This window comes from Euprymna scolopes, chromosome 32 (assembly GCF_053919585.1).
Source record: "Euprymna scolopes isolate OS-2025 chromosome 32, ASM5391958v1, whole genome shotgun sequence".
In the NCBI taxonomy this organism is placed as follows: domain Eukaryota; kingdom Metazoa; phylum Mollusca; class Cephalopoda; order Sepiida; family Sepiolidae; genus Euprymna; species Euprymna scolopes.
In genome coordinates this window covers 20,381,080-20,525,258 of record NC_136513.1, presented here as the reverse complement: position 1 = coordinate 20,525,258, position 144,179 = coordinate 20,381,080, and the positions used below count along the sequence as shown (strand labels likewise).

The 144,179-nt window shown below is 35.0% G+C and overlaps 2 protein-coding genes across 2 annotated transcripts in view; both read right to left on the bottom strand.

Annotated features, from left to right (window-relative positions):
- LOC145256243 (uncharacterized) overlaps positions 1-36,277 on the bottom strand; it is a 38,756-nt gene extending 2,479 nt beyond the window's left edge. Inside the window, exons 1-7 of the mRNA XM_080114892.1 lie at positions 36,136-36,277; positions 32,495-32,539; positions 23,756-23,871; positions 20,972-21,135; positions 13,794-13,821; positions 5,953-6,028; positions 860-1,057 (exon numbers count right to left, since the gene is read on the bottom strand). Of these exons, the coding sequence (XP_079971018.1) occupies positions 860-1,057; positions 5,953-6,028; positions 13,794-13,821; positions 20,972-21,135; positions 23,756-23,871; positions 32,495-32,539; positions 36,136-36,148 (640 nt within the window). The 5' untranslated portion in view covers positions 36,149-36,277. The remainder of the gene's footprint in view (positions 1-859; positions 1,058-5,952; positions 6,029-13,793; positions 13,822-20,971; positions 21,136-23,755; positions 23,872-32,494; positions 32,540-36,135) is intronic.
- A 7,508-nt stretch (positions 36,278-43,785) lies between these two features.
- LOC145256244 (putative methylmalonate-semialdehyde/malonate-semialdehyde dehydrogenase [acylating], mitochondrial) lies at positions 43,786-115,576 on the bottom strand. The gene is made up of 15 exons (XM_080114894.1): positions 115,480-115,576; positions 88,914-88,970; positions 85,005-85,079; positions 80,639-80,800; positions 78,398-78,476; positions 74,939-75,093; positions 64,290-64,437; positions 59,084-59,148; positions 57,930-57,986; positions 55,281-55,340; positions 53,221-53,350; positions 50,785-50,966; positions 49,125-49,304; positions 45,963-46,061; positions 43,786-44,764 (listed from the first exon to the last, which is right to left on the bottom strand). The coding sequence occupies exons 1-15, from the start codon at positions 115,513-115,515 to the stop codon at positions 44,663-44,665; spliced, it is 1,587 nt and encodes a 528-aa protein (XP_079971020.1). The 5' UTR covers positions 115,516-115,576; the 3' UTR covers positions 43,786-44,662.
- Between the last annotated feature and the right edge of the window lie 28,603 nt (positions 115,577-144,179).

Genomic DNA, 144,179 nt, shown 5'->3' with positions numbered 1-144,179 from the left:
TAAGGGTAGCTACACGTATAATTGTGAGGCAAGGGTTGCGCACTCCCTAACTACACCTCTCCTAAATCGACACTGCTTGAGTCCAGTGGCAATAAGAAGTGCTAGACGACTGAAAACAATGCTAAGATAAGCAGAGAGCACATACAACACCTGAAATGCTTAACTTTGGTGATTTAATGAGAACCAATGTGTCAATGCGATTATGCTCATCTCTCTATAAACAATAAAAATATTTTTTTCTTTCTTCCTCGGTGTACCTGGGGCTAAACAGAACTTCCATGAGCAGAGTTTCTTTCCAAGAACTACTCGCCTGTGAAACAATACCATGGACTGTTTTCCAGCTGACTGCAACATAGTGGTTTTTAAGTTCAATGTTAACAATTTCTTGTTAAACCATCCTTTTAAATAATAAAATTTGTCTCACCTATCAAAGCGTGTCTCACCTGTCAAATTTATTAATCCTTATTCTTGAGTGGCTTTTTGGCTTTGATAAGCAGTGATTCATTATTAGGGCTAGGACAACTGAATATTCTTATCATTCTTTTGACGCTTGAGCATATATCCGATATAAGTTAATCAACCAAGAACCACATCACTCTATATAAAAAACATATAAGATATTAACGGATATATACTCAAGAGTCAAAACAATCAAAAGAATATTCTGTTGTCATAGCCCTACTCATTAGTACAAAAAGAAAATTCCAAGGGAGATAATTCAGATAATTTTGGCACCAAATCACCTTCATCTAACAGATATTATGGTAATGATATTTCAAACTTAAGTTTAAACTGGACGGATGAAGAAAGCCTCTCCTAGAGATGTGTGCTCCCATTTACAACAATGTTTCAAACTTACCAGCAGCAAAATTGTCTCCTGACCTATCCTCTTCTCGAATAATTATCGTTTCTTTCTGAGGAATGGCTGATTCTGATGGGTAAGGTACCATGTTATAATTCATCGGTACCGACTGGACACGTTGAGGATATGGTATCCCAGGGTAGTTTCCGTGCATTGTAGGTTGCGTCAAATTATAACCGGTGCCACTTGGATAACCTAATTGCAAAAAAAAAAAATAGATTAAATAATTAAGAGAAACAATTTACAAATTTTTCTTGGATCAGTTAGTTTTAAAGGACCCCAGAAAAAATGCAATTGGCTTGTGCACACTGTGTTACGGAAGAATGGAAAACTCAGAGAAGACAAACAACAGAACCATATCGCAATATAAACAACGACCGATGACGATCACGTCAGTCATTCACATTCACTGACATCATGGTGAACGGATCAATCGAAATGCTACTAGAATTCAGCCTTCAGAACAACACTACAGTTCCACTTTTTTTTTTTAATTACATTTTCACCCAAAGCAAGGCACAGTGCCACTTTGATGTAGGGAGCTACTATCTAGGGCATAATTTGCAGGGGTATTATGTTGGGAATTGAGTAGGAACATGTGTCTTTACATTACGCTTGAACTTTTGCATGTCAGTATAGCCAGGAAAGCAGGAACTCGGAAAGGAATTTCAGTCCAGCAGTCCTAGGGAAGAAACTATTAGAGTGCAAGGCTTTCTTATATCTAGGGATTTTTACTGTGCAGGGGTGGGATTTTGCTGCTTGTCATATTTGTCAGTGGTATTTATGTCCAGGGAGGGGACAAGGGCTTGTCATTCGTCAGAGCACCTATTATTAAAATACTTGTAAAACAGGCAGAGGGATGCAACATTTCGTTGATGGGACAGCAGTTGGAGTCTAGCTGATAGTGTGAGACCTATTAGGTTGGTGACTCTCTTTTGAACCCTGTCTAAGAGGAGAGAGACTAGTAGCAGATGCATCAGCCCAAATGTGGCAACAATACTCTATACACGGGCGGATGGTGATCTTGTAGAGGTACAGGATACTCACTGGTGTAAGTAACTCTCTAGCACAGTAGAGAGAACCCACCTTCCTTGCAGCAGCCTTGGCAATGCCCTCAATGTCTCTGTTCCAACTCATGTTCTCCGTGAATGTCAAGCCGAGCTTTAGGAACAATTTTACTCCGAATACAGAAAATAAATTGCAGACACCCATTAGAAAGGATATACCTGGATCTACAGATTCAGATATCCAAACGAGTATAATTTCAAAGGACCATGCTTAACAGCAAGACCAAACAAATCCTGACATGCATCAAACCTGACAAAGGAAATAAGCATCTAAACAATTACATACACACACACACACACACACATGCATAGTGTACGATTCAGGAAGATGCAGATGAGTGGAAGGCATAGAACATTCAAGTTCCAACTATGTATTCAAGCAGATAAAGAAAATACTTAGGGAAGAAAAAGATAAAGACGACGTAGATACGATAATGGAAGGACAGCTGATTAAAACACCTTATTGGACTAGGAAACATCTAGGGAAAATCTAGCATCAATCAACAACATGAACGTCAACACATCTAAAATGTTAGTCAATTTAATAAACAATGAAATAAACAAGTGAAGCATGCATGTATAATGTATGTAAAATGGACAAACGGTGCAGTTTTAGGCCTTAACATATGTAAATTTAAGTTCTGTTACAACTTTTCAGAAAGTTTTATAAAAATCCAAAGCATCAATTTTTTTTAATAAGCGCAAAAGTGTCAATTTTAGCCATTTTAATCCAACAGGCACCCCTAGGGGATCAACCAGAGTTTTCCCAGAAAATCCGTTCTGTTACTTTTTTACTCGTATCATGTTTAATGTTTGTGCAAAATTTCAAAGAAATGCAAGGCATAGTTATTTAGATAAGTGCAGACGGACGAACGAACGAACGGACTTTACAAGTTCACCCTCCTTTTGTCGGGGAATCAAAAAACAAAACAATGTAATGTTCTACGAAACGATGACATGGTCCGGTCCAAAAAAAAGTCATATACATCAAGCAAACAATTCATTTTAATATAAGAAAATATTTATTTTAAGAAAAATGGGTGGGGGTGGGGAATACTAAATATGTATTTTTTGGTGCATTTGTGTGTGTGTGTGTGTGTGTGTGTGTGTGTGTTTTACTAAATGTTTTAATAAACAAACGAATTGTCGTCATTATTTGTCAAAAGTGAAAATTCTAATTTTTGGGATGTGCATGTTTTAAGCGTCGTAAATTGTCAGTTTATTATTGATTTGCACAGATCAACCGGAAGAAACTAGTGTAAATCCAAAGTCATCTCTTTCATTTTGCTCATTTTCTGGCGTCGTTGGACTCTAATTGATTAATTTTATTTAATCTGATGTAAAACATCATGAATAATTTATCTAATAAAAAAAAAAGAAGATAGTCATCTCTATATAAATAAAATGAACTCATTTTTTCCCGTCTGATTTTGACATTAATAGGATTAAAAATCAAGATATTTCATGCAAATATAATATGCACAAACGGCAGAACAATATCTGAGGTGTGTTATAGGCTTATTATTTCTCAAATTCCTCGATAATCTTAGATTTCTATACTTTTTTCTGCTGAGAAGTCACGGCCAAAATCGGTTAAGATCAATGGAAGTGGTAAAATATTTTCTCTCTAATAAATTCCTCCTCCCCCTGCCACCACTTAACACCATTTGGGGATCGTTCACAAGGAACAGTTGAGAAGAGAACACCGGTTTGGCTTCGTAGTTCTTTCATGTGAAGTTATTTAAAATCACTAAACTAAACTGCAGTGCTCTGTGGCGTAGTGGTTAGCGTGCTGGACAATTCACATTATATTTTCACATTCGCGCCGACCTTCTGTAGTCGTTTTTTTTTTTTTTTTTCCTAAACAACTGGAATGGACTTTTCTTGGTGGCCGAACTGTTAACGTTGCAGATGTTTTTTTGTTTTGTTTTTTTCACACTTTATTTTCCTACTTTTACTCATGACTCCGGGTTTGATCCTTCCTACTTACCTACCATAACATTTTTTAAAACTCCCCCCTCCCCGTCCCGGAAACAAACACTCGGGCAACACCGGGTACCCCCACTAGTTTTCTTAATAATACTGACCCTTACAAGCATTTATCATTTCAAAAGGAATATTATTTTCAAAAGTAAACATTTTATTTATTAGTAAATTATACAGATCGATGTAGAACGTGCTGTGAAATTTCTACGGGGGTCGATTAGTAATACTCTGGTTTGTACCCACTAATAAAATATATTTAAGAAGACAAAAAAGAACAACAAACTTATTTTAACAATAACAAATAAATAGAATTTATGTTTATTCCAAAAGCCGTTCTTAAGATGGGTGGGTTGGGGGTAAAACTCCTAAAAAGCAACTCTATGGCTAAAAATTCAAATAATTAACAAAGGTGTAAAGTTCGACAGTGCCATGTTTAAATGGACTTTCTGCAGCTGTTGAGCATGTTTCAATATTCAATTTTTCATTCATTTGTCGGTAACCCTCATTATTAAACTTGCCTCCATTATAACTTAAAAACCATTTGGGAGCTCCAAAATAAGATATCCATATTAAAAATATGTTGAAAATAATTTCTTTGCTTTTCTTAGTCTTAATTAATCTGGCAGTAGGGTATCTACCATCTAGTATCTAGTGATGCATCAGTTAGATGCAGAACCCAGCATTGGTTATGTTGATATTCCTTTAAGTCTAAACAAACATATAGTGCCATTAAACTTATTACCAAGAGTCAATCCTACAACTGGTAGAGGAGGGGAAGGGTCTTCTAAACCCTCCTGACAAATGGAACAATAACAAACTCCTTTTAACAATAACAAATAAATAGAATTAATTTGCAGCAGAAAGTTGAAAACAGGTGAAGAAGGAAGAATGAAAGTTCTCTTAGGGGTCTGTTGAGTTAATCAGCCTTTCTCGTCAAAGTCCCGGCAGATAGCAGTTGCCACTGGATGGGGACCGTATAGTTATGTAGAGTCCGGTGGATAGGGGGCATGAGAGAAGAGGAAGATGTTTCTTGGCTGGAGATTTGGTCTTGATTTCCTGATGTTCCCTAAAGTCTTTTAGGAGCAGATGAATCAATGTGCACTGTTATCTGATATATCAGCCTGTGGCCGAAGAATTAGGGGGTGGGGCATGATTCACTAGAGAAAATAGTTCTGTGTTAGTACTGCTACATCTGCGCTAATAATTGATGATGACCTAAAAATAATTCAGATAAAAGTTTCACAATTATTTCCCTTGCACAATTGTTGCAATATTTTTGACTAATGGAGGGTATGGGGCCTCACAGTTGGGAGATTCTATTTATTCACGATGCTGCTAAGAACTGACGAATCAAATAATTTACATTCTGCTACCAACCAATCAGAAACCAGAATTGCTCCATAAAAATTAAACCTTTTCTTCATGTCAACACGGGAAGAATTTTTTGCTCTGTGGCTTCCAACTCAAGAACTGTTTACTGAGAACCAGCCACCTCTAAGACTTGTATAGAACAACTAACCATCAGAAACTGTTCTGAAAGTAAACATAGCTCACAACTCAACTTAGATACTGCAAAGTCTGTAATGTAAGTATTCGAATCTTTTAGTTAATTTAATCAACCTAAAATATAGAATACTTAATCAGCATAAATAATGTACAATGACTAACTAGACTGTGCCCAAGTACAAATATACACATTAAATACACAGACAAATGCAAAGGAGATACACTATTCCACCATGACAAAACAACACAAATGTTCATTAACTCACTACCAGGTTGGAATCTCTATCTTAGATAGGACAGGGATATTCCGCCAATTCTGGAATGCATTTAGCATAGGAAATAAGTGTTCTTTACCACTACCGTCTGAGGTAGGACGATTTTTCTCACTCTAGGGGCTAGGATAGCATCACTTTACATTCCCTCACATAGGTCTCACTGCATAAGGGGAAATAACCCGCCAGTATCTTAGCAATCAGCGTTCTTTGTCATGTGTATTGCAACAGTTGTAAAGTAAATCTTAATTTCGCTTACCTGGTTCCATTTGAGGTGGTGAATAAGGCGGTGGAGGAGCCGTTGCCATTTGATTCTCAGGTTGAAAAGGACGTAACTATAAAATATAAAAGGAATTTAATAATTAAATTGCTAGAAAATTTGAAAACTAAATTCAAAAGTCAACAACAAACAAAAAATACATTATAATGAATAATATTAAATATCAGGCAAGTATTAATTCATTAGTTGGGAATAACAGGAAATGGGGTTCAATTGGGTTCAGCTGATGAAGTTGAATGCCAGCTGAACCTCCTGTGGGAATTGATAGAAACAGATGTGATATCATATGGCTCAAAGACTGAGTAAGTGAGAGAAGTAACACTAACCATGTCACTACTATATATTGTAGGGGAATAAGGGCAAACAACACCGGTTATGGAGTAGACCAGAGAGTTACTTCCCTTGAGGGACAGAGAGAGAGTCCTAGCACCGGAAGTGAATGTATGTTTTTATTTCCCATTGAATCAGAGTAAGACTCTGGAGTGAATGATATTATGTACTGCTCATGGTAGAGCCACCACGAAAGTGAGCACCACTTCATTGTATTGCTCTGTATTGTAGTGTTGCTGTTTTCATTTGTGTTTGTGGATATTGTAATAAATATATGTTTATGTACTTGGGCTTAGTCTAGTCAGTCATTGTATGTTATTAAAGCTTTTTTTTGCTTCAAAACAAATGTTTAATCTGGTGTTTTTAAGGTGAACAATTCTATTTTCAAATGAATTGTTCCAAGATCAAATTATTAAACGCTGCTTAGTTATAGTAGTCAGTTCAGTTTGTAGCAGTCATGAATAAAAATAAAGATTTATTTTCTTTCTTGAACCAATATCCCTGTGAGATGATTTGGTCAAATACTGACCAATCAGCTTACAGGGTATGTTGATTCCATCTGTCGTCTAAGGAACTTCTTTGGCTTCTCTAATGATTCATGGTCAAGAAGAAATGTCACGTTGTGCACATTTTTAATGGTTCAGAATAATCTTTTGTAACATTTTAATGGACCCAATACGTTGTAGATTAAAGTCTTGCAAAGAAACAAAGGAAAGGAAAAGAAAAGAAAATTCGGCTCAGTATTTTTCTTTTCTGGCAAAAGGCATTTATTTTTGGTATTTCCAACAACACATTGCATCTTGTTTTAAACAGTTCATTTAGTTTATCTCGTTTCCCATGTCTTTTTAAGATGATCTTAACACCCACATGTCGTTTGCTGTTATTTTACGGCCATGTCTCGAACACGTGCTTCTCCATCATTCTCCGGCCATGTGTGTCCTTTTTGTCTCCACTATGACGTCACTTCATGAAGCTGGCTTGGTCATTTGCATATCTTAGCTGTAGTACGGCTGCTGTTAATCGTGCTAGTAGCTCTGTTATAGAAAGGTATCCCTTCTCTCTCTCTCTCTCTCTCTCTCTCTCTCCCTCCTGTTCCAGTCCACTGGATACTTCACTTAAAATAACTGACCCTTCAACAGCCAAAAAATTTCAATGCTTCCTTTTCCTCACTTGAATACTGTCCAACTTTCTGCCACTAAAATAAACTCTTTCATTCTTATTTTAAAAAAGGTTTGGTACTTATGCATTTAAGTCACCTCGCAGAAACAATAACTTATTGTTTATAGAAAGCCATTCTTAACATGTAGAGGGAATGGTGTTTTGTAACTACTCTGTACTTTCAACTAACAATTTAATAAAAAAGATATTGTGAAACTTGAAAATACTATTTATTTCTGGGCTGGCACATCTACCACTAGCCTCTTCCTCTTGGATAAGGCCCCAAAAAGAGTTTTCAATCTAATAAATAGGTTCCATTTTGTCAACTAAGCTCCAACCCCTGTCCCATCGCTACAATGTTGCATCTCTGTGCCTGTTTTACAAGTATTTCAATGGAATGAGCTCTGATGAACTCGTTGCACGTGTGCCCCTTCGACATACATATCCCTAACAAACCTGCTTCGCAACAAAATTTTACTCCTTCACTGTTGAGGTACCTAGATGTAAGAAAGCTTTCTACTCTAGTTTCTTCCCTCAAACAGCTAAACTTTGGAATTCCCTTCCTGCTACCTACTTCCCTAACCATACTGATATGCAGAAGTTTAAATGTAATGTAAACCAACATCTTGTTAATCTTTTCTAAGTATGATCCTAAATAGTAGCCCCTTACATTCAAGTGGAAATATGCCTTGTTAAGGATGAACATGAGTAAAAAAAAAAAAAGGTTTTGTTTTTCATGCTAAGTTTTCATTTACTATTAATATGTAGAGGTGCATCTTGCATCTCAAAATGTTTGAATCTTGAGACAATTTCTTACCTTGGCATTGATTCCAGAATTGTTGCTATTGTGATACTATAAAGTGGCCCTGAGGTGGATTTGAGCCACTAAGTGCTGAGAGGGAGGGGGGAATAAACAAAAGAATAGGAAATGATCTTGAATACACAAAGAAATAGGAAATATCCTACAATCAACAATAGATAGAAAGTAGCAAACAATAACAATAGAAACCTACTGATAAAACAGGAAAGGGCAGCTTCCGGTAGCCGTGGTGGGGTGGGCGACCTGAGATACCAACGTAGAGGGGACAGTCAGTTGACAACTAGATGCCTTTGACAGCGGATGGGAGTTGATAATGACTACAGTTGGACATTTAGAGTTGACTGTGAAATGTAACATCGATAGAACGGGGAGAACACAAACACACTCACAAGCCCAACAGTCAATTTATGTGAACATTGGTGTTTGTGTTTTTCCTTTGTTTGTTCCACGATTTATTATAATTCTACTTTTGTGAAACTGTGCATGTTCCTATCGACAGTCATCAGCGAGAAAATGACGATCCAGCCATAAGAAGAATAGTCGAACGAAAAATCCATGATACACGATGTTGGGAGTCGGCGATCAGACGAGGGAGCCACACGTTTGGGGTTACACTATTTTTTTAAGGTATTGTTAGTCAATATTAAAGACATACTCGCCAATGATGTGGATTCATCTGGGAATGTTGGCTTATAGACAGGAAATTGGGTTCAGTCAGGATCAGTTTAGGTACTCAGAGGTCAGCTAGAAGAACAGTCCTTTAATCCTCCAGTGTTATGGAGGCACTGCATTATTTCATGCAGTGTGTCTTGGTCAAGAATAGCCTGCACAGCGCCCATCCTTCTCCAGGTCCCGAGCACATACCTCACCTGGTATTACCAAATAGTCACCCATTTTTAGCATGTGGCAGGCTCAATGTTGCTTAACTTCGTAGCAATTGATAAAAAGATATGTGATGTCACAAGGCTCAGAGGGAGAGTAAGTCAGAAAAGTAGCCAGTTTTGGTTAGAAGTTCCAAATGATGAGATGAAATGAAATGGCTTACAAATCAATTATAAACGAAGGGGTCAGGCTCCAGACTTCTGTGACCCCATTATTTTTTCCTCTCCTCCCATCACTAGCAGAGAAGAAGGCAATGTCCAAAGCTTAATAAACTGTCTGGCAACATTTGTTTCAGCTGATTTGATCATCTGCTCTTGTTGATATTTTGCCTATACTTCGTCGGACAGTATACTAGTATCTCTAATCCATCTGTTCACTCGACCAATCTAGATAACATTTACCTCTACAGCTGTGTTCTGGTCATTACACTCGACCAGTCCTGAACTGAGCTCATTAACTGATGTCTCTATTTCCTGATCAGAAACTTGTTGTTCATCTGCCCTTCTCAGAACAAACTGAAGTTGAAGAAGTGAAAGTTTTTCAACTTCAGTTTAAAAATTATTTATAAAGAAAAAAAATCCCAGAAATGATGAAATTTGTTAAAATATTAAGTTAAGTTTTAAACAGTTATAAAAGAACTCTTGTTGTTACTTTTTTTAAATTAACTCTGCCTCCTCCTCTTCCCCATCATCATCATGCTTGCACATGCTGGACGGCTTTTAGAAATTGACTTCCAAACTAACTAATTTCTGACCAGATCTTTGTCTATCCTTCTTTCTTCCAAGTCCATTTTTGTTTCTTTCTTTCATGTTTTCTTTGATCTTCACTTGTGAACTGACATGTAATGACTCATGGTTTAATAGATAAAACACTAGGGAAAATTCAGTTCTAAGTGAAACTATTCTAGAGGTTGAAGGTTCAATCCTCAGTGTGGGCGATACTAAGAATATAATTGAGACTTCTAGTAGGCCATGGTTGGATAAAGGGTTCCGTTCAAAATTTGGTGCAGATTTTTGGAGTTCAAGAGAAAGATTACGAGTTTGACAAGATACATCTACAAAAAAGGTTGAGGATTACACAAGTCATAAAAAGATATCCAAGATGAAAGTAGATAATCCATATGATACAAAATACTTGTAATTCCATTTAAAATGAGAACAGACAACAGTTTTCTTTATTCTATTTAGGAAGTCTAGACAAAAAATATAATATAACATAAATCCATGCAAAATCATTGCAAAACATTGAAGAATTTCCAGATAATAAGCAAAAAGCCACACACCAAAAATTTGAAAAGTTCCAATAAAATGAGCAAAAAAAAAAAAAAAAAAAAAGGGGACACACTTAAACGAAAAGAGTTCACTGGTCTGGTGTAGAAGCAGAACAGACTGTTTCTTTATAATGCTAAAGATTATTGTTGGAGCAAAAATTCAAGAAGGAATAGAAGAGACTATTTGTAAAAGAGAGAGGATTTTAGCAATTTTTCTGAAATTATTGATTTTTTTATAATTTAAAACGAGAAGGTATAATGAAATATTATGAAAATAGAAATTATAAATAAATAATATAAAATTATAAATTATAAATAAATAATAGAAAAATAGAAATTATAAATAAATAATATAAAAATAGAAATTATAAATAAATAATATAAAAATAGAAATTATAAAAAAAATAATATAAAACTAGAAATTATAAAGAAATATAAAAATAGAAATTCTAAAGAAATTATATATAAATAGAAATTCTAAATAAAAAATAGAAAAATAGAAACTACAAAGAAATAATATAAAAATAGAAACTATAAATAAATAACATAAACATAGAAATTATAAAAAAATATAAAAATAGAAATTATAAAGAAATATAAAATAGAAATTATGAATAAATAATATACATATAGAAACTATAAAGAAATAATATAAAAATAGAAATTATAAAGTAATGATATAAAAATAGAAATTATAAAGTAATGATATAAAAATAGAAATTGTAAAGAAATAATATAAAAATAGAAACTATAAAGAAATAATATAACAATAGAAACTATAAAGAAATAATATAAAAATAGAAATTATAAAGAAATAATATAAAAATAGAAATAATCAAGAAATAGTATAAAATAGAAACTATAAAGAAATAATAGACACATAGAAATTTTAAAGAAATAATATAAAAATAGAAATAAATCAATATAAAATAGAAATTATAAAGAAATAATATAAAAATAGAAATTTTAGAGAAATAATATAAAAATAGAAATTATAAATAAATAATAGATAAATAGAGATTATAAAGAAATAATATAAAAATAGAAATAAAGACATAATATAAAAATAGAAATATATAAATAATACAAAAATAGAAATTATAAATAATAATATAAAAAAAGAAATTATAAAGAAATTCAAACATAGAAATTATAAAGAAATAATATAAAAATACAAATTATAAAGAAATAATATAGAAATAGAAATTATAAAGAAATGATATAAAAATGGAACTTATAAAGAAATGATATACAAATAGCAATTATAAATAAATAATATAAAAATAGAAATTATAAACGAATAATATAAAAATAGATATTATAAATAAATATGAAAATTGAAAACATGAATAAATAATATGAAAATAGAAATTATGAAGAAATCATAGAAAAATAGAAATTATAAGAAATAATATAAAAATAGAAATTTTAAAGAAATAATATAAAAATAGAAAAAAAGAAATAATATAAAAATAGAAATAAATAAATATACAAATAGAAATTATAAAGAAATAATATAAAAATAGAAATTATAAAGAAATAATATAAAAATAGAAACTACAAATAAATAATATAAAAATAGAAATTATAAAGAAATCATAGATAAATAGAGATTATAAAGAAATCATAGATAAATAGAGATTATAAAGAAATCATAGATAAATAGAGATTATAAATAAATAATACGAAAACAGAAATTATAAAGAAATATAAAAATAGAAATTATAAGGAAACAATATAAAAATAGAAATTATAAATAAATAATATAAAAATAGCATCTATGAAGAAATCATATAAAAATAGAAATTATAAAGAAATATAAAAATAGAAATAATAAGGAAATAATATAAAAATAGAAATTATAAAGAAATATAAAAATAGAAATTATAAAGAAATATAAAACTAGAAATTATAAAGAAATATAAAAATAGAAATTATAAAGAAATATAAAAATAGAAATTATAAAGAAATATAAAAATAGAAATTATGAAGAAATATAAAAATAGAAATTATAAAGAAATATAAAAATAGAAATAATAAGGAAATAATATAAAAATAGAAATTATAAAGAAATATAAAAATAGAAATTATAAAGAATATAAAAATAGAAATTATAAAGAAATATAAAAATAGAAATTATAAGGAAATAATATAAAAATAGAAATTATAAAGAAATAATATAAAAATAGAAATTATAAAGAAATTATATAAAAATAGAAATTGTAAATAAATAATATAAAAATAGAAATTATAAATACATAATATAAAAATTGAAAATATAAATAAATAATATAAAAATAGCATCTATGAAGAAATCATATAAAAATAGAAACTATAAAGGAATGATACAAAAATAGTAATTATAAAGAAATAATACAAAAAGAGAAACTATGAATAAATAACATAAAAATAGAAATAAATAAATATAAAAATAGAAATTATAAAGAAATATTATAAAAATAGAAATTATAAAGAAATAATATAAAAATAGAAATTATAAAGAAATATTATAAAAATAGAAATTGTAAAGAAATAATATAAAAATAGAAATTATAAAGAAATAACATAAAAATAGAAATTATAAAGAAATAATATAAAAATAGAAATTATAAAAAAATAATATAAAAATAGGAATTATAAAAAAATAATATAAAATAGAAATTATAAAGAAATAATATAAAAATAGAAACTATGAAGAAATAATATAAAAATACAAATTATAAAGAAATAATATAAAAATAGAAATTATAAAGAAATAATATAAAATAGAAATTATAAAGAAATAATATAAAAATAGAAATTATAAAGAAATAATATAAAAATACAAATTATAAAGAAATAATATAAAAATACAAATTATAAAGAAATAATATAAAATAGAAATTATAAAGAAATAATATAAAATAGAAATTATAAAGAAATAATATAAAATAGAAATTATAAAGAAATAATATAGAAATAGAAATTATAAAGAAATAATATAAAAATAGAAACTATGAAGAAATAATATAAAAATAGAAACTATAAAGAAATAATACAAAAATAGTAATTATAAAGAAATAATACAAAAATAGTAATTATAAAGAAATAATATAAGAAAAGAAATCATATATAAATAATATAAAAATAGAAATTATAAGTAAATAATATAAAAATAGAAATTATAAAGAAATAATATAAAAATAGAAACTATAAAGAAATAATATAAAAATAGAAACTATAAAGAAATAATATAAAAATAGAAACTATAAAGAAATAATATAAAAATAGAAATTATAAAGAAATAACATAAAAATAGAAATTATAAAGAAATGATATAAACATTGAAATTATGAAGAAACAATAAAACCTGATACTTACAACAAATTGAATCGCTTCAACCCAACTCCTAAAATAATAAAAATACTTTTACATGTGTTTGTAATCATACTTTTTGTATTTTATTGTTAGTTTGTTTGCACACACATAAAATAAATGATAGTTTCAATTACCTACTAGACCTCATTCTTGAATGTCCTCGATCTCTGTGTAAAGGTCAACCTGACATGAAGATATTTCATCCTGCAAGTTAACCAAATATTCAAAACAACATTTCATATTCGAGGCCCAAATACAATCCTCTCATGGCTATACACTAGCTCACGGCATAAGCGTGGAGTTGGTTGGTTGGTTGTTTTTATTGTATGGCGTATCAACCCTTTTCAGGTTACTTAATGCCGAATCCAGTTATTTTGAAGAATAGTTTTTTAAGAGAATATATTTTTTTTAATTTCAAGTCGATGTCTATTTAACCTATAACAATCACTGGTACTACCGGGTCAGAGTGGACCTGTGAACAATGGTAATTAAAGGGTGACTTCACACTCACCAAAATTCGCAAATTGGGGCCTCACCCTCGGATATAGTTTAAGATCATATCCAGGACCCATAAGCATGTAGATGCACCGGTTCTTTTTAGATCACCAAAGTTAAACAACATTGAGCTTTCTCATTACCAAATGGGTTACCATTCGGAAATACCAAGCGCTGTATGTATGGGGACGTTGAAAAAAGCTCCAAAAAAATCTAATGTCATCTCCTTTAATGGAGATATACATGCAACTGGGGACTGCTTATGAATTTCATAGTCCCATGAAATTGTATATAAAGAAATGTTCCTGAGCAATGAAGACATTGTTTCAGGACTAACGGGTGTCGAAGTTAGTCCCGAGAACTCAAAAAATAAAAATAATGTGTAAAATGGAGTTGAACAATCAAGCAAAGATAACTGAGGCGGATGAATAAATTTAATACAAAATTTATTTTCTCAAAATCGATATAAAGTCAGAAGAGAAGACAAGAAATTTTCTTCTTAATTGAAAGTCTCTTCCTGCGACTGAGGTAATAGAATGAAATGAAGTAGAAAAATGAAAGTTCTTGGTTAGAAATAACCAGTTCTTTTTAGGAAGAATGAAACAACATAAAAGTCCATCGCTTACTTTAGCAAAGAGATAGAAAAGAGTAAAAATCCATTAGGGTAAAAAGTCGATCTCTACGTAGAGGATTAATTATCAAGCATGCACGCGTTTAACGTCCCATGGACAGAGATCGACGTTGATGTTTACAGCATGCTGGTTGGGGAGGATCGACTATTTGGTTTTGGCACAAAATGCAATATTTATAGATTGAGCCGGCTCCACGAACACTGCCTGAAAAAATATTTTTGAAAATTTGTTTTCTTCGTAATCCGATTGTATGAAAAAAAGATCTATGTGATGTAAAATGCTCTGCAAGACGTCCGCGTGAAAAGGCAGGGTTTCGTTTATAAGTCCACAGAATTTGCGTGGGTGTAGAAGGGAACTGTGCGTGCAGCTGAAATGATCTTTATACAGCTATGTGCGCAATTAGGCCATACAGTTGGGGCTGTGCGTCATTATTCTATTTGAGTAGTCTCGCCGTCACAGTGGTGAGGCTACGATAACATGTCCTTTTGGTTTTTATTATTATGGTGTGAACAATTAGATAATTTTCGTTATTTTACAACCCTGCGAATTTTCACAAAAAATACAATCTTTTTTCGTTACTTTTGCCACTTGAAACATAAAGGGTTACTATTAGGGAATAGGTGATTGTGGGGAGTTGAGTAGAGGGATGTCTGTGCACATTTCTTTTAAAGGAAGACAGTTCAACCTGCCTAGAGTTAGTGCCGTTTCGGAATCAGAAATCGGAATACACTAGTTTATACAAGGAATTATGTAATATATTCATCTTGTTTGCATTAGGTTAAAAACAACAGCAACAAAAAAAAACATTTAACAACAAATGCTTCATGGGTCTGCTCCTGCTGCTGGAATCGGACAACGTGACTGGTAGTATCAGTCGTTGCTCCCTGGGCGAGTTGTCCTTTATTTATCATAAAAATTGTGTGTACATTTCTTAAGTCATACAAAAAGTGCCAGGCAGGTGTTATATAACAAAAAATTGTTACAATTTCATGATTAGGCATGAAGCCCGAAGGGAATTGGAGGGTCGGGGGTCGTCCACTTGGTCTATTCTCTAAAACTAGTTGCAATCACCACAATACCGCATTTACTCTATGAACTTAAGCTATTTTAAAATCTACCCAGATGAAATGAAAATGACATATTTACAATGCTAATATATATATATATATATATATATATATTAGGGATTTTTTTTTCTTGCCAACCTAATAGTTCCCTAAGAGACATAAGATTAATGAGCCATATTAGCCAATTAGTCGTTAATCCCAAAGAAAAAAATCCTACCACCTTCTCAAAGTGGTGTTAGCTCAAGTAACAGTACTTAACTGGAAACTTCACCAAATTACTTTTCTGAATTTTTGAGATGAGGAGTGATTATTCGTATTATTTGGCTTCTTCGAATTACTGTTTTCATCTTGAGTGCTATTTTCACAACGTTTCGGTCGATGTAACCTCCGACCTTCGTCAGGTGTATCTTGTCAAACTCGGGAATTTGGACGAAATTTCGAACGGAACCCTTTATTTACTTCATGGGGGTAGCGTCAAGATCGTCTTAAAAGACAATAATAACGAAGGCCACGGTAGCGTGCTCTTGTTCCGTCAGCCATGACTGGATAGAGGTCCTAAGTAATTTGCAATTGTATTTTTCGGTCATACCCGAGTTCTGTCATTCTTTTCAAAGTTTTTCGGGATTGTACCTAGTGCTCCTCCTCTTCCTCCTCTTCTTCTTCTCCTTATTATTATTATTTATTTATTTATTTTATTTATTATTTTATTTTTATTTATTTATTTTATTTATTATTTTATTTTTATTCTTATTGTTTTTTACTTGTTTATTTTATTATTTTAATTTTATTTTATTAGTTATTTTATTTTTATTATTTTTTCATTTATTATTTTTATATTATTATTTTTTATTAATTCTTTACTTGTTTTATTTTATTATTCTGTGTTATTTTATTATTATTATTATTATTATTATTATTATTATTTATCTATTTATTATTATTGTTTTTATTTATTATATTTTTTTATTTATTATTATTATTTATTTTATTATTTTTTAATTTATTTTATTATTGTTATTTTACTTGCTGTTTTATTTTATTACTTTGTAATTTTTTATTATTATTTTATTATTATTATTATATTTATTTATTTATTTGTATCGCTTCAAAGGCAGATAATAACTAACCCACCTCATGGAAAAACTCAACGACTGGTCGTTATGGAAGAAGTCACCAGTTTAAAATGAGTTAGCTGCGATACACACATTGAAAAACTCGACGACTGGACATTCGTTGATTCAACCAACGCATATGGAACCCGATCAACACGAACGATGCACTCTGACATGGGTACAAACTCGCCTGTACTTGCAACTTGCAAGCCTTTGTGTAACTGACTTCAACCTTATTGTCTAGACTCTGCAGACGCACTTGCAGACTAAGAATGTGCAGATCCACTTACACTCGCTCAGCAATTTCAACCTCCTCGTTTAGACTTGGCAAATGGTCTAAGAACACAATTGTGCTGCACAATTGTGTTCTTAGTTTGCTAGAGCATTTGCACTCGTTCATCGTTTTCAACCTACCAATGAACAATTGTGCAGAACTGCTGTATGGCACTAACCTGGCTTTACCTGGTACAATGTTCACACCTGAAAATTCATCCAACACAGACATCTCGTCGTACGTTTCATGGCTTTGGACATATTTTTTGAGACTACCTCCCCTGTGTCGTCATCCACAAATAATTTCAGCACATGTCCCAGGAGATATGGATAAATGGACTCATGTATTCATTCAAAATGACGCGGTCCGTGGACCTTTGAGCCCTCCATATATGGGACCATTCAAAGTTTTGGCAAGGAAAAAATTATTTCAAGCTGAATATAAATGGTCGCACCAAGATGGTGTCTGTGGACAGATTAAGGAAAGCCCATATTGATTGCAAAACCACCGTGTTGGATGCACCTGACACAGACATTTTGAACCGTTCACAGTCACCGATAAAAACAACTGAACAAGCAACTCAATCATAGAAAACGAGAGCAGGGAGGACAATTCAGTGGCCCAAGAAACTCGCAAGAGATTACTGTACCTAAATTCTACGATCACCTTCTGCTACAGACGCATCAGTGTCAAACGGTGGTGATATTCCCACAACCGTTTTTGGTGAGGGGCCCTGTAGCAGAGAAGAGATCTCCCTGCGAGCTCGAGTGAGAGTTAAGCTAATTTACATATAAATCGACTCACACAAAGAGCATAAAGCTGGTTGATGTCTAAAAGGCAAACAACACATGCTATGTGAGTAACCACCAGGACGAACGGATCTCGCCAAAACTGATCTGGCTGCTCTGTCTATTGAAAACGAACTTACAAGACAAATAGATTTTGACAATGTCATTGACCAGTTCCTATTTACAATGCCTCCCCACGGGACAGAGTTAGACACCAGGGTCGTTTTTTAATGTGGAGAAAAGGAACAAAAATAAAAATTGTCTCAGTCGTGAAGGATTTCTCCTCCACTGACAGAGAACAAGAAATTGAAGTGTAGCATCTGAAGAACAGATACTACACTTTGATCTTGACCCGAAGGCCAATTTGACGAGTTGGTATTTATTTGCTCCCCCACCAAGCAAATTAGGCACAAGGCCGATTTTTAAAGTGAGGAGTGAAGGGGAAATGGGGACCAACTCCCCAGGGAGTAGGGGAGCTGGATAGTGACAATTGGTATGAAGGGTTGCCCCTATTGACCAAGGTCTCATATGTGGAGTTGCCCCCACATATGGTCTTTGCTTGCAGTATCTGCCGGAACAGATACTACACTTTGATCGCCCGAAGACCGAGCAGCGCCTGACCAGTTTGCTACAGGGAAAACAAGAAAACATTCATTCTAGAACTATAATATCATAGGTACATTCTTGTGTGAATTGCCGTGTTTTGCATGATTAAATGTTTTGAAGCTTTTAAAGATCAAAGTACGATGGGGTGTGGCGTTTTATATTGTTACGATTTTTAATAAAAATATTTATTGAGATTTTTTTTTTTTTATCTCCGCTTTGTAACACTCTGTTCTATTTATTTTTTGTTCTTGTTTCATATAAATACAACTACAAACCAGAATGAAAACTGGAAGAAACAGAAAATTACTTTTTCTTTGACACATGTCTGTTTCAAATTTGATATGATGAAACAAAACTGTAAAAATAGCATAAAAGTTTTTTCGGTACTTATGCAGTTTTTTTACGGTGATTTTTCCGAACTTTCACGAGTGTTTCCGAGTAGATGTCGGAAGAATCGGAATCTGTTGATGCAGAAACGCGATGAAGACCAAAATCCCAAATAACGCAAAATAGTTGTTAATATATCTTAAGAGGAAAATAATTTTGGTACTCCTGCAGTATTTTACCCACCGATTTCACGATCTTAGCCGAGCGTTGACGCCGACGAAAGCCGAGAATTCGGAGCTACGCCGACGGTGCAAGAACGCTAAAAGTATGTGAATAGCAACAACATTACAAGGAAAAGATATTACACACAACAAAATGGATAAAATTAATACAAAAAATTTGGATAAAATAAATCACAAACACTTACCGTAAGTTTTTTTTAAAGTAAAATAAATTTATTTTGTTGAATATTTTTTTTTTTTTTGTTGTTCATTTTGTTTTCCGATAGCTTTTTTTTTGGGGGGGGGGGGATAAGCAACAGTAATAAACACTTCAATGTTTTTTTTTTTTTTTCTTGTTCGTTTTTAACAAAACGTTATTAAACAGTAACAACAATGTTTTTTTTTTTCAGTAATGTTTGTAGGGGGGGGGACACAACAATTACTGTTTATCTTTAGTTCCGACTGGAAGATTTTCTACTGACTGTAGAGGCAAAGTAGGGAGCAAAGGGTTTTCAGAGGATGTGGAAAGAAGAAGCTCCTTCCCAAACCGGGTAGCCTTCCGCGATTTGATTTATTATGGAGACAAAAGGGTTGTGTCCAAATTTTTGTCTCCACATAAATTCGCATAAATATGTTTCCAACAGCTCCCGGTTTTTTTTTTTTTTTTTTATCGCTAAATTAAATAGCTGAAATGAAAGGCTGTGTATTTTTACTTTGAACAATAAAATAACTGAAATGAAACGCTATGTGTGTAATTTCAATGAAAATTATTCGTCTGCTGCGCGTTCGTTTGAAGCGCCCTGATTGGCTGATAGAGTATCGTACCGCTCGCCATGTTCCGGCGTTTTCCGACGGATGTCGATCAACGCTCGGCTAAGATCGTGAAATCGGTGGGTAAAATACTGCAGGAGTACCATAATTTTAAAAACCACTGGTAATGTTAAACTTTTATTTTAACAAGAAAACGAAAACGAAGTAAAAAAAAAAAAAAAAAAAAAAAAAAAAATTAAACAAGATATGAAAAAAAAAAATTTTTTTTTTGTAGATGTCTTTTTATGAAACCGTTCAATTTAAAATATTTTTTCATTTATTTATTGTTATTTGAACGCCAATGTTTTTATGAATTTTTTTTTTTGTCAGTTATTAATTATTTTGCCGATGGTCAGTGGTCACGTTTATGTTGTTTGTTTGTTTGTTTGTTTTTTAATGTAGAGGGTAGGGTGGTTGGCAAATTTTCGTTTGCTGCAAGAGCAGACGTTAAACTTCCGAGTTGCCATTTTATCTACAACGGTAACACAAACTAACGCAAATTCTCGCCGAACGTATGCAAATTAGACGATCCTGGGTTCCATATAAGCAAGTCGTTTTACAACATGAGAGTTCGTTTTTGAAGAAAACGAGCTGTGCACACGTTCTTTATTGAGGTGCGACATATTATTGGAAGCTGAGAAACACAATTAAGTTACGGCGTCAGCGAAGAGAGGTGCTGCCAATTTATTCATTTAAAACGCAGGTTTTTTAACTTCCGGTTTTTAAATTTTATTTTTGGATTATTCGGAGATTTGTATTACGTTTTTTTGTTTGTTTTTCTTCGAATAAGAAATGGAAAAAAAATAAAAAAAAAAAAAAAGGGAGAAAGAGAAAAGCAAAGAAACTCACCGTACTTGTTGTTCATCTGCGAACAGAAACCATTCAATATGGCTGTCTTTGGTTGGCTTATTAGGTACAGCCATCAACAGACGATCTTCTGTCAGACCAGGCAGCTTCGGCCTCCCTGGAATCGTCTTGGTTCTTTCACCAATTGCTAAGAGCGGGGCTACAAACTAAACAGAAAAATATATATTAAGTCTAGCACCAACCCATCAACAACAGGTTTCAGAGATTTCCTCTTTTTCATTAACTCTAACCCTAACACCAAACGTATTCTTCGAAAAAGCAGAGTTTCTCTCCTAGAACAGTCCGTCTGTGGAAGACAATATCGTGAGGTTGCTTCATAAACGACTGTAACATGGTTGCTTTCAAATCTAATGTAAATAAGTTCTTGTTGCACCTTTCTCTTATATAATTAAACTCTATCCAAGTTCCACCATTACTGATCTTCATGATGTTTCCTCGCCATCTGTCTAACGCTCATTAAACTCTTATCCTAGAGTGGCTTCCAGGCCTTGATAAGCAGTGACTCCAAGTAAAAAAGGAAATAAATCTATATAAATAAAACAGTAGACGTATGTGTGTGTGTGTCTGTGAAAATATTTAACTGATGAACTCTTAAACTACTAGTCACATAACACTGAAATTATTTAATCAAACCGGATTAGATTGTTCTCGTTCCGTCAGGCAAGATGCACCTGAAGAACGTTGAAGTTTACACCGGCCAAAACGTTGTAAGCATAATCTCAAGAATGTGAATTATTAATCTTCAACTCAAATATTCTAAAATATAAACAAGTTTAAAATAATTTTATATATATTAATAAAACTGTAGATGTATGTATGTGTGTCTGTGTAAAAAATATTTAAACTACTAGTCGTGCAAAAAATAGCAAAGCCCTTAAAACTTTTCAAAAAATAGCAAAGCCCTTAAAACTTTTCAAAAAATAGCAAAGCCCTTGAAACTTTTCAAAAAATTGCAAAGCCCTTGAAACTTTTCAAAAAATAGCAAAGCCCTTGAAACTTTTCAAAAAATAGCAAAGCCCATGAAACTTTTCAAAAAATAGCAAGAATTTCCTCAAATGTTTATAAATTTATGATTTTTTCAATGAAGTGTAAGTCTACAATTCTGTCTATTTTTCTGTTTCAAAATTGATTAACAATAATGTCTTGTGACACTACTTAATGATGTAAATGGCCTCCTAAACTGTAACGAAGATGATTCTTTTTAGACATGTCCGCAGGTGAAACGTAAACCGAAAAGCAAGAAAAAAAAAGAGTAATTTAATATTTTTTTTTACCGAGGGTGGGTAGGTGTTTGGGGGTGTGTGTGTGTTTGTCCTCCACTCTATAATAAAGATGAATGTGCATTGATTTGTATATTTTTGTATAAATAAATATATTAGCTCCACCACAGAAAAGTTAGCAAGCAAAAAAAATCCCTTTTAAGTCTTTGGAAGAAATAATTTCTAGCGGTGAGGATAAGCAGGAAATCAAAATAGCAAGTCAGACAAATTTCACTGTCTAAAATGAATTCGGAAAGAAATGTTCACCTTAAATCAAAAGTCAACGGTGGGAGACATCAAAAAAAAAATTATTATTCATCATCATCATTATGTATGAAAAATTAAACGAATTGTGAGATGCTCAGATATTATAAGATATGTGAGACGCTAATCTTTTGAACGATCCGGAAAATGCAAACTCGTTAAACATCCAGTTTTTATTTGATATTTAATGGTATAGCTTAATGACTTTACAGAGTGTAAATAGAAATTAAATAAATAAAATCTGTTTGTTTGGTGATCGCATTTTCTGTAACCCCTCGAGTCATGGCAATGATGTCCTTGAAAATTTTCAGTGCAAAAATTTCCTCAGATGTTTAAAAATTTGATTTTTTTTTTTTTTTCTATTAATGAAAAGAAGCAAAATAAACGAAGTGTAATTCTACGAATTCTATTTTTCTGTTTCAACATTAATTAACAATAATATCTGTCAAAAATTTCATTCCGACCATAGTTGGGCTGGATGGTCCATGATGGGGCCGGTATAAAGGTTGCAAAATAATTGTTATTTTGCGACCCCCAACTCGGGAGTCAGGTAATCGCTAGTTGAAGAAATACGACGCTTTGACTCTGTTGGACTAGCTCCAAAAGGAACCAACGATCCCTGCATTCCGCAGAGGCCCCTGTCCACAGCATACCTTATATCACGCCCTGACTTGGAAGGTGCATGTACGTTGACAATCAACTGGTAACAGATAAAGTGCTCACCGAGGTACTACTAGCAACCTACCTCGTCATGTAACATGAATAGACGCAATATAAGAAAACTACTGGGCAGACAGGGAACACCGTAGAACATGGACAATGTCGGCACCCTTCAGAACTCTATCAAATAAAGTGGCGCGCACCAATGACCCATGACTCTGGCCCAAGGCATGTTCAATATATATCCAAAGGGCCAGCGCCTCCCCCCACTCCTCCGAGTAACAATGTAAAATGGCCGAGTCAGAGTAGAACCGACCTTCTCAGACCTCCACCCACTCCTTGGCATTGGTTCTTCCCTTATTTTTTCCACATATCTTGTAACATTACTTAATGATGTCAATGGCCTCCTCAACGGTTGACTGTAACAAAGCTGATCCTTTGTAGATGTGTCCGTTGGTGAAACATAAAAAGAGAAGTAAGGAAAAAAAAAAGAGTAATTTGATAGAGTGTAGTAAGTGCCTGAATAGAAAAATAAATAAAATTTATAGTCAAAATGAGGCGCTTATCTAATCTCCATACTTACCCTCAGATTAATAGATCCTTCCAGATTTCCTGATGAGTCATCTTCGTACCATTCTAAGGTGCTGTCACTGCGTAAAACTAAATATCTTTCCTTCCAGGATTTTATCAGAAAAACATCTGAAGTTTACAAAATAAAGATTTAAAAAAAAATAGTAATACATTTATTAAGCAATGTTTTTTTTTTTTTTTTTTTTGGTAAAATATGTTTTTACAATTATATTTCACTTTTTGTGTATACCAATACTTTTCGTTTAGAAGCTCAACGTGTGCTAAATATAACAATAGAGCATACATAAAATAATAACAGTATTAGTTACATTCCAAGATCTAAATATTAATTTTTCAGTTTCTCCAGCATGCTAAAATTTCAGTACATTTTTTACAGATCTGTTTTGTTATGCAGAAAAAATCGGTTATTATTATGTCACTGTCGGCTCTTTTTGTGCATATACTCCTCAGAAAAATTAGAAATTCTTTGCTAAGAAAAAAAAAATGCACAACAATATAATGTCGCAAGAAGAAAAACGAAAATTCATAGAAGACTCAACATCGTATGTTTGTTCTGGCAGCCATCTTTGTTCATATTGTAAAGTTAGACAGGTTTTATTCAACGTTTGAATTGAAGTGTTTTGAAAATGTTTTAATTTTACAAAGAAATTATTTACTATCATTATTATTATTACTTTATTTATTTTCTGTGATTTGTTAAGCGTTTACATTGGTTGAAAATACGAAACTAATTCTTTACATTTTATACATTTTTTCTCTATACTGTTAGATCGTTTGGTAATTTATTAATATAAATACAGTGTATACAGTGGCGCCAAAAAGAAAGTCTGCACTTGTCATTTCTTTTACAAAAACCGAAAATTTAAGCTAAATTGAATGTAGCTGTTTAAACAACCTATAACTCATGTGATTCGCCTTTTATTCCTCTATAATTTTACCTGTTTATATTTGATTGTTGTGTTCACCTCAATTTAAAAAAATTAACTTCAAATCGAGAAGGAAAAAAGAAACTCTGCAGCAACAAATGAGCTTAAAATATCCACCTTTTAGACAACAAAGCATCTCTAATCGTAATTGTTGTTGTTCCAGGTTATACAACGTAACATTTAGTCCATATGCCTTGACTTTCTCTTAGTGATTGTAAGGAGTTCATTAATCTCCATCTTTCTGGATTATCCAATTGAGAAATCGGCCGCAGATTGAAATGTGATGAGAAAACGGTACGAAATACTGTGCAAAAGCACCAAAACATCAGTGTTTATGATGCCCCTATATCTGGTTGCACTGGAGTAACAAGTGCAAACTTTCTTTATGGCAATACTGTATATGGATTAAGATCGGAAGGTAAAGAGAAGAGAAAGGGGGGGTACGCTTGGGGAGTAGCGCAAGTCTTCTCTCTGTTACTACTCAATCCGAGAGTTGAACTTCGTGAAAATTGTTATCATTCCAGTGAGATTCACGGCATGTGTTTGTTTGGTACCGTGTTCTGACATCCAGCTGCATTGGGTGCATGAAATGAATGAAATAAATATTTTTTTCCATTTTTTTTTTTACTTGGGAATCACCACTTATCGAGACCCGAAGGCTATTCGAAGATAAGGTTAATGAATGTAAGGTGGTAGTGTAGTAATCACAATGATGCAAATTGGGTAGAATTTGAGTATTTATGGGGACGGCTCAAGGCTACAATGTTGTATTCAACCAGGAAGCAGGCCAGCGGAACAATGTTCAAAAGGCGGGCACTTAGGATTGAACCATCAATCTCTAGAAGAGTGTAACTTACAACTAAATTTTACCAAGTACTTTATCCAATATGCCATGAGTTCGTTTGAAATTTTGTGAATATTCTTGAGTTCAACAGAAATATTACCAAGTTCGATAGAAAAATTCCTGAGTTCGACAAGATACACCTGAAGAAGGTCGGAAGTTACATCGACCGAAACGCCGTGAAAATAGCACTCAAGATGAGAACAGTTTCCCGAAAGAATAAAAAATATGAATAATCAATCTTCATCTCAAAAGTACAGAAACATAAGCTGTTAATTTGTTGTCATGGCACGAAAAACAGAATATAGACAGTAAAATACAAAAATATATATGGAGCGCTTTTGAAGTGGAATGAATGTTTATTTTAATTAATATTGACTAGCGGGAATTGTGGAAATTCCATTACAGCATCTTTCATGTGTAGCTGGGCATTCTGTGGACGTTCAGCGTTAATGGAGACCCCGCAATATTATTGTAGCACTTTTGTTAAACTGTAAAAGTATTTATCTAAGTATTCTGGTTAATGTAATTTCAGAATATATTTGGTTATTACGGTTTATTTTCAACATCCTTATAGGAGTCTGTGACATATTTCCATTGTATGGACACCTGGCACGAATGAAAACCCCATAATATCATTATACCATCTTTAGACAGAACAGATACTACTCTTGCATCTATACCAGAAGACCAAAAAAGTATATTTTAGTCTCATGTATGGTCCAAAAAGCAACATCATTTTTTTTATTTTTATTCTTTATTTTATTAATTTTTTTTTTATATTGCGTCTTTGGTGATTGGGAGATCCTATTTATTAAAAAGGAGGATAGAAAGTGATAATGCACTACAAACATTAAATTAGCATATGTATATACTTATAATTTAATGTTTGTAGTATGTTATAACCTTCTATCCTTCTTTTAATAAATTGGATCTTCTGATGGGATAATTTATAATCTAGAAACCGTGACACACGTGTGTACGTACGTTAAAGATACTACAGTATTAATATATAGTTGGTTTTTTTTTTTTTTTTTTGGAATGTGATGTAAAATAGTTAACTTTGATTTAAATTCATGTTCTGTTCAGCAAGTACGAGGGGCGTTCCAAAAGTAATGGCTCCTATTTTTTTATTCTGTCTGAATGAATCACAAGAGAGTGCAAATTGCATTGGTATAATGATTGAACTTATGCATTTATGACCTGAATGTTTCATCTCTCTGCTGCAGATATTGATGGTGCGAAACTCCAAGAAAGCAACCCATCATGGGTGTGCATCAGAAGCAGAGATGCAACATTGAATTCCTCCATGCAGAATAAAAATTGAAATAATCAACATTCACTTGATATCAGCACAGTTAAGAGATGAGTTTGTCGATTTCAGAGTGGTGACAGAGATGTGAGTGATAAAATGTGCTCTCGACTTTTATAACTGAAGCATTAAAAGAGGCTGGCTAAAGTGCATTAAGAATGGTGATAACTTTGTAAAAACTAAATTCTGGAACAAGAAAAAGGTCACTCGTTTTAATGGTACCACTCTTGTCATCATAGCTCTTCTAGTAGCTTTAGTCTTTGAGTTAAAAAATATGAGGCTTTACCTTTTGGAATGACTTTTATACCAGTTTGCTGATTAAAGGAGAGATACACGTGAAGAATGTCGGAGGTTACATCGACCGAAATGTTGTGTGAATAACACTCATGATGAGAGCAGTAGTTCAAATAATCCAAGTAATATGAATTAACAGCTTCTTAAGAGTTGATAGCGATGAAATGTATTTTCTCGTGTTCATTGGATTTAAATATCCTCGTGTGAGAGTTTAGTAACTGTGTTTCCATAGAATCTTTGCGGTAAAAAGAATTATAATTCAGTTTAAATAAATACTTTTGTGGCAGTTGAATCACAAAGTGATTCTGATGAACACTAAAAAGTTAATGGTACTAATTGCTAACTCTCTTTCTTCTCTGCCTCGTTTGGATTCGCTTTCTTTGTCACTCCCAAAAGCAAGCAAGTAAGTTTTCACAGCAAATGCTAAGTCATTTTGGAATGAAAGCAAGAAAAACGTGTTAACACACAAAATATATTTATGTCAACAATTTAACAGAAAGACCAGGGTCATTCGATGTAACAGTAATGATGGTGGTGATGATGATGACAGTGGCAATGGTTGTGATGATGCTGATGATGATGGAAAGAAAGAGCATTGTTAGAAAAGGTTATTTTGGTATCAAATTTAATACATGCACACACTTGTTTGTGGATATTGATAAAGAAGAAATCTGTTTTCTGTCACAATAATTTCTGTTGGCATAAACAGCCATTAAAAAAAAGAACACTAGCTGAAAACTGAACATTGCAATATAAAGGTATCTCAAAAAATGTCCATCATAGCATCTTTTGGCGATTTGAAAAGTTCATCTGAGTAGGCTTCCCCTGTGAAGAAAAGCCGGTAATCAAATTATTATTGGGTCACCTGAAATATAGGTCAAATGTTATGAGTTTCTTTGGATAAGGAAAAACAAGATGGTGGATACAAAGTCAAGTATCTATCAAATTTTGTTCCAGGGAATTTATATCTGTATATATGTTATGTTTATTTTGTTATTTGTTTTGCTATAGTCACATTAAACATTTAAAGTTGCTTCCCTTGTTTATGATTTTATTTTTATAAAAACAAGATGGCCGCAATTTTTCACCTGCTAACACGATTAAAGTTGTTGTTTTTTTTAATAATTCAGTAATATTCAGGTAATTTCGACTGCATAATTTGGAAGCTACAATTGTAATTTATTAGAATTGACAAAAAAATCAGTTGAAACCATTGTTTTTTATCTAAAAACTCCATTTATCGACTACAAAATTTGGCCCCAAAAGTGTGGAGCGCCGCTGATTTATCTAATTAAAGGTCGATACACAAAACCAACATTCTGTCACTAACAGCCTCTTGTTTCAAGTGTCTCAGTTACCACTGCCTGATGGGAAGCAATATATGAATAACTAGACTGAATCTGCAAACACCATGTAAAACTTGCTCATTGTTTCCTATTCGCTCTTTTAGAGCTGAATTGCAACATCACACACAAAAAAAAAAAAAAAACATCGCATGATTAAACGACTTTTTACATTTCAGCTTTTGTTTTTTAATGAACTCATCAGCTGTTACCAACTTATTGTTCCTTGTTGATGTATGCAAAAAATAAATAAAATAAAAAATAAACAAAAAATAAACAATATTTTAAAATGAAATAGTTTGTGTTTCTCAAAATAATACACTTTTAATGAATCACAAAAAAATTGCTGATAGGTCTGGACAACTCATAATAATTAACAGAATTTCTGTTTGATAAACAAAAAAAAAAAATTGGACATATATACTAGCAGGCTGCCCGGCGTGGCCCGGTCGTAAAATATGCGTAAATATTATATTTTAATTAATACAGAAACTAAGAAATGTGTATGCAAGTATTATGCTTTTTTTTTTCAAACAGTTCACTTCTTGTAAATAAAAAAAAAAAATAAAAAAATTTGGACATGTATATACTAGCAGGCTGCCCGGCGTGGCCTGGTCGTAAAATATGCGTAAATATTATATTTTAATTAATACAGAAACTAAGAAATGTGCATGCGAGTATTATGCTTTTTTTTTTTTCAAACAGTTCACTTCTTGTAAGTAAAAAAAAAAAGAAAAAATTTGGACATATATATACTAGCAGGCTGCCCGGCGTTGCCCGGTCGTAAAATATGTGTAAATATTATATTTTAATTCATACAGAAACTAAGAAATGTGCATGCGAGTACTATGTTTTTTTTTCAAGCAGTCCACTTCTTGTAAGTAAAAGAAAAAGAAAATACTCTAGCTGAGATTGAAACCTTAACCTAAAATAGTGAGTCAAGAACAATAACCATTAGGCCAGCTTTTCACGTCCTTTAAAAAGTGTTTTCAAAGCTACTTATTTTTAACATAAGAAACCCTTCACGCATGCACAATCGTGAAACAGTTGATAAACAGATTAAACTCTGATAACCTCTATGTACCAATTATTTAATTTTGATCCCTTAGATGCCCTTTTTTCCAGATGAAAACAGATTAAAAAGTTTTCCACACATCTGAATACCCTATATACCAAATTTCAAGTCTATAGATCAAAAATTCATTGAGTATATAGGTTGAGAAGTGTCCACACACACATTCTCACTTTTATAGATATACTAGCAGACTGTCCGGTATTGCCCGGTCGTGAAATATGTATAAATAATATATTTTATAGATTAAGGTCGTTTTTAATGTGAGGGAAAACCAGCTCACCAAAAGAAGGGTAAAAAGGGACACTCTGGCAGTACTCAAAAATAATAATTGTCTTAGTATAGAAGATTTCCCCTCTATTGACCCAGGACAAATTAAGTGTAGCATCAGAACAGATACTACACTTTGAGATATTAAATCATTTATTCAGGTAAAAATTAACATGAATAAAAAATTTAGGCACAAGGCCAACTCAAAAGGGGGTAAAATGGGGGTCGTTGGTCATCCTTGTCACTCTACAACTAAACAAAAGTTTCTCTTAGCTAGGATCTGTTTTCACCATAATACCACATTCACCCATTCATTCAGACACTACACTTTGATTCCGGCTTGAAGACCAAGGAGCTATTTTCTATTATTTTTTTTTTTATTACTTTCCTCACCACGAGGGCAGAGTTAGACACAAGGTCGGTTTTTAATATGGGGGAAAACCAGCTCCCAAAAAGGGGCACCCTGAACAGTAACAAAAATACTACACTCGCCACAGACTAACATATCTACAGAGGCATCATGTAGGGAGTTGAGCAACAAGATGTCTGTTTATGTTACATTTAATTTTCTGCATGTGAGTAAAATCAGAAAAACAAGAAACAGGGAGAGAATTCCAAAGTTTTCAGGCAACAGGAATTGGAACAAATACATTGAAACTATTGTCAAGGCAACTGCAAAGAAGGAGGACTCCCTCTACCAAACTAGAAAACTATTTATAGTAGTATTCAGTTCTCCATATGATGGTTCAGAAGTCTTATAACCTCAACTACAAATAGAAAACAATGAGGCAAGGAGTAGCATAATACAAAACACACGGTGGTACAGTACAAATAAGGTGGGCTCCCTCTATCGAGCTAGAAATCTACTTACAGTATACTGCATCTCTACAAAGCCACCATTCACCCATGCATAGAGTGTTACAGTCACATCTTGACTGGTGCATCTATCACTAGTCTCTCTGTCTTAAACAGGGTCTAAAAAGGATTCTCCAACCGAACTATCAACCAAGCTCCAACCCCTGTCTCATCACTGTAATGTTGCATCTATGTGCTTGTTCCACAAGTTCTTTAATGGAATGTGCTTTGACGAACTTATGAAACTTGTGCTTGCTCAACGTAAATACTCATGACTAATCTGACAAGCAGCAAAATCCCACCTCTACACTGTAAAGACCCCTGTGTAATGTAGTACACATTTACAACCGCGTTAACATCTAGACACTCGGGACCCAACACGTTGTAGACTCAGTCGCAAAGGAAATAAAGAAAAAGGAAAGAACTTCAACTCCTGTTTCGGGCTTTAAGAAAATACCTTTATTCCTCATTCTTCCACCATGCGGGACTTCTCGTTACAGCTGTGACGTCGTCCACGTCTCTAACATGTTTGTGTTCGACTACTCTAACGTGTTCGGTCTGTGCGCATTTTCTTTTTACAGTCTTTTTCTTTTTCCTAGCCGTGACGTCATTTTGCACATAGCTCTGCATTTTCATACAGACGCCATATGTGCATCCGCGCTCTGTTACATGCTGGAAAAGAATTCTCTTATAATAGTTTCTTCCTTCGAACTGCTAAACATGGAATTCCCTCCCTATTTCCTGCTTCACAGACTCCACCAACATGTTGAAATTTAAATGCAGTGCAAACAGACATCTTGTTGCTAAACTCCTTACATAGTGCCCCTGTAGACATGGTCCCAAATAATAGCCCTTATATCCAAGTGGCAATCTGCCTTGTTTTTGTTTTTTTGCTTTGTTTTTTTTACTTGTGTTCACCCCTAACAAGGCATATCGCCACTTGGACATAAGGGGCTCCTATTTGGGACCATGCTTAGGAAAGATGAACAAAATGTTGGTTTACATTACATTTAAACTTCCGCATATCAGTACAGTCAAGGAAGCAGGTAGCAAGAAGGGAATTCTAAAGTCTAATTGTTCAAGGGAAGAAACTATTAGATTGGAAAGGTTTCCAGCATTTAGGGATCTTTACAGTGAAGGAATGTGGTTTTGTTGCGAAGTAGGTTTGTAGAGGATATGTACGTCAAGGGGGCACAAGTGCAATGAGTTCATCAGAGCACATTCTCTTAAAATACTTGTTTGGGTAAATAAGAGTAAAAAAGAAAATAGGCAGGGATACTTCCACTTTTTAATTTCTATACGGTGTACGACTAGGATTTGGGTGCACAGGGTGTGCCTCCTAGTATAAGAAAGAATTTATTGCCACTAATTTACAAATTGTAAGTAAAAAAAAAAAAATAACATCCAGTGTGAATGCACCTGAAGATGGTCGGAGGTTACATCGGTTGAAACGTTGTAGAAAAAACAACCAAGATGAGAACAATAGTCCAAATATAATAATATAAAATACAATTATCAATCCTCATCTCAAAAATATACAAACATCATATCAAAAAACGGTATGAACCCGGATTTATTAAAAAGGGAATAGACTCGGCGCTATTTGAGTTTTGAATTTCTAACAACTATATTCACTGGAAAAGCAAAAAAAAAAACAACCCAAACATTTTTCACCATTCACCAATAGCATCCAGTGTGAATGCACCTGAAGACAGTCGGAGGTTACATCAGCCGAAACATTGTGGAAAAAACAACCAAGATGAGAACAATAGAGCAAACAATCCAAATAATGAAAAAAAGAAGTTTCTTTTTACTTACGATGTAAATGTGTAACAAGTCCTGTTTTAACTTCGGGGGCTGTACCTGTTAAAAAAATTAAAAGTAAATAATTAGTAAACCCCCGTCTTTTTGTTTCTTTCTGTTGTAGTGTGGCACTATGGAGACCACCCACTTGGGGGGGGGGGGGAGCGTAAGAAGTGATTCATAAAAAAAAAAATAGGAAAAGTTGCTGAAAGTAAATGACCCAGGACAATGGTTGGAAATGATTTGATAATGTAATTTAAAAAAAAAAAAAAAAAAAAAAAAAAAAAGGGACACAAAGGTGGTCAGAATGGGTGGCTGAGAAGGTGAATCATTTTTCGCTTATTATTTTCCCGTAGACAAAAGACTGGACATAGGATTTCCGATTTTGAGTCAATAAATTTAGAAGTCAGAGTTAGTTTTAAGACAGTTGAGAAATTTGATGATGGATAGCAGCGTGTAGGTGGCCTTGGGAAAAATTGGAGAGATTGGAGTCAGAGTCGGACAAGAACAGATCAGGCCGAGAAGATAATGGGGGAGGGGGGTGAGGGCGACATAAACTGTCAGTTAAGAACAGACAGTATTTGGGGATTTTCTCTACACTATGGAACCGTTTCACACACACACACACACACACACACACACACACTATTCTATTTACTATTGAATGGTTGCTAATCCACCATGTAATCTACGAAATGGTTACTAATCCAATATATAATCTACCAAATGGTTGCTAATCCAGTATGTGATCTCTCAAGTGGTTGCTAATCCACTGTGATCTATCGAATGGTTACTAAGCCAATATGTAATCTACCAAATGTTTGCTAATCCTATATGTGCTCTATCAAATGGTTGCTAATGCAATATGTGATCTACGGAATGATTACTAATCCAGTATGTGATCTATTGAATAGTTGCTAATTCTATATGTGATCTATTGAATAGTTGCTAATTCTATATGTGATCTATTGAATGGTTGAAAACCAAATATGTGATCTATTGAATGGTTGCTAATCCACTATGTAATCTACCGAATGGTTGCTAATCTAATATATGATCTAACCATTAACCCTTAGCATAACCTTGATGCAAAACATGGTTTAACGAGTTTAGGAGTGAACCCTAACCTTATTGGAAGCTAAACAACACGGTAGATCATATATTAGAAAATCACTTTGATCTTACATTCACAGGAAACATGAATTAGAACAAATACACAGCAGAAGTTGCCAAGTCTGCTGCAAAGAAGGGTTGGGGCTGCCTCTACCATTCTAGAAACGTATTTACACCTAACAGTACCTTATATTTCAACAAAGCTACCATTCACCAATGCATGAAGTATTGTTGTCACTAGTCTCTCTTTATTGGACAGAGTAAAAAAAAAAAGAGTCTTCAATCTAATAGGTCGTGCAGTGTCAACTAAGCTCCAGCCTCTGTCTCATCACTACAATGTTGCGTCTCTGTGCTTGTTTTACAAGTACTTTAAATGAATGTGCTTCGACAAACTTGAAGCACTAGTGCTCTGTCAAGGTAAATACCGCCGAGTGCTCTGTCAAGGTAAATACCTCCGACTAAACAACGAGCGGCAAAATCCCACGCCTTCACTGTAGAGGACCCCTGAAATTTCTTCTCTCAAACTTCTTGACTTTGGAATTCCATCTCTACATCCTGTTTCCCCGACTGTATTAACATGCAGAAATTTAAGTGTAAATTGAACAGATATCTTGCTACTTAACTCCCTACTTAGAGTGTCCTTGTAGGTATGGTCACATATTTACAGTAGCCCCTCACGTTTGAGCGTAGTTTGCTTTGTTTGGGGTGAATATGAGCAAAAAAATAATCTATATATAAAAGTGAGAATGTGTGTGTGTGTGAGGACAATTCTCAACATATACACTCAACGAATTTTTGAAATTTGGTATATAGGGTATTCAGACATGTGGAAAATTTTTTAATCAGTTTTCATCAGGAAAAAAAAGGGCTGCTAAGGGGTCAAGACTGAAAAATTGGTGTGTGGGTGGGAGAAAGTGATAAGAGAAGGACTGGGATAAAGAGGAATAAATAAAGACCTGACCAGAGATAGGTTAGTTTGAAAATCTATTTGTAAAAGTGTTAGATGTTTAACCGATGATGATGATGATCTGAAGAGAAAAATAATGTAAATAATAGTGATAAGGCAATTCCAATATTATTTCAGATTCTGATATTTTTCTGATTCCATTACAATTACTGATTCCATTCTAAATTCATGATTCTGATACACTTACTGAATCTGATTTTTAAATCTCTAAATATATATATATATATATATAACTAGAAACTCGTTCATGCATTTATTTTTGTTAATTTTTTTTTTTGTTAATTTTCGGATTACCTTAAAACCTCATTTAATATGCGCATATATTTCCACAAATGCAAAAAATACAGTTGTACATGGGTGATCTATATATTTTAGTTTTACTGGAAAGTTATAATTAATAAATGCAGGATACGGTGGTCCTAGGATACGTTTTTTTCAGGTTACGATGTGACTGTGTTATTCATAATGTTATTTGATTATATACATGTGTATTATATGCTGTACTGTATTTTGTTACTAATTTTTAATGCCTTATCTCGGGGTTCTACTGTATTTATAATTTTCTTATAAGTACTAGCCAAAGGAAAGTTTTGTTTAAACAAAAAGAGAGAGAGAGAGAGAGAGAGAAAGAATTAAAGAATGGTCTTTTTGGCATCAGAAAATAGGCATACATTATTTTCAATTCTGATACCGTCAAAAAGTAAGATTTCTCCACTCCCCGATTCCAATTACTAGTAAATGATACTCTCTCACCCTCCTAAATGACGACAAAACCACTGATGTCTTTCATATTCGAATAGAAATAAGAACACACAAGTGAAGCATGCATGGTTCCCGTGAGTGCATAGTGAACGAGACATAAAAAAAAAAATGACTAAGTTCAGCCCCCCCTCCTCCCACCACCACCATTTAGCCCTAAAAGTCCCTAAAGGACGTCAAATCCTGGTGAAAATGAACAAACGGTACAGTTTTAGGTCTTAACATATGTAAATTTGAGTTTTGCACCACGCAAAAAAAGAAATGATAAAGTTCATTATTTGCCCCCACCCCATTTAGCCCCAAAAGTCTCCAAAGTCTTAACATATTTAAATTTAAGTTCAGCACCATACAAAACTGCTAAATAGACACACACAGAAAATTCTGGACAAATATGGTAAAATAGTCCCCAAAATGGAGTGTTTTTATTAAACCTAAAAGAGCCCCTGGGGCACACCCAAGAGTTATTGCGAAGTATAGACAAACAAAATTATATAGAAATCAATTAGTTACAACTTTTCAGAGTTTTATAAAAATCCAAGGGAAGCAATTTTTTTTAATAAGGACGAAAGTGTCAATTTTTAGCCATTTTAGCCTGAAAGGCACCCGGGGGGGGGGGGGGCAGCCGGAGATTTCCCGGAAAATCCGTTCTGTTACTTTTTTTTACTCGTATCATGTTTAATGTTTGTGCAAAATTTCAAAAATATTCCAAGGCGTAGTTATTGAGAAAAGTGCAGACAGATGAACAGACAAGGGTGAATTTACAGGTCCACCCTCCTTTTGTCGGGGGACCAATAAAGTTAAAATAAGAAAAACTTACTTGCTCGACTCATCTCTGACTTTTTGTACCTATAAAATGAACAGTATTCGCTGGAAGAAATCAAAGTGTCATTTGTTCTGTTCCAAATACCTGTATGATGCTTCGGAAGGATGTTACCCTTCACCCATTTCTCTTGTTATTCCATTTTTTTTTTTTTTTTTTTTAGGAGGGGGGGGGGGGGTGTAGTATCAGCTGTGAGACTTTTGTTTACCCTGATATACAATTATTTGAATTATCCAAATTATTAGTCACCTTCATCATTGTAAAAACAAAAACAAAAATCAATATTTATTTGTTCAGCTTTCTGATATTGTTCAAGGCGATGCTCCGTTATGATTTCATTCTATTTATCTATTTTTCTAAAAATAAAAAAAAATGTTTAATTTACTTTATCAACACAAAAGAATCGGTTTGAAAATATGAGGTTGATCTCCAATCAACAAATGTAAAACAGACCCCAAACCGGATATTATGATCGTTTATGTTGTTGGATCGCTTGAAAAAAAATCAACTTTTTAATTTATCTCTGACCAGCTGTATTTTACCCTTTCTTCAGATACAAGTTTTATCATTTCGATCCGTGTTTTCCTTGACCTTCTCATGTAAATTGAACCTGCTACTTCAACAGTTCTACCAACTCGAGAGGGAAAGAAGAGAAAAGAGAAAATGAATTACATATATATATATATATATATATATATATATATATATATAAAAGCGAAAATGTATGTATGTATGTTTGTGTGTCTGCTAAAAACTTTTGACCGACGGAACAAAAATTCACAAACTTGGTATCATATTAAAGCCCCACCCTCCGGACGACAAATATCGAAAAATTAGCCCAAAAGGACCATCAGAAGTGCGTCAACTGATCGATTTTCTGCAGGGGGGGGGGTCCCCAAAAAACTGACATTTTAATGTTAAACATTACATATTTTTAAATCGATTTATAACTGCCCCCAAAAATACGGGCGCCAACTCTTCTACATAAAGTATACACGGGGCCGTTTATTTTGGGTCAACTTGTATTTAAAACCAACTGAGTCATGTCACCTGATCTTGACGTCAGCCAGCTCTAATGGCAGTCTGAATTTAAAAAAACATGTTATCGGTAAAAAAAAAATTAACCCTTACACAAGCTAAACTATGAACTTCTACGCTATGGCAACGTTACCAAAGTTATTAGCACATTCAAAATAGTTAGATACCAACTCGAGAGGGAAAGAAGAGAAAAGAGAAAATGATATATATATATATATATATATATATATATATATATATATATATATATATATATAAGAGCAAATAGTTAATAAAACATGCTAAAAAACTCTTTGAAAAAGAGTTAAAAACATATTTAATCTGAAAAGGAAACACTTAATAAGTGGATAGTCCTTAATCCATGGAGTTTCGAAGAAATACTTTCCTTCTCATCAGAGGGTAGGAAATTAGCAAAATGCGGGATCGGATTTTGCATACAAAAGTATTTGATGAAACTGTAAGTCAAAGATCTTACTTGATAACAAAAAGTGAAGCAGAAAGAATATGGTGAAGAAAAAGGTGATTTCACGTTCACATGAATGGATAGTCAGATGAAAGGTAAAGTATCTAATGACGGTAAAATCCAAAAATGTAAGTCCAAGAAAGTGTATTTAATTTTCCATTCACACAAGTAAAATCCAAGGAAATTGGAAGATGGTTCAAAATAATCCAAAAGGCTCAAATCCGTGGAATAATTCACAAATATGTACAAGGAAAATGGGAAAAAATTCCAATAATATTAATAGAAAAATAAGATATGCTTTTAACACAGCTGCCGAGAACAAAGTGTAATAAAAAAAATCAGTAAAGAAGAGAGAGAGAGAGAGGAAAAAAAAGATTAAATGGTGATAGAATTAAATATAAATTAGAAAAGCCAATGTCAAAATGACCCAGACAGGATAACGTTAAAAGGTGCGAATAATATAGGGCAAAAAAAGAGGACAACTGAAATGTATAGGTTATTACTTAAGAAAATGTCAGCAAGAGTTATTAAAAGACACTAAATGGAAAAAAAAATAAATTAATTAATAAATAAATAAATAAATAAAGAAATAGAAAAAATAAATAAATAAAAAATAAATAAATAAAAATATAAAATATGAAATAAAAAAAATTTTTTAAGGGTAGAGGATGGCCGGTATCTGCAAATTCCGGATAAAGCAAGTAAGTATGTAAGTAAATGCATATAGTAAAATATAAGTAAATATACATAAAGGATATGAATGCGTGGGTGGATTGATATATTTGATAGATAGGAATATTCAAAGACTAAAACGAAAATTGCAGATAAAAAACCCGGCCAAGCAAAGAAGAAATAAAGAATTAAAATAAAGGATTATTAAGTTATAAAGTATTAAGAAAGTATGTAGAAAAAACGATAAAGTTAAAGAAAAATTATATATATATGAAAGGTTAAAGTAATAGCTATGTAATTTCAAAATTACCATAATTAAATTTGGACTTATGTTTACAGAAAGAGATCAGTTCGTTTTTAGAATTTATTATATTGTTACTTTGAGGGGAAGTAATTATAGTTATAGCTTCAGTTGTGCAGATGCGACATGACTTAGAGCCTGGAGTATAAGACTTAACTTTTTTATAATAGTCCATTTGATTGAAAATGGGGTATTATTAGAGTTAAGTTTTTAATTAAAGTGGTTACAGAAGCTGCTTGGTTATTATTAGAATTATGGTTGTTAAAAGAAGAAATGTGGTTTGATATTCTTTTCTTAATTAATGTTGAAGTAGCGCCGATATATGTATGTACTTTATTAAAAGCTCGAGGTCTGATATTAATATTAATTTGGTGATTTGTATTAGTTAAATAGTTTGAATTTTCTTCATAGTGTTCAACAAAGGGTGGGACAATGATAGTACGAAGACTGTTTTGGAGGGGATAATGAGTCTTGTTAGTGTTAGGATGGCTGTTAGGAGCAATATTATTATTCTCATTATTATTATTATTGCTAGTTGTATGATTGTAGATGGAGAGGCTGCTCGAGTGGTATATTGGATTAGTGACTATATCAGATGGAGGATGCGAAGAAGGATAACTTGAAGACGAAATATTAGTGTCTGTTATGGGAGGATTGCGTGGGAGTTCAGTAATTGTGCATAAATATATAACATCTTTATGAATGTAATCATTATAGAGTGGGCAAAGATGTTTGTTATTACAATTACAGTTAGTTTTGGGTTTAATTGGGAAAGGGACTTTTTGAGCTGATTTAATTTTTTTGTTATTAGATGTTAAGATTCTTTGTGCTAAATTAGGCATTGTTGAATAAGATATTCTTATTGAGTTTTTATTAAAAAATAGAACCATATCTGTGTGGGTATTTGAAAGAGTTTTGTACAATGTTGAAGAATTCCTTAGGTATATTAGTTTTGATATTTACGCTAAATGGAGGATTAAACCAAATATTTTTCTTTCTCCTGATGCGACTGAGTGGGTTAGAGGTATTACAATTAGTATTTTGATTTGGAGTATATATGTAGACTGGTTCATTGTTATTGATAGCGGCAGATCTTGTTATTTGAACTGGTTTCTTGCAAGTCATATTGTGTGTGATTACAGATTTAAGGTGGCCAGCAGGAGGAGCATAATGGTTGTATTTAATCTTTTCCTTGTGTCCTGAGTTCCTTAAGGCATTATTGAAGAAAGTAGCATTTTGATTAAAAGATTTTTATCAGCAGAAAGAGCAGAAATTCTTCAAGAGATGGATGGTACTATAGATTTTATAATTGAGTTGGGGTGGTTAGAAGATTTATGGACGTATAAAAGCGTAAAGTTGGGTTTATGATAGGGGCTATGAGTTTCAGTGTTAAGATTAAGTGTAACATCTAGAAAATTTGAAGTTTTTTGTTAGATTCAATAATTATATATTATTAGTTATTAAAGAAGTTATGTAGGGATGATTCTATCTAAGATATTTTTGCTTACAGCACCTAAGTCAGAGTTAGATGGGTAGATCAATCTAATGGAGGGGTTGTCATAGAAATCGGGTTTATGATTCTTGAGGGTGAATCTAGGGGTACCTGGAGAAATTATTTCAGTGAAGTTATGAATATTCATAGAAATCAGTAAATGTTTAGAAAGTGTTCAAAGCAAGAACAAATTTGTGGATATATTCTTGTTGGGTAGGAATAGGGATATTTTTGGCAGACAGAGGAATGTGTTCCTTTTCAAACATATCTGGAGAGAATAAAAAGCTCAACCAAGTGGAAGCTTATCATAAAATAAAAATTACAATTAAATTTACCAAAATGATCCAAGATGGTAAAACTAAAGTATATTATAAATATTAAAGAATTAATATTTATAAAGTAATCTCAACCAGATGTAAAAGCTCGATAAAACCAAGTAGGAGTAGATTTTATATATACATATATATATTTCTGTAGAAATATATTTTATTATATATCAATCTTTATATAAGAAGCTCAATGCAATTACAGAGCAATATAGAGAATAAATGACAAAAAGTTATATTCCAAAATTCATGATGTTGACCATCTTATAATTTATTCCTTTAATTCAGTTGACGTTTACAATTCTTCACAGTATTTGTTTCGTAGTGCAAAATCAATCACTTAATTATTATATCAATTAGTGAATCTATTATGCCTTTAACTCATCAGAAGAAATAGCAACAATCAATCCGTCAAAAGGAATTGAAATGTGATTTGACATGGTAAAAATCCAAAACTTGGAAGAGAAGCTGCAGTTACATTTATATTTTTCCATTACGTCATATTGAATTTTTATCAAACAAAGCCATTAAACCCAACTATTCGTACTAACAATTTTAATTAATTTAAGAATCTATATATAGGGAAATATAACAAGCAGAAAGAGGTTAATGTTTTATTTTAGCTTTAAATTTTTATATTAAACTAGCTTTACAAACTCACTTTTCCTGATTCAAATAATTAAACCAGAGTTAAAGAAAAAAGAAAAAGAAACATAAGGGGTATAGAAACCTAAGTTTAATGGGTGGCCCAGTTGGTCATTGTTTTTTTTTCTATTAATATTGAAATCAGAAAGCATCTTAATTTCTTCAGATTTTATTTATATATATATATATATATATATATATATATATATATATATATATAAGTAACCTTGTTTGTCTGAGGAACAGTCTCTACCATACTTGATGTATAGGGGATTTGAACCAGTTAAACGAATTCGATTTGGTCTTTAACCAGTGAAAATTTGTGGGTCTGAGTGTTACAATGTAACAAAGTTGAAGAAGAATAACAACCACATTACATGTCACAGCCGACTGTATCTAAGTTGCAACTGTCTTCAACTGTAACTGTCCTCAATCATCACAAACCTAAGACGGTCCCTAACTGCCGCACCTAAAACTAATTTTAATATATATTAAATGAGCCTTTGCTTTCATTCACTGCCAAATCTTGATTAACAATTCTATTTTAGCTTTCTTTTGTGTTCCTGCGTGAAACACCTATCTATTGTCCGACTGAAAATTTTTACTTCCTCTTTTTTTTTCCTCCCCATTTCCTAACAATTGAACAAGGAGATCATTGACAGTATCACAAAGGATATGAAAGAAGCGAACAAAGTTTTTTTTTGTTGTAAAATACACTTTATTATTCAGGATTCAACAATTCAAGTCAGATTTTTTTTTCTTATCAAATATAAAACTTTTACATTCACTCAAAGCCATCTTAAAAACAACAAAAAAAAAGAAAATCCCATTTTCATTTCACCCATCACTAAATAGTCATTGTGTACGAGAAAACACTTCTCTTTGTACAAAGATGTTGTTGAAAAAACACCTATCCTATAAATCTGGTAAACTGAATTATAAAAATCTAACAACTTATACACTGTGTTCTTCAAGAAAAAAAATGTACTCACACTTTAACTATTGTTAGCATTGTCTAAACAATAATGGTCATCAATCTGAACATGATTCTTCAACTCGATTGCTTTTTTCCACAACGTTTCGGCTGATGTAACCTCCGACCATCTTCAGGATGGATGTTATTGGTGAATAGTGAATGAACCCGGATTTATTTAAAAAAAAAAAAAAAAGAAAAAGAAATAGACTTGGCGCTATTTGTGTTTTGAATTTCTAACGGCTATGTTCATTAGGAAAGCAAAAATAACAAACATTTTTCACTATTCACGAATAACATCCAGTGTGAATACACCTGAAGATGGTCAAAGATTACATCGGTCGAAACGTTGTGGAAAAAAAAAAAACAACCAATCTGATTAAAAATAATTATCAATCCTCATCTCAAAAATATACAATCACGAGTCTTCAATTACATTTGTCTTCAAAGTTATTCCATTTCATTTTTACATTTAAATAAATGTTTATTATCATTTGAAATGTGAGTACATTTTTTAAGACAGCATATATATATATATACGCACTTTTTAGTTGTTTTACATAAATGAAAAGTATATCTTGCCACTCTTGTATTAAAACCTTGTTAAAACTTCATTGGTTGCTTTACCTCTGGAAAATATTAACCTAGAATATATATTATATATATATATATATATATACCCCCCCCCACACACACACAGGGTGTCTTAAAATATGTACTGAAAAGACCTTTTTTATGGTGTTTGTAATTCCCTTGGTATGTGTTATCAGTGAAAAATAACTTCAAAGACAAATATAATTGGAAATTTTGTTCGTAAAGGTTCAAATTGATCAGTATTATCCAAATAATGGTCATTAATTTGAACATTTGCAAACACGATTCTTCAACAATTACATTTGTCTTCAAAGTTATTCCATTTCACTCTATGTTCATAAATAAAGGTTTTATTGTCATTTGAAGTGTGAGTACATGTTTACTTTTTTTTTTAAATTTGTTTTTTGGATGCACCTTGCATAGACCACAAAATATAACTGAAATTACAGGAATTCATGTTTTTCATTAGGAACAGAAATTTCAGTACATTTGTCTATCATTACCAGGGAAATATTTTTCAAACTATTTTCAGGTTTAGAAAGCAGGAAGCTGTGTTTTTGAATTAAAAAAGAAATTGTTGATCAGAAAATCTAATTGGTTGAAATTGTAAGTAAAATACTTTTTCATCTGCTGTAAGAATATTTTTAAGTTTGTAAGTGCTATACAAATATTTCTATACAAGTAAATTTATATAGTTTAGATCAATATATATAATATATATGATTACCACAGTTTTCATTTTTTAATTTCTTGGGAATGATTTTGACGTGGCAAGCAAGCTTTTTGGTTTCAGGTGATAGTCTTATTCTCCACTGCTTTCAATCCTTGTTATCATAATCAGGAGCAGGTTTCTAATATATTTTATTTCTTATTTTTGAGAGATGGATGAAATAAGACCACTCGGAGCCATACTATACGGTCTACAACTTGAAACCAGAAAATATTACCAAGAAAATTTAGAAAAAAAAAAAAAAAAAACTTTTGTATTTCACCAAACATATTCAAACAATGACTTATTGCCTAAATATATGTATAGACAAGGAAACATAGAAAAATTCTGAGGTAAAAACCCGAAATCTACTGACTGCTATGTCTGTGACAACCATTTGCACTGATTGAGTTTATCAGTGGTTCCAAAAAAAAAAAAAAAAAAAAAAAAAAAAAAAGGGATGGTTCTACACAAAGTTTTCACCGCTAGAAGCAAATAATTTGTCTGGATTTTAGACAACTTAGTTGTCTGAACTTCATATTTTTTTGGAATAGTCCATAATGCCGCTCCCCATATGAGGGTACCAAATTGGTTAAAGGGGAAAATTATTCCCAACTCGCATTTAGGTAAAAATGCACTTTCGTAAATAATTGAATTCATTCAAAACGTATTGCAAAAACAAAAACAAATAACATCTATCTATATATATATAAGGAGATCAAAGAGGTATATATGGATTCTGGGATCAATTTCCTAAACGTCCGCCATGGAGAATTTTCGATATAATAAAAAGCTCAACAAGCAGATTGAGCTTAGATGCTTATAATATAAAAATATATACTGATGCATATAGATTTATTGATCAATTTAATACAAGAGAATACAATATAGTGTGTAGGGGATATGAAAGCTCTTTATGCCAGGCATTTCGAAGCCTATTGCTTCTCATCAGAAGAGGAAGGGATGTGCTAGATAATAAGATATGGATGTGACATCTAATAATAGGCATAAAGAACTTCAGTATATATTTTTATATTATCAATATATTTTCTTCTTGTGTGTGTGTGTGTGTGTGTGTGTGTGTGTGTGTGTGTACACGTCGGTGTTGTATGAAATGCCTTATATTTAGATAATAGAGATTCTATTAATTACCAAGAGTCAAAACACAGCAACATGCCTAATAATCTGAAAAGGGGAGGGAGGAATGCATCAATTTTTTATTAAGACGAAGAGAAATATAAAATTCTAAAAATAAAAAGAGTGTTCCAATGGATAAGGTAAAAGTTTATATGCTTAAATGTGTAAGATTGTCTATCGCATGACTGGCATGGCAACCGCTGCTTTGCCACCTGTGGCATCATCTTCCCTCCACATTTGAGTAACGGTCTTCATCTTTGTGTAAAATTGCATCCCCTGCAAGAAAATAAAAGAACATGTTCAAAAAATCTTAATGTTAGAATTAACAAAATTAAAATGAAGAACAAATTCAATATGCCAAACTTAGCTGTGGCCGGGAAAGGTGCCACGACAAACTTAGCCGCGATCGGGAAAGGTGCCACGACAAACTTAGCCGCGGCTGGGAAAGGTGCCACGACAAACTTAGCCGTGGCCGGGAAAGGTGCCACGACAAACTTAGCCGCGGCCGGGAAAGGTGCCACGACAAATTTAGCCGCGGCCGGGAAAGGTGCCACGACAAACTTAGCCGTGGCCGGGAAAGGTGCCACGACAAACTTAGCCGCGGCCGGGAAAGGTGCCACGACAAGCTTAGCCGTGGCCGGGAAAGGTGCCACGACAAACTTAGCCGCGGCTGGGAAAGGTGCCACGACAAGCTTAGCCGCGGCCGGGAAAGGTGCCACGACAAACTTAGCTGCGGCCGGGAAAAGTGTAATATCAAATGTAATTACATATATTCAAGATGCTATATCAAACATAACTATTACAAAGAAACAAATGATTGGGCCAAAGATATGTCTATTAAAAATTTAACAGTTCTTTTTTATATAAAAATAATTATTCTGACTAATAGTTACAATGTTACGTTTGTATAGAAAAAAGAAACTCCTAAATGCACTTTCTAATTACAGTGTTTTTAAACTGGGCAATTTTAGTTTGGCGCCCTCATTCTTTAAGTTCATTAGGTCTGTATCATAACATGGAGTAAAGAAACTATGAAATGCAGCAGATTATGTTGTGCTGTGAATCCAGCAAAGCAATCTGGTACTGCCTGCTCCTCTCTGAACTCACTCTCTGTATACTCAGGAGGGAGAGGTTTCCCTCTCTCATTATATCAAATTATTACATCATCAGTAACTCTCTTTCTGTTATGCCCTTTTTTCTTTAAAATTGGAGTTTATTCCAGTTTTCCAAAATTCTGGGACAAATGTCAGTCATTACTAGGGCTATGACAACAGCATATTCTTATCATTGTTTTGACTCTCGAGTATATATCCGACACAGACACAGTTAATCAAAACCGAGAACCACATCACTATATGATTGAAGGCAGAATAGACTAAGTGCAGCATCAGAACAGGTACTACGCCATCTTCTACTTTTACAAATAGAAGTGCACAAATACTTAACGCTTAAGAGAATTTCTTTTGTACATTACCTGTCGTCCATAGAAGTGTGTGTCACCTCGGAATGATCCACGAGATCCAGTAAATGAAAACATAGGCAAAGGAACAGGAATGGGTACATTAACTCCAACCTGCAGAAGAAAAAAAACGTTAATGGTGCATGAGATGACCGACCTATTATAATGTATCATCTTTCCATGGATTAAAAAGGTTCCATCTTCCAATTAGTTCACTTTGAGTTATCATCCATTGCACGTGTGATACTAAAATACTATGAAAATCAAAAGTATGAAAAAACATTTTCCCTCACAGAAGAAGACTTATGACTGGAGAGAACTTGAATGCCTACTAGACACTACCCTCGATCGTCTCTGTACACGGGTTTTCAGAACAAGCTGGCATGAGGATACTTTTTCCATAGAAATAAACCCTGACCAAATATTTAAAATCACATAGTATTCGCAACCCAAATAAGATCTCCTCACTATGGCTAACCCACATTAGCTTTTACAAGGAATGGTGCACCTTCTCCAAGTGATGTTACCTCAAGTAATAGCACAAAGCTGGATACTCCACCAGACTAGATAAATTCTTGTCCTGGAATCCAGTAAGACCAAGAGACCAACATGAAAGATATACTACAACGTATAAAAATGGTTAATTGGGGAGAGGAAAATTATGTTCTCATCTTCTTTACTAACTCAGTGTTTGAGAAATAAAGAACTTTAACGGAACATTCGAATATCTATGCATCTCATATAGAGTTCAAGTGTTAGCCCCAGGTTGTGGGCCCCTTGATTTCTGAGAACTTGAATGCCAACTAGATACTCTCTTTGAGTGTCTAAGGTCTCTCTTTGTATAGGGGTTTGTCAGGACAACCTGGCACGAGGATATTTTTTCCTACAAGCAAACCATAACTAAATATTTAATAATTACATAGTATTTGCTGCACTAATTAAGATCTGCTTGGTATAGCTAACCCATACTGGCTTTTATGACGAATAGTACACCTTCTTTACATGATGTTACATAAAGTAAAAGCATGAAGCTGGATATTCCACCAGACTAGATTAATTATTGTCCTGGGATCCAGTAATAACTAGAGACCACAAGAAAGGTATACTATAACATGTTTTAATGGTCAATTGAGGAAAGGAAAGCTATGTTCTCATTTTCTTTACTAACTCCGTGTTTAAATAGTAAAGAAGAACTTTAATGGAATATTCGAATATCTATGTATCTCGTATAAAGATCAAGTGTTGGGCCTCAAAAGGGCGGGGGTGCCCCTTGATTTCCGAGAACTTTGAAGTAAAATGAAATAAGAAAATATTATATACATCTATGGGAACCAAGTTCTCCACACAAACAGATGACCTTAAGGCAAACACGATTATCACCATTTAACTCTGGTAATATCGTTCTTGGCCACAAGAGGGCGATACAGTTTGTATCTTTCATTCTCTTTCTTCGCTGGACATCAAAGAGTGAAGATGTGACGATAAACGTTCTCCAGTTTGGTGAATGCCAGTCCGCCCCTGACCTTGCCATCAACCTCTCCTAAAAGATTATAAACGCAAGCCACATTACTTATAATCTCTCACTGAACTCTTACTATCATTTATTTTGCATCTGCTGTAAATAAATTTACTTTGGTTTTTATTGTATATCGGCATAATTCGGGTCTTCGTTACTCGCATAGGAGGCCAAATGACAAATAACTCTGATTTCCTAATTAACAAATAGAGGATGGGGTTGCCAACCACAATAACAGGCAACACTGTCCTCTACACATATATATTCTAGCAGACTGGAGATTGAATTAGGATAGTATATCATCCTATCAAAACTAATTAATAATAATGAGGATACTTAACACCATATTATTTTGGAATTCTTATTTGACACGTTTATATGTTCAACGTATTGAGTGGGGTTCAAAATCCATACTTAACCCCATATTTTGGAATTCTTATTCGACACGTTACATTCTTAAAAAAAAAAAAAAAAAAAAAACCTACTTGATCAATTTTTGTGATTTTTAGAATATGACATCTTTGTTTTTTCATATTTTATTTTTACTATTATTTTTTATTTTTATTTTTTTAACTAAGTGTAATTCTAAATAAGCTCCAAAAAAGCCTTAATTTGCAGTTGTATTCTTACTTTTACTTGTGACGAGATTCACCCGGGGGTAGGTAGACCTAGTTCCTAGTGAATTTGCCACATCACAAAATCAAGGTAGTCTCAGAATATTTCAGTCATTCGTGATTCCATCATTGCATACCGAAGACACAATGGCTACTCTGAGCTTTGACTGCTGTGAGCCACGTCCTCAGTTGACTATCAATCTTGTTGCACCATCTTGAAAGTGATGTTGGTGCTATTGACTTGTAATTAAGGTCAGTTATTGGATGACGAAGAGCGTGACCAAACCATCCTGATAAGTAATTCTAGTCTAAAACGCTTACATTGTGTTTGGAATGTGGTTGGAGATATGAACCTTGAGAATAAATTCTTAATATCACCTGTATTGAGGATTGGATGGTCCGTAATGACCAATGGTGTAACGGATAAAGCACTAGGTAATTCTAAATAACACTCTTTTGGAGGTTGAAGGTTTAATCCTCAGCATGGATGATACTAAGCTTGTCTCATCTGAACTCCAATCTATGATCTCGTACTCATCGGACTTTCACACAAAAATTTAAAAACACTCTACTAGCTACACCCCCTATCAACAATTTCCCCTACTCTATCTGTGCTTGAATCTAAACGTAGATTCCATGAGCCAAGCTGCCTGCCTGTGGAACACTGTTCCTCTAACCTGCTTCCCAGTCGACTATAATATTGTAGCTTTCAAGTGCAATGTAAACAAGTTCTTGCTGAACCATCCCGTTTAATAATCAAATTCTACCCAACTTACACCATTAACAATTACTATATTTGTCAACCCTTATCCTCAATTAGCCTTTTGAGCCTTGATAAGTGGTGACTCTTATAAAAAAAAAAAACGCACACACACAATGGGTAATTATTTAAGACTTATACCCAGTCATGGTTGACAGAACAAGAGCATGCTACTCCCATGGGTTACGTTTGAAATGCCATCCATATCCTCAAGTTTAGCAAGATGCAACCAAAGAAAGTCAGGTGATTAGCAGTCATATTAAAATGGACTTTAAAGTTTTACTGACCTGCCCAACATCAATTTCATTGGTGAACTTCCGAGCAGTCGCTCCATTCGTTGTAAAAATGGCCGTACCATTTCCATAGGGATTACTGTTAATAAATTCAATGGCATCATCCAACGTGTCGACATTAAGAGAACAAAGAACCGGACCAAAAATTTCTTCTTTGTAGCATTTCATGTTTGGCTGAAAACAGAATACAGAAACTGGAGTTAGAGCAGGTGTTCCTATTAATTTCTAAACAATCTATATAAATTAAACAGTAGATGTATGCATGTGTGTGTCTGTCTGCATGTAAATATTTAACTGATAAACTCTTAAATTACTGCTAACATAACACTAAAATTAACAGGAAATAGTAATCATACACCACGTTGCCCCCACCGACAAATCATTGCTCAAAACATTGTGTCATGGCTTTGTTCTCCATCTTTCATAGTTTTAGTTCTGGACGCATGGTCGTCTTTTTTACATTGGCGACTGGGGAATGCATGGATCAACAAGAAAAATAAAACATAACACAAAAAAAAAACACAGACTGACACTTCACATATATATCAGTTGGATTTTGGATGGGTATGTCTACATGCTAAATTTCACATCTATGTCTTGTCGAGAACGAGTTTATCTGTTGCTACCGGTTCATCTCGATCTCTCTAAGCTTTTCCTACCTGGCCCAAGCCATGCTCTGTCTCCAACTGTAGGCAAAGTCCAATTGAACTCTCAACTTCGACTGTCTTAAAGTCCCAACTCATGACTGACTGTCGTTAAGTTCAGCTTTGTCGTCTATTGTTCCTCCGACTCACAGTAACCCTTCCTCCAAAATATCTACAGGCGCATTGTTCGATCCTTACTCTACCTATTGGTCACTTGTCACATCCTGAATTTAAACTTCACCCCTGACTTGTTTGCCCAATTCACCGTCCATTGCTTAAAAATATTCTATTTCATTGTCACCTACTCTTTGCCATTTCCTACCCCTCCCAAGCACTCAACAGCTTCAGTCGAACATAGTGTCACACACCAAGGATGGTTTATAATGAGTAAAATCTTTGGATAGACAAATAATGCATACAGAAATATGTCGGCAAATTAAAATGCAAAATGTTCATTTAAACATGCTGCATATTCGAAAATTTATTCATAGTTTGAAGTTGTTTAATTTTAAATCTTTATCTGTCAATAGCTCAAATGGTAGGGAACACGGCTGGAGTGCTAAATGTTTTGGTTTCAATACTAGCTGATAACACTCAAGCCATTTTTTTTTTTTTTTTAAACTTTTGAAATCAGTATTATATATCTATAATATTCAACAGAGAATTGGCTCTACCTGGTTATGGCTGAGAAAACGGAAGCATGTTACCTGCATAGATTAAATAAGGAGTGGTGTCAGAAATATTCCTGAATTTGACAAGATACACCTGAAGAAGGTTGCAGGATAAATCGTCCAAAACATGAATATCAGAACAGTATATAAATGCTGGCATGTGTTGAATAGCTTTAAGAAATTGACTTCCAAACTAACTTCTCTCTGGCCAGGTCCTTATTTATCCCTCTTTATCTCAATAATCCAAATAATATACAAATTAAAACCCGACTCGGACTCAAAACTCTTGTTTGATTTAGACTATGGTGAAAACATTAAAATAAAACACGTATTATCTACCTTGACATCATGAATAACAGAAGGTCCAACAAAATTTCCCTTTTCATATCCAGGCACAGAAATATCTCTCCCATCCAAAAGAACATTGGCACCTTCATCAATGCCAGACTGAATCAAATCACAGACACGATTCTTGGATTCTGGTGAAATAAGTGGACCAAGATCGGCACCAGCTACATGACCTGCAAATACAAAGAGAAATGATTGCATATCAAAGTAATAGAAATTAAAAAATTTCATAAGTCCGTTTAAACAAACCAGTTTTAAAACTGCGTTTTTCATCTGTATTATTTGAACTACGTTTCAGTCGATGTAACCTCTGACCTCCTTCAAGTGTACCTAGTCAAACTTGGGAAATCTTTCTGTCAAATATGGGAATCTGCACAGAAGTCCAAACAGAACCTTTTATTTAATCCATGGTGGATAGCATGCTCTTGTTTCATCAGCCATAACTGCGTAGAAGTCCTAATTAATTTGTGATTGTATTTTAGTGTTGCCCGCACTGAGGATTGAACCGTCAACCCCTTAGATAGTGTAATTGACAACTGAATTTTACCAAGTACACTTTCCACTATGCCACAGGTCCTTGCGAATAATCCAAATTATCAATCCTCATCTCAAATTTCAGAAAGATGCATTTTTCATGTCCGTTCACTTCCTAGGCGTTTTTTTTTTTTAATTTCTATTTTTGATGATGTCACTTTTTATATTGCCTCTTTTTCTGTTGACATGTTTTTTTTGTCACATTTAACCTTTTGACCATGCCAGACAATCCTTTACCCTATCTATTCATAAATTCTTTCAAGACCACTCAAACAGAAAATAATCATTTAAAGCTAGGACATCCTTCAACATAGAAAAATGAAAAGAAATAAACTTGGCATAAAATAAAAAAAATCCAATAGTTTTCTATTGCAATAAATGAAACATAATAAAATTAATATTCCATTATAACCAAATATTATTAACCAAATATATTCTTTGTTTAATTTAATCTGTATGTTTACTAGAAAAAAAAAAAAGACATTTTCTTAACAATTTTAGTTTTCATTTTCTTTCATGCTGAGGTTAAACGTTTAATGAAGGACTTCAAACTTCTCTCGTCTATTGCCATTCCTCCTGTGCCAGCCGATAGGATTGGGTCGTCATCAACTGATTCTCTTCATGTATTAAGTCACTTATTTCACAGCTTTGGGTCACCGACATTAATGTAGGAGACACTTTGAAAAATTTTCAATAACGGATCAATAGTGGATGATGTGGCTGTACCAATTAAAACATTGTTACGTAACACAGTTTCTCATAGAAGCTTTTACAGTTTCTCACAGCAATTTTCTCCATCCAACGTGCTGCAGCCAAGATTGTGTCATTTTGATGTCTACTTGTCCCTGCATTTTGTAAAATTGTTAACAGTTGCCCGACGGGTTTCCAACCTTGGACTTTTGGCTAAGAGCAAAAGTGTAGAACCTTTTCTTATACTACACTTCACCTTTCTTGCTCTTGGTTAGTGAAGGAGAAATCCTACTAGACTAAGACAATTTTAATTTTTCTCTCAATCCCAAATGCCTCTTTTAGAGGATCTAGATTTTCTCTAAAAAAGAAAAAAGACCTTGTGTTTAACTCTGCCCTCTTGGATAGGTAATTAAATTCACTTTACAAGCATGTAGAAAAAGGATGGTTGGTTGGTTGTTTTTGTTTTACGGCATATCAACCCTTTTCGGGTTATTTAATGGTGAATCCAGTTATTTTGAAGAAAACTTTTTTAATAGAATATATATATATATATTTTTTTCAAGTCAGTTTCTATTTAACCCATAGTTGGGACCCTAACAGGTACTACCACTCCGGGTCAGAGTGGACCTGGGAGCAATGGCAATTAAAGGGTGGCTCCACACTCCTCAAAGCATGCAAGCTGGGGCCTCACCACTGGATATAGTTTAAGGTCATATCCAGGACCAAAAAGGATGGTAGAAATTTATACAGAAGAGAATACCAATAGTCCAGCATCCATCCAAATTTACTTTGCATTGTTGGCGCATTGATTATCACTCTTGGAAGTTTATTCCAAGGTCCAGGGATCTGATTTAAATCAAAATTGGTGGTAAAATAGTTTTTGTCCATATAGACTTTTTTCTGGTGCAGGAGTGAATAATGTATCATTATAACCCTTGAAGGGATTGTAAGCCAAAATCACCATGTAATCATCGGCGCTCAAGAGAAAATAGGTTAAGCTTCTTGAATCGGCCTTCATAGAACAGATTCAATAGACTCTGCTCTATTCGAATAATGAGTCTTTGAAGTCTCTCCAAATGCAGGATATCAAATATTAGATATGAAGCAGAGGTCAACACACTAACAGTAGTCTGACTCACCATGCATTGGATACATGTCATTAAAGCAGTAAAAAAGTAATTAAAATAAATAATCAATTTTTACCTGCATTCACTTTTAGTTGCTTAGTTTTCTCAATTAATTCTGGAATCCATTCTTTCGATTCGCCCACAAAAACAGCCGTCGTCAATGCCATACATCTTTGACCAGCGGCACCAAAAGCTGCTCCGACCAACTGAAGAAAGAATACATTTAAAAATGTATGAATTCATGACAAAAGCGTCTAAACAATTATCTATATCAATTAACAGACAACTGGTTTTGTTTTTATCGAGAATAGCGTGTACAATATTTCTTGTTGTGAGAACAGAGTGCTCAATAATTTTTTCTAGTAGAAAATAGAGTTTGCAATAGCAGTAGTAATAATTCTAGACTACTACTTATGCATATATATTAGTAGTAACAATTGTCAACAAAAGGATTGAATTTTAATTTCATCTTTAAACATTGGCCTGCCTAGCCACACTGAACATCTGTGATATAGCAAAATAGTCTCAATGCCCATATATTCTAACCTTTTCATGAATTGAGCACCATGGTAAAAAAAATTAATAGGTATCATTAACAAAATGCAAAGCTTTTCATAAAAAGAATAGAACACCCTCCAATAGCCGATATTGTGTATTATTTTCTTTTACATGTATGCCAAATAAAAGATTATAAATCTATCTATATACACTCGAATGATGCTCCAATTGTAATGCCTCTTATTCTTTTTTATTCTACTCAAATGGATCAGAGGAGATCGTAAATTGCGTTGTTATAATGACTAGATTATGCATTCATAACCTGAAAGTTTCATCTCCCTATTGCAGATATTGACGGTGTGAGACTCAAAGAAAGTAATCCCTGTCATGGACGTGCATCAGAAACAGATACATCATTGAATTTCTCCATACACAAAAAATTGAACCAATCAACGTTCACCAGAAGCTGTTGAATGTTTATGAAGCCAATGTAGTTAATATTGGCACAGTTAGGGGATGGGTTCATTGATTTAGAGTGGGGGCAGATGTGAATTACAATCACATTCAGTACCAATGAAATACTGAAAACTTTTTTTTAAATTATATATATGTATACTAGCAGTTCAGCCTAGCTTTGCTCTGGCCCTATGTACCATTCATAACTTGCCCTACGTGTGAATAAACTTTATGTAAGATTTCAAATGTTTACACCAAAAATTGCCTGAGTAATTTCGTACAGATTGCAGAGGTAAATATTTTTCAACTTTGACCTACTCCTTAACATTTATTATTTTGGTCTCAAATCAATGTACAAAGTTTTACCCATGTCAAAGTTACTTACATCTAAAATCTCAAGTGTTTAGACCCAAAATTGGCAGAGAAATTTGGTAGAATCTGTAAAGATAACTCTTTCAACTTTGACCTTTTGGAAGCTAAATTTTTGCCCCCAAACTGATTAAAATGCTTGCCACATGTCTGAATACCTGTTATGTATAAATTTCAAATGTTTAGACCCAAAATTGGCTGAGTAATTTGCTAGACACCGCAAAGGTCAAATCTTTTGAACTTTGACCTCTTGGCAGCTCAAATTTTCGACCCAAACCGATTAAAAAGCTGGTCCTATCTCTGAATACTCTTTATGCAAAATTTCAAATGTTTAGACCAGAAATTGGCTGAGTAATTTTGTAGAGACCGTAGAGGTCAATTTTTTAAAAAAACTTTGACCCCAATTTTGATCCTTTAACATATTTTTGGGGACTCAAATCAAAGTAATAAGTTTGATTCATGTCCAAGTAACCTACATCTAAAATTTCAAGTGTTTGGACAAAATTGGTGGAGGAGTTTGGAAGAGTTTTCAAAGGTCAAATCATTGAATTGACTCCTTGACAGCCAAATTTCTGGCCGAAAATTGATTAAAAAGATTATGTCAAATCTCGAGTCTGTAGACTGTAAATTGATAGAGTTATTTGGTAGGGAAATGTACAGACACACAGACATTTTCACCTATATATATATATATATATATAGATAGATAGATATACACACACAGGTGATATTAATGTACACTCCTTAAATTCTATAAGAAAACAATAACATCTATGTTTTGATTTAGTTGACAAAAACCACAATATGACTTACTTGATTTAAAGTCATTTCTTTGTTTGCATCAGGCATAATGACTCCATGATTCTTAGCACCCTGAAGATGAAACAATTTTTTTATAATTCAGAAATATAAGAAAAATAAATAAAGGCCAAGCTTTTTATGAATATTTATTTTTAGTTAAAAAACCAAAACCAAAAAGAAACTCACAAAATGATTAAGATTATTTTCCATAAAAAAGAATTAGTTAAAACTTTAATGTAAATTTTTTTTTTTACAATTTTTGGTAAAGCACCTGTGAAATATGACAGTTCAAAATAAAATGACAGCAAAACTTCATGAAGTACTTACTTGGTATTGAAAAATATTACTGTATACCAAAATTATGGAAAATGATCAAATAACATACAAAATAAAATTCAACGTTTTTACACTGTTGATGCCAAAGGGTGACAATCATTGTGTTTTAAATAAAATTTGGTACTTGTATAGTTTAGTCAAGACATTAAAAAATGAAAATATCGAAAAAGTTTAAATTGTATGTATCCGTCATGGAACAAAGTTCTCCGAAAAAAAAAATTCACTTAATTTCATCAAGTATTTTTTTTTATACAGTGAAAAAACAATTTGTCATGATACCGAACAAAATGTTCGATTTTTAGGAAGAAAAGCTAGTAGGAGTGTCAGTGCTTTAACTGGAGTTATCTCCCTTTGGCATTTCTAAAATTTAAACAAAATTTTTTTTGAATCCAAGATGGCTGCCTTCAACGCGCTCTCATAAAAACGTGTTTTTTAATGTCTTGACTAAACTGTACAAGTACCTAAAATTTTAATTAAATAAGATGAAAATCTGAATGGCAAATTTGTCTGTGCTTACAATGCACAGATGAATTGCATAAATCATTTTCCATAATTTTCAGTGTACAGTAATATTTTTTAATACCAAGTAAGTACTTCCCAAATTTTTTGCTGCCATTTTATTTTTAACTGCTATATTTTACAAGCGTGTTTTTATACACAAGCGATCAATTTTAAAGTGTATGGGAGTAAAATAAAGAGGAGGTAAATTAGAAATGTTAAGCACTCCTTCATTATTAGAGCGAAATTTGAAAATCGAAATATTGAATTTCATGTAAAACCTATGGCACTTAACTGCTATATTGCAGCAATGAACATATCCAAAAATCATGAAAAACGATGAGGTAAAAAATTATTTATTAATGAAAACAGTTTTCAAAGACAATTAGCAAAAATTGAGTTTTGCTAAATTAGTCTAAAATTTCAGAAAATACCTAGTAACGCGTAAAACTCTTCAGCCTTTTTAAAACAAAATTCATCTCTTGCTAATTAAAAAAAAATTTCTATCTTATTGTTATTTTGTAATTTTTTAATATTTTTATTACTGTGACATGACAATAAAATAGATACCATTGGTTTTAATTGAAATTCAAGATTATAATTTTCAAATTTTGCTCTAAGAATGAAGACGCAACGACTTATTTTTTTTTTAAGAGGAGGTAATTTCACTAATAACGAAAAGCAACAATTTATTTTTTTTAAGGGGGAGGTAATTTCACCAATAATGAAAAAGCAAAGTTTATAAGTTTGGCAGATGAGAATTGGTTATCATCAAATACTGACATAGTTGACAATTATAAAAATTATCACAGCAAAATAATTCACAATTATCATTATCATCTAGGTTGGCTATTTTTTAAAAAAATTTTTGGAAGCAGGGTTTTCTATCCTCTCATAATATTCCTCATCATTCAACCGTCAATTTATCCATCTCACACTCTAATGTCTTTAGTTTTGATAAGTGATAACTAGGACCATGACAACAGCATATTCTTTTCATTGTTTTTACTCTTAAGTATATATCCGTTAATATCTTATGTTTTTATATAGATGGATGTGGTTCTTGGTCGATTACATGAGTCTAACTGTGTCGGATATATACCAGAGAGTCAAATGAATGAAAAGAATATTCTGTTGTCACAGCCCAACTGATAATCCATTTGTAAAAATAAAAGTACATAAAAATGAATTCAATATCTGAAAAAAAAGTAAATCATTTTTATTTTATTTTATTTTTTTTACTTCTTTTCTTTTACTTTTTACTCTTTTCTGTTTTTCTTTATCTTTTTCTACCCCTTGTTCCATTTCTTCTTTTTCACCTTTCTCCCACTTCATCTTTTTTACTCCTCATTCTTTTTCTTCTTATTTTTCCGGTTATGACCTTAAACTATATCTCCAATGGTGAGGCCCCAGCTTGCGGGCTTTGGGGAGTGTGGAGCCACCCTTTAATTGCCATTGCTCCCAGGACCACTCTGGCCCAGAGTGGTAGTACCTCTTAGGGTCCCAGCTATGGGTTGAATAGAAACTGACTTGGAAAAAAAAAAAAAAACTTACTATTAAAATTTTTTTTCAGAATCACTGGATTCAGCATTAAATAACCTGAAAAGGGTTGATATGCCATAAAACAAAAACAACCAACTTATTTTTCCCATCAAATAATTTTTCTTAAACTCTCTTTGCCATTGACAATCATCCTTTTCCATTATTTATATAAAAAAAAAGTAAATAAATGATTGAATAATACAATTAGTTCATCTTGTGTTTGTTTTTTTCTTGTCACCATATGCTTATTTGTAATATGACAAAATTGATAAAGAGATGTCTTACCATGTTGGACTGAACACGCTTGCCATTTTTTGTGCCTCTGTCATAAATGTAAGTTCCCTGAAAAGCAATTTTTTTAAAAAATATTAAGAATTTACCATAGAAAGAAATTGGTTTATCAAAAAAAAAAAAAAAAATTTTTTTTTTACATTTTATGCTTTTAACAACAGAATACAAATATATAACTAAGATAAATAAAAATCTAACAAAAATGTTCTTTATTACACCAGGACCTCCATTTTAACATTGGAAAATGAAAAAGAAAAACAAAAACAACATTTTTCTTTGACAGAGAAAATTTAATTTTCAAAAGCTCAGATTAAAATAAATAAAATTTATTTTAAACACATTGTCATTATTTTCTATAAAAAATAAAATACGGTAACAAAAATAAAATCATAAAGAGATAAAAACAACTAAAATAAAAAATATTTAAAAAAGGATTAAATAAGTGAACTATTTGAAGTTATAAAATAAATGTTTTATGCAAAAGAATAAAAATGGAAGTAGAAGACTTTATGAAAATTCAGATATTTTGCAATTTTGTGAAATTTCAAAGTATAAAGCATCAATTAATAAATATTCTTCAAATTTTAAGAGTATTTTAAACAAATTTTTAAGGAAAAAAATACTCACCAAAATTTAGTTGATTTTAAACAAATAAACGTTTATTTTAAAAACGTTCTGCTGGTTTTCTAAATTTAAGAATTTCAATTCACTTTTAAACACTTACATTGAGGAGAAAAAAAAATTCACTTATTTCATGCGAGCTGTGGGTTCCTCCTGGCTTAGAACAAACTATTGCTGTTAAAGACTTTACTTTTTTAGGATAAAGAAAAAAACTCAAACTGATGATGGCATTATATCAGCGACACTAAGTTGACTTCAAACAAATAAATGTTTGTCTATTTTTTTTTTTTTTTTAAATCTGTGTTGTACTGGCTTCCTAAACTTACAAATTCAAATATGTGTGTGTGTGTGTGTGTGTGTGTGTGTGTGTGTGTGAAATTAACAGAATTATATTTTTTTTTTCATTAAACTTGAAAAAAAAAAAAAAAAAAAAAAAATATTAATCAAAAGTCCTAAAAATAAAAAAGATTAAACAAATGGGAGAAAAGAAAAAAAAAAACAACAGAATAAAATAATCCTAAACTTACAGCTTGATCAGATCCCACGAATGAGATAGCTTTAATGTCGGGATGATCACAGACAAAGTTCACAGCTGCAAAAAAAAAAACAAAAAGAAAAACAATGAATAAAAGTAAAAATATTGAATGATACAAGTATTTATCATTTGCTTCTTATTATTACTACTACTACTACTATTCTTTTGGCCAAGATCAAAGTGTAGTATCTGTTCTCCAGATGCTGCACTTCCATTTCTTGTTCTCTTTCGGTGGAGAAGCAGTCCTTCACGCCTGAGATTTTTTTTTATTTTTGTACCGTTTCTTCACATTAAAAAACGACCCTGTTCCGTGGGGAGGCACTGTAAATAGGTACTACTACTACTCTTGACATATCAAAGGCCTTTGATAGAGTATGGCATAAAGGTTTACTTCACAAAATCTCCAGCTACAGTATAGGTGGAAATGTCTTCTCAATTATTAAATCATTTCTCTCTGATAGACTCATAAGAGTGGTGGTTGAGGGACAGAAATCAGAAGCTCACAGTATTAATGCCGGAGTCCCTCAGGGGGTCCATCCTGGGCCCAACTCTCTTCCTGATCTATATTAATGATCTTCCAAATCACATCCTTACATCATTCATAGACATTTATGCTGATGACACTACTATCTATGGTAGCACATCTAAGACCGTAAACAACCAAGTTCTCTCTGATTCTCTCTCCTCTGATCTTGAGCAAGTGGTACAATGGAGAAAGAGGTGGCTTGTTACTTTTAATGCATCTAAAACCAAGCTTTTATCTTTACATCATCAACGTTCTGATCCACATCTGGCATCAACTGAAATGAATGGCTCTCGTCTTCGGTAGGCCTCATGTTTTGATAAGCTTCTAAGCTTGACCTTTACTCATGATCTAAAATGGAACACATACATTAAATCCATTGCTAAGGCCACTGAAAAAATGGTGGGATCCTTCTATCAATCCAGTAGATATCTCACTGCTGATGCAATTCTCTATCTATATAAGAGCCAGATACATCCAAGGATGAAATACTGTTGCCACATCTGGGCAGGAGCTGCTTGAAAGGACTTATCCTGCCTTGATAGAGTTCAAAATAGACTTTGTAGCCTCAGAGTATGTCCTTTTCTCTTCCATGCAACCTCTTTCTCACAGAAGAGATGCTGTGAATTTGTCTCTGCTTCATCGTTATTTTCATGACAAGTGCTCGACTGAGCTCCAAGTTATGGTCCCCCCTCGCCAAACTTTCACAAGAAACATCCGTCTAGCAGAAAACACTATCACTAATTTCCCCCACTCTTTATCTGTGCCTAAACCTAAATGTAGATTCCATGAACAAAGCTTTTTTCTTAGAACTGCATGTCTGTGGAACTGTCTTCCGTTTTCCTGCTTTCCAGCTGACTACAATCTGATTGTCTCCAAGTACAATGTAAACAAGTTCTTGATGAGCCGTTCCATATAAGTTAACAAATTTACCAAATTTCCATTACTAACGATTACTTTATTGTCCAATTGTCTACTGTACACTCTTTAACCCTTATCCTCAAGTGGCCTTTGGGCCGTGATAAGTGGTGATGTCTTTGTAAAAAAAAAACAAAAAAAAACTACTACTACTACTACTACTGTTATTCCAAAATTTGCACAACTTTTTTTCAAGCAATAGTTTTCAGATGTTTCAAATGAGAGACTCTTGATCACTATATCAACAATAATGTGGACGTAGTTACAAAAGTAGGCTTCCTTTACCGTGCTAGAAAATTACTCACCTCCAGAGAGCATCCTATATTTTTACAAAGCCACGATTTGCTTATGCATGGAGTAGTGTTACCACATCATTGTTTTTATACCTCATTGTAATACAGCTTCTTATTCCAGTAGCTTATTTCCAAGAACTGCAGGCTTATGGAACTCTCTTCCTGTTTTCACCCTATTTTTAAATCATGGTCTTTTCAAGACCAAGGTCAACAGGCATATCATACCTTTGCGATAATCATTTTTTGTTCTTGTTAGCTCCTTATATTAAATAGCTTCATACCTTGTCCGGAGCAATTTCCATAAAAACAAAACATCTAGAGTGCATCTACCATTATTTTCTCACTCTTAGACAGGGTCCAAAAAAGAGTGTAAAATCTTAATAGTTCTCACACTGTCAACCAAGCTACAATCTCTGTCCTATCACTGCAATCTTGCATCCTTGTATTTGTGCCTGTTTTACAAGTACTTTGATGAAATGTGCTTTGACCAACTCATAGCTCGTGCCCCCTTGACATACATATCCCCAACCTGACAAACAAAATCCCACCCCTTCACTGTTGAGCTTTCTAGATGCTGGAATGCCTTATACTCTAATAGTTTCTTCCCTCAGATTGCTAAACTTAGGAATTCTGTTTCCTGCTCCCCTGACTGCAAAAGTTTAAATGTAATGTGAAGAGACAGCTTGCAGCTCAACTTCCTACAGTCTGCAGTTAGAAACAATTCCAAATAGTAGCCCCTTATTGGTCCCCCAACAAAGGAGGGATTTGACCTAGTAATTCACTCCTGTCGTCCTTTCGTTTGTTCACACTTTTCTCAATAACCACTCCTTGAATTGTTTTGAAATTTTGCACAAACATTAGTCATGGTTAAAGTAAATTTTTGCCAGAACGAATTTTCTGGGATAACTGGAAAGTACTTCTGATCACGAGGCTTTGATGGTTTGGGCATGCACTTTATCATCTACTAACTGACCTGATTCACAAGGAAATAGCACCAACACCGCTACTAGAATGGCACAAGAATGTGACTTGTTTTTTCTTACTCATATTCACCTCTAACAAGGCATATTGCCACTTGGACGTAAGGGACTACTATTTGAGACTATTTACAAAGTTCTGTACAGTAGTCCAGTCAGAGAAGCAGAGAAGGGGTGAGACTTTGTTACTAAGCAGGTTTGCCGGGAACATGTACGTCGAGGGGGCACAAGTGCAGAGAGTTCATCAGATCACATTCCATTAAAATATTTGTAAAACAAGCACGGAGATGCAACATTATGGTGATGGGACAGCGGTTGGAGCTTAGTTAACAAAGTGGAGCCTATTAGATTGAAAACTCTTTTTGAAGAGAGAGAGAGACCAGCCCAGATGTGGCAACAATACTCCATACATGGGGGAATGGAGGCCTTGCAGAGGTACAGGATACTCTTTGTTATACAACGACGGAATCGTGAATGGCTGAAGTATACTGAGGAATCAGCAGCGGACAGACCTATGCAGCAAATTCACTTAGAGCCGGCTCAATGCACCTCAGGTATAAGTAATTGCACCAGCTTTGGATTGCCAAGTATTTCATATCAAAATATAATCCTACACTTTATGTGTATGTATATGCTAGCAAGGAGACCCGACGTTGTCCGGAATTGAATGAAAATCAACAAATGTTCCACCTTCCCATACTTTTGTCATCAATCCGTGAAATCTCTTATTTTTTAATCAAATAGATTGAGTGCCTGCTCTAGTCAACCCTGCTTCCATCTGCAGTTAAACAGGAGGAAACTTCACATCTCCCCACAGCGACTTATCCACTATACATTGCAATCTACATTGCACTGTAGAGAATCTACTGTTAATTTTATAAAATTATCTGTAAATAATGACTTCACTTAAAGTTTAAAATACAAAAGTCAAGTATCATGGTTCAGTTGTGTGATAAAAAGAAACATTCATTTCGAAGGCGCCCCTGTTTTTTTTATTTATTTATTTTTTATTACATTTTCACCCCAAACAAGGCACATTGCCACTCAGGTGTAGGGGGCTACTATCAGGGTCAGCAATTACTGGGGCACTATGTAGGGATTTGGGAAGCAAGATGTTGGTTCACGTTGCACTTGAACTTCTGCATGTCAGTACAGTTAGGGAAGCAGGATCTTGGAATGGAATTCCAGAGTCTACCGGTTCTGGGGAAGAAACTACTGGAGTAGAAAGATCTTTTACATCTAGGGATCTCTATTGTGTGGGGGTGGGATTTAGCTGCCTGTTGGGTTTGTCGAGGGTGTCTGCGTCATGGGGGCACAAGTGTCTGCAGTTCATCAGAGCATTCACCATTAAAATACTTGTAGAACAAGCAGAGGGATGCAACGTTTCATCGATGAGACAGAGGCTGAAGCTTAGATGCCAGTTCAGGGCCTATCAGATTGGCGACTCTTTTTTGAATCTTGTCTAGGAGCGAGAGACTAGTAGTAGACGCACCAGCCCAGATGTGACTCCATACATGGGCAAATGGTGGCCTTATAGAGATACAGGATACTTTCAGGTGTCAGTAGTTTTCTAGCACGGTAGAGAGAGCCTACCTTTTTTTGCAGCGGCCCTGGCAATGTTTTATCAAAGAACCAACTGTTGATTTTATGAAATTATTTTTACATAATCATTTGAATTAAAGTTAAATGTACAAAAGTCAAGTATCATGTTTTCATTGGGGTCTAAAAAGAAACATTCATTTCGAACAATCTCTTGTCTTATAAAAGATTCTACAGTTGATTTTATAGGCTAGGCCTTCCTGTTTGTGCGGTACAGGACGATATTTAAGCATTTTACTTTGCAGGATTATAAAAAAAATATTTAGGAGAAAAAATTTTCCAATCTCTTATCTGTTAAATGTGTTTTCATTAAAGATTTTTATAAAATAATTATAAAATAGTTCAATTTAAAATACCTACTTCAAAGGTGATGAGGAGGAGGGAGAGCAAATAATAAAACAAAATTCAGTGCTTGTCAAAGTAGTCGACAACTCGATTTTTAATATTGTTTTAAGCAAAAACAATATTAAATACTTAATTATCATGCCGAAAATAGTAGTATATCCAAAAATTATAAAAAAGATCATCAAGTAGAAAGTTATTTATAGTTAAAAGTAATTTTTACAGAAAATTGGATAAACCCCATTTTTCTTAGCTGTTATAAAGTAGACGGAAGGAGTCTACACACAGGGGACATAACTCTAAAAGGAATATTTTAGATTACTTGTGTCATGACTGCAATATTTATTGTCTATAGCATAGAATTTTTTTTTTTTTTTTTACTAAAAACACAATAGTAGTTGTTCTACTCTATGAATTTTCATAATTTTGGGATATATTACTATTTTCGACATGACAATTAAGTATGTAATATTGTTTTTACTTAAAATGAGAATTTTAAAAAATCGATTTGCTGACTACGTCTCAACAAGCACTCCAAATTCTTACAGTCATGTTTTCCATGAATGACATTGACTACTCCATCAGGAAAACCTGCTTCTTTGACCAATTCCATAAGAATCATGCAGGCGCCGGGATCCCTCTCAGATGGCTTGATCACCATGGTATTGCCACATGTTAAGGCAATAGGAAACATCTATATATGTGAATAAAAGAGAATATTATATATTGGACCATATTATAATTATTATTATTATTATACAGAAATGTTATGTAAAAATTTTTTTTAATTAATCTGCATTTACTAAAATATAAATAAAAATATTTTTGCAGTATAGATGTGTACTAAATTAAGTTATGAAAATATGAAATATATTTTTGTGTTACAAAAGTATCCCCCTCCCCCCAAGGTTAGGAAGTAGGATCGAAAAGCCAGTGCACCCGAGGGAGAGCACTCCAGTCTGCAAAAAATGCCTTGGTAGCCCCGTTGGCATTCCAAATGATTAACAATAAACTAACCCTTTCTCAAAAAGAGAAGACAAAACTCAGGAGGATGAAACTCCTAGAATTGCATAGGACGAGCTACATGCTATAATAGACAGGAAAAAGGTTATTACAAGAATGGTCGAGGCTGTTGATTTTGATGCCGAGGTAAAAAAAAACCAGCGGTGCCTATTTGGTGTTGCAAAGCCAACATCTTTTCAGATATTAACAATATTGAGGTTAAAAATGGACTATTAAAACAAAAAGGATCAAATATACCAACAGGGAAGTGACAGTGGCTAAGTGGTTAATGAAACAGAGTGACAACCTGGGAGTGCCAAGTTTGAATCCAGTTTTATTATCACTTCCTCCCATGTTTTCCTTGGCTTTTCCTTGTCAACTGACCCTTCTACCTCAACTGCTCTACACCTACTAACCCAAGAACTCTCATCCATCCTTTCAACATGATCATACCATCAAACTTTCCTGTTCTAAACCCATCTCTCTATACGGTTCAGATATAATTCTCCTCTTAGCTCATCAGATTTGCATGTTTCTATTACACATCTATCGCATTATTTTCATATCACTTCTCTCAGTATTTTAACGCTTTTTTTTTATGAAAGTTAAAATGAATTAAATAAGAGATAAGAATTGCAATATTTTTTTATTTATTTATTTATTTTTTTTTATTCAATTTTCACCCCAAACAAGGCACAGTGCCACTTTGAAGCAGGGGGCTACTATTAGGGAATTAATTAGCGGGGTCATTATGAGGGGAGAAGAGTAGAAAGATGTTTGTTAACATTACACTTGAACTTCTGCATATCATTGCAGTTGGGAAAGCAGAATCCCGGAAGGGAGTTCCAAAGACCCGCAGTTCTGGGGAAGAAACTATTGGAGTAAAAGGCTTTCTTGCACCTAGGGATCTCTACTGTAAAGGGATGAGACTTAGTAGCTTGTCGGGTTTGTCGGGGGTAGTTACGTCGGGGAGGTACAAGTGTTTGCAGTTCGTCAGAGCATTCACCATTAAAGTATTTGTAGAACAGGCAGAGGGATGCAACATCTCGTCGATGGGACAGAGGTTGAAGCCTAGATGACAGTTCAGGACCTATCAGGTTGGAGACTCTCTTTTGAACCCTGTCCAGGAGCGAGAGACAAGCAGCAGATGCACCAGCCCAGATGTGACAACAGTACTCCATACATGGACGAATGGTTGCCTTATAGAGGTATAGGATACTGGCAGGCGTAAGTAGTTTTCTAGCACGGTAGAGGGAGCCAACCTTCCTCGCAGCAGCCTTGGCAATGCTCTCAATATATCTATTCCAGTTCATATTCCTTGTAAACGTTAGGCCGAGGAGTTTAAAAGAAGTACTTTCAGGCAATGTGTTCTTGGCCATTGCTATTGGTGGTAGAGAAGGTTTCTTGTAGTTATTGAAGGAAACAAGCTTAGTCTTAGCAGCATTGAATGTGACCAACCATTTTTGTCCCCATTCCACTACGGATTGGAGGTCGTCCTCTAGTGTTTCTGCCATTTTCTTGGATATGTGTTCATTTGTTTTCCCCTCATATCTGTTATAGAGAGTGGTGTCATCGGCAAATATACCCATCTCCGAAACAATATTATCAGGGAGGTCGTTTATGAATATCAGGAATAATAGAGGTCCAAGGATAGACCCCTGAGGTACTCCCGCATTTATGTCATATTGTTTGGATGTATGTCCGTCGAGGACAACTTTGATTTTTCTATTACTTAAGAAGGATTTAATTACATTATGAATTCTTCCAGTGATTCCATATGATCTAATTTTCCTTAGAAGACCATCGTGCCATACCCTGTCAAAAGCCTTAGATATATCAAGGGCCACCGCTCTACTCTCCCCTGTTTTATCCAATGAACGGTATATATGTTCAGAAACTACAGTTAAGATATCTGCTGTTGAACGGGCTTGCCTGAATCCATATTGTTTGTCAGTCAGGAGTTTAGCAGCTGTTAGGTGCTGGACTAGGGCTTGATTAACTAAGGACTCAAATATTTTGGCGAAAAGCGGGAGGAGGCTAATGGGGCGATAATTTAGTGGGTCAGTTCTTTCACCAGAATTCTTGAATACTGGTACCACAGAGGCGGTTTTCCAGCAGTCGGGAAAACAAGATTCGTTAAGGCATTTATTGTGAAGTTTGGACAGAACTGGAGCAACCTCGGCAGAGCATTTTTTTAATAGCACAGCCGGGATGAGATCTGGTCCACATGCTTTTGAGGTGTCTAGGTTTTTTTATAATAGCATGTACCTGAGAAGGGGTGATTTTCAAATCGTCAAGTGTGGCGTCTGTTCGCAGAGGAAAATCAGGGAGTGAGTGGTGTACCGAGTTCAGTGTGGAGTTTGAGGCAAACCGACTGGCAAGCAGATTAGCCTTGTCAGTTGCCGTGCAAGCAACCTCATGATTGTTTGTTAGGGGGGAATAATTGACTGTCCATTATTAACTACGCTGTTGTAGATTTTCCAAAAATCCCGGGTTCCTAATTTCTGTGCTGCTTTTGTTTGATTGATTGATTGGTTTTACGGCATATCAACCTATGTGGTCATTTAATGCCGGAGTCCTTTTTTTTTTTTTAAAACTTTTTTTATTGGGAGGGGGGGAATGACTTTTTCAGCCTTTCCTCCCTTTTTTTTATAAAATTGAACTAAGAAATTACATGTTGTATTTATACATGGATGTGTATATTTGGGTGACTTTAAATTTCCTTAAATTTTCTTATATAAATTTACTTTCCTTAGGTATGCTAGAATATTTGCTGAGTTGACCTTTTCAAAAAGGTCTTCCATATTGCTTTCTGTATAATATAATTTTCTAGTTGGGGCAAGGTCATCACACCCAACTAGGATATGTTTTACTGTGAGTGTCTCCTGGCATGGGATGCACTCTGGCGCCGATTCTCCATTTAGTATATAAGAATGAGTAAAGTTGGTGTGCCCTATGCGCAACCGAGTCAGTATCACATCTTCTCGGCGTGATCTCTTGATGTCCGGACATCGTTCCTTAAGTTCAGGTTTGATTGAGTATAATTTGTTGCCCTCTTGCTGACTCCACCGCAGTTGCCATTTTTCCTGTATGTATGCTTTTATCTGGGGTCTAAGATCAGTATGTGGAATCTTAAAATTGTCAGTTGGAAGGTGAGAAGATCTTTTTGCAGCTGTATCTGCCCTGTCATTGCCTTTGATCCCCACATGGCTGGGGATCCAGACAAGAATAATGTTTTTAGTAGTTGAAAGGATATTGATTTTTTCTATTAATTTTGTTGTTAGTGGATTTTCTTGTTTTTGATTTTGTATAGATAATAGGACTGATAGAGAATCTGTGAGAATGATGAAGTTTTTGGTGGTTTCCTCTGAAATTATGTTGAGTGCTAGATCGATAGCTATAGTCTCTGCAGTGAATATAGATGCTTCATTTTGAAGATTTCTCTTCATTGTGGTTTTATGGTACGTTGCTGCACATCCAGTGTGATTGTTGCTTTTAGACCCGTCTGTGTAGATAAAGGTGTAGTCTGAATATTGTAATTTTAAATGTTGAAGTTCGTCGTGGTATTCAATAGGGTTTGTGGTAGATTTGGACTTTTTGTTTAGGTTGAGTTTTATTTCAACTTGTTTCATGGTCCATGGGGGTGTTTTAGGCAGTATGAAGTTGTGAATGCTGGAGATTGGAATTTTCGATTCTTCAATGCTTTCCTTCATTCGGAGCCCGAACGTTTTGATAGTTTTTCTTCTCATGTTAAAGAGTTCTTCATATTTAGGATAGAAGGTACATTGGTATGCAGGGTTGTTTGGGCAAGACTTAAGTTTCAGTAAATATTGAAGGGCTAACTTTTCTCGCCTTAGATCTAGTGGGGGGTCATGTGCTTCCGTGTATAGACTGTTCACGGGGGAAGTTCTGTATGCTCCTAGGGCCAATCTTAGGCCAGTATGGTGAATAGGGTCTAGGCTTTTTATATATGATGTTCGGGTTGATCCATATATGAAACAACCGTAGTCTAGCTTTGAGCGGACTAGTGCTCTGTAAAGTTTAAGGAGTGTTTCCCTGTCTGCACCCCAATCGGTATGTGCTACCACTCTCAAAAGATTTACAGCTTTGTTACATTTTTTTTTCAGATAGTTTATGTGTGGGATGAATGTTAACTTTTTGTCAAATAAAATCCCTAAGAATTTGTACTGGTCAGTAACGGGTATGGGCATTCCTTTCATGGTTAGGACAGGATCATTATGCATGTTCTTTAGTTTGCAGAAATGCATGCATTTCGTTTTTCTTTTGGAGAATCTAAATCCATTCTCTTCCGTCCATCTCATTACTTTGTTTAAGCACAATTGAAGGTTCCTTTCTATTATAGATATATATCTAGATCTACAGCATATTAGGAAGTCATCCACATATAGGGAGCAATCTACCCCAGGGTTAAGGTTTTTTACAATGTTGTTAATTCGGATACTGAACAGGGTCACTGACAGTATACTCCCTTGAGGTACTCCATTCTCTTGTTCTTTCAAGTCCGAGAGAGCTGTGCCAACCTTTATTCTGAACCGTCTATTTTTTAAAAAATTTTCAACAAAAATTGGCATTCTGCCTTTTAGTCCAAGCGCCTTCAGATCCCTTGTAACACCGTACTTCCACACAGTATCGTAGGCTTTTTCCATGTCAAAAAACACTGCTGTTAAATGTTCCTTCCTTACAAAGGCTTCTCTGATGAAGGTTTCAAGTCTGACTATGTGGTCTATTGAACTTCGGTTTTTCCTGAATCCTGTTTGAAATTCTGTAATAAGATTCTCTGTTTCCAGGAACCAGATTAGTCTTTTGTTTATAATCCTTTCCATGGTCTTACAAATGCAGCTTGTTAGAGCTATTGGCCTGAAATTCAATGGATCTGAGACGTTACTTGATTGGGATTGGATGTTTGAGTTTTCAGATTTGGGGATTGGTATTATTGTGGCCTCTTTCCAGGTCTCGGGTACGTTTCCACTGGACCATATAATATTGAAAATTTCAAGTAGGTATTTCATTGAGGTTTCTGGAAGTTTTTTGAGGATTTCATATGGAATTTCATCGGGCCCTGCAGCTGTGTCATGGGATTTGGTTAGCGATTCTTTTAATTCAGGCAAGGTAAGAGGTTGGTTGTATTTTTCAGTATTTTGTGATTTAAATAGAATTTTCTTTTTCTCTTCCTTTTCTCTAATCTTTTTGAATTTCTCTGTCTGTCACATGATGAAATTTTTAATAAATTATCTGCCAGGTTATTGGAAATGTCTTTTTGATCGGTGTATATTTTGTTGCCTTTAGAGATGTGGGATATTGGTGTACTACTACACTTTCCTTCTATTTTCCTCATCATGTTCCAAACTGTTTTCGCCTTGGTATTCACATTAATTTTGGATATATAATTTCTCCAAGTTGTTCTTTTGGATTCCTTTATGATTCGTCTGGCTTTTGCTCTGTTGTTTTTGAAGAAATCCAGATTTTCGCTTGTTGGATACTTTTCGAATTTTCTCAAGGCAGCTCGTCGAGCTCTGATGGCTTTTCTGCATTCTTTTGTGAACCAAGGTTTGTTGTGATTGTTGGTTTTGGTTGTTTTCGGTATGGTATTATTTGCTATGTTTGTGAGTGTTTTAATGAAGTAGTTCAAATGGTCATCTTCATCATTCTTTTCGATAATTAATTGGTTTTTGCACTGTTCCTGGAAGTCTTCCCAATCCGCTTTATGTAGGTTCCATTTGGGTGTTTTTTGTTCAGTGCTAGTACTTAGACTTTCCAGGATGATTGGGAAATGATCACTCCCACAGGTGTCATTGTGTACTTTCCAGTCATAGTCCATATATATGGAAGGATCACATAAGGTAAAGTCAATGGCGGTGAAAGTACCTGTTGCTGGGTACATATAGGTGTAGTTTTGATTATTAAGGAGGCATAGATTATTTTTATTTATTATGTTTTCTATTTCTTTTCCTTTATTTGTTTCTTTACTTCCCCATATTACATTGTGACTGTTGAGATCTCCTAGTAGAAAAAAGGGTTTAGGGAATTGTTTTATTAATTGAGTTATCTCAGTTTCGTTGATTGTATCTTTTGGAGGGATGTATATTGAGCAAAGTGTTATAGTTCTATGTAGAGTCACTGAAACTGCAATTGCTTGCAAGTTTGTGTTTATATTTATTTGTCTTTGAGGGACTTCATTCTTCACAAGTATTGATGTGCCTCCAGAAGCTCTGTCCGTATCTTTATTTATGTAGTTGTAAGATGTGTAGTGTTTCATGTTGATGGTATTATTTTCTTTCAGAAAGGTCTCCTGTAGACAGACAAGTGCTGGGCTCATATTTGTTATTAATAATGTGAGTTCATTTTGGTTTGCTTTTATCCCTCTGATATTCCATTGTAATATTTTGTTCATTTGGAATTGTGTTCAACTTCCATCGTCTCCAATCCCTCAAATCTATTTTCTGTCGGAGTCCCTGTTCGAGATATAGATCGGGATCTTTCTTTTCCTGTTTTTGTTTGTTTTTGTTTTTTGTCTGAGGGGATTTTTGATTCTTTTCTGGCTTGTGATGTGTTTGATGGTTGTTCGGTTGTTTTTGTAGAAATGGTTTGTGGTTTTGTTTCTTTTTGTGGTTCAGTAGTGTCTTTACTTAATATTATCCTTGGATTGGTTGCAGACATTGCACTATTCATTTTCCTCATTTCTTCTAATAGTTCTTTCATTTCCTTTATTAGTTTGCTTAGGACATCAATTTTCTTGTCAGTTGTATCCGTTACATGTATATGACCATTTTGATTGTTGATTGGATTAGTTTTTTTTTGTTGCATCTGCATATGTTTTAGTTTCGATGATTTTCCTGGCCTCTGGGTAGGATATATTCTTTATATGTTTTAGTTTGGTCACTTCTTTTTCTCTTTTCCATATTTCGCAATATCTAGAGCCAGCGCCATGGTTTCCCAGGCAGTTGGCACACTTGAAATCTTTTCTGCAGTCAATGTGTGGGCCACTTTCTCCACATCTTCCACACACTGGTAATCGTGTGCACCGATCTTGATGGTGTCCAAACTTCTGGCACTTGAAGCATTGGAGGGGGTTTGGAATATAAATTTCTACATTTATTTTCATATATCCGACTTTCACTTCTTTGGGTATGGTGAGGGAATCAAAAGTTAGTATATATGTATTGGTATCGATTTTCTCACTGTTTTTTTTAATTTGAACTCTGCGAACATCTAACACATTCTGTTTCTGTAAGTTTGTCCTGATTTCCTCCAAGGGACAAAGTGCAAGTTCGTGGCTTTTCACTACTCCTTTGCAGGTATTTAGGGTTGGATGTCTGTAGCATTTGACTTTGATGTTTTCAAATAATTTTAGTTTCAATATTTCTTTAGTTTGTTCTTCGTTATGGGTTTCTATTAGTAGGCTGCCGTTAAATTGTTTTTTAATAGACTTTGGTTTTAGAGTTTTAAGATTTTTTTCAATTTTAAAAGGTGATAGTTTGCTCAAAGGAGTTTCCTCCATTGATTCTATTATTACGAATGTTGAGTTCCTTGGTTTTATCGTCTCTTCGTCAGAGCTACTGATGTCAGAGACATCAGAGTGGGTTCTCTTTGGGTGGTTGGGTGGTTTTTGGGAGGAATAAGCCATATATTTTGTTTTCTTTTTTCGTCATCTTTGTTCCCCACCCACCTCGGAGTCCTATTTGGGAAGAGCCTGGGGGAAACCCATTCGCCCAGCCTCTACAGGGATACAATGATGATATAACCGACTTTGGTGGTATCATAATGATTATCTATTCTCTCTTGATATTGCTATGGGATCTGTAGCAATCCTGAGGGGTTTACAGCCTCGTCATCGATATTCACACCTAATCGATTGACCCTCAGCCACCGCTTTCCATCATATATTAGGGAGTAGGGTTATTTGTGGGAGAGGGGGGATGTGTCGTATTAGTAGTGAGTTTTTGGAATGGGCAATATATGGTGGGGCTTGGCGTGACTGGCCGATTGGTCGGATCGGGCCTCTCCGACCGCCCGTCTAATCGAAGTAAGGGCCAAAGTAATGTGTTGCGGTGCCTAAACTTCTATGTATCCTGGTTTAGGTTCGCTCAATCACCAGGATCACGTCCTAAGACTTTACGGGTAGCAACCCACGGCTAACTGGTTGCCCCATTGAGAGATTTTTACCCTCTGCAGGGGGGCAGTCGGTTTGTTCTCATGCCCTACCGACAGGGCAAAAAATAAATAAATAAATAAATAGATAATTTAATAGAATATATTTGTTTTCTTTTTCTTTCTTTTTTTGTTGTTTCTTTTCCTTTTTAAAATCTGTTTCTATTTAACCCATAGTTGGGACCCTAACAGGTACTACCACTCCGGGTCAGGGTGGACCTGGGAGCAATGGCAATTAAGAGGTGGCTCCACACTCCCCAAGCCCGTAAGCCGGACCTCACCATCGGATGTAGTTTAAGGTCATATCCAGGACCGGTGCTGCTTTTGTAAAGGAAAAGAAATTCAGAAGTAATATCCCCCCCACCCCCTTCTGTTTTGCTCAATATTTTTACTAACTTTATAATTCGTCCACCGACTTAGTCGGATTTAGACCTTCGAATTCACCCTTGAATGTTCGTTCCCAAAGTTCTCAATAACTACTCATTACATTTTTCTGAAATTTTGCACAAAGTTACAACTACCCAAGGGAGGAAATGTAATATTCTCGGATTTTTGATAAAGGGGGTCAAAATGGCCAAAAATAGCACTTTTCGGACAGAATCTTTTCTGACCATTAGATTTTGCTGAAAATTACCAAAAAGCAAGATCATAGATATACATCTGGAAACTTAATATTTGACCCTACAGAAGCAATACCTTGTCGTGATTATAGGGCTTTTACTAAAGTTGCTTCATTACTTTTTATTCGAAAACATGACAAAGGTATCAGTCGGGGGAACCATATAGTTTTTGGCTTGGTTTTTGTGAATTTATTTACAACTTAATCTAAATACAAAACCTCGGAAGTGTAGAGTTATTGCCCCTTTCCTTTACGAAACATGGCGACTTATAAACCAAAAGGAAGGTCGAACATTGTGCAAATAACATTGAAGATGAGAACATTAGTACAATTAATCCAAATAGTACAAACAACTTTGTGGCTTTGTTATTATACAATAAACACAGATACTTAAATGGTAAGACATTGTACACTTGCTAGCATGTTTTCTTTCCATTTTTTGTTGTTACATATTGGTTTGTATTTCAGTAGATTAGATTCAGATTTTTTAAATTTGTCTTTAGAGTTTTTATGTTATGAACTTAATCTGACCAAACATTCATATTGTTTTACCTCCACTATATTTCTAAAAGAGTTTATTTGTCACTATGTTTGTGTACAGTCTAATCTCCACATTAAGCATCAAACTTTGTTAAAAAATTTGATCACGCAAACTCACAACTAAATTATGGTCTTGAAATATTATTTCTTTAATATAAAAATTATGGTATGGAAATATTATTTCTTTAATATAAAAACAACTTTTTATAAAATTATTTTTATTTTTTTAAACAAAATTTTGCTACAAAGATACAAGCATTTGCGACTTTGGCAAATTTTTTTTTACACCCAAACAGAACGTTTGAGCATTGGCCCACCAAATGGAAAAAAACGGATCGTAAAAGAAACAAGCAGGAATTATCCTTGCTGTTCAATGAAACATGCATAAGATACTAATAGATATTTTTTTAAGTCTAAATATTAGTGATGGGACGATTCCAATATTTTTCCTGATTCTGATACAATTACAGATTCCGATTCTTTATAAATCTTTAAATATTTAACAAGAGGGCTGTTATTTTTTCCCCCAGGTTATCGTAAGACCCATGCAGATATTTTCTCAAACAAGAAAAACATGCACTTGTGAGAGATGATCTATGGATTTTAATTTTACTGATAGTTTAAAATTAATAAATTTTTATTATGTTATCATTACTAGTGGAAGATTTTGTTTTTTTTAAAAAAATACAATTAAAAGGAACTGTTTTTGGTATTAAATAAGTAGGCACTTTTTGCTGATTTCAATATCCTCAAAAGTTCCGATTTTTCCGATTCTCAATTCTGATTAATCGTCCGACTAAATATTCTAGTTTGGGAATTTAAACCAGAAAACTTGTTCCTTCTAATTTGTACAGAACAGACTTACCCACAGAGGAATCATAGCCGGGAAATTGAAAGGAGTGATACCAGCGCAGACACCAAGAGGTTCGCGGATGGTCATTGTGTCCATATCTTTAGCAATGCCAGTAAGAGTCTCTCCAAGACTTGTGGATGTCATACTGCAACAGTGTTCAACAACCTCTGAGAAAGAAAGAAAAATAGAAATAGGTTTCATGCATATCTTTATATTTTTTGCCTAAAGTTTTAAAATGGACAAGAAGGCCTACCTGGCATTTCCGGGAATGAGCACTCCTAACTTGTACTCCCAGCTCTAAACCCTAAAGCATTTATTTTTTTTTATGTTTTGTAATTTTAAAATGATGTTACAACAAAATGAAAAAGTGATTTAAAAAAAATATATATATAACAAATGTTATCAAAGACAGGATGAATTACTCTTTTGCCTAGCTGGATAAGTTTTTAGCATTTTAACTCATTTTAAAGCATTTATTTAGATCGAAAAACAAGTAGTGTTAAATGTTACATGAAAACAAGAAAAAAAAAATGGCCAATATAAGACCATTATCTCTTTGGAGTCTCGATAATCACTCAAAAATAGAAAATAAAAATACTGGTATTTTACTCTAATTTTCATTCATTTTTACCTTTCCTATCATTATCTAAAACATTCAATATTATTAGAGTTTTAGTATTTACTAGCCTGGGTATTTGGAGGTGTGTGTTGAGCAAAAAAAAAAAATTTTAGTAAGCAGGCAGGCTTGAACCTTTAATGCGAAGGAGGAAAAGAATGTGAAAAAAAAAAAAAAATGTGACGTCTTTGCTGTTGCGCCATCGCCAAACCGGAAGTGACAAATGCTTAAATTAAGACTAATCAATTGAAAAGAGGGGAAAAAGCGACCCCTCCCTGTAGAAAAGTGCCCTATTGAGGGTGAAGGAATTCATGTTTTTACCACATTTTTTGATATTTGTTGTCCGAAGGATCAAGCTTCAAAATGATACCAATCTCGTGAAAATCCGTCGCCTCTATCAAAAGTTTTTGCGAGATATGCAAACATATGTTTAAACAGATTTTTGCCCTTTATATTATAGATTATATAAGATGACCTATTGGGTCAACATTGGCATACACTAGATAGTAAAAAAAAAAAGAAAGCAAAAGATTGATGCAGTCACATATTTTATGTACTACTTTCACTGTAAACAGACAGATGTACCACAGAGTGATTGACCCACCAATGAGAAATGTTGGCATAGGAACACAAAAATCATCAGACTACTTCATATAGCACTCTTGCAATTTACTTTTCTCGCCTGTGCCAGTTGGAGTGGACACATTGTCTAGGCAAGACAGTTCGTTGGTTTCCCCAAATTGCCAATGATATAAACATCTACCAAATGCCTTGATTCTTAATCGTTTTTAATTGCTTTTCAGTAAAACCCAAATAAAAAAAATGGTCATCCATAGCTAAAAATTTGTCTGGCGTCACTTTTGCCAAATGGCTTTGTAAACAGAGGAATGCGGAAGGTGAATTTAACCAAAATTTTCTATGTCAAACTTTTATATCTGTTGTTGTCTATTTATCTATGAATCTTCTTTTACATACTAGCAAGAAGACCCAAAGTTGTCCGAGATTGAATAATAATCAATGAATGTTTTACACTTCCATATTTTTATTGTCAGCGAAAATTGGTGAAATTCACCATTTTTCAATCAAATCGATCGATTGCCTACTCTGGTTGGAAACCCATTGTGGTGCAGAGGGAGAAAGCGTCACATGCTTCCTTTCAGTGACAGTTCACAATACATTGTAGTTTACATTGCACTGTAGAGAAGCTGTTAATTTTATGAAAGCATTTTTATATAATGGCTTGAATTTAAGTTTAAAAATGCAAAAGTCAACTATCATGGTTCAATTGTGCTCTAAATAGATACATTCATTTCAAATGCGCCCTGGTCATATCAAAGAACCTACTGTTGATTTTATATGCTGAGCCTTTCTGCTTGTGTGGTAATAAAATGTATTAACTTTAGTCAAAATCACATGCTACTTTTTTTGCTTATCGATATTTATCAAAGACATTCTGATGAAAAAAAAAACCTATCTAAGAACACTGCCAGATACATAAAGTACATTTGTGTGCAATTTCATAATAAATAATAATAACTGGCCCAGCCGTTTCGGAATCCATAGGGAACGAACTCACACAACCTTTTTAAATTCATGAGTTATCGCTCTTGAACACGTATAACTTGGTATAATAGTATATATAAAGATAGGTACAGTATAATCACACTGACACATCAATTCTCAGATCACTAAAGTTAAGAAACGTTGAGGCTGATCAGTACCAAATGGGAGACCATTTTGATAAACCAAGTGTTGTATGTGGGATGATGTCAACAATAAATTAAAAAAAAAAAGAAAAAAAAAAGTGATGGTCAACATCATATTTGGAATATAGGCTTTTGTCATCCATTCATTATATGCTCTGTAATTACATTGAGCTAGTTAACCAGAGTTAAGTGCGTGATTCTTAACTTAAGCCAGACATTTATTTCTGCACCTGCGTTAACTCGTTCACTTAACTATCCATTTCTGCAAGTCAACTTTTTGATTGACACTGCTAAATTTGAACGCTTTTCACTTCCTGTCGCGTCATAGTGTAGCGGCAAGATGTCAGGTTTTTATCACTTTCTTTTCCGCCTTTGTGTCGCAGGTTCAAACCTGACTACCTGCTACCACTTTTTTTTTTTGTGCTTAACGCACACTTCCAAACACCCGGGCAACACCAGGCACCCCCGCTACTCTATTATATAAAAGGCAAAATGGGAGCACGTGTTCGTGTATGTCCGCAAGAGGCTTTTTTTCTCAGCCTTCTCGACAAGGTTACATTTATGGAGAACTTTCCTTATACTTCGTAGATCGTAATATCTCCGATTTGTGAACAGACGTCGTCTCTTTCTTTTTTATTTGATCGAGTTTTAAAAAAATCCCTGGTTTCCAGTGTTTGTCTTTTTTGTATAAAAGCATAACTGATCAAAGAAAATGCATCCGCCTGGCCTTCCGGGCTGAGACGTCTTGAAGACAATTAGCTTTGATCAATGTGGGGGAAACCCTTCATATCAGACAATTGCTATTCATTTGTACACTGCCAGAGCTTCCCCTTTTTGGTATTCCCCAACATCGTGGGGAAACAAATACTGCAGCCAGCTCAATAGTTTTGCTATCCGCTATGGTGTAATGGTTGACATTGCTAAATTTCAACGCTTTACACTTCCGCTCGCATTATGGGGTAGTTGTAAACTCACGTTTTCTTTCACTTTCTTTTCTGCCTTAGTGTCGTGGGTTTGAGCCTGCCTGCCTACTACCACTTTTTTTTTTTTTTAACACCTGCAGAACACCCGGACAATGCCGGGCACCCCCCGTTAATTTAAATATAAAATAATGAGAACAAACAATAAGACAGATTTATATCTACTAACGTAGTCCTCTCAAAACATCTCCTTCAGCATCAATCAGGGTCTTTCCTTGTTCAGCCGTGATATTTTCAGCGAGTTTACCCTGAAAAAGATTAAATTCATACGAGTGTTAGATCAAGTAAAATATGGAAATCAGACAAAATTAAACAAGAATAGCACCAATCACCTTGTCATCTTGATTTCAATTAACCTCAACCAAAAATAAGTTTCCTAACCATAACTTAACTGGATTCGGAATTTGTATCCTTGAAAATGGTTACAATATACAAAATTAGCACTTGAATGAAAGAAACAATCAATACGATCGTAGAATAAAAGATAATAGAATGAAGAAAGGTTTATTGCAATGGAATGGATAGACAAATTAGTAAGATGTTTCTAATCTACAAAGCAAGATATCAGTGAAGGCAGTGCTTACTGTATGTAATTCTTTATATTAGTAAGTTCATATAGAAAAGAGGGTATAAGGATTTATCATATTCAGTTTAACATGTTTTACATAATAGCATACCTAATAGGCACTAAATATAAAACATACCCCGCCTACAATCAATATTTTAAAATACCCCCCCAAATCGATATTTTAAAATACCCCCCCAATCGATATTTTAAAATACCCCCCCAATTGATATTTTAAAATACCTCCCCCCCCCAATTGATATTTTAAAATACCCCTCCTTCCATTCATATTTTAAAATACCCCTCCTTCCATTGATGTTAAAAACTGCCCATCCTTCCATTGATGTTAAAAACTGCCCCTCCTTTAATTGACGGTAAAAAATGACCCTCCTTTAATCCTTTAATTGACATTAAAAAATGCCCATCTTGTAATTGATAATAAAAAATATTCTTTCAATTGATCAAAGAGAGTCATAAATGAGAAATTATTTTGATAGTTGGTTTCGGATTCTCAAATACAATGTTATTAGGGTGAACTTAAACTAGGATGGATTAGACAGTTGTGGGGATGATTTATGACCCCACAAACTAATCCATTTTATCCCAGAACTTCTCACCTGATTCTATCCATGTCTGAATGATCTTTAAGTTGTTTGAATTTTGCATGGAATCTCTTAAAGCAATATCACACAGATGTCACCAACAAAATTCTGCCATTCCTCCTTGGTAGAAACTTAGTCACTTTATCAGTATTTGGACTTAAATAAGATTGGGAGAATGTTTTTTTTTTGGGGGGGGGGGATAAGCACCATTGTGGAGTGATCATCCCACCGGCATCTGTTTTACCAGAAATGCTTATGTAAATCTGTTTAGCTCAAAAATGTTACTTGCATTCACATAAAAACTTTTTTGTTTTTGTTTTAAACCAGGAAATCTTCTGATGAAACTGTATTTCTTTTTCTACAGGTCTAACTAGTAAAAAAAAAAATTTTTTAGCAACAACCCAACAAATTTCCAGCACCAGCGCCTTTTCTCTGCTCTTCTCTTGATACTCCCATAACAAAGCCATTGATGCATGTTAGCAGCAGCTGCCACGTGACACGTATGCAAATGACCAAGCCGGTGCATGATGTGCATCACAGCGGATGAAGAGAAAGGATAGAAAAAAAGTAGATAAAAAATGCACCACGTAACGAGGGCCAGAAAAAGCACACGCCGGCAAAAGATGGACATATGGCCTGTTGCAGCGTGTGAGACTTAAGCACGTGCCGAAATAGCAGAGTTTTGTTAACTACATGATAAACTTTTAAAGCAAGATGCAATGTGTTATTTTTGAAAGTACCATGAATAAATGCTTTTTCATTTCCACTGAAAAAGGTGCATTGAATTTCTTTCCTTCTTTGTTCCTTTGCGACTGTCTCTGCAATGTGTGAGTCCGCGTGTTACGCATGTAAAGACCACGTTACACTCCTTTAAAATCAACTGGCACTTTCCATTCACCATAGCCGATCCCCACGTATGCTAATTAGTTGCAACTAAATTAAAGTCTACACCTCATTTTAAACCATGAAGTCTTCTACTGAAGTAAGCTGTAGTCCTCAAGGAATGAGGTTATTAAACAGGTTTGATTTATAAAATGATTTTGTATTTTCTTTTCTTCAGATCTAAAAAAAAAAAATTAAAAAATCCAAGATTTCCAGCACCACTGCTTTTATCTGCTCTTCTCTCAGTGCTCCCTCAAAATCAACCATCACCTTCCATCATTCACCTCTGCCAATCCCCACATGTGCTAATTAGTTGCAACTACAAAAGTCTATATTTTAAAAAATAACCCCTCTCACTCACCATGTTCTCCTTGATCAAATTTTGCAACTTGAACATGCACTGCTGACGTGTAAGGATGGTGGTGTCACGCCATGACTTAAATGCAGTTTTGCAAGACGCAACAGCGGCGTTCATCTCATCCAGAGTGGATTCTGGCACTCGAGTGATCACTTCATTTGTAGCCTGAAAAAAAAAAAAAAAAAAAAAAAAAATTAAAATAAAAAAAAAAAAAACAAGCCAAATATTTGTACAAATAAAAACTGTATAGTACATCTAAATATATATAAAGGGAGGAGAAAGTAGACCTTTGGGTTTACTTTCAACAGCCTCGTAACTCTCACTTCCTTTATTTTGTCCTTTAGTCCTCACATTCCATGAGCCATGTTTCTGATAAAGGAAGGAGAATTGCCGTTTTCAAGGTCAGAATCTATCCATCCAACACTTATCATTGGGTAGTTTTTGATTTTGACTATACAGGGTGATCACGGGAAACGGATGTTTTTAGAATGATCCTTGCTCTCCTTAAGAAATAGGGAGTGAGAAAGGCAGTCTTTAAACTTGCTAAAGATACCATTTAGTTTGTTGTTATTTGTTTATCTTTTACGTTAAATCCGTTTCCCGTGACTCACCCTATATATAATTAAATGTTCAGGAGGAACAAAATTTATAGAAACATTCTGTATACGTTATTCATCCAAACAAAGATTTAACTTGTTATAAACCATTCTTGGTGTATCAATACTATTTACTCTTAATTTCAATGTTATATGACCAGTACTTTAAGAGTTTATTGGTTAAATAATGACACAAACGCGCACACCCACACCCACCTACTGTTTTATTTATATAGATTTCTCATCAGTTGCTTCCAATGTTATATACTGAATTATCTACCTTAGTGTTATATGGTTGATCATTTAATTATTTGTTTTGTAGGAGTACCGGTTCCTTTACTTTCTGGACTGCTTCCTGTTCACAAAACAGCCATTGTATTATTCTTAAAAAGAGAGTATGATATCCTAGGTAATGTCTTCAAGTTCCTGGAAGACGGTTTCTTAATTGATCTAAGAGCTGCCACAACATTGGACGAGGTAAATCGATCAATTTAATCCCGACAGTTGTCATCCCCACACACAACTCTTTAGAAGTTCTTGTTGAGTCGTTCTCTTCAATTATCAAATTCTGCCCAATTACATCAGGATAATAGGAAGTCGACCTTGGGTTTATTTTCAGCAGCTTCATAACTCTTATTGTTGGCTAGATTTTAACCTTGAAGCATTATTTTTGATTTTTGTCCAGAATTCCCTATTTATTAAAAACCAAAATTAATTTGTTTCTTGATCGCTGGTGACCACAGAAGCAATTTTCCAGCAGGTTCATCATGCTGATTCAGTAGTGATTCATGTCAAGGTTAAACAACTGCAAATATAGTAATTGTCTGTATTTTTGAGATGCGGTGTTTTCATTGATTGAGATTGTCTGATTGACTTCCTCATCTTGGTTGTTATCGTCAAAACGTTTCGGCCGTTTTGCCCTCCGGCCTTCATCAGGTGTTTTTTTGTATCGAATTGGGGAACCGTTTGTTAGGAGTCTCGAACCCAACCCTTTATTATTATTACGGGGGTACCGTGTTCGGACTCCAGCTAGGCTCTGGGACATAGTTGCTGATTCTCTGTTTTGAATGTTACTTTTCACTACCTTCGTTCAGGATTGAACTCAGCACCTTTGGGTAACTGTAAACTTTGATACGTGAGACTCCGAACAAACGGTTCCCCAGTTTGATACAAAAAAACACCTGATGAAAGCCGGAGGGCAAAACGGCCGAAACGTTGTGACGATGACAACCAAGATGAGGAAGTCAGTCCGACAATCTCAATCAACTGCAGATATGCGTAGAAGGCAATGATACAGCATTTTTTTTGTTGATGTAATACGAGAAAAGACGATCATGCCTAGAAAAAGGATCTCATGACTACAGAAGAGATATTCTATACTGTGACAATCGTCATGAAAACAAGCGCGTAATGGTGGCGTGTGCATATTCTAAAAAGTCACCGACACTCGAACTCGAAACCAGACAGATAGGAAACAAAAATTGTGACATATGCAAATTAAGATGCAGTCGAATTTAAGCGAATATAAAAAACGGTATTTTTGTTTGACTCAGAGTCGTTTGAACGTATGGTTAATTCGAAATTGTCAGTGGGAAGAAAGATAGCTAGATTTTCTACAAACATTGAAACAGGAAAAGAAAAAGGATTGTCGTTTTTGTGTGTGCTGAAAACATTGCAAGCTGAAGAAAACCTTTCTTTTATTTTTTTTTCATTAACATTTAACGGTATTCGGCGGTTCAAAGGAAAACTTGAATTTCAACACTTCATATACTTTATACATATTCTCAAAAATCATAAAAGTAATCCCAGATACTACATTATCATTAATTTAAAAAAAGGGGGAGGGGAGATGCCTGGGAGGATAGTCTCATAATTATAGAAGATTCTATACTTACCCCTCTTCTAAAAAAAAAAAAGATAAAAGCTATTTCCTATACTGATGGTATTATAACCATAGAATAAATACATTATTATTATCCTCTCACAAAAAAAAACGGTCTCGAATAAAGCTAGAACGTTAAATGATTCGGTATTTATTCTAGCTGATAACATACAAGTCATTTATTTTTTAAATCACTATTATATATTAGGTACAATAATCTATAGAGAATTCTACATAAATTAAATATCAGTTAAACATATTTTAAAACAGGGCAATGCCAAGCAGCCTGCTAGTATATAGATAACACACTGATATGTCCTGAGAAAGGGATATATTTGTTTGAAGTAGCTGAGTGGTTTTGGGCACAGTATTAGAATAATAATCTAGTAAGTCGTTTTACTGAATGGATGTTCAAGTAATGTCGTAGGTGTTGATCTATCTATTTATCTATCTAACTGGAGAGATGGATGGGTTGGTTGTTTTTGTTTTACGGCATATCAACCCTTTTCGGGTTATTTAATGCCGAATCCAAAGATTTTGAAGAAAAAATTTTTTTAATAGAATATATTTGTTGTTTTCACGTCGGTTTCTATTTAATCCATAGTTGGGACCCTAACAGGTTCTACCACACCGGGTAAGAATGGACCTGGGAGCAATGGTAATTAAAGGGTGGCTCCACACTCTCCAAAGCCCACAAGCTGGGGCCTCACCACTAGATATAGTTTAAGGTCATATCCAGGACCCCCATTGAGGGACTTTTACCCTCTGCAGGGGGGCAGTCGGCGTATTCTAATACCCCACCGACAGGGCCAAGATGGATGGGAGATGAATGTGAAGAATGTTGAAAGACTGTCAAAATATGAAAATCATATTGTAGACACGTTTACCGGAAGAGCTGGTCAGCTGATCGGATCCAGGTTCCAGCCTCCTCTCCAAGAACAAAATGAATTCCAGGTGGACAAGATCAACAACGCATGAAGGTATGTCCAAAATACATGTCTCACACACACACACACACGCATGCATATGAACAAATTAGATATGAATACATCATAAACAGACCGCAACACCATAATTCTAGGGTGCAAATAGTGAAGAAGCAACGACAGACATTTAGCGTCACGTATACACATCAGGATGAACCTTTCATCTCAAGTACGCATGTCAACATTTAGATGATTATAAAACATACACCGTTTCGGTGTCTTCTTGCTTTTTGGTACACGATAATATAACATTCATGGTCAGAGCTAGTAATCTCTCTAATGATCCTCGCTATGATTTCCATGAATTTTCTTTTCTTTCGTCCTAATTGATTTACATTCAATTACTTACTACCTTCTTTATTTTCTTGCACGTTCTGTCTCCTGACATCTCCGTGTTTTCTTCTATATTTGTATTTAGTATCATTTTGGTTTACTCGCTTTCATTCTATAAATCACGATTATTCTTTTTGCGTATACTAATGTGATACGTCCTGCAAAAAGAGACATACAGTGTAACCTGGATATAAGAAACCCCGATATAAGAAAAAAAAAAACGATATAAAAGAGATTTTCTCTGGTCCCAAATTAGAGCCGGTGTTAATGTATAGTGTAACCCAGGTAGAAGAGAGATTTAGGGGAGTCTCTTATATCCGGGTTACACTGTATTTGTTTGGAGTAGCTGAGTGAACCTGGCTACTATATTCGAGTAATAATTTAGAAAGTAACCTTACTAAATGGATATTCATGGTAATATCCCTAAGATCCAAGGCTTTTGGCGTCTCTCCCAAGCTGTTCTACCAGTCTGTATTTATGGCTTAACCAGCCAACTATATTCTTGTGACAAAGAACCTCGATGCACTGATATTCATTACATCACGCGCATAAAAAAAAAAAAATTTACTTACCGGATTATGCAAATCAATCCATTTTGTTGTTTTTGATTCTACAAACTGTCCATCGATGAACATTTTTGTATTTGGCTGGAAGAAAAACAAAATAAAATCTAGTTTTTTTTTTTTTTTTTTTTTTTTTTTAAATTCATGCAATGTTAAACAAGTTTATTACTTCATGAAAACTGTTAAAAAATTGATTATCTTTAAAAACAAATGTAAGAAGTTTTTTTGTGATTTAATAAAAAAAAAAAAAAAAAAAAAGGTACTAGAGTTTATAAAAAAAAAAAAAAATTTTGATTTATGGGCATATGTTTTTAAAATCTAATATGCATTTACTCAAATTGCACACAGGCATTCACCTTTAACTAATGCACCGGTTACGTGCCCTTGTAATTTCCGTTTGTCCAACAGGTGGCGTTCTCTACTTCCACTTCTCTCTCGATCTTCTTTTGATTCGAACCTCCAATGTGAGTGGACACAAATCTTAGACACGCGTCGGTAGACGCTTTCTACTTCTCCAAGGTAGGATCAAATATTTGTGTATACCTTAAACTCTTACATACACAATGAACATCCAACGTATACTTGAATGAACTCTCGTATACACTAACACATACATATGCACAACAAACATTTTACTGCATGCATGCTGGTTCATATAAACACACAAACACTCTGATGTTCATAACCTTTCCGAGTAAATAAATATTCCTTGTAAATACGTAATTTTGCTTTAGCGCGCTTCATTTAAATGTCTTCTTAATTGTACTCGAAACACATGCTATTGTTGATTGTTTTATTACTAGGGCTAGGACAACAGCATATTCTTTTCATTGTTTTGACTCTCGATTGTGCATCCATTGATATCTTATATGCTTTCATATAGAATGCTTCTCAGTTGATTAACTGTCTGTGTCTGATATATACTTCAGAGTCAAAACAATGGAAAGAATATTCTGTTGTCATAGGCCTATTTTATTACACTGTCAGAGTCACAATGACGACCTTCTACCTTCTAGTAATTGAACATGCAACCTATAATCGGCAGCCTTCTGATAACTGGTAACTCACCACCACAAAATTGGGACCCCCCCCCCTCCTCACAGATTTTATTCTCCTATTCTGTACATTTATACAGTTCCTCTATCATCAGGAGCATCAACAATATGCATCTGACCTCTTTGGCTGTGTAAAAAAAATGAAGAGATCATCTTCTGGAAGTTCTTGCACATGCACACCCCGTTCCTCCTTGATTAGGTTTCCCCCCTTTGAAACTAAATTAGTTTCCATTCTTCTTTTATTATTTACCCATAGATTACCCACTTTTCACAATCCACCAAGTCTGATCTCTGAAAATTCTTAAATAATTACCTTAAAAGAAAAGTCGACTAAGGAGAATAACCTAACTAAAAGAGTTATTTCCCTTATCTATTAGCATTCCTTGCCTGCTTTTAACATACTTACAAAAGCATTTGAAGGTGATTTTGACAAAATATTAAAATCTGCGATTCCAAAATAGACAATGACAGATCGCTAATGTCTATGATTTTTGTTTTTGTAATCTTTGAAAGTTTTAGTAATTTCTATTTGACGCATACTACATACTGGTGGTTTTTTATTTAAAATGCATTTTTTTTTCAAATCATATTGTACAAGCACTAAATTGATTCTGAATATTGGAAGAAAAGGAAAGAAATTTATACTTGCGTCTTTTCCTTTTCTTCCTCATCTTTTAACCTCTTCATTAGTGTGGGTAGGGATGATGTAGTGGGGCAAGGACGTACAAGAGGGCAACGTAAGTTGTACATTTTCTGACCACATAAAAATTCTAGTCAAATACAAACATTTTCATAACTGAATGACCCCAATTAAATCTGAAACCCCATCATTTGCCCCCCCCCTCACCACCACCACGACTGCATTTAGCCCCAAAAGTCCCCAAGGCCTTAACATATTTAAATTTGAGTTCAGTACCATGCAAAACTGCTAAATAGACATACATAGAAAATTTTGGACAAATATGGTAAAATAGTCCCAAAAATGGAGTGTTTTTATTAGCCCTAAAAGAGCCCTAGGGGCACACCCAAGAGTTATCGCAAAGTATAGACAAACAAAATTATGTAGAAATCAGTTAATTACAACTTTTCAGAAAGTTTTATAAAAAGCCAAGGCATCAATTTTTTTTTTAATAAGCACAAAAGTGTCAATTTTAGCCATTTTAACCCGAAAGGCGCCTGGTGGGCAACAAGAGTTTTCCTGGAAAATCCATTCCGTTACTTTTTTTTTTTTTACTCGTATCATGTTTAATGTTTGTGCAAAATTTAAAAAAACAGACAGACGAACGGACAAGGGTGAATTTACAGGTCCACTCTCCTTTTGTCAGGAAATCAAAAATATATTAAAAAGGAAAGTGATTTTTTTTAAATAAAATTTTTGCAGTTAAAATTTTTAGAAAATAAACTGTTTTGAAACCACTCAATAGTTCCAAAATAGTTTATTTTCTAAAATTTTTAACTTCATTAAATGGTGCTTCTTAGAGCTTTTGCAAACTTTAGATATAGCATTAGATTACCCATGACCGTTGGATCAGTATATGTTATTGCTAGCTATGGAATAGTGATTATACAGAATTAATGTATAAACGCGCGAAAATAAACTTGGTGACCAGTGAAAACAATACGGATTGGATAATAAAGGTCTTAACATCATTGCTCTTAGATTAAATGAAAAATCCTTTATATGAGGTGTGTAATCTGTTGAATAAAAAAAATGGAAAAAAGTTGAAAAGAAAGAAATGTATATGGCCACCATAGTGTACATTTATTAATATCAGGAAATAAGAATTAATTAATATTTAACGGTGAAACCTTTTCAAAGCAAATCTTTAACCCTGCGCCCTCCCCCCCACACACCCGTTTTTAAGTATTTCTATGCATTTGTAAAATGTTTAGAACTTATGACCCCCGCCTCCCCCGTTCCCTCTTTCTGCCCCCACCTCTGCCAAACTGGGGAAAAAAAAAAAAAAATGCAAACAATTACGTGTCTCATTTACCGCTAATGGCCAGGAAGTGGGTGCTCATTTTACGTTAAATTTATATAGGAAAGTGATCCCCCACTCTAAAATAGATTTTTATTATTTCTTTAAAAAATTCCTTCTTTTATATTATCTTTAAAGCTTGTGAAACATATTTTCAAACCGGAAGCTGTAGCCTGGAAACATGGTTTCAATGTCCAAGCAAGACGATTTGAGTTTCATAGCACAATAGATTAAATCAAAGTTATATTATTCTTGTTTTTAATGGCAATTTTAAAACAAAATTTTTACATGGAGGAGTTGATAACAATCATAGGTAATCTGGGCTGTCATAACTGACAAATCTAGAGTAATCTATATTATTTTTTGAGAAAGGAGTTGTGTCATTTGTTTCAAGACTGACACTGGGGCCTATATAATAGACTGTAGATTTAGTAAGAACAGAAATGAAAGGCAATTACTAAAATGTGTAGCTGGTGAAGATCACGTCATTAAATTACAAACTTGTTTGACTGTAGACTTTATAAATTAACTAGTCTGGGTGCCCACTGTTGCTCGGGTGTTTGGAGGTGTGTGTTGAGAAAAAAAAAAAAAAAAAAGTGGTAGTAGGCAGGCAGGCTCGAACCCATGACGCGGAGGCAGAAAAGAAAGTGAAAGAAAATCTGACGTCTTACCGCTACTCCATGACATGACCAGAAGTGTGGAATGGTAAAATTAGGCAAAGTTAATACTGATCGTGAAAATCCATCGCCTCTGTCAAAAGTTTTAGGCAGACATACATACATACATACATTTAAACAGACAGGTGAGATTTATATTAAATATGAGCTAATTATTTTGTATAATAAAAAAAAAAAAAAAATAGGACAAAGACTTGGTTTACTTACCACAGCAAGGAGCCGTGAATTGGTGTGAAATTGGGCAAAACATCCCCACACGGATCTCTAAATAAAAAAATAAAAAAAAGTTTTAATGAAATTTAAAAAAAAATGAATAAATAAAAACATGAAAATTTTTTAATGAAATAAAAAAACATACTTATGCAGTATGTGGAGGACGTTATCTTTTTAGATAGGATTTTCAAGTTTTATGGCATCTTTTGTTTATTAAATTGTTAGATGAAAGTACAGAATACTTGAAAAAAAAAAAAATAAATGAATAAATAAAATAAAAAAAAATCTCAATGTTAAGAACATTTTCTAAATAATAACGTTATTATTTCAGCACGGTCCATTGAATAAGTACCTGAATCTTTAGGACTAGGGATCAAGCTTGATTTTTGTTTCAATAGCAAATTAATAGGAACACTGAAACTCTGCAAAAACTGACGGAAACATAATTTGACCTTAAGACAAAAATTAAGTTCACTAAAGTTTTAAAACTTTAATTTTTTGGTGAAAGACAACTTTCCAACACCCTGGAAAACCTCATCAGTATGCCCTGTATTTAAGAATTCGGGTGATAAGTCATCTCCCTCTCAGTACAGACCAATAAGTCTCCTGTGTGTCATGACTAAGTTGCTGGAATCCATATTAAATAGAGAAATAGTCAACCACCTCAGCAGAAATAACCTTCTTAGTGACACGCAATATGGTTTCCGTTCTGCAAGATCTACTGCAGATGTGCTAACAGTTATATCTCATAGGATTAGTGAATCTCTTGACAAAGGCTTCCTTTCTAGGGAAATTGGTCGACATATCAAAGGCCTTCGACAAGGTATGGCATAAAGGCCTACTTCACAAGATTTCCAGCTACAGTGTAACTGAAAATGTTTTCTCTATCATTAAATCATTTCTCTCTGATAGGCTCATAAGAGACGTGGTCGATGGACAAAAATCAGAAGCCTGCAGTATTAATGTTGGGGTCCATCCTGGGCCCAACTCTTTTCCTGATCTACATCAATAATCTCCCTAAACACATACTTAAATCATTCGTTGACATCTATGCTGATGACACGACCATCTACGGCAACACATCAAAGGCTGTAAATGACAAAGTTCTCTCTGATTCTCTCTACTCTGATCTCGAGCGCATGGTTCAGTGGGGGAAGATGTGGCTGGTTACCTTTAATGCATCTAAAACCAAACTCCTATCCTTACATCATCAATGCTCTGATCCCCATCTGGCATCAATTGAAATCGATGGCTCTTGTCTAGGAGAAGCTCCATGTTTTGACAAGTTTCTGGGCTTGACCTTTACTCCTGATCTGAAATGGAACACGTACATCAAGTCTGTTATCAAGATCGCTGGAAAGATGGTGGGATTCTTCTACCGCTCCAGAAGATATCTCACTACCGATGCAATTCTCTATATAAAAGCCAAGTATGCCCAAGGATGGAATACTGCTGCCATATCTGGGCAGGAGCTGCTAAAAACAGCCTATCCTGCCTCGATAGAGTACAAAATAGACTTCGTGGCTTAGTGGGGGATGCCATTTTCTCTTCCCTGCAACCTTTCTCCCACAGAAGAGACGTTGCGAGCCTATCTTTGTTTTATCGTTATTTCCATGGCAGGTGCTCGTCTGAGCTCTAATCTCTAGTCCCCCCCCTCGCCAATCTTTTACGAAAAATACCCGTCTAGCTGAAACCACTGTAAAAAATTTTCCCCACTCTTTATCTGTGCCTAAATCAAAACGTAGATTCCATGAACAAGGCTTCTTTCTTAGAAGTGCATGCCTGTGGAACTCTGTTCCGTCTGCCTGCTTCCCACCTGACTACAACCTGGGTGTCTCCAAATCCAACTTGAACAAGTTCCTGATGAACTGCCCCCTTAAGTAGACACTTTTATTAAATCCCCACACTAACGTACTGTACATGCAATAACCCTTTTCCCTGAGTGGCTTATGGGCCTTGATAAGTGGTGATCACCTTGTAAAAAAAAAAAAAAAAAAAAAAAAAAAACTTCAAACACTATTTTAAGCCCACCATATTGATGGGTTTTTTCTTTAAGATGAGATAGTTTTTATATGCGTGAAGTTTAAAAACCTAAACATTAAAATAAAATAAAATTGCCAGTCAGAAAAACATGAATCTCTAACTTTTTAATTTTTTTATTAAAAAAGAGTTGAAGCGCTATGAAGACAGGAGTGGCGCCATTAAAACAAGCGACTTTTTTTTTGTGCTTCAGAATTTATTTGCCAGGAATTCAATGACATCTGCTTCTGACGCAGCTTTAAGGATATATTTAATGAATAAAAATATTGTGAAAAGTCATATATATATATATATATATATATATATATATATATATATATATATATAAGTGACCTTGTGTGTGCAGAATGGTCGCTACCAAACTCCCCAATCTACACCATTAACGATTATTACACTACCACCTTACATTCATTAATCTTTATCCTCGAGTGGCCTTTGGGCCTTGATAAGTGATGATGATTCTTGCGTTAAAAAAAAAAAAAAAAAAAAAAAAACACTTGAAAATTTTTTGATGGATGGGTCTTTTTCTTTAAGATGCGAGTTTTTATATGCATGAAGTTTAAAAACTTTAACATTAAAATAAAATAAAAACATAAGGGTCATTCAAAAAAGTAAATGCACTTTTGCCAGCAATGAAGGATGGCTGTGCATGGACATATGGAGCATGCTTTGTCATAGAAGAGTCATTCCAAAAGTAAAGTTTCCTACTTTTTAGTTTTTTTTTTATTTAAAAAAAGTTGTAGTGCTATGAAGACAGGACTGGCACCATTAAAACAAGCAACCTTTTGTGCTCCAGAATTTATTTGCCAGGAATTCAATTACACATCCCTGCTTCTGACAAGCAATCTATGACAGCGATTGCTTTCTTACGAGTCTCACACTATCAATATCTACAACAGAGAGATGAAACTTTCAGGTGATGAATGCATCATAATGAAATTAGCAATCCCACCGATTCATTTAGGTGGAATAAAAAAAAAAAAAATAGGAGGCATTACTTTCGGAACGCCTTTCATTGAAGTAACATAAAAACAAATCTATTAATGGAACGAAAGAAAAAATTGTACATTTATAAAGAAAAAAGATTAAATTTTGTTTATAGCCAAATGTTAATCAAAATCACTCCCTAAACGTGAAGGAGTTATCACAAGTTGAAATCTAAAGAATTTCACTATATTTAACCATTTTCGTACACTGATCATTATTGATTTATTTGATTTATTTATGAGAACCTAATGCAACTGAGGACCATCTATGAATTTAATATCATCCCCTCTTTGCTCAACCCACCCAGAGTAAATGCCACCCCAGGCCAAGCTGTACATAAAAATGTGTTGCTACAAATAGATGATTAATTTCCAAACAAGGTTTTGAAAAATATATTCCCGGTAATCTTTTGTTTGAACTTTATATACTAAACAGCTTTAAAGACATATTTAATAAAATATTGTGAAAAAAAAAAAAAAAAAGACCTTGTGTGTGCAGAATGACCTCTAATAAACTACTCTGATCCAACGTTGCCCGGGATTGAATGAAGATCAATAAATATTATGGTTATGGACAGAGGGAGAAGAAACAAAGCAATGAGGAGAATAGTGTCATTCTTGATACAATGTGAGAAAAAAAAATCGCAGCTACTGCTATTAACATATCTAGATATTCATTTTTCTTTCTTTGGAACCCATGACCTTTTGGTTGTTTTGATGCTGTGCCAAGTAATAATTAGCCTCATCCTCCTGGCATTTCTGGGAGATCAGAAATATTCAGAGGCAGAATAGTTATTTATCTTTAGCAAACAGGCTGTCCTTGGCTACACAAAACATGCTGAACAAACCTTGGATTGACCTCCTGTTAAGTAATTATATAATACTAAGTTAACCCCACTGTCAAAAGTTATGAAAAAGTAAATGAAATAAAATTTACATGAGAAATTTGAAAACTTTAAAGTGTCAGGAATAATGATCAAATAATTTTATTTACTTTTATAGTTGTTGTATGTCCAATATATTTCGCTATAAATAGCTTAATCAGGGTAGGAAGTCCGGTACGTAGTTTTATTTTCTTATTTTTTTCTCCTTCTTAAAAACTAAGAAAAACTACGTACCAGACTTTTTTTTTTTTTTATGACACATTATAAAGGCCAAGAGGCCACTCAAGGATAAGGGTTAAAGAGTGTACAGTAGAAATTGGAAAATATAGTAATCGTTAGTAATGAAAATTCAGTAAATTTGTTAACTTATATGGAACGGCTCATCAAGAACTTATTTACGTTAGACTTGAAGACAACCATATTGTACTCAGCCGGAAAGCAGGAAAACGGAAGACAATTCCACAGGCGTGCAGTTCTAAGAAAGAACCTTTGTTCATGGACTCTACGTTTAGGTTTAGGCACAGATAAAGAGTGGGGTGAATTATTGATAGTGTTTTCAGCTAGACGAGTGTTTGTGAAAGTTTGGCGAGGGGATGTTACATGAAAAATGCTTGTCCTCTTTTTCATGTAAGTAAAAATAAAGAGAATTAGTAAATGAAAATAAAATGAGAGAAAACGGGAATCAAACCCTGGAGATAAGTTTTAAAGAACAATAGGTTTTAAATGAAATGTCCAGTAAATTGTTGATTCTGATAAAATCTATATATCTATAAAAGTGAACGTGTCTGTCTGTGTACATTTCCCTACGCAATAACTCTGTCAATTTTTAGTCTATAGACTCGAAATTTTAAATACCGGGTACTGAGATTTGGGAAAATCGATGTGACGGGTGTCAGCCAGAAATTTGGCTGTTAAGGGGTCAAATTTCAACGATTTGACCTTTAAGAACTCTACCAAACTCCTCCGACAATTTTGGGTCTAGACACTTGAAATTTTGGATATAGGTTTCTTGAACATGGATCTAACTTAATAAAGTGATTTGAGCCCGAAACAATAAATTTTAAGGGGTCATAATAGGGGTCAAAGTTTTAAAAAATTAACCATTTTTTTGTTTTTTTGCTTTTTTTGCACAGCCGAACACCCGAGCAAGGGGTCAAAGTTCAACGATTTGACCTTTGAGAATTCTACCAAACTCCTCCGACAATTGTGGGTCTAAACACTTGAAATTTTAGATATAGGTTCCTTGGACATGGATATAACTTAATAACTTGATTTGAGTCCAAAACAATAAATGTTAAGGGGACATAATAGGGGTCAAAGTTTTAAAAAATTGACCGCTTTTTCTTTTTCTTTTTTTTTTCTCAACATACACCTCCAAACACCCGGACAACACCGGGCTGAAATGCTAGTAAATTATAAATTAACTATTCATTGTTAGAAAGAATGTGGATAATAAAATATGGGTTAAATGAATTAGATATGTAGGTTGAATTCCTTTGTGAAAACAACAAAGGAAAAATGGGAAATCAGAATGTTCGGAAACGTGCAGGTTGCGCATGTTGATGGCACGTGAATTGTGGTCATGTTGGCCGGACATGCATGGATTTCTCAATATAGGAAGTGAGAGTTAGTTAGGAGAAGTCAGAAGAAGGGAGGCAGAGAGTCAGACGAGAGTCCGACCAGTTTGAATCTTGGCCCGTCTGGAAGCGGGAGGGTTTTAAACAGAAAAAGAAAATGTAAGAAGAAACTTTGAATTCCTGGATGCAAGCTATTGACCGGTCAAGTGGAAGAATAAATGCTCATGTTTTTTATAACTGCCATCTCCTGTATCCATCATTACATGAAAAAAGTATTGTCTATTTATGTGTAAAAACCATTTTAAATTCATCATCTAAAAAATATGTGTTAGAAAGTATATGTGTCTATGTTATACAAACACTCCCGTTCAAACAGAACTGTCAAAAGCATAAATGTCAACCTCTCAATCTATCGGTATAAATGCCAATCTATCAGTCTATCTATCTAGATATCAAATCCCCTCTCAAAGTGTAACTATATGTACTCTCTCTCAATTATAAACTCTCACTCTCTCTCTTTATATACACCTGTTAATGTCTCCATGTCTTACAATATGAAGACTTACAACATGAACTCTCCTAAGACTTATCTCTCTTAAGACTCTTATCCTTCTTAACATGAATACAAAAGAACATACATTCATCATTGTAATAATAACACTACGTAACAGGGGGACCATAGATTGAAGCTCAATCGAACACTTTCCATGAAAATAACGATACAGTAGAGACAAACTCGCAACATCTCTTCTGTGAGATAGAGGTTGCAGTGAAGAGAAAAGGACATCTCCTACCATGATGAAGCTATTTATAGCGAAATATATCAGACTTACAACAATAATAAAAGTAAATAAAATTATTTTATCATTATTTCTGACACTTTTAAGTTTTCAAATTTCTCATTTAAATTTTATTCAAAATAAGCGTCTTGGGGATGCTGTTTCCCCATGTTAAAGCTGTCATTAGTAGGGAGGTGTTAGGTGGTTCTGGACAAGAAACAAATTTTGTTTTACTCTTTCATAGTAATTGATTAATAGTTAAAAAACATAATGTAGAATTAAGATTATGGGTGGAGAAGTTGCTAGTATGAATTTTAGCACAAGTGAATGAGTATGGTTACAGTGGTGATAATCACTTGATCCCATGGTTATCAACAATGTCAACCCCAATGTTGTGTGGCGTGGTCTTCTTCTCCTTTGTCTTTTCTTCTGGCCATGTCATCGTCTCTCACATTAACATCTGTCAAAGAGGTGCGCATGTGTTCACAAGTACATAAAAATGAAATACCTCCAAAGAAAACACAGACTGACATTTTCTGTAAATTTTAGTTGCACTCTGGGTGTGTGCGCGACACCATCGACTCTCCACATGCTAACGTCCACATCTTAGTTTTCTATCGAAGCCATGTTCGTCAGCTGGTTGATCAATTTATTTCCCTAACATTGACAAAACTTAGAATCACATGCGACAATGTATGCTGATCTGTTTATCGATAATTAAGTTAGGAATATAACGTCTTTCTCCTTCATAATTAAGTATAGATTATACTTGAAAACCACTTTACATATTTCTCTCAATAAACCTCCATTTTGAATCAATCTCATTTTACTTCTTTGGTTCATGTGTATATTCCTTAGATCTTGCTTGAAATTATTGACCATTAATTATCGGCCTTAGATTTATATAACTGATTAGGGGTGTGCGTGTTCAAGTGGTTCCGATATGGGGGATCGATTTATAGTATTAGAAACTGCGCACACACATAAGTATACTAAAGAGTTTCCCCTGTTAATTTAAAAATTGTAAATGTTAGGTGATGAAACTTGAAGATTGTATATCAAAAAAAAAAATTAATAATTAATTATTGGAATTCTTTGGAGATGAGTAATTTGTATATTTTATTTAGTTGCGGACTATTATCCTCATCTATAACAACTATGAACGATGAGAATAATAGTCCACAAGTAAATAAAATATCCAATTAAGTTATTGAACAATGGACACGGACAACATGAAAAAGAGGAAAAAAAAATTGACTACAAAAAAGGTTTGTAGTAGTGATGAAGAAATAGTTTACAAATTGAATCTTTTTTTTTTTTTTTTTACAAGGAGTCACCACTTATCAAGGCCCACAGGCCATTCGAGGATGAGGGCTGACAGTAGTCAATGGGACAATATAGCAATCGTTAGTAGTGTAAATTTGGTAAATTAAGGGGAACGGCTCATCAAGAATTTGTTTACATTAGACTTGAAGACGACCATATCGTAGTCAGCTGGAAAGCAGGAAAACGAAAGAGTTGCACAGGTGTGCAGTTTTAAGAAAGAAACTTTGTTCATGGAACCTACGTTTAGGTTTAGGATAAAACAATAACATGGCCACCAAAAAAAAAAAAAAAAAAAGAAAAAAAAAAAGAACGAAAAACTATGCATGCAACGCAACACTTTGATATTGAGGAAGAAAACAATGAAACAAAATCATCTTTTTAATGTTTAAAAACAATGTAGATATTTGTCTAGACTTCTGCAGAAAAAAAAAGAAAATATAATTTAAATGAGGTGGGGATTAGTTTTGTATATAAATTTTGCTTAAAATTTACTGGGGAAGATAATGGAAGTGTTTCCAAATCTCTAAGAGGGTTACGAGGGCATAACCTGCTTAAAACTTCAAATATATCCCGTTTTGATTAAATTTATAAAATTACAAGGTGACTTCAATAAATTTCCAGACATCATGTGAGTACTTCTATTGATAATACACACATGAAACTCTAGTCCCCTTCAAAGTAATCTCCTCCGGCTGCAATGCACTTGTTGTACCATAACAACAAATTCTGTAAGGCTCCATGGAAGTTCTATTGTGTAAGCGTGTCAATGACCCTTGTCGCAGTCGTTTTCATCTCAATTGTCTCATAACGACACCCTCTAATATTTTCCCTGAGCTTAGGGAATAAGCAAAAGTCACAGAAAGCAAGGTCTGGACTATAGCGAGAATGAGGGACTGTCTTGATGCCCATCTTGGTCAAATAGTCTGTGACAAGGATGGAGTTGTGGACTGGTGCATTTACAAAAATCTTCTGCATCTTCAGTTCCTCACAAATAATTGTGTTCCCACACTGACATCAAACTGTGCATTTACTGTCTTTATGGACACACAATGGCTCTTATTCATGAAATTCTTTATTTGGCCAATCAACTCTGGTGTTCTGATTTCCTTATTCCCTCACACCTCTCATCATCCCTGACAAACTCCCTGTCTTCCTTGAATCTCTTATGCCACTCAAAAACTGATGCTCAATTCATGCAAGATGGTCCAAAAGCAGTCTAAAGCATTCCATACGTTTCTGTGTCATTTTCCCAAGTTTAAAACATGATTTTATTGCATATCGTTCTTCTAAAGTGTCCTCACGTCCAGGTTGCATTTTTGAAATTTACCAGGTGTGACAATAAGGCTTTAGTAGGGTGTATTCCAATTTCTGCTGTAGCTGTTTATTTGAACCTGAAATCATAAAAATTTGTCAGTCATCTCATAAGATGTATAGCAATAGCATACTGAATTTTCAAGAGTCTACGACAATTTTAAATGCCTGTACAAAAAAAAAAAGTCTGGAAACTTATTGAAGACACCTTGTATATAAAGTTTTCTGGAGAAATGGTCTTGAATCTCTACATTACCCTCTATGTGTTGAGTATCTAAATGCCTCTACCTCAAAGGGACAGAACTCTCTTACAACTTCAAATATGTATGCAACAGACTACGGACGCGTGTGTGGCAGCTGAATGCAAATGACAGTGCCGTGTGCAAAGTGACGTCACAGCAAAGTAAAAGAAAAAGATTATAAAAAGAAAAATGTGTGCACAGACCAAGGATCATGATCATGATAGAGACATGTGGGTGACGTCACAGCCGAGACGAGAAGTCACGTGTGGTAGAAGAAGGAGGAATAAAGGTCCTTTGTTAAAAAGACCTGAAACAACGAGCCAGAGTTTTTTTCTATTCTTTGTCTTCCTTGCGATGGGGTCTACATGTACATCAGACTTTTCTTAAGAGTGCTATTTTAAACTGAACTACTAGTATATCTATGAAAGTGTGTGTGTGTACCAAACTACTCTGTCAATTTTCAGTCTACAGACTCGAGATTTAACATAACGGGTATTGAGATTTGGGAAAATCTTTTTAATCAGTTTTCGGACAGAAATTTGGCTGTCAAGGGGTCAAAGTTTAATAATTTGACCTTTTGGGTCTAAATATTTGAAATTGCGCATAAAGGGTATTCAGACATGCAGCAAGCTTTTTAAGCAGTTTTGGGGCAAAAATTTGGCTGCCAAGAGGTCAAAGTTGAAAGAGTTGACCTTTTCAGACTCATTTAAACTCCTCTGCTAACTTTGGGTCTAAACACTTGAAATTTTAGATGTAGGTTACCTGGACATGAGTCAAACTTTTTAATATATATATAGACATATGCACATAAAGTTATGAACAGTACATAGGGCCCGAGCATAGCCGGGCTGAACTGCTAGTATATATTGTTTGGTCCTTAATGTTGACACGTGCGTGACGTTACATGTATAGCAGATTTTCTTATGAGTGCTGTTTTAAAAGTCGACTTAACAAATGTCCGTTTAGTTGGGAAAATATCACACTGAAAACATTGAGTGTGCAGGTCCGATTCTTTATTTCCAGTATTTTTGTGTAATTTTTTATTTTTAGAGCTATTATCGAGACTCCACATGGCTGTCTTAATGTCAGTCATTTTCTTTCGTTATAACTTAACAGAGTTGACACTAGTTTTGTATTAAACTAAAACGCTTTAAAATAAAATCAGTTAATTAATAAATAAATTTAAAAAAAAAAAAAAAACCTATCCAGAGATGGAAGAGTAACTTATCTTGCCTTTGGTAACATTTGTTGAGCATATATATTTCGTATTGCCTTCTGTGAAACCTGACTTAATTATATGGAATAAGTCAGAGAGAGAGTTGCAACCTTGGTTGAAGTGAGTGTCCCTAATGATGGAGATCTGAACAGAGCTGAAAGGGAGAAACAGGCCAAATATCAAGGTCTCACGTATGATATGAAAGCAAACTGGAATCTTAGGGAGATATCAATCATACCAGTTATTATAGGTACCACAGGGTTTATAAAGAAGAACCTGAAGTCCTACCTAACTAATATTCCTGGTGAACCAAGTGCAAAAGAGATTCAGACAGTTGCACTTAAGGGAACAGCGAAGATACTAAAAAGAGCTCTCGGCTGGTTTCAATAAAAAGCAGGGCAATGTTGGCAGCTGGTTTGGATGCCCCATTCCCAGCACTACAATCTTCAAAGGAAGAAAATAAAAAAATAGAAAAATGATTCTGTTGTGCCCCCCCCCGTACCACTAAAACAAAGTCTGAATAGGAGCAAGCTTAAAAACACCCTTTAAAAATTAATGAGCAGAATACTTTTAGAAAAAAAAAAAAGAGAAAAGAAAAGCTCAAATAAATTTGTATTATACTTTAATAGCGAATAAAAAAATATATATCAAGTTTATTTGTGATTAATATTATAATGGTCAAGTGATGACTATTTTGCAATTGAGACGGACATACTTGACTATAGACGAAGACTACATCTCATAGCGACCAGATGCTTCTTTACAAGGAAGGTTGTTATAGCAGGTTAGGACAAGGAATAATTATAGTAATACCCCCCCCCACACACACACTTTTTTTTGTTGACTCCTCGTAAAAATGTCCTTAGATTAGAACATGAAAAAAAAAGAAAAAAAGTATTTTAAATACTGATATACTTTCAAAAGCAGGTCGCCACCTGTCAGCGGCATTTGCTTAAAAGTGAAAAAAAAAAAAAAAGAAAAAAAAAAAAAAGTCACCTAAAATGTTTTGTTTTCAACTGTGACCCACTTAGAAGAAAGAAACGCATGAAATAAAAAAAATCAAAAAAAATCTGACTGTTAGTAAACCTTAACTAGAATCAAGCGTAATAGGATACCTAGTTCTCATTTTTGACAGTCAGTACACAGTCCCTATTTGTCTCTTGGCAAGGATAGAGTACCTATTTACTTAGATGTGTTGCCATAGATGGTCGTGTCATCAGCATAGATGTCAACGAATGATCTAAGTATGTGTTTAGGGAGATCATTGATGTAGATCAGGAAGAGAGTTGGACCCAGTATGGACCCCTGGGGGACTCCAGCATTAATACTGTGGGCCTCTGATTTCTGCCCATCAACCACTACTCTTATGAACCTATCAGAGAGAAATGATTTAATGATTGAGAAAACATTTCCAGTAATATCGTAGCTGGAAATCTTATGTATGAAGGAGGCTTTTATGCCATACCTTATCGAAGGCCTCTGATATGTCAAAAGCAATTGCCCTGGAAAGGAAACCTTTGTCAAGAGATTCACTAATCTTATGTGATATAACCGTTAGCATATCTGCTGTAGATCTTGCAGAGCGGAAACCATATTGCATGTCACTAAGAAGGTTGTTTCTGTTGAGGTGGTTGACTACTTTATTTAATATGGATTCCGACAACTTACTCACGACACACAGGAGACTTATTGGTCTGTACTGAGAGAGAGAGAGAGATGACTTTTCACATGAATTCTTAAATACAGGGCATACTGATGAGGTTTTCCAGGGTGTTGGAAAGCACTTCTCCTTAAGGCAACGCTTAAACAGTTTTGTAAGTATGGGGGCAAGTTCTGGTTGGAGCTTTTTCAGCACTATAACTGGAATGCCATCAGGGCCAGTTGCTTTACTGGAATTAAGGTTCTTAATTAGCTTGGCGACCTCACGCACAGATATTTGTATGTTGCATAGTGTGTTGTCTGTTATACGAGAAAATACAGGGAGTTGATGGTCATTGTCGCATAGGGTAGAATTAGCTGCAAAGTTCTTGGCAAATAGTTTGGTCTTTTCTGATGCTGACGAGATGACCTCAGGTCCATTGATGATAGTTGGGATAGAACGCACGTTTCTCTTCAAGATCCTGTTTGCTATTTGCCAGAACTGGTGGGAACCAAGCCGCTGCTCAGCTACTTTGGATTTAACAGACTGGGCATATAGCTCTCTTGCATGTTTTATTACTCTTTTACAGTGATTGCTGGCAGTCCTGAAAGCAGATTAGGTCTCAGTACATCTATTATGTTGGTAGCCATGGAAAAAGTGATTTCTGTGCGCGATGGCAGCAGCACATTCAGGGGAGAGCCATGGCTGGCTGTTAGGTTTTTGTTGGAAATAGATTGTAGCTTGGGCCAGCTTGAAAAAGCTTCGAGAGATAGAGATGAACTCATGGCAACTGACTGACATGGTCTTGATATATCCTGAGCTTCTTCAGGTGTATCTTGTTGAACTCTGAAATTCCGTCCAGATTCCAGAGTTCGACAGAAACATTCCAGAGTTCAACAAGATACACCTGAAGAAGGTCAGAGTTCACATCGACCGAAACATTGTGAAAATGACAGTCAAGATAAGAACAGTAGTACAAAGATTCCAAAGGATACAAATAACGAATCCTCATTTAAGAATAAATAAGAAGTTCAAACGTATAAGTTCATGGTAACATTTAATGCTAGTAAGACTAAGCTGCTCTCCTTTAACAATTACAAGACGCCTCTCCAACCATCGATATCCATGATAAATAACACCCTACCTGAGAATTCTTCGTTCAAACTCCTCGGCCTAACATTCACGAGCAATATGAACTGGAACAAATATACTGAGGACATTGCGAAGGCTGCTACAAAGAAGGTGGGTTCCCTCTATCGAGCTAGAAGACTACTCACACCTGAGAGTATCCTGTACCTCTACAAGGCCACCATTCGCTCATGCATGGACTATTGTTGTCACATATGGGCTGGTATATCTACCACTAGTCTCTCCTTCTTGAACAGGGACAAAAAAAAAAAAAGTCTTCAATCTAATAGGTCCCACTTTGTCAACTAAGCTCTAGCCCCTGTCTCATCACCACAATGTTGCATCACTGTGCTTGTTTTACAAAAATTTTAACAGAATGTGCTCTGATGAACTCGTTATGCTTGTGCCTCCTCCCCCAACATATATATCCCCAACAAACCCGTTTAGCAACAAAATCACACACTTCACTGTTAAGATTCCTGAATACCTCGAACAGCTAGACTTTGGAATTCCCTTCCTACTACCTGCTTCCCTGACTGTACTGATATGCCGAAGTTCAAATGTAATGTAAACCAACACTCTGTTAATCTTTCCTAAGCATGGTCCCAAATAGCAACCCCTTACGTCCAAGTGACAATATGCCAAGCTGTGCAGATGACATCTAACGATGTGAGTGATCTAAGCTGAATAATGTCTTCAGACTGCTATCGCTAATTTTTAAGAATAGCTAGTTATGTTCTCACTCTCTCTCTAATGAATAAAATAAAACTTTAAAACTCTGCAAAGTGTTGGTCTCCTTCATGAATGCATGTAATATTGTATACCTTTTTTTTTTTTTTTTTTTAAATGGTGTCATTACATTTTAATGAACCCAACACGTTGTAGACTCCATCGCAAAAAAAAAAACAGAAGAAAGGAAGAAACTCTTCTTACTTTCTTTTTTAAAAAAAAACTTTACATTTGGTATTTCCAACAAAGCATTTTTTCTAAATATTTAAACAGTTCATTTCTACTTCTCTGGCCATGGGTGACATTTTTGTCTTGTGCACCACTTTTTCAAATACCCTTCTTTGAATACACCTGCTTCTTGGCCACATGTCATTTTATCTCTGCTGTGATCTCACTTTGCACACCTGGCTTGGTCATTTGCATATCTTTATGCGGCTGCAGCTGCTCCCAGCATAAGCAGCTCTGTTATTTCATCCAAGTTAAAAAGATGATCACGGCCCACACATGGAAAGAAGTGACAATGCAGAGACAAAAAGATCAACACCTGCATATATTTAAAAAACAAAAACAAAACTTTATTTTATTTGGTCCTTAATTGCTCCTGACCGAGAATGAAACATGAGTGATACCTAGTGAGCAAGAAATTAACACGAGCGATTTGGTCGTTCACAGGCGAGAATAAACATGTGCGATCTATTTGTTCATGAAAATGTAACAAGATACAGTTGTAATCAAAATCACTTGTGATACCGTTAGGATCTTTATCGATCTTTTTGATTATGAAACAAAATTGAAAAGTTAAACAGAAGAATTCTCTAACGTCTAGCAGAATTCTGCCTAAATAGACAATATACTAGCAAAAGTGCCCGTCGTTGACTGGGTTCAAAAACAGCCTACAGAAAATGGACTCTGATTTATGAAAGTATGATAGGTTATGAAAAGGAAGGCTTGTAAAGAGATAGCTTTGAATTTGGGGGGTATCAAAACCAAAGCAAAATATGATAAAAGTAAAAATAAAATAGATAAACCCCATAATTTATTATACCATACCTGTTCACACTGAAACACTTATCACAATATTCTGTGGATCTATATTAAAAAACCTTGTTAAACTTTCTAACATATTTCTATTCTATGGAGGTCAGGCACGAACGAACACCCCATAATTTTATTATACCATATTTCTTCAAACTGAAACATAATTATCAAAGTATACTTATGCAGAGAGATATGAAAAGTCTTTATTAAAGTTTGTGCCTATTTCCATTCTATGGAGGCCAGGCGCGAACGCAGACCCCACAATTTTATTATACCATCCCTATTTAAGTTAAAACATAAATATCAAAGTATTATTATGTACATCTATATCAAAAACACTTGTCAACGTGTTTTTTTTAATTTTTAAATTTTTTATTTCCATACTTTGTGGACCAGGCGCATACGCAGACCCCATAATTTTAATGAATCATCATTATGCCAGATCAAACATACCCATTTCTGTGTCTCGATATATCTTCTATCATAATATGTGATTAGTTTTCTTTAATAGTCAACCATATAGGAGCCTATTCATGACCAGACACACACACAGACGTTCAGCTTTATATTATAGATATATATATATATAAATATGTACACACACAGGGCTCTATGAACAAATTTATCTTTAGTTGACCTTTGACAACTAAATATTTCCGTTTACTAGCCAAACCCACATGATTTTTGGAATATGACATCTTCATTCAGTGATGATTTTTTTTTTCCGTATTTTTTTTTCATAAGTGTAATTCTAAATATACAACAAATTTTATGTTGATACTTGAAGGTATAAACATGCTAATTTCTTCAGATGTTTTTTAAACAGCCTTCGTTAAAAAAGAGTATTTTGTTCCGTTAAACTTTTGTTTAAATAATTTAACTTTGTTCGTTTTATTAAAAAAAAAAAGTTGAAGATATTTTTCACTCAGTAGTGAGCTTTAGAAGATTATCAGTGAAAGAAATACAATCGCCAAAAGATAAGCGTTTCATCACTTCTAGTTGCCACTTTGAAAAATCACTCGCAAGTGTGACTGTTTCACTCGCAATGTCAAGCACTGATATATATAATACAGGTAAGGAGAACATTTTAATAACATAAATCGATCAAAAATAAATTCATTTGGAGCATAAAACTAAATCTGGTATCAGGAACTTTTTTTTTAAGGAAGGTGGTGTTTGATTAACATTACTGGGGAGCCATGAGATAAACTACCGTTTTGATTTTCATGGTAAACAGATGATCCCTACAATAATATTAGAATTAACATAAATTCTTGGAAGTAAACTAATGCAATGATTGCAAGAGATTAATTGACTTACAGACAAAGGAGTTTTCCAACAAAGGACTTGGTACTAAGTATTTTTTTTTTCATCTAGTTTAAAGGTTGAAAAACTTCCAAGAATAACATAAGTTATATCATACTGTGATTTAATGTCAATTTTGGAGAAAAAAAAAAAGAAAAAAAAAAAGAATCTTACACATGTTTCTGGAATAAAATTCATAGCAATTTTTACAAAATCCACATTACCATGTGAACATGTTTTCAGGGGTATATGAAACTTCATAATATCCAGGTAAAAAAAAAACAAAAAAACTATCAGGTGATTATCAGAATTACATAGGGAACATATGGGTAATACAAGCCAAAAGTTAATGTAATTTTTTTTTTTTAAACTAAATGTCCAGAAACAAAAAAAATCGGATACACATCAGAAAGTCTTTCAAAATTTTTCAGAAATCATGGCGAACTCAAAGTAATCTATATATCAATAAAAAGTGAAAATGTGTGTGTGTGTGTGCGTGTGTGTGTACATTTCCCTACCAAATAACTGAAAATTTTCAGAAACCTTCTTTGCCACCAATAGCAATGGCCAGTGACTCCCTGTCTGAGAGTACATCTTTCAAACTGCTTGGTCTAACGTTCACAGGAAACATGAGTTGGAACAATCATACTGAAAACATTGCCAGGGCCGCTGCAAAAAAGGAAGGCTCTCTCTACCGTGCTAGAAAACTACTGACATCTGAAAGTATCCTGTACCTCTATAAGGCCACCATTCGCCCATGTATGGAGTATTGTTGTCACATTTGGGCTGGTGCATCTGCTGCTAGTCTCTCGCTCCTAGACAAGGTTCAAAAGAGAGTCAACAATCTGATAGGCCCTGAACTGGCATCTAAGCTTCAGCCTCTGTCCCATCGACGAAACGTTGCATCCCTCTGCCTGTTCTACAAGTATTTTAATGGTGAATGCTCTGACAAACTGCAGACACTTGTGCCTCCACGATGTAGACACCCTCGACAAACCCGACAGGCAGCTAAATCCCACCCCCACACAGTAGAGATCCCTAGATGTAGAAGAGCTTTCTACTCCAGTAGTTTCTCCCCAGAACCGCTAGACTCTGGAATTCCATTCCAGGTCCCTGCTTCCCTAACTGTACTGTATACCGATACTCTATGGCTGACTGGGATAGCTTCCGTACATTCATATCTGATTTACCTCTGCACTCCATGTTTAAAAAGGAAGTGTCCTCTATAGTATCAGATCTGACCGAATGGCTAATTGTAGGCATAGACCAATTCATATCATCTAAAAAATTCCAATAAAAACCTAACAGCCAGCCATGGTTCTCCCCAGAATGTGCTGCTGCTATCGCGCACAGAAATCACTTTTTCCATAGCTACCAATGTAATAGATGTACTGAGACTAAAGCTGCTTTCAGGACTGCCAGCAACCACTGTAAAAGAGTAATAAAACATGCAAAAGAGCTATATGCCCAGTCTGTTAAATCCAAGGTAGCTGATCAGTGGCTTGGTTCCCACCAATTTTGGCAAATAACAAATAGGATCCTGAACAGAAGTGTGCATTGTATCCCAACCATTATCAATGGACCAGAGGTTATCTCGTCAGCATCAGACAAGGACAAACTATTTGCAAAGAACTTTGCAGCTAATTCTACCTTATGCAACGAAGGCCATCAACTCCCTGTATTTCCTCCTATAACACAGAACACGCTAGGGAACATACAAATATCTGTGCATGAGGTCGCCAAGCTAATTAAGAACCTTGATTCCAGTAAAGCAACTGGCCCTGATGGCATTCCAATTATAGTGTTAAAAAAGCTTCAACCAGAACTTGCTCCCATACTTACAAAACTGTTTAAGCGTTGCCTTAAGGAGAAGTGCTTTCCGACTCCCTGGAAGACCTCATCAGTTTGCCCTGTATTTAAGAATTCAGGTGATAAGTCATCTCTCTCTCAGTACAGACCAATAAGTCTCCTGTGTGTTATGAGTAAGTTGCTGGAATCCATATTAAATAGAGAAATAGTCAACCACCTCAGTAGAAACAACCTTCTTAGTGACACACAATATGGTTTCCGCTCTGCAAGATCTACCGCAGATGTGCTAACGGTTATATCTCACAGGATTAGTGAATCTCTTGACAAAGGCTTCCTTTCTAGGGCAATTGCTCTTGACATATCAAAAGCCTTCGACAAGGTATGGCATAAGGGTCTACTTCACAAGATTTCCAGCTAAGGTATAACTGGAAATGTTTTCTCAATCATTAAATCATTTCTCTCCGATATGCTCATAAGAGTAGTGGTCGATGGACAAAAATCAGAGGCCCACAGTATTAATGCTGGAGTCCCTCAGGGGTCAATCCTGGGTCCAACTCTTTTCCTGACCTACATTAATGACCTCCCTAAACACATACTTAAATCATTCGTTGACATCTATGCTGATGACACGACCATCTACGGCAACACATCAAAGGCTGTAAATGACAAAGTTCTCTCTGATTCTCTCTCCTCTGATCTTGAGCGCGTGGTTCAGTGGGGGAAGACGTGGCTGGTTACCTTTAATGCATCTAAAACCAAACTTCTATCCTTACATCATCAATGCTCTGATCCCCATCTGGCATCAATTGGGATGGATAGCTCTCGTCTGGGAGAGGCCCCGTGTTTTGACAAGCTTCTGGGTTTGACCTTTACTCCTGATCTGAAATGGAACACGTACATCAAGTCTGTTGCCAAGGTTGCTGGAAAGATGGTGGGATCCTTCTATCGCTCCAGAAGATATCTCACTACTGATGCAATTTTCTATCTATATAAAAGCCAAGTACGTCCAAGGATGGAATACTACTGCCATATCTCGGCAGGAGCTGCTAAAAACAGCCTATCCTGCCTTGACAGAGTACAAAATAGACTTCGTGGTTTAGTGGGGGATGCCCTTTTCTCTACCTTGCAACCTCTCTCCCACAGAAGAGACGTTGCAAGCCTATCTTTGTTTTATCGTTATTCCCATGGCAGGTGCTCGTCTGACCTCCAATCTCTGGTCCCCCCCCTCGCCAATCTTTCACGAAAAACACCCGTCTAGCCGAATCCACTGTGAAAAATTTCTCCCACTCTATATCTGTGCCTAAATCAAAACGTGGATTCCATGAACAAAGCTTCTTTCTTAAAACTGCGCGCCTGTGGAACTCTGTTCCGTCTGCCTGCTTCCCACCTGACTACAACTTGGATGTCTTCAAGTCCAACGTTAACAAATTCCTAATGAACCGCCCCCTTAATCAAACACTTCATCAAATCTCCACACTAATGTAATGTACTTGCAATAACCCTTATCCCTGAGTGGCTTCCGGGCCTTTATAAGTGGTGACCACTGTGTAAAAAAGAAAAAAAGAAAACTGTACTGACATGCAGAAGTTCAAGTGCAACGTGAACCGACATCTTGCTGCCCAAATCCCAAAATAGTGCCCCAGATAGTAGCCCCCTACACCAAAGTGGCAATGTGCCTTGTTTGAGGTGAAAATGTAATAAAAAAAAAAAAGTCTAGAGACTTGAGATTTGACATAAGGAGCATTAATGACGCTACCATTTTCAGTGTCATGGGTTGACTGGTGAAATTAATCAGATCTTTAATTAATTAGGTCGATTATAATAGACTAATTTAATTGTGAAAATAATTAATTTTCAAATTACTGAATCATTTGAATTTGAATAATTAATAAAAATGAAAATGACAAAAGTTACAATCTTTTGCCAGCGGAGTTGACCTGCTAACCTTTGCCAAAAGCAAGATAATTGTAAGACGATATACGAAGTTATCGTAAGTAAAACAAGATTTTGATTTTAATAAAAATGAAAATGACAAAAGTGTCACTCTTTCACCCGCGGTTTTGGTTTTTTTTTTTAATCGGTTTTGGGCCGAAAATTTGGCTGCCAAGCAGTTAAAGTTCAAAAGATTTGACCTTTGTGGTGTCTAGCAAACTACTCAGCCAATTTTGGGTCTAAACATTTGAAATTTATACATAACGGGTATTCAGACATAGGCAAGCATTTTAATCAGTTTTGGGGTGAAAATTTGACTGCCAAAAGGTCACAGTTAAAAGAGTTGATCTTTGAAGATTCTACCAAATTTCTATGATAATTTTGGGTCTAAAAACTTGATATTTTAGACATAGGTAACTTGGACATGGGTAAAACTTTGTATTTTGATTTGAGACCAAAATAATATATGTTAAAAGGTCAAAATTGGGGTCAAACTTAAAAGAAATTGACCTCTACGGTCTCTATGAAATTACTCAGACAATTTTTGGTCTAAACATTTGAAATCTTACATAAAGTGTATTCACAAGTAGGGCAAGTTATGAACAGTACATAGTCGAGCAAAGCTGAGCTGAAATGCTAGTTAAGAAATAGAAACAAAAAAACTGATAGTCTTAAAGGGTGATCACTGCGTTTGTGAAGAATTGTTTCTATTCTAATTGTAATGCATAAGTTTTCTTAATTCCTCTAAGAGACAATATGCCCTATTATAATAATATGGCACAATCACATTGACACACCGGCTCTCGCCAGATCACCGAAGTTAAGCAACGTTGAACCTGGCCAGTACCAGAGGGGTTACTACTTGGGAAAGCGAGGCGCTGTATGTACCGCGAGGTAAAAATACCAGGTTGAGAAACTGGCGCAGTCTATCCTTCTCTTGAGGGTAAATGGGACTGTCTTAAGCCATGGTAGGCAACCCATCTAGTGATGGCGTCATAATAAAAAATACCTTTGATAGCTCTAGCGAAGCATCAAGTATTCAGTTACCGACAAGATTTGAATTACACTACAAACTTGTGTAAGGAGTTCAATCTCGGCTACACTCGTGCTGGATGGATGGAAGAGGCAATGTATTACACTGAGAAAATGTGGTATCCATTTTATTTAACTTTACTCCAGGTGGTGAGACAAGGTCAGATATAATTTTGAAAAAGGCAGCAGACTAGGATTAACACACTCTGGACTATAAAAAAAAAAACCCAGCTTTGTCAACATTCCCCAGTAGAGGCGCATCAGGCGGTTAGCATTAAACTAACATATTCTTCAAGACACAATAAAGCCTAAGAAGGTGAATCTCCAGAGAATGAGCAGAACCATTACCCAGTCTGACTGACAGCAGGAAAGTGACTGTCGAACCGCCATCTCAGACATTAGTCTTCCTGGTAAGAGCACATCTACTTAAACTATACTAGTTTTATATCTTTTTTAATTGGAATTCATTATTGAGATGAGTATTATTTATTAATTTATTTATTGCAGACTATTATCCTCATCTTTTCTTAGTTGTTTCACGACGTTTTGACCAAGTAAGCCTCTGGCCGGCTTTGGGTAGGATTGAAACCGTTATCTTCAGACAATTCTCACCTGGAACCATAGAGATTCAACATCTCTATCAACTGTGCCACGGGCCCCAAAGGGCAATCAAGGTTGAAGTTTTTGGTGTTTATAAATTCATGTTTATTTATTATCTGATCTTCCATGGTCGGGTTCGTACTGAATGGTATATATATTATTCCTTAATTGGAATTCATTATTGAAAAGTAGATATCTCACTGCTGATGCAATTCTCTATTTATATAAGAGCCAGGTACGTCCAAGGATGGAATACTGTTGCCACATCTGGGCAGGAGCTGCTAGAAAGGACTTGTCCTGCCTTGATAGAGTTCAAAATAGACTTCGTAGCCTCGTAGGAGATGTCCTTTTCTCTTCCTTGCAACCTCTATCTTACAGAAGAGATGTTGCGAGTTTGTCTCTGATGTATCGTTATTTTCATGGTCCCCCCTCGCAAAACTTTCACAAGAAACACTCGTCTAGCTGTAAACACTATCAATAATTCACCCCACTCTTTATCTGTGCCTAAACCTAAACATAGATTCCATGAACAAAGCTTTTTTATTAGAACTGCACGCCTGTGGAATTGTCTTCCGTTTTCCTGCTTTCCGGCTGACTACAATATGGTTGTCTTCAAGTCTAACGTAAATAAGTTCTTGATGAGCCGTTCCATATAAGTTATCAAATTTAACAAATTTTCATTACTAATGATTATTATATTGTCCAATTTCTACTGTACACTTTTTAACCCTTATCCTTGAGTGGCCTCTTGGCCTTGATAATGTGTTGATACCTATGAAAAAAAAAAAAAAGAAAAAGAAAAAGTGCAATGTGAACAAGTTCTAATTGAATCGTCCCCCTAAGTAATCCAAGTTACAAAATTCCCACTGTTTACTATGCTAAAATCACAATGACTAATGTATACCTATTAACCCTTATCCTTGAGTGGCCTCTGGGCCTTGATAAGTGGTGAGACCCATGTAAAAAAAAAAAAAAAAAAAAAAAAAAAAATGACTATTATTTATTAATTTTATTTATTGCGGACTATTATCCTCATCTTTTCTTAGTTGTTTTACGACGTTTCGGCCAACTATTCCTCTGGCCTTCATCAGGTGGTAACCGTGACGGGATAGGAACTCTAAATCTCCTAACTGCATCCATTGAAATTACTCAATTACTGTCTTCCGTAGCTGTGCCAGGTTGTTGGTATTTATAATTACCGTTTAGGAATTTTTATTCTCAGGCACCCCCCACCCCAAATCAACAGAGATCAGATCAGGAGTGTCCATTATGTCGATCGCGATCGATTGGTTGATTTGTTTAAAAAGCAGAATTATATGCTGATGAATTTGATTTATTTTTGAGTAATTTATTCTATTAGGGTGCTTGTTTACACTAGTAATTTTTAAAATCAACGCATTTCAGGTGAAAACATTAGGTACTTACATGTGATGGCGAAATTACAAAAAATTACAGAAAATGAACCAGTAGATGATAGACTAGAAGTATTTTAAATAAACAAAACAAAAATAAAGAAAAGAAAACAGCCACAATACACGTTTTCCGATATCGTAGTTAAAGATGGTGGACCCTTAATTTAAAAGTAAAGAGTTATCTTCCTTGTTTACCATACTGAATTGGTCGCACAACTCTTCTACGATAAAACTTGATAATTCAACGAATTCTATTTTCACTTGTAATTATTTTTCTACAGGATCATTTTTCGTCATTTTTGGAATTTACACTAATTTCTCCATGACAGGCAAGTATGTAATAATGTTTTCGCCTGAAATGCGTTGATTTAAAGGATCACCAATGTAAACAAGCACAGCACTTAGTGTCTAACGGAGTTATATCCCTTGAATTTACCCCTATTTGACACAAGCACCAGTTAAAGTGAAAAAAATAAATAAATAAATAAAGTGTCAGAAGTTTTCGGTGAAATTCGGAATTGATGACGTAGATACTGATATTATCCTAAGTCGTTTAAAAATTAACCCCCGGCCCTCACGAAATGTACAGTAAATTTATGTGGCAAAAAGCAGAAATTTCTAATTAGAAAAAAAAAAAAAAAAATGTTATAATCTGAAAATTTGGTTCTTCGGTTGCGAAGTCGACGTCCACTAAATGTTTTCTTACTAAAACTTACTTCGGTACTTGTACAGTTTAGTCAAGACATTAAAAAACGAAAATAGCGAAAAAAGGTTATATTGTCCGTATCTGCTTTGGACTGAAGATCTCCGAAAAAAAAAAAAAAGTTCATTTAATTTGATCGAGTAGTTTTTATTTTACAGCAGAAAAACACGTTTTTATGAGAGCGCGTTTCAGCCATTACAAAATTTGTTAAACTCGCCAAAGAGAGATAACTCCAGTTAAGCGCCCTGCCGCTGACACTCCCTCCCCATTTTTAATACTAGCTTTCTTCCTAAAAATCGTTCGGTATCATAAAAAATTGTTTTTTTTTTCGCTTGATGAAATTCAATGAATTTTTTTTTCAGAGAACTTAAGACTAACGAGTACGCACAATATAACTTTTTTTTTTTTTTTTCCCCCCCAATATTTTCATTTTTTAATGTCTTTGACTAATAAACTGTATAAGCAACAAAACTTCTATTTCAGTCATTGCGAATAATTACAAGTTTTCGATGACCTTTGAGTTTGATTACGTAATGAAATCTGTTATAGAATTGCTCCCGGAAGGGGGGGGGGGGTATTTACAACATCAAGAACGGTATGAAAATATAAATAAATTAACGAAGTATGGTTAATCGATACAAAAGAAAAGGGCTTATCGATTTATTTAAGATGAAATGAAAATCAAAACATACATATTTTTTTCCCGAAGATTGACACGTGCGCGTGCGTATTAGACAGGATTGATAAATTCAAATTAAAAGAAAGCATTTCAGCTCTTAAATAAAAATACAGTAAAATCCGTACCCGTACAAAGAAAGGCGACAGATCGTTGCTTGCAGAAACAGGGGACATAACTCAGATTGTTATTTTTACTTTCAATTTTGCTTAGTGTTCATTGTTTTTAATGGAATCACATTTTTTTATAAAAAAATATTTTTGATATAAATTTACGAAAATAGAACTGGAAATTATTCAAATTTTAATTAATTTAATTAAAATACGTTTTTTGCTGGTTAACTAAATTGGTACTTATGCGCTAAAATAATATTTAGAAAGCCATTCTTAACATGGGGAGGGTGTTTTATAACTAGGGCTGTGACAACATAATACTTTTTTACATTCTTTAGACTCAAGTATATATCCGACACAGTAAGACCCACGTAATCAACCGAGAACAACATCCGTCTATATAAAAACATGAGATATTAACGGATATATACTCAAGCGTCAAAACAATGAAAAGAATATGCTGCTGTCATAGCCCTGGGTGCTTGTTAAGATAGAGTTGACAGCGAATTTTTGAAATATGTCGAATTAAGCAAAAACTATTAACGTACTTAATTGCAATGTCGAAAATAGTAATGTATCTAAAAATTACGAAAATTCTAACAATTTACTAGAAAAAAAATATCTGCAAAATAATCCGTAAAAAAATCAGGAAACAAATGGTAGATTAATCTACCCTCTGTCACTGACGACGCGAGAAATAGACAAAACTAGTAAATAAAATAGTACTAGTGCAGAGAGTGATCCGGACGTAAATAATAACGTTATTATTTAAAAAGCCATTCTTAACATGGGGAGGGGATGATGTTTTGTACCTATTCTATACTTAACAATTGAATAATAAAAAAAAAAACATAAAACTTTAATTAACCTTGGAAATACGATTTAAAAAAAATAGTGCGGATCAGTAAGTGCACTTGCACTAGCACCAATAAAATTTTACCGTCATTTTGGAAGCAAACCGTTAGGTGTATCAGAATTTTTGTAGGAATTTTTGACATCCCTAACACGAAACTGCGAATAAAATATAAACAACTAGTAATTTCTCTTTTAAAAGTGAGTTGTTTATTTTCTTTATGGATTATACTTCCAAAATAAACTATTAAAGTTGTTTTAAAAGTAATAGAATTTTTTTTTTTTTAAACAGTAATGAATTTTACGAACTCAATATTTTTCAATTTTTAAACTTTAAAAATCTATCAAACCGTTTCAACACACACACACACACACAAATTCCATAACTAGTAAGATTAGGGTACTTTTGCAGTTTAGGGACCATGCTATATTTTTTTATATAGGATTTTGAACACTTGTGCAGTTTTACATTCCGAAGCAAATTGTTTTCATTCTGCGCAAGGGAGGAATTAACCCCATGTTAAGAATGGCTTTTTAAATTCATTTTGGGGATATTAAACTGCACAAGTACCGGATTTTCAAGTTAAAATCTTCATGGTATCCTTCGTTTATTAAAAGTATTAGGTGAAAGTACAGAATAGTTAACGAAGTTAATTCTTCCCTATGTTAAGAATGGGTTTCTAAATAATAACGTTATTACTTCAGTACGGCCCGTAAACTGCAGAAGTATCAAAGAGCGTTAAATAACGAATATTTTTATATATATCTGGAAAAACGAAACGGCAAAAAAAACAAAAAAACAAAAAAAAGAATGCCCTTCTGTCCTTCATTAAACTCAACACTAAACCGCAATATGATATATATATATATATATATATATATATATATATATATATATATATATATATATATGAAACCGTAAGCATGCAGGCAGGGTCCGTGATCAATTAGGTTTGTTATCCCGACGCGTAGTTATTTCTCAAGTAATCTGTTCAGGATTATGTAACAACATATTTTAATTTGTAAATCTATACCTGAAACAACATTTTTTTTATATAACTAAAACAACTGAACTACGAACGACATCAGATACCTTATTTAGGAAGGGAGCAGTTTTAAAGAGATATTGAAATTTACAAGCTTTAGTAATAATTTGGAATTATGTACAAATAGAATTTAATGCGTTACAAACGAGATTCTTAGCCTAAAAAAACTGAATAATAAAACTTACGTTAGGACGAACTGCGAACCTCAAGAGCGAAGCCATGTTGTCCTCGTGTAAATGTTGTTCGAATGAGAAAACATGATAAAAAAATAAAGAAATAAATTACTGTAATCTGATTGGTTCCTATTGACACGCCCCCCTCCTCCCGTATTAACGAGTGCATTTTTACTTTTTATTTTTACTTTTATTTTATTTGTTACTATTTTTTTTATTTTATTTTTAGAATTTTGGATATTTTTTTACGCCCTTCCCCAGCGTAGTATAAAACAACCTCAACCACACCATGCTAAGAATAGCCCCCCCCCTTCAACCTCCCCATGTTAAGAACGGCTTTCGAGGTTGGGGGGGGGGTGATTATTCCGAAAGCCGTTCTTAACATGGGGAGGTTCAGGTTGGAGTATTTATAATATACTGGGGCAGTGGGGCACCGAATTTTGAAAAATTGTTTCGAGTCTGACATATTATTTACGTGAAATGACTTGTTTCATTTACCGTCTCTCCAGGAGATAAGACCCAACAGGTCTGCTTTTGATAAAGCCATCAGCACACTCTAACCTACAAAAAATGGCCGAACAACCCCGTCGGCATTCCCCCGACAGAAAGCGCCTTGAACGGTTCTTGTCTAGTATTCTCCAAATAAATAAATAATAAAAGATAAAGGAAAATCTATGTGATGTAAGTACCCGTGATGAAATGAAAATATCATATTCTAAAAACCACGTAAATTGAACACGTAGTTTTATTTTCAAATAAGAAAATCAAATTTTATGAGTATATGAGGAGTGAGTGTTTCGCTTGCCATTAAAAAAAATATGTATCTCAATAAAAAAAATGGGAGATAACTCATTCATACTAGATTTATGTTGTAATGTCTGCTTAGAAGAGTATCTAGAGGGAAAATCGATCGACCGGTCTCTGAATTCATGACAAGTGCATGGGTCGAAACACCTTTCTCTAGCAAGCAATATATATATATATATATATATATATATATATATATATATATATAGTCATCCACATACAATACTGTTTCACAGCTCATCAGTGGGTTAGACAAGCAACTACTCCAAGCCAGGATCGAAACCCGATCACCCAAACAACAGTCAGAGCTTCTAAAAATTCTTCATCTCCACGACTTGTACAGATTAGCTACCCATCAGAAACTCTTCTGAAATCAAACATGGCTTCCAATTCAAAAGGTTATGGGCCCAATGTAGGACTTCGATGGATCAGAATCAAAATTTGAATTGTGGCATTTTTAAGATATTGACAAATCCAAAAGTTACACAAAGTAATTCGGGCACAACCTGAAAACAGAAGCAACCCTGAGTTTATTAAAAAGAATGCGACTGTCTTTGCGGATTTAATACAGTGCTTAACGATGACAGAAGTCTATCTCTGGTAATTCAATAAGTCTTGAACGATGACTGCAAAGCATTGAACATGTTAAGAGAGCATTATTTATCAAAAGGAAATTCCAAAATTATTTCTTTATATACTGAACTGACATCTCTAAAATGTACAGAAGCCGAGACGATTACAGGGCCGAAACAACAACAAATTCATTAAAAATGTTTGGCAAAGTTATTAGTGACAGTGTATTAATCTTCATGATTCTTAAAGGGTTGCCGAGTGATTTTAAGCCATTTCCCACCCTGATAACTCAAAAAGAAAAACCCATGACTTTTAGTCAATTCAAGTTCGCATTTAGGAGTTAGGAGGAAACTGAGAAAATGATCACAGAAAAAAACGAATCTACAATATCATGAAATTTAAAAATGCCCACTTAAAAACACCACAATTATACCTTTACCTTGAATAAAAACCGTAACATTTCTAAATCAGTTTTTGTCCTAAGAAAAAGACGAACATTATTTGCTATATTTATGGGCGACCCGATCACAAGTTTCTTATGTAGGGGCAAGAATTTCAAAGGGGACACTATTAAAAATGTGGACAGCTCCGTTAGTGAACATACATTTTTATTTTCATGCACGTTTGACACTTCAACAAACAGTGACAGCTTTCTTGTTGATTGTGGGGCAACGACACATGTAGTTATGAAGGAATTGGATTTTATCAGTTTGGATTCCAACTTTAATCCTCAGATTCACTTTGTAAAGCTAGCCGAAGGCAGTCCAGTAAACAATATCGTTTTGAAGAGAGACAATGCTAAAATCTTGCTAAAGGTGAACTTTGTTTCTGTATTCTGAAAAACGCTCTTCTAATCCCAAAATTTAAATGAAATATATTTTCTGTACAAGCCGCCACTAAAGATGCAATTATAAACTTTAGCCCCAATAAATCAAAACTGGTGTACCCGAATGAAACTGTATTCGACATGAAAGAAAATGGAAGAATATTATTTTAATAGCATAGTTCTATCAAAAACCACCTGCTATGATGTACAGACATGGCATAAAATTCTTGGGCACTGCAATATTCGAGATATCAAAAAGTTGCCGCATGTGGTTGAAGAAATGAAAATAGAAACTTTAAAAAACTTGACAAACTGTGACGTTTGTACACAAAGGAAAATGGCAAAGTACAAAAACAAAATGCCAAACAAGAAGGCCGCAAAACTCCTATCACTGATACATTGTGACTTGAATGGTCCCAAAGAACCAATGGGCAGAGAAAACTTCAAGTATGGATCAAATTTTGTAGACGATTATTCCAGTTTAATAACGGTTTATTTCTTAAAGAACAAATTTGATACTTTGTAAGCATCTAAAAAAATACTCACCTATATGATCTCCTACTGTGCACTTCGCCCTGACAATGGTATGGAATTCACTAATAAAGACTTTGTACTTGTATTAATTAACCATAGTATCAAACATGAAAAATCGGTCCCTAATTTATCTCACTAAAATGGAACTGTTGAAAGATCATGGCAGATACTTTTTAAAATGGCAAGATGTCTACTCATTGAATCAAAAGTACCTAAAAACCTTTGGATGTATGCAGTAATCACTGCTGATATATGCAACAAGTCCTTTAGCTAAAAATATCTAGAACCCCATATGAAGCTTTTTGCAGTAGAAGGCCATATTTAAGCAGAATGCATGTATTTGATTCAACTTGATTCACATTTATAGATAAGAAAAGCAAATTAAATATCAAAACTGGTGTAGGTATATTGCTTGGATACGATAAAAACAACCCAGCCTACTTCGTATTTTTTCAGAGAAAAATAAAATAAAAAGGACCCGATGTTCAAAATTCACAGACACGTTTAATTTCAAAGACAAAAACTCATCATATGAGGAGGATGAATAAATATTTCCTCAAATTTATAAAACAAGTGATGACACTGAAGTCGCCATTGACAAGGACAAGAGTATTAATAATGATGATAGTGATGATGCTGATGTTACCCAAAAAGAAGTAGAAAACAACCCAATTTTTTTGTGGTTGACAATTTGGAAGATTATCACGTCGACTATTGCTATTCCAGGGATGATACGCTAAAAAGCTTTAGCAAAGCAATTGATTCAGCGATTATCAGCAATGGAAAATTGCAATGGAGAGTGAAATAGATGCTTTAACACAAAATAATACCTATTTGGTATTGCCTCTCCCAAAGGATAAACATGTAATTTCTTCTTGGTGGGTCTTTACAAAAAAGACTACAGCATCAGGCGCTGAATAGTACAAGGCAAGATTTATTGCTAAAGGATACTTTCAGTTTTAAGGCTGAAAACTTTTTCCTACGTTTTCACCGACTACAAATCTAACCACAATCAGAATGTTATTGCAAATCGCATCGCAATATAACCTTAAAATTCATTTAATGGATATAAAAAATGCTTATTTAAATTCCCTGATAGACTGTAAAATTTATATTACCCCTCGAGAGAGAGATTCAGAATGAAAAATAAAGATTCCGTGTGGGGGCTTAACAAATCACTGTACGGTCTGAGGCAGAGCAGTCAAATCTGAAATACAGTATTTCATGATTATATGATTGAACAACAATTCAAACAATGCCTAATGGACTCCTGTTTGTATATCCAAAACAAAGACAATAAATTACTGACTTTAGTTTCATGGGCCGATAACATTTTAATCGCATCAAATTGTGACATAATGTTAAACGATGTTAAGAACAGATTTTCAAAAAAATTCAAAAATACCAAATCTTGGCAAGATGTCATGGTTTCTGGGCATACAATTTACTCATGAAAAAGGGATTATTAAAATGAATCCATCAAGGTACATTGATAACGTCCTATTAAAGTTTGAAATGCAAGAATACAAGAAACGCTTTACACCAGTCGAAAATGATATCAATAGCTGGACGTCAGTGGACATTGCAGAAGCTACTCATATGTCAGCGGGCACTGGAATGGGTAGCTGGATGTTGACAGGAACTGAAGCTAGTAGCTGGACGTCAGGAGTCACAGGAGCTAGTAGCCGGAAGTGCTGGAGATGCAGGAGTGAGCTGTAGGCTGTAGGGGAGTTGCTGGAGTCACTGCAGGAGTAAGCTGATGATCCATTGGAGTGAGCTGGAAGCTGCAGGAGTGAGCTGAAGCTGCAGGAGTGAGCTGAAGCTGCAGGAGTGAGCTGGAGTTGAAGCAAGTCTAGGAACCAGAGTGGCAGACTGTGAAGAGAAGTCCCAGGAGGCAAGCAACAGTGAAGAGTGGAGTGTGCATTACATTCTGCTGCCCCTGGTCCCCACAGCACCTGGGAATGCCGACTTGACAAGTGGCCATAACTCCCAAACTGAAATAAAGGATTTGTTGTGAAAGCTGTTAGATTTATGGCAAATCATTTGTGTTACAAGCTCCACAGTTAGTAATAGTGCTGCTAAACTACAAATGACTATCATTAACTTTAGGCTGGATTCCTTACCAGCAAAAATGTATGTGAAGTTTGATGCAAGTATTTATTTAAAAGTAAAATGTCTGCTATTTTGTTTCGTTCTGAAAAAATTGAGTTTTGTGTTTTTTCTGTGTTGTTTGAGAAAAGTTGTTGTGCACAAAACAAAAGGGTTAATTTGATTGGACAACAGCCTGATGCTGGTTTGAGATTCTAAAATATAGTTCAGACTTGAGTGATGCAAGTCCAAGCTTCAATGGCGACATCTAATCGACAAATAATCTGGTATCATTCCAGATAAGAACATCATAAAGTATATATATATATATATATATATATATATATATAGTGTTAATCCATGCGAGTAATCTCCCCTGAAGACTCTCCCAGCTAGTGAAGAAGCTTCCAACTGGAAGTTGTACAGCTGCCATTACTGTATGTAGATGTAGCTAGAAGGAGCACGAATAAAAGATATTCTCTCCGTATCCGTTATTGAAGTTCATTATTTCACGTGTTTATATGTTTCAACAGTCCTTGCTTTTCAATTAACATTAATAGCAAATGGTTAAAGACAAATACAGCACATGGAAGAAAGAGATGCAAATATGGGAGATGGCCACATAGTGTTTCTTTCTTTGGAAGGAAAAACCAGAGAAGTTGTTTTGGAATTAAATGTTGTTACACTAAACTCTGAGGATGGAATGACGAGATTATATGAAAAATTGGACACATTATTTTTAGAATACATAAACCAGTCTGCATTTTTGGCTTACAAGACTTTCGAAGGATACTCGAGACATCACTAGGAGATTTTTTTTATTAACTTTGACTGACATGTCGCTATTGAAAGATTTCAACATCATCCTCCCTGAATCTGTACTTGTGTTCAGGGCATTAAAAAGTGTCTCCCTTTCCCCAGAAAATGAAAGGAAAGTCAAGACTACAGTCGACGAGTTAATGCTGTCTTCAACGTCAGAACAGCTAAAAAAAGATCATGTACAGACAGCCTTCTGATACGTCATCTATGAATCCAACACTCGTCGTGATAAAGGAGGAAGATGTTATTACCTATGCTGAGAAGGAAAACGAATCTAGCGAGGTTTATTACAGTTGCTCTTCACACCGATGTGACTCGCAATTTTAACAAACGACGAGAAAAAACAAACCGGGGTGGAAGACATGACAACAGCAACAAAATACTCCATTGACAAAACCCGCTAGGACCTGAAGGCAACACCACTGTATGTTTTAAATGTGGCTGCACGTTCCATTGGTCTTATGACTGTCCTTACGTCAGTGACGTCGGGATCAACACAAGGACGGCGAACATAAGAGTTATCTTTCCCTGGCCAAGATTGTGCTTATGAGTCAGCAAAAATACAATGCAAACAGCAACACACTCTCAGATGAGACATTCGGCTCAGCTGTCCTAGTTAGTGGTGCATCTGGTACCCTTTGTAGAAAAAAATGGTATTAATGTTTCGTCAAAACATTAACCGATGCACAGAAAAAAAGTAATTGGGAGAAACTGAGTGAGAACTTTTAAATTTGGCGCCAGAAACAAGCTACAGCGTCATGCTACCATGCGTTACTGCAAACATTGTGGACTCTGACATTCCTCTTCTTCTAAGTAAAGATGCAATGAAAAGAACTGGGACGTGTCTCAATTTTGAGCACGATAGTGTGGCCATCTTTAAAAGGAAGATTCCATTGCTATGTACCTCATCTGATCATTATCACATCCCTATCGCAAAACTTTTACTGGATAGATGTAAGTTCAAACGCATACTTTTTACTAAAGAAATTTCTTCTAAGAACAAGTCAGAAAAAGTTAAAATTGACACTAAATTAATCAATTTAATCATCCTAGTCGTAAGAAATTGAGTGATTTAGTTAGAAATGCAGGAATAAGAGATCCCGAATTTATAAAAATTCTACAAGGAATTCCAAATTCCTGTGAAGTATGTATCCACTATAAAAAAGAGTGGATTCCCGTTAGCATCATATTTTAAAGAAACTATTGCGATGGATATTAAAGATATCAATGGTAAAAACGTACTGCACCTGATTGATCATGCAACTAAATATAGTGTTGGCATCAGGATCCTTAGTAAAAGAGAGTTCTGACATCATCAGTGCCATATTTAAACACTGGATAGTGTATTTTGGGGCCCCGGGATCTATCTTAACTGATAAAAGCAGAATAATGGAGCGAATTCATCACTTGTTCAAGGTCAAATTTGAAGAAGTTGCAGTGTTCAGGATTAAGCATAAAAACAAAAACAGGAATGATGTAAAACTTATAAAAATGTTGAAATGCGTCCCACTAGAAGCAGGCAAGAATTTGAAAGATGCAATATCTTCAACAGTAATTAATGAAACTAGGCAATTGATCGGTCAACTTAATTGATTAGCCACCCAAACCAGACCTGATCTTAGTTATGACGTCAGTGAGTCAAGTTCAATGCTAAAACAGGAAAATCATTCAAACACAGTAATGTTTGAGTATATGGTTAAGTGGCAGTTTTATTCATTTAGAACTGCTTTAAAGCTTCACCGCTCACTCATTTTTTGACCAAATTTCAAACAATTATTACAGTTTATATATCACCTTCTCAGCTATATTGTGAAATTTTCGTTCAGTACAACAAAAGTTACGACGAATTTAGTTGTGTCCAAAATCATAAAAAAACGTAAGGAGGTGAGCAACGTTTTTTATGACTGCTTATCATAGCAACATCACTTCAACGACTAGTGTTGCTATTAATTCACTGCTGTCGCAAAAAGAGAAGTAATAAGTGAAATAGAGAGAATTGAAAGAATTAAGGGAGATAATTGGCAGGGTATTGAAGCAGACGAGTGCCATACATTGTTATTACATATGTGTATGTTAGTTTAATGGGTCAAAAAAAATAAGACTGAAATTAAACAAAGAATAAGTGAATTTATTGGAAGCCTGGAAAAATCGTGGATTACAATAGAAAAATGCGAGCATGAAAAGTAATATGGTCAAGCTTAAACATGGAAAAGTAAAGGACTAGTTGTTAAAACTGGAAAAGAAAAAGACAAGATATTCTAGTAAAAATATGATAAATTTATAACTTAAAAAATTGCAGCATTAATTTTTTTTAAATTCAATTTAACATAATATAATCAATTCTTAATTTTTTCCATGTTTAAGCTTAGCCATATTACTTTTCATGCTCGCGTTTTTTTTTATATTGTAATATAGAATACTTAAAACAAGCTAACAGGGTTGTAATAAAAGCAACAAAAAAAGTCTCATATAGGAATCTTGAACATTTAAAAATTGTTGCATATAACGATGCCTCCTTTGGCAAGTTAACAGATGGGGGCTCACAAGGAGGCTATATACTCTTCTTGGAAGCAATGACATTGCTAGGCAGTCCAAGCATATCAGAAGAGTTGCCAAGAGTACTTTAGCTGTTGAAACTTTAGCCATGATTGACATGACAGAAGCCTGCATTTTATATAAAGCTGTTATTAGAAGTTTTACAATTGGATATTTATTTGCTTCCCTATTGAGCAAATTAGGCACAAGGACGTTTTTTAATGTGGAGAGATTGGGGAAATGGGGACCATCTCCCCAGGGAGTAGGGGAGCTAGATAGTGAAAATTGGTATGAAGGATTTCTCTTACATTGACCAATAACTGATTGCTACAAGAGTAATTGTCTTATATCTGGGGTTGCCCCCCACATACGGTCTTTGATTGCAGTATCTGCTGGAACAGATGGTATTTATTTGCTCCCCCACTGAGCAAATTAGGCACAAGGCCGTTTTTAATGTGAGGTAAAAACCAGCTCCCCTAAAAGTAGGCAAAAAGGGGGCACTCTGGTTACCAAAAATAATAATAATTGTCCCAGTATAGAGGGTTTCCCCTCCATTGACTGGTACAAATTATCTTAAGTGCAGTATCTGCTGGAACAGATACTACGCAGAGGTGATTTGATCTTGGCCAAAAGGCCAAGCCCATCAAAAAGGCGGGGACCAAGAAGTTTTACAATTGAAAGACAATATTGACAGCATCAAGATTTTCTGAAAAACAGGTAATTCCTCTATGATTCTATGTGACGGACAGAAGTTAGTGCACTTCCCGTCCCCCGGAAATGCAAGAAAGAAAAGGGATCAGGACTAAACACTGTTTCGGTTACAAATCAAAATCATGAAAAAATTTGCTAAATTATATTATTTTATTTCGTTTTCATTAAGTTAGCAAATAGGTTAGGATTGAGGAGGTTTTGTAAACAGAAACTCATCACTAAAAGCAGCATAAAGGAAACAAGGAAACAATGAAGGTGGTTGATCAGGTTGATATCTGATATGTGTGAATTGGATGCCTGAAAATAACCAGGTCGACATTTGATATCAATATCTAACGCTAGTAAAGCATACTGAGTGGATGACCTGACAGCGCATCACTGACAGAGTGTTGGGCATCTGGGATGTGAGTGACCTGGAAGCGATACCGTGGGTTTTTTTTCTTTCAAATTGCGAAGGCGCGGGTTTGGTATGTTGTCCAGGCACTTGTCACTAAAGACTTTAAGCAATGGTTTATACTCTACAGCTATGATGAGATACTTGGCACCTGATGATGAAATGTCTAGCTTTGTTCAAAGCCTCTACTACTGCTAAAGCGTCACCTTCAATGGGGGCATTGCGGGACTCAGCAGATGACGTGAACCTACTTCATACTAGGGCAATCTTTTATCCGTCTTTGCAGCAGAAGGGTTTGTGAGGTGCTGGGCAGAGACAGTGTTTTTGGAAAAGCCAGAATCCTATGCCGTCAGTTGCTAGGCAAGTTGGCATGCATTTGTCAAAGATTTCCATTCCATGTTGAATCTTGTGGGTAATCAGGCTTTTTGCTTCTTCGAAGGTATGTTGCACTTCCTCAGTCCAGTTGAATTTTACACTGGGTTTCAGGAAATCTCTGAATGGTTTCATCTTTTCTGTCGATGCAAATGTATATGAGACTTGGTTCACGAGTTCAAAGAAGCTGCGTATGTCAGTGATATTTCTGGGAGTGGAAAATGTTTGATTGCTTCCACGAAGGACTTGCATGCCTCCATGGTTGTCTCCCCAATTTGAAAGCTAGAAAACTCTGTTTCCTTCTTGGCAAATCCAAACTTGTCAGGGTTGCCTGTGATGCCTTTGGGACCACACAGATTCAACCACTCGACAGCTCAGAAGAAGCTTCTCTCAGTGCCATTGTCACTCCGATTTGTTTGGGTCCGCAAGAGGGTGTCATCGATGATTTTTGTTTTGTCTGGGACATCCATAACTATTTCATCAAATCACTGGATATAGGCATTGCCTGAAGCTACAGACTCTTGTGGAGCCACACAGTATCTGTATCTACCACATGGGGTGATGAATATTGTGTAGTAGCGATCCTCCTCATGAAAGGGAATGCTGTGGTAACCATTCTACACATCAAAAACTGTCTTCTGTGTGTGGAGGGATAAAGCAGATCTGGTAAAATGGGGATTGAGTGTAATGTGTTTCTCGAGTGGCATATTAGTTGAGTGGTTGGAAGTCTACTGTGCGTCGGGGTTTACCAGATTTTTGGGGGCAGATGACCATCCAATGACACCATGTGACCGGTGTACCAACAGGAACCGTTTCTATGACACCCAGTCGAATATCTTGATCAAGGCCTGCTTTCACTTCCTCTCGCCAATGTATGGGCATAGGAATAGGGGTGTGGTAGGCGACTGATTCAGCATTTGGGTCAATCATGAGTCGCATGGGTGAGCCTGACATCATGGATAACAGTTGGTGTTGACACATGGTGAATGTATTCGAAGTGTAGTGATCCAGTAGCCAGTTCTCTAGCTTCTTCCTATTCTTCTCCATTGGTGGGAATGGAATCGTGGTCGGGGGAGGATCTGGACATTTACATGGTCTTTTGTTTCCTTCGACGGGAGGATCTATGGTATCACACAAAGAAAGTTGTGAGGCTTTGCCAACAGATGAGAAGTTTGTAGGGATCATAACAAGAGCCACACACGCATGTTTAGAGAGGTAAATGCGTTCTGTAAATGGTGTGAAGTATACGTGTGCTGCAAATAGTTCCATTGTCAGATGCATCCGATATGTGCAGTGGAAGGGCACCTACGATTTCAATAGATTTGTCATTCGTGGCTGACATGTTCATTGTGCATGGAATTAGGTTACAGACTCATCTCATGCAACACTGTGATGCCGTCTAGGCATGACTGGCATCCAGTATCTACCATAGCTGGATGTGCCACAATGACAGTGGGGCTGCGGATATCTGCAATGTCCAAGGGAATGACCTATATATCAACGTTTATGAACTGCTGTGGATCAGATGCATAACATTCCCATACTCTGCATAGGTCATTGTATATGTGGTGTTTAAGGACAAGATTCTGTGTCTCAGGAAAAGCTTCTGGATCTGCATTGTAGAGACATTATTATGACAAACCAAGAGGACAGCGAGATAGCAGCTATCAGATCCAAGGTTGAGGCGGGGCATAGCTCTAAGTACTTAGTGCACGAAGGAGCATTGCATTACCTTGCTGAAAGAGATGAGGAGGTAGGCCTAAAGATGGTGATACCTAAAAAATTGAGAGCCAAAGTTCTGGGCCAGTGTCACAGAAGGATGAGGCACATGGGAATAGAGAAAACATACGAGTTGATAATGAGGTACTATTATTGGCCTGGGTTGTTTAAGGATGTAGTAAGTTATGTGGAAAGATGTGTAACGTGTCAAATGCAAAGCAGGAGGAGCAAAATGGCCCCCGTATTAAAGATAGATGTCCCAAATTATCCATTTCAGAAAATGAGCATCGACATTTCTGGGCCCTATGGGGAGACTCCTAGAGGCAACCTGTATTTAGTGAGCTTTGTGGACTGGCTAACAAATTGACCTGAGTCGTTTTTTAAATTTTTTTTTACATGGTAGTCACCACTTCTCAAGGCCCGGAAGCCACTCGAGGATAAAGGTTATTGCGTGTACAGTAATCAATGGGATAGCATTGTAGTAATCATTAGTATTGGAGATTTGATGAAGTGTCTTACTTAAGGGGGCGGTTCATTAGGAATTCGTTTATGTTGGACTTGAAGACATCCAAGTTGTAGTCAGGTGGGAAACAGGCAAACCGGAAGAGAGTTTCACAGGTGTACACTTCTAAGAAAGAAGCTTTGTTCATGGAATCTATGTTTGGATTTAGGTACAGATAAAGAGTGGGGAAAATTATTGAAAGAGGTTTCAGGTAGACGGGTGTTTATCATGAAAGATTGGCGAGGGGGGACCAGAGATTGGAGCTCAGACGAGCACCTGCCATGGAAATAGCGATGAAACAAAGACAGGCTCGCAACGTCTCTTCTGTGGGAGAGAGGTTGCAGAGAAGAGAAAAGGGCATCCCCCATTAAGTCTATTTTGTACTCTGTCAAGGCAGGATGGGCTATTTTAGCCGCTCCTGCCCAGATATGGCAGCAGTACTCCATCCTTGGACGTACTTGGTTTTTATATAGATAGAGAATTGCATCAGTAGTGAGATATCTTCTGGAGCGGTAGAAAGATCCCACCATTTTCCCAGCGACCTTGGCAACAGACTTAATGTACATATTCCATTTCAGATCAGGAGTAAAGGTCAAACCTAGAAGCTTATCAAAACATGGAGCCTCCCCAAGACGAGAGCCATTCATTTTAATTGATGCCAGATGGGGATCAGAGCATTGATGATGTAAAGATAGGAGCTTGGTCGTGTCATCAACATAGATGTCAACGAATGATTTAAGTATGTGTTTTGGGAGATCATTGATGTAGATCAGGAAGAGAGTTGGGCCCGGGATGGACTCCTAAGGGACTCCGGTATTAATACTGTGGGCCGCTGATTTCTGCCCATCAACCACTACTCTTATGAGCCTATCAGAGAGAAATGATTTAATAACTGAGAAAACATTTCCAGTTATACCATAGCTGTAAATCTTGTGAAGTAGGCCTTTATGCCATACCTTATCGAAGGCCATCAATGTCCATAATGTGGAATGGCTGACTCACTAAAATAAGACAGATGATGAGGAGAGGTTCTGTCATGATTTTGCCATTGCCTATGACCTCACTCAGATTGTTCACGAAGCCACCCGTGTGCTCGATACTACTGGTCAGTATGCAATCCTTGTTATGCCAGATAAGAGAGCACAAACGGTTTCAGAAATAATACTAAACGAAATATTTCCCATGGAACTCCTGAACAGTTAGTCACTGATAATGGGCCAGAGAATATAAACCAGATTATGAGAGAGACATTAAGGGAATTGCACATACAGTACATAACTACTTCCCCATATCATCCTCAAAGTAATGCAAAAGTGGAAAGGTTTCATAAGACGCTTGTTGATGTGTTAGCTAAATTAACTAAGGATGATAGGGGGAATTGGGATTTGTACATACCCCAAGCATTGGTGGCTATGAGGTTCTCCATAAACGAGACAACAAAATTCTCTCCTTATCACTTAGTATATGGACGAAGAGAATTTATTGTGACCTAGAAGGAAGTATTAAGGAGAAGACCATTACCGAATGATTCTAGAACAACAGCACAAAATGTTTGTACAAGTAAGAAGAAGGATTCGAAGAGCTCAAAATAGAGAAAATGATCAAATAAAAAAGGGCAAAGAGGAAGTCTCCTTCCAGATCAGGGACCCGGTATTTTATAAAGTGCATTCAAGAGAGGGAAAATTGGGCCTTGCTATAGGATAGTATAACAGATGGGTCCAGTTTCCTTTGTGATATGCGGATCAATTGACCGGAAGTAAAGAGAGTGCATGTGAATGACATAAAAATAGGGGAGTGGGATAAAGCCAAAGCAAGGACTAAACAGAAAGGTCTGAGATTGGTAGAGCCGGAAGAGTTAGAAACGGAAAATGAAAGCAAAGGGGGGGAGGGAGGTATTGAGATTAGCCCAACTACCCTTTGAAGGCTGGGGTAGACAAAGCTAACTCCAGCGAGATAAAGCCAAAGCAAGGACTACACAGAGGGAGATGAAATTGAATCTAGTGTTAGGGACGAAGAACTAAGAGAATGGAAAGAAGAGGATGAAATCCCATTAGCACAGTTGCAGTGTAAACTGCAGGCAAACAAGGTGCTGGACATTGAGAACAAATTAAGGGGAGCAGTGCAGCCAAGCCAGGTGAAGCCAGTGTAGTAGTGGTACCGAATGAGTAATCATCTGGCGTTGACCAGGTATTGTCCCAGTGCTATGACCTGTATGGAAGGGCCCCCATGCTTGTGCAGCACTGTTGGTGGTGCGGGTCACTGATTGATGTGTCACTCTAAGGTATACTCAATCATTTAATAAAAATATGAGTCTGATTATCTCATGAATATTGTTGAAAAAAAAAAGAATCTTTTGTGATTATTTTGTGAGAACATTTAAAAAAAATATGAATTTCATTATCTCACGAGTATTGTCCAGCAAAGAAAAGAGTCTCATGATGTCGTCAGTCCATGAACTTTTGCATGAAGGGGCCTGAAGCGCCCTATGAAGAACTTTTTTTTTTAAATTAAAAAAAAATTTTTTTGTTTTGTTTTGTTATACTCAAATTTATTATTCTTTATATTATTTATTCTCTCCCTTTATGGAAACTCATATGTCATTTACTAGTAAATGATAGATGGGTGGGGTAGGGATATGACACACAGAGGTTGGTGCACACCTCCTCCCCTGGAAACGCAAAAAGAAAAAGGATCAGGACTATACACTGTTCCGTTATGGATCAAGATAATGAAGAGATTTGCTAAACAGGAACTTATTGCTAAAAATAGCATAGAAGAAAAAATGAAAGTAGATGACCAGGTTGATAACTGATATGTGTGAATTGGGTATCGATATTTGACCAACGACCTGGAAATAATCCAATCGGCATCTGATATGCGTGAATTAGATATCAATATCTAGCCAATGTGTAGAGGCAACCTGAAGATCAAAAGCTATATTGCAATACGCTAGTTAAGTTGTATATAAACAAGATATATGTGAGATAGAGATTGCAGGGGAGAGAAAAGGACATCTCTTACAAGGCTACAAAGTCTATTTTGAACTCTATCAAGGCAGGACAAGTCCTTTCTAGCAGCTCCTGCCCAGATGTGGCAGCAGTATTCCATCCTTGGATATACCTGGCTCTTATATAGATAGAGAATTGCATCAGCAGTGAGATATCTACCGGATCAATAGAAAGATCCCACCATTTTTCCAGCGGCCTTGGCAACAGATTTGATGTATGTGTTCCATTTAAAATTAGGAGTAATGGTCAAGCCCAGAAGCTTGTCAAAACTTGAGGCCTCCTCAAGACGAGAGCCATTCCTTTCAATTTATTGCCAGATGTGGATCAGAATGTTGATGATATAAAGAGAGAAGCTTGGTTTTAGATGCATTAAAAGCAACCAGCAACTCCTCTCTCCATTGTACTACATGCTCAACATGAGAGGAAAGGGAATCGGAGAGAACTTGGTCGTTTACTGTCTTAGATGTGCTACCATAAATGGTAGTGCCATCAGCATAAATGTCTACAAATGATGTAAGGATGTGATTTGGAAGATCATTAATGTAGATCAGGAAAAGAGTTGGGCCCAGGATGGACCCCTGAGGGACACCAGCATTAATACTGTGAGCTTCTGATTTTTGCCCCTCAACTACTACTCTTATCAGAAGAAATGATTTAATAATTGAAAAGACATTTCCAGCTATACCATAGCTAGAGATCTTATGAAGTAAACCTTTATGCCATACTCTATCAAAGGCCTTAGATATGTCAAGAGCAATTGCCCTAGAAAGGTTGCCTCCGTCCAGAGATTTGCTAATCCTATGAGATATAACTGTAAGCACATCTACTGTAGATCTAGCAGAACGGAAACCATATTGAGTGTCACTAAGAAGGTTATTTTTGTTGAGATGGTTGATTACTTCTGTATTTAACACAGATTCCAGCAACTTAGTCATGACGCACAGGAGACTTATTGCCCTGTACTGAGAGGGGGATGAGCGATCACCTGAATTCTTAAATACAGGGCATACTGATGAAATTTTCCAGGGAGATGGGAAACTATTCTCCTTAAGACAACGTTTAAACAGTTTTGTAAGTATGGGCGCTAGTTCAGGTTGAAGTTTTTTGAGTACTATAATTGGAATACCGTCAGGGCCAGTTGCTTTACTGGAATCAAGGTTTTTGATTAGCTTGGCAACATCACGTACAGATATATGTATATCACATAGCATGTTTTCTGATACAGGAGGAAATATTGGGGGTTGGTGGCCTTGGTCGCAAAGGGTAGAATTGGCTGCAAAGTTCTTCGCAAAGAGTTTGGCCTTGTCTGATGCTGACGAGATTAACTCAGGTCCATTGATAATAGTTGGGATAGAGCACACGCTTCTGTTCAGGATTCTGTTTGCTATTTGCCAAAACTGGTGGAAACCAAGCCGCTGTATACATACATTGACATTGGATTTGCAATTTGGAGAGATGAAAAAAAATCCTTCTTGTTATTGTGGAGTTCACAAGGGAAAAGAACGTTTACCAGTAGTAGAAACAGTTGTTGTCGTCCCATGAGTATTGCATTTTCCAGCTCCTGCTGTTATCTCTGTTGTTTTTGTTGTTGTTATTGTTGAGCATCATTCATTTGGTTGATATCTTGAGAAATCAAATAGTGCATAGAGACAAAAAAAAATGTTGCATGAAACGAAAAAGAAAGAAAAAGAACAAATCAGCAGAAGAAAAGGAGAAAAGAAAAAATTATAATACACAGCTTCTTGGATTGAGCACTGTATCGTGTCTATCATTCACTTGATTGTGGCATGACACTGCTTTTTTAGGCCATTACACCTGGAAGTGTATGAACATTGACATTGGATTTGCATCCATTATTGATTTGTAAAGTTTCAAAGTCTTGATCGCAGAAAGTTTGCGTGTTATCCGTCAATATAGGAGACAGATTTTAGCTGTTTGACGATTATGATGAAAAAGATTTGAAACGTGATCAGATAAATTCTTGGAAAATGACCACCAGTCTGTCATAGAATTTTGCCAAAAATCGATGGTCACATTTAATGCTAACCCTAACAAAGCTCGTTTCCTGTCACAGCTATAAGAAACATGTCCCGGCACTGATTGTCATGGCCGATAGCACCCTTCTTGAGATTCAAACGTTTAAATACTTCAGCCAGACATTCTCAGACAACACAATATGCATAAAAGATGATGCCAAGTCTGCAACAAAGAAGATAGACTTCCTTTACTAGGTTGAGCATTGTATCCTGGATTTCATTCACTTAATTGTGTTGTGACACTGCTCTTTTAGGCTATCTGTTTTTTCAAGTTCGCTTACCTGATAATGACGGCCAGTATGCGAGCCTACTAGACCTTTTTCTCACAACTTGCCCTGAACTATGTTCAGTTTCTGTTCTGTCGCCTCTTGGATCTTCCGACCACTCTGTTGTATCAATTAAGATAAAAATGAAATGTAATAAGTCCCCAGACGTGCCACTTCATCGTACAGTATATCGATACACTAAGGCTGACTGGGATAGCTTCCGTACATTTATATCTGATCTACCTCTGCATTCCATGTTTAAAAAGGATGTGTCCTCTATAGTATTAGACCTAACTGAATGGTTAATTGTAGGTATTGACCATTTCATACCCTCTAAAAAGTTTCAGCAAAAACCTAACAGCCAGCCATGGTTCTCTCCAGAATGTGCTGCTGCCATTGCGCACAGAAATCACTTTTTCCACTGCTTCAAACGTAATAGATGTATGGAAACTAAAGCCGTTTTCAGGACTGCCAGCAACCATTGTAAGAAAGTAATAAGGAACGCAAGAGAGTTGTATGCTCAATCTGTTAAGTCCAAAGTAGCTGAGCAGCGGCTTGGTTCCCACCAGTTTTGGCAAATAGCAAACAGAATCCTGAACAGAAGCGTGTGCTCCATCCCAACTATTATCAATGGACCTGAGGTAATCTCGTCAGCATCAGACAAAGCCAAACTCTTTGTCAAGAACTTTGCAGCTAATTCTACCCTTTGCGACCAAGACCGCCAACCCCCAATATTTCCTCCTGTATCAGAAAACACGCTATGTGATATACGTATATCTGTACGTGATGTTGCGAAGCTAATCAAAAACCTTGATTCCAGTAAAGCAACTGGCCCTGATGGTATTCCAATTATAGTACTCAAAAAACTTCAACCTGAACTAGCGCCCATACTTACAAAACTGTTTAAACGTTGTCTTAAGGAGAATAGTTTCCCATCTCCCTGGAAAATCTCATCAGTATGCCCTGTATTTAAGAATTCAGGTGATCGCTCATCCCCCTCTCAGTACAGGCCAATAAGTCTCCTGTGCGTCATGAGTAAGTTGCTAGAATCTGTGTTAAATACAGAAGTAATCAAACATCTCAACAAAAATAACCTTCTTAGTGACACTCAATATGGTTTCCGTTCTGCTAGATCTACAGCAGATGTCCTTACAGTTATATCGCATAGGATTAGCAAATCTCTCGACGGTGGCAATCTTTCTAGGGCAATTGCTCTTGACATATCTAAAGCCTTTGATAGGGTATGGCATAAAGGTTTACTTCATAAGATCTCTAGCTATGGTATAGCTGGAAAAGTCTTCTCAATTATTAAATCATTTCTTTCTGATAGGTTCATAAGAGTAGTAGTTGAGGGGCAAAAATCAGAAGCTCACAGTATTAATGCCGGTGTCCCTCAGGGATCCATCCTGGGCCCAACTCTTTTCCTGATCTACATTAATGATCTTCCAAATCATATCCTTACATCATTTGTAGACATTTATGCTGACGACACTACCATTTATGGTACCACATCTAAGACAGTAAACGAGCAAGTACTCTCCAATTCTCTCTCCTCTGATCTTGAGCATGTAGTACAATGGGGAAAGGAGTGGCTGGTTACTTTTAATGCATCTAAAACCAAGCTTCTCTCTTTACATCATCAACATTTTAATCCACATTTGTCATCAATTGAAATGAATGGCTCTCGTCTTCAGGAGGCCTCAAGTTTTGACAAGCTTCTGGGCTTGACCATTACTCCTGATCTTAAATGGAACACGTATATCAAATCTGTTGCCAAGGCCGCTGGAAAAATGGTGGGATCTTTCTATCGATCCAGTAGATATCTCACTGCTGATGCTATTCTCTATCTATATAAGAGCCAGGTACGTCCAAGGATGGAATACTGTTGCCACATCTGGGCAGGAGCTGCTAGAAAGGACCTGTCCTTCCTTGATAGAGTTCAAAATAGACTTCGTAGCCTCGTAGGAGATGTCCTTTTCTCCTCCTTACAACCTCTATCTCACAGAAGAGATGTTGCGAGTTTGTCTCTGATGTATCGTTATTTTCATGGAAAGTGTTCAACTGAGCTTCAATCTATGGTCCCCCCTCGCCAAACTTTCACAAGAAACACTCGTCTAGCTGTAAACACTATCAATAATTTCCCCCACTCTTTATCTGTGCCTAAACCTAAACATAGATTCCATGAACAAAGCTTCTTTCTTAGAACTGCACGCCTGTGGAATTGTCTTCCGTTTTCCTGCTTTCCGGCTGACTACAATATGGTTGTGTTCAAGTCTAAGGTAAATAAGTTCTTGATGAGCCGTTCCATATAAGTTATTAAATTTACCAAATTTTCATTACTAATGATTACTATATTGACCAACTTCTACTGTACACTCTTTAACCCTTATCCTTGAGTGGCCTCTGGGCCTTGATAATGTGGTGATACCTTTGTAAAAAAAAAAAAAAAAAAAAAAAAAACCTGAGACAGAAACATAAGCATATATTAATCACACATTAAGCTTCGATATTACGTTGATACAACAATGGGATTTCTTATAGGATGCATCAAGACACCGCATGTAAAAGGGGGGGTGCTTCTAAATGTGATTTACAAAAGAGAAAATCCCGCTCTGAATGCATACAGATGCAAAAAGAAAGGGTGAAGAAATTAAAGACACACCAAATGATAATCAGAAACTTTCACACTAAATGCACCAAAAACTAGAGAATAGATTAATGAGAAATATTTCCACATGCAGGTCGATACTGGCTCTGACATAACCTTGATTCCAGTAAATTTTTGCCAGGTTTTAGGAAAGCAAAGTTAAAAAAAAGTCAACCTTGCAACTAAAACAATTCGATTGTACCATAATTAAAACATTAGGCAAACTAGCAGTTTTGTTCAGTGCAATATATAGAATTAAAAATTGAAACTCATTAATTTTAGATTAGAAGTATTAGCACGGGCAAATTGTTTGTTTATAAAAAAAAACATCATAACAAAATTAGAGAAACAAGTCGAACAGGCAGAACGGTCGTTGACATGGTATGATGTGGATCACCATGTCACAGAATGATTCGTAAAATGCAACTTTGGAGAAGTCTATTTCGGGAAATCAGAGAGAGCAGATTAGAAAAAGTCTGTCTTTGATTTCCTGAGAGAATGGATCGGCAGATATCTCATGGAGATAGAAATAAATAGCAAAATAGAGATCTGCCACCCTCCTTCTAAGGATGAGAAATGATGGCACGACTTTGACCGTAGAAAACCATGGTTACTGAATAAAACCTATTTGTCCAGAAAGAAGTGAGACTTGTGACTGCTGCTATGCGTTATGGAAGATTTTGTTCCAGATGCGATAACGGCGGGACACAAACCACTTGGGGACATGCCCAAGGGACACAGGAACAAGATATAAAAGGTACTTAGGTTTCGTTTTTATATATCACTCCCAATGGTTAATGTGCCGTAATTGAGAACACTGAAGCAATGTGACAAGAATCGCTTTGAAATCGGAAGAACATGAAATCATATTACTAAAAGGTTATAAAGCAAGCATTCAGTTGAAAGAAAACTACAAAATAATTACATACTTTACCTAAGCAATTCAGCAGGGTATTTTAGAAAATGGAAATGATAGGGTGTCACCAATAGCGCATTTACAGGTCAATACTAATAATGTTATGTAGTAGGTCGAACACAAAAAAAAATATTTGCTAATTATTAACCTGTCTGTTGATCTTTCTATTTATCTATGTGTATTGGCAATATATCTCTCGATCTAGTTATCTATCTATTACTGTATCTATCCATTTCGATCTATCTATCTATCTAACTGGAGAGATAAACAAGAGATGAATATGAAGAATGTTGATAAAAGGCTGTCAAAATATGGCAGGGCTGGATCATAGACAAGTTTACTGGAAGTATCTGGTCAGCTGTTGGATCTACGTGTGAGTTACGTGGATCAGGTTAGCTGGAGATCATTGGAGTTGGAATTTGGACATTGAGCAGAGTGGACAGTTGGGGAGGGGGCTGACGTGTCTTAGAATAGAGACCTAGAATTAACCACGCAAGCAAAGATATTCACTTTCCATTCTTCTGCGATCGAAACCTGGAAAGTGCATAAAACCTATATAAAACCAACCAGCATTCTTGGAAGTGAATGAATATTCGTCCAAACAGGTTCCAGCCTCCCCTCCAAGAACAAGATGAATTCCAGGTAGACAAGATCAACGATGCAGGAAACTAAGGCAGGTCCAAAATACATGTATCACACACACACACACACACACACACACAACACACACACACACTCGCATCTGAACATTTAGACGATCATAGCATTGGAACATGAATAGACGGCAACAACATAACTTATGGTTCAAATAGTGAAGAATCAACAATAGACATTTAGTGATATATACACACATCAGGATGAACCCTTCATTCCAAGTACATGATGCACATTACACAATAGACCCCTACATGCCGTTTGATGCCTTTTTGGTACACCTATCATATAACAATAATGGGTTTTCAAAGCAGACTTTTGCATGGATTATTTTATAGTAAGAAGATCATTGCACAGGGACAATTCCATTCTCTTGATCTGGGAAGCCTTGGTCCCATGGCATGGAGAACCATTATAATGAAAGACTTCCAGATGGTAATGAATAACTGGGACTACTTAGGATACCATATCCATGCTCTAGAGCATTCCATGACCACCTTCACAACCGTTAGATAACTAAATCATCTCTTCCACTTGTTTCACAGAGAGTTAGTCTCCACATACAGCAGGGTTGGCATAGCATGTTTCAAGACTGGAGAATTACAGATATGATCTGTTACTCTCAAACAGTTTAGCCAGTTTGCCAAAACTGCTGCTCAGGCGGTGGCCGCTGTTGCCTGTGTCAGCTTCAAGGAGCCACAGGTGAGAGCTGAGTGACAGATGAGCTGTCTTGAGAAGGACATAACGTGCCCCCACCCTGATTGGGATATTAGAATACCTGGTGACTACAAAACTGGCATCAACCACCATATATTGTTTCTCTTGCTGAGTATAAGAACTGTCAGTCATGAATTAGCAAATACGAAACACTTTGCAAAAGTTGATTTAAAGTCAGCCTATAATCAAATCGAAACAAATGATGAAGTTAAAGATATTACATCACTGAATATCTCTGAGGATTATTGAGATGGTATCGCTTGCCGTTCAGAGTAAAAATTGCAAACCATATTTTTCATCAAAGCTGTTGAGAAAATCTTATGAGGAAAAGTAGACAACATGATAATATATCAAGATGATAATGAAGTCTGGTTGCTATGCTGGATTATTTGTATTTCATCTTAGTCGAACCCCTGACCTGGAGGTCAGGTGAGTTCTGTTGAGTCCCAAGAGAGAAATTGGGGACAGGCTCATTCCACATAGAGTTGTTGTCAGTCCAAGATCCAGGAAAGAGAGAGAGAGAGAGAGAGAGTGTGTTGCCGGTTTAACCTTTTATAAACTCGGTCACATGACTGAGAGCTGGCTTCTGATTGAACAACCAGGTAGGAAGTATATGCAAAATCTCAAGCTTGCTGATGTTCCATTCTATCATGTACCTGTCCAGAAAACTCTCATTAGAAAAGGAAGAATTAGCCATAGTTTGGAGTATGGAGAGGGCACAGTTTTTTTTTTTTATTAGGCGAAAAGTTCAGCACTTGTGCACTGTAGATTAAGAGGACATTTTTTTATTTACATTTTTGAAGAATTCCAAGAGGAGACAATTCAAAAAATTGTTAAAGTTTTGAGTAACATATTAGTAAAAGCAAAAAAAAAAAAAAAAAAACCCCATTAAATTAGCAATAATACAAAATAAAACATTATTTGAATATTTATTGAATTAAAATAAAATAAACTTTTTAGCTTTCATAAAATAACTAGCGAGGAGTACCCGGCGTTGCCTGGGTGCTTGGAGGTGTGTGTGTGTGGGGGGGGTTAAAAAAAAGTAAGTTTGAGGATCGAACCCGAACCCTTGAGGCAAAGTTGTAAATTAAAGTGTGAAAAAAAAAAGTGCGATGTTAACCATTGCCCCACCACGAGATGCTAACGGAAACATGTTTGAATTTATTTGATTAGTTGGATTTAGCAGGTGCCCGTTTTAATGAGTTAATGAGGTCAAGTTTGACTGCGGGATGGTATTCATTTACTGCTGAACGCTTTTTTTCCCACCCACAAGATGTTATAGGAAAAAGACTAACTCACATGCGGCGAGCGACAAATATTGAATATTTATCTTCCCGAAATCGAGCAAATTAAATAGACAGGCGAGCTTTGTTGTTAACTGTGAGATATTACGATTTATATGTGATATAAAAAGTTTTAAAAAGTTGTGAACCGACCGACCGCTTCTCTGAAAGAAGCCTTTTGTAGACACACAGAAAAAGCGAACACACATACATACATTTTCGCTTTTATATTTATAGATTAGAATTTTGAAATAAATTTCAGCAGGTATTTTGTTATTTATATGAAAATGTGCGACTTAAAAAAACAACTTTTTTGAAAATGTATGGATTTTTAAAAAAAACGGACTTTTTATTGTATAGCAGGGGGTTTCATATTGAGACCATATAATACCCAAGTGATGATGATGAAGAGAGGAGAGGGGGTGATGCACAGTTCTTATAACATAGAAGAGGGAAGGTGAGATACATTTCTTGTAAGAGTTACATAACGTTCATAATAACGATGATTACACATTACCTTCAATTTGTGGAATGATGACACGACAACAGTTTTACAAAACATGATGATGACTTCTTTATTATCGGATCGACCAGTCGGATGATGATGAAGTCAGGAAGTCAGGAAGTCAAAGTCGTTCTATATGATTAAACGTTCTCCCTTCGTTTCTAAAGGGACCCTCCTCTGGTCATGTCACCTCTGTCCGACCGACTCTGCTGACTGTTCGATCCTCTCTTCCTTCTCGACTGAAACTAGCTCCTATATTGAGAATTCATTTCTTGCTATGACGTCAGATGTGTGGTTTCAAAACGTGACCCACTCACGTGGGTAGGACATGTTCTTCAAAACACACTTCTGAAACAAAGAATTCTCACTAGCCTATTTTTCAATATATTTAATTTCTATTGTTCATTCTTCTCTAGTTGACCTTTTTTTTTTTCAGTTTTCATAAAAAGAATGAACAATTAAATCCTTTTTATAATATCTATTTCCAAAACAATAGCTACATTCTAACACACCAATCCGAATCTATTCTGAACCTTGCTTACCAGGCTCGAATCTTGCTCTATCCCAATCTCATTTTCACATATCTAATGTTCTTCTAACTTACAAGAAAAGGGGACCCTTTTTCTTGTAACATTTTTAATGAACAGTCTCTCTCTTAAAAAAAAAAAGAAAATTATGAAATAAATGAAAGTAGTCATTTTATGACTAAAAAAAAACGAAATTTTACCAAAAATTAAACTTTCATAATAAATCATGATAATCATTAAAAGTTATACATTTTAAGAACTCCTTGAATTGTCTCCCCTTGGAATTCTGAATATTTATCGAGTCAAAATAAAATAAACTTTTTACTATTATAAAATTATTGGAAGCGATGCTCTTTGTGTAAACAAATTGAGCTTAGGTATTTGGACAATGTCAAAACATTGTTAATTCACTGCCTGTATAGCAGCAACTGTATAGCACAATGGTTAGAAGTTCCGACTGTCGTTTGGGCGATCGGGTTTCGATCCTGGCTTGAGGTAGTTGTTGTCTAGCCGCACTGATGAGCTGTGAAACAGTGAAGCAGTACTGTATGTGAATGACTATATATATATATATATATATATATATATATATATATATATATATATATATATATATATGGGGGAGTTAAAGGAAAAGAATAAGATCAATTCTTTAAGAGGAAACTTATCGGAATAGTGCAAAGCTCAACAAATTGTATTGGAGCTTTTATAGAGATCAATAAAAAAAGAAAATGGTGATATAAAAATATATACCAATATATATATATATATATATATATATATATAGTTAGTAATATATATATAGTAATTTATAAAATATATATGGCGATTAAGCTACACTGAATATTCGCCGTTTCATCCACTATATATATATTGTATCCCTTATAATTTATCCCCTTCACCTTTATTATCACACTATTATCCATGTACTCTAAAAAAAACAAAAAACGTGCCAGTTTGAAACTGCATGATTTTTTTTAATGAACTTTTTCATGAACAGTTTAAGAAAATTAAAATTTTGAAAAGAAGTAAAATAATCATTTATGAAGATGTATGACTTAAAAAAACAAAATTTTACAAAATTAAACTTTTTGTAATAAATCAAAATAATCATTAAAAGTTACCAGTTTTAAGAACTTCTTGAATTGTCTCCCCTTTGAAATCTTCAAAAATAAAAGCAAAAATGTGTTTCAAACTTCAAATGCACACGTGCCAAATGTACTTCTTAAAATCAGACCTCAAACTCCTGGAATTCTTATCCAATTCAAGGAAGGACTAATACTTTAATGCAAAAAAAAAATAATGGCTTTTTATTTTGATATCAGGGAAACAGAATTCCACATGTAGATGCATTATCCAGGTGAAGATTTCAAGATGAAAATAGATAAGAACATGAAAATACAATGGGTAAAGAAACACTTGACAAAGAAACCCAAGAAGATCCAGTTCTAAACAGAATACTTAAATGCTCAAGAAAAACGTGTGGAGTAATTGTACTATAGCGGAGATACCTTTTAAGCAATTCTGAAGTAAGGTAACGGTATAGAAGAGGTGTAATAGTGTGGCACAATGATAAGCTCCCTAAAAGAGAGCTGGGACTTCCCGTATTACCAGAACCATTATTACCAGAATTGCACTCGTGGAGAGGCAAGCACAATCACACAGGTGCACATTTCTAAATGTCAGGCTTGCCAACTTTACAGATTGACAGGTGGTGGGTGTACAGATGCAAAGGTCAAATCTGGTTGCTGTCATCAGAATTTGTTAAACAATGACAATGTTTCAGTGTTTTTGTTTTTTAAAATGTATGCATGTTTCTCTCTCTCACTCTCTTTCTTTCATTCTTCCCTCTTTCTAGAGCACTCTCTATTTCGTTCTCTGACAAAGTGAGAAGAATTGTATTGAACATTTTTACTGTGAGAGTTGTCGAACACAGACGTGTAACAGCTTGGATCTGATTACAGCCGACGACGGACGTGGGTCTACAATCACCGGGCTTAACATGCTCCAAAATAAAATAAATATCTATTTTTATAAATAAAATGTTGTAACAGAGCGTGGGCGCTTGTGAAATTATCAGCAGGAGCTGTTGGATAGCTGGCTTGTGAAGATATTAGCAGTAGCAGCCGTTAAAGCACATATGCAAATTAGCAAGTGTGCGTGAGTTTACATTGTAAGAAAAGGAAAGAAAAAGAGCCGGCACTTCTGTAGAACAACAACATGAGGTGAATGTGTGTATTTTAGTTTCAAGAACGACAGATAGAGGGCGTTTGTCAGCCAAAGGACAAGGGTTGATAACTCATACTTTTCTAAAAGTTTGTGCAAATCTTTCTCTATCCCTTGTAACTGTGCAAAAACACTATATTCCAAAAAGGTTTCAATGAAAATCATTCATTGAAAAAACAAAGCAAAAACAATTTCATTAAAAAATTTCTATAAATTTCTATAAATAAATAAATAAAAGCTTGACAAAGCTCTCTCTGATTCTCTCTCTTCTGATCTCGAGCACATGGTACAATGGGGGAAGAGGTGGCTGGTTACTTTTAATGCATCTAAAACCAAGCTTCTATCTTTACATCATCAACACTCTGATCCCTATCTGGCATCAATTGAAATCGATGGCTCTCGTCTTGGGGAGGCTCCATGTTTTGACAAGCTTCTGGGCTTGACCTTTACTCCTGAGCTGAAATGGAACACGTACATCAAATCTGTTGCCAAGGTCACTGGAAAAATGGTGGGATCCTTTTATCGCTCCAGTAGATATCTCACTGCTGATGCAATTTTCTATCTATATAAAAGCCAAGTAAGTCCAAGGATGGAGTACTGTTGCCATATTTGGGCAGGAGCTGCTAAAAACAGCCTATCCTGACAAAATAGACTTTGTAGCCTAGTGGGGGATGCCCTTTTCTCTACCCTGCAACCTCTCTCCCACAGAAGGGACGTTGCGAGCCTGTCGTTGTCTTATTGTTATTTCCATGGGAAGTGCTCGTCTGAGCTCCAATCTCTGGTTCCCCCTCGCCAATCTTTCACGAAAAACACCCGTCTAGCTGAAATCACTTTCAGTAATTTTCCCCACTCTTTATCTGTGCCTAAATCAAAACATAGATTCTATGAACAAAGCTTCTTTCTTAGAAGTGCATGCCCGTGGAACTCTCTTCCGTTTGCCTGTTTCCCACCTTGGATGTCTTCAAGTCCAACATAAACAAGTTCCTGATGAACCGCCCCCTTAAGTAAACACTTTATCAGATCTCCATAACTAGCGATTACTATGACATTGTCCCATTGATTACTGGACATGCAGTAACCCTTATCCCCAAGTGGCCTCTGGGCCTTGACAAGTGGTGACTTCCTTGTAAAAAACAAACAAAAAAAACTTCTATATTAAAATTATATTTTGCTACACTGACAAACAAAAATTATATTTTGATATATGTTTATACAATCTTACTGCAAAAAACAAAACAAAAAACAATCTTTCTGTAAAAAAAAAATTATTCTTAAACCTCTATAAATGTTTCATGTTTAAAAAATTCTATTTTGCTATATTGACAAACTAAAATTATATTTTAATACATTTTTATAAAAAACAAAAAAACAATTAATTTTAAAAACAATCTATAAATGTTTCATGCTTTAAAAATTCTATTTTGCTATATTGACAAACTAAAATTATATTTTAATACATTTTTATACTGTAAAAAAACAAAAAACAATTAATTCTAAAAACAATCTATAAATGTTTCATCTTTTTAATATATTTATTTTTGATTTTCAGTTATAAATCACTCATTGAAAAGAAATACTATTAAAACTTAAAAATTATATTTTGATACGTTTTTATGCAACAAATGTTTTGCTTTTCATATATTTTTTGTTATTTATTTCGTTGTTATATATTTTTGCATTCTTGGATACACTCGTTTATATTTGAGGTTCATAGAATGGCCAATAGAGGGCATTTGTCAGCCAAAGAACAAGGGTTGATAACTCATCTCCGTTGCTTCATATAGCTGTTCTGCAGAAGTGCCAAAGACTCAACATGATCGAAGGGAGAAGAAAAGTGTGTGCTGGACAAGATGGATGTGTGGCCCCATGGCGGTGGAGACAGACTTTCAAACTGATGTCAAGATAATAGGGTTTTATTAATCTCATCGCAGACGAAATGAACAGTAAAAAAAACAAAAAAAACAAAGAGCAGGCATTGTTTGGAAAGCAACGGCAATAAATACCTTTTGTTAAAACAGAAAAAAAAGCCGAATCATATTTTTGTTTC

Excerpts from the sequence above, each read along its gene's own strand:
- LOC145256244 (XM_080114894.1), bottom strand. The coding sequence starts at position 115,515 with ATGGCTTCGCTCTTGAGGTTCGCAGTTCGTCCTAAC. Across the intron at positions 80,801-85,004 it reads GGATTGATTTGCATAATCCG|GCTACAAATGAAGTGATCAC; the intron begins GTAAGTAAATTT and ends TTTTTTTTTCAG. Across the intron at positions 55,341-57,929 it reads AGCGTGTTCAGTCCAACATG|GGTGCTAAGAATCATGGAGT; the intron begins GTAAGACATCTC and ends TTTCATCTTCAG.